This window comes from Magnolia sinica, chromosome 13 (assembly GCF_029962835.1).
Source record: "Magnolia sinica isolate HGM2019 chromosome 13, MsV1, whole genome shotgun sequence".
Classification (NCBI taxonomy): Eukaryota; Viridiplantae; Streptophyta; class Magnoliopsida; order Magnoliales; family Magnoliaceae; genus Magnolia; species Magnolia sinica.
This window is the reverse complement of record NC_080585.1, coordinates 4,958,193-5,102,371: the sequence shown is the minus strand read 5'-3', so window position 1 is coordinate 5,102,371 and position 144,179 is coordinate 4,958,193. Positions and strand designations below refer to the sequence as shown.

Below are 144,179 nucleotides of genomic sequence, written 5' to 3'. Positions count from 1 at the left end.
ATAGGGAAAAATTCAAAAAAATATAAAAAAATATAAGAAACTAATGAGAACTTTTCTAAGTTAATAGATAACTAATTTTACACATTTAAAATATATTTGAGAGAGATAAAATCAATTAAACATCAAGTCATCCACATTTAACAATATAGTTAATAAGAAATAACAACAAAATCAACAAGCTATTTATTTATTATTGTAGAAAATCAACAAGCTATCTTCCTTGAAACTTGAAAGTGCTTGAATCTTGATCTTCCAACTTCCAAGAGAGAGGGAATGTAGGAGAGAGAGATTAAGATCACTTGGAAGTAGGAAATACAAGAGAGAGAGAGAGAGAGAGAGAGAGAGAGAGAGAGAGAGAGAGAGAGAGAGAGAGAGAGAGAGATTAACACCACTTGTAATTAAGAAATGTAAGACAAAAATAGAGTAAGAGAGTTTTGGAGTGAGAATATTGCAAATGGAGGAGATTTCGAAGCCTTTTTATATGTAAAATGTTGTTTTTTTGCAGAAAAATAAAAAAAATTCAATGTGTCATGGCCAATATGCGATCGCATATGTTGTATGCGATTACATATGTGCCATGATCTCATATGCCATGATCGCATATGTGATTTGCATATGGATATGCGCATATGCGATCGCACATGACAACAATGACCACACCACACATCTTTCCAAAATCCAACTCTAGAATTGTCACCTATAGAAAATGATAGTCCTTTCTTAAATTCCATCTTCATAGCCACAATTGCCTTCCATATATTAGATGCCTTGTAGACAAGGTGTTCGGTATTGGTATCGGTGGGCGTAAAGGTGCCCACCGTTACCTATATGTTACCTATGAGTGATTGTTGTTTAACTTGAAAAAAAAACTTTCTAAGTAAAGAACTACTTGTGTTGAAAATGAATAAAGTCTAACATATGAGCGTGAACTTGAATAACTAACTAATATATATATATATATATATATTTACTATAATGAATGTAATGCCAAAACATCTTTTATTTTCAAGTTTTCCTTTTATTTATTATGCTAGTGCATTGTATACTTCATGATTCACGTACATTTCATTTCAATGTATAGAGTTTAGGGACTTTTATATCCTATTATATAATTTAGATACCTAACAATTTGATATCATTTCTCCCCATAGATCTTTAAAAAAAATTAAAATTAAATTGAGGTAAATAGTGTTGTCGATTCGGGGCTCATTTGGGGACCATTTGATGCCCTGAACTAGCCTCGAATTAATGCAATCTATTGGCACTTATCCCACTAATGGATTGGTGGACATTTATTGGACAGTGAAAATGAAAATATCAAATGGTCCTATTTCAAAAAACAAGTGTCTGCAAACTAACGGTGAAAATTGTAGGAGTTATTTAATTTTGGGATTGTGACTTAGCAACAATGGTCCCAAAATTTAATTGGTTAATTTTGAGTTGATATATGCCTCATGTATAAATTTTTAGGGCCATGTACGTGGAGTTCACTCGATTATGTATTATATATACATGTCATCCATCCGTTTTGTCCACTCATTTATGGGTATTGGAAGGCGGGCCACCTCGATGTATTTGTATATCCATGCCGTCAATTCGTTTTGCCAACTCATTTTAAGGCATGGTCCAAAATTTCAGGTAGATCTAAATCTTCGGTGGACCACTGGTGAGTATGCCTTTAAAAGTGGGGCCCACCTCAATGCATTTGTTGTATATCCATGTGGTCCATCCTTTTTGCCTACTTATTTCAGGGCATGGACCAAAAAATGAGGCTGATCCAAATCTTAGGTGGATCACAAAATAATGATTTAATTCCCACCATTAAAAATTTCTTAACACATTTTATTTTGGGAATAAGCTGTTATTTGTGTTCTCCCTTCTTCAAAGTGAAGGTCCATGTGACCTCATCAACAGGTTGGATGGAAAATAAACATTATAATGGGCCCTATGAAGATTTTAACGGTGGGCATTCAATCCCAATTGCGTGATCCAATTGAGATTTTGATCCCTTCATTTCAAGGATCATGCCTTAAAATGAACCAGAAAAATTATGGATGGCATGGATTTACTATACATAAATCAAGGTGGGCCCCACCCCACATAATAAAATAGTGCGTGTGCACTATGCAGCGTACACTGTAGAGTATAAAAAGAAGAAGGAAAACTGCCAGTCCATTTGTTTTTTCTGGAAAAAGAAAAGAAGAGAGGGAGGGAAATGAAAAGAAAAGAGGGAAAGAAGAGAGAGGGGACTGAAATGAGAGAGAGAGAGAGAGAGAGGTTGCTGCCACAGCAGCGCCGCAGCCCAATAAGAAGAAGAAGAAGAAGAAGAAAAGGAAAAAAAAAGGTATATATATATATATATATATATTTCCATTTTTTCCATTTTTCTTTAAGGTTATGGCCCGTAATGACTGTTATGGGCCGTTACGAACCCAAAAAACATAGGTGCCCTGTTTTGGGGCCATATCGTGTAACGGTTGATACCGTTACCGTTACGTATCGGCCGTTACGTAACCGATTTTGAATACCTTGCCTTTAGAGAGAGGAATCTATCAATTCCCATCCCCCATCCTTTTTCCTATACTTGCTAACAACAACATCCATCCAAAGACTCGCATCCTCCGTTCCGAGATGCCAAAGCCATTTCCCTACCCTTTTTGACTTGCAAACATCAACCCATCTCAATAGGTGGAATTTATTACCTTCTACTGATCCCCTCCACAAGAAACCTGCCCTTAGCCTTTCCAATCTTTCCCGAACAATGGCCTGGCGTTTGAAAATGGACATATGGTCAAGGGTCATGTTGGCAGAAGCCGCTTTTAGAAGCCTTAGATGACCAACTAAGGATAAGTATCAGTTCTTCCATTTTGAGAGTTTTCTTTTGATTCTCTCAACAACCTTATCGCATAGATGCATGGTAGGCTTGCCAATGCACAACGGGAGGCCTACATAAAAAGAGGGAAGGGCCTCAGAAGGCTTTCTTTTAGCCTGGCATGACGAAATGCTAGTGGCATTTGGACCATTTGGAGGGAGCGGGATGACTGCTGTTTTAGAAACTCTAGCAGTCCTTCCTCAGTGTATCTAAGGTGTTTTCCCTTGTAAAGGACTGGGATCCCCTTTAGGAAGTTCAGTCGCCTGGTTTGTTCTGTGTTTTCTGTATTCTTTGCCTTCGGGCTTCTTTAATATACATTCTTTACCTTTCAAAAAAAAAAAAAAAAAAAAAACTATCTGTAGGTCACAAATTGAAGTGTTAAGATTGTCCTATCAAGGAGATTTTGAGGCATAATCTATTCATGGTGGTGGGATACAGCAGATCAACAGTCTGGAATTGCTAAATGGTGGCCCCACTTGTCAGAATTGAAATACGGCTCACAGATCATAAAATTCCTCCCTAGTTCTGATACCCTTTTTAGATTCTCTTGTTTCATGCTTTAAACTCCATGATCAGCCATTGTTGAGACCTTTCCCATTCAAGGTTTCATGCTTGGAGTAAAGACAAAAGTCTGGTCTCCCTTGAGTCTTGACTTTCATGATGCTCCATCAAATCTTTGATGAGTGGATGGTAGAACCACATTTTTTTTATACAGATTATTCCATTGTTTGATGATTTCTTTAGGTTTCATAGATATGACATCCTTGTTAGTCATTGATATTCTGGCTGCTAATGTGGTTTTGAACACTAGGAGGAAAGGATGCAGGAAACATATCCAGGAACATCTTGTTTTGCAATCTTTTGCTATAGTAGTCACATTATGAATGGGAAACAAGTCCAAGAAACAGATGTGGAATGTCTCATTTAGCAATGTTTGTTATAGTAGCAATGGATTTATGTGAAACAAATTCGGAAACAGGAAGCAAGAAATATTGATATTTAAAAGGGGAAACGGGTTTTCTGCTGACTATGTTTTGAACCCTTCGATTGCTTCTAGCAGTTTAATGTGCATTTCTATGGTACTGAATTCACATTGAGTGGAAGGAGTGAAGGGCCATTGTGCTTCTTCTTTTTTTTTCCCTACCATTAGAAGAAATGAGCTCACTTGCCAGTTCCAGCTGGTTTAGTTGATCAGCATTCAGCCCATTGTTGAATGGGATTTGCCTACCTCCCGAACAAAATGCCTTTAAATTTTTTTAGTAGGGTCCATTCAAATAGGTTTCAATTGCCATTTACATCTTTTTCTAAGCAGCCCCTTAATTGGTATTATATGTTGAGCCCATGGCCAAATCGAGGAATGCTTGTCATGGTTTAAAAACTTCGATAGGATTCAAACAGCTGCATGGCCTCACAGTCCAAATAACCAAAATGCCCATTTTTTTTTTTAATTAAAAAAAAAAACCCTTCTTATGTCCATCAATGATCCAAAGTTTTTGTAATTCTGAAAACTAGTTGGAAAATTCTACTTTCATGTAATACATAGTAGAGAAGGACGGAAATGTGCAGATCAGATCAAAATGTTTTTAGCAACTTTAGATACTCAAATTAGTGCTGTATATTGGAACTGATGCTGACAATCAACACTTCGGGTGTATTAAGATTGATGAATATTGGCTGGTGACTCTCCGATGTGGTGAAAGAGCCTTGCACCAGCACAAAATATCTTATTTTCTGCTATTATTTTGCCCTTATCTGTTTATTATCTGGTATAATATGATCAGTAACTAATTGATCGCCACGTCATTTCAGGAATTATTAAATTACAAAAAATGCTAGTAATCAGGAAAAGTACTTAATGAGTCTCACTACATTGTCTGAGGGCTTGATTTCTTTGATGATGACATCATGTTCATTCATTTCTTTTCCGTTCTCAAGACAATTGAATTTAATGATCTCCCATACATTGGCTGTCTGTATGGAAATGAAATCTTATACTCGTGGTGGTTCTCAGGCACATTAGATGCTAATGTGCATATTTTATGCCTTCTAATCTCAGCGCCTTCCCTCAATAATCTTGGTAACTAAGGTTGTGTGGTTGAGGTTTTCTCCTGTTGTTTATCCAACTGCCAACGTTGCTGAATGAATTTATGAACAGCCATTTTGGGTATTCTTGCATCAGCACAATAACTAGACTATCATTTGACTCATCTGTATTGGCTTATTTATCAAATCCTGTGTACCTTCTCCCAAAAGAGCTTTGCTAAGTCCACACGTGTGTGCACCAAAGCTCATGTACATGCCACACGTGGAAGCATGGCATGATAGGACCAAGATCCAATCCATCCATCAGAATGGCACCACTATATTGATGCCCAAGCCCAAGAATCAGGTTGATCCATTGGTCAGCTGGGCTACAGTTCGCAAAACAAATATATGGCTCTGAAAAAATTGGCTGGAGTTTTCTAACCCATCCACCTGTTTCCAATATTGGGGCACACATTCTGATTAGACCATATTTTATTTTTGGAAAATCATGTACAAGTGGGACCAACCTGATGCATGGATTATATCTCGCACTTATGTGCCATGCTGGCACATGCGTGGCATGTACACGAGCTTTATTGCACACGTGTGCGCTTAGCAAAGCTTTTTCAAAAACATCTTTGGTATAATGCATTCTAGAATCAGATTTGACAAATTGTTGCTATGAGTTGCTCTCTTTTGTGGCCGCAATTTTTTTGCATGAAGATTTTCTTTTGTTTTTTGTTTTTTCCTTTCTTTGATGCAAGGGTGGTGCAAATGCTGGACATACCATCTATAATTCTGAGGGCAAAAAATTCGCTCTTCATCTTGTTCCCTCTGGAATCCTCAACAAGGAAACTTTATGTGTAATTGGAAATGGAGTTGTGGTGCATCTACCAGGCTTATTTAAAGAAATTGATGGCCTTGAGTCTAATGGGGTCTCTTGTAAGGGACGGATATTAGTATCCGATCGTGCCCACTTGCTGTTTGATTTCCATCAAGCTGTAGATGGGCTTAGAGAAGCAGAGCTTGCTAATTCTTTTATTGGGACAACCAAGAGAGGGATTGGGCCTTGTTATTCAAGCAAGGTGATTCGGAATGGCATTAGGGTGAGCGACCTAAGACATATGGATACTTTTCCTCAGAAGCTTGACACTCTATTATCGGATGCCGCGGCACGGTTCAAAGGCTTTAGTTATAGCCTAGACATGCTTCGGGATGAAGTTGAGCAGTACAAAAGGTTTGCTGAGCGGTTGGAACCCTTCATTGCTGATACTGTCCATGTCATGAATGAATCCATCAGAGAAAATAAGAAGATATTGGTCGAAGGCGGTCAGGCGACCATGTTGGATATTGATTTTGGAACTTACCCATTTGTGACTTCTTCCAGTCCTTCAGCTGGTGGAATTTGCACCGGACTTGGCATTGCTCCTAGATGCCTTGGTGATCTTATTGGAGTAGTAAGTGGAAGTATCTTTACCTCTTCTTTACCTTGGCAGAGACACGAGCAGAACCATAATTTTGCTAAGCCCACAGGCAGAGACACGAGCAGAACCATAATTTTGCCAAGCCCACATGCACCTTTGCATGTGGCAACCAATGTGGCATGCTGGCATGCGTAGTCTGTCTGTCTGTGCATTAGGCTGGCAATATGTATGGATTAATTGGCTTGTTAACATGCTGGTCCACTCATCAGGCGGGTAGACTGGGTAATGTGGACCTTTGACAATTTAATTCAAACAGTCCTTTTTTGTATGTTTTGTCCATTGGATGAGTTGACCTGCCTGATTTTTGGTCCACATCATTTTCATGGTGGGGCCCTCCTGATACATAGCTGGGATACCACACATGCTCGGTTAGCAGTTGTCGTCAGACTCCCAGTACAGGTCCATGTGGGACTTAACAAAGCTTTACCAAATCATAATGTCTCTATATTAACCAAATCATTTCATGCAGGTCAAAGCATACACTACGAGGGTTGGCTCAGGTCCCTTCCCAACAGAGATGTTGGGTAAAGGTGGTGACATCCTTAGGGTTGCTGGGATGGAATTTGGCACGACAACAGGTCGTCCTCGACGCTGTGGTTGGCTGGACATAGTTGCATTGAAGTATAGCTGCCAGATCAATGGTTTCACATCTCTGAACCTCACCAAACTTGATGTTCTGTCGGATCTTCCGGAAATTAAGTTGGGGGTTTCCTACAAGCAAATCGATGGCAAGCTAATTGAATCATTTCCAGCAGATCTTCAAGTTCTGGAGCAATTGCAGGCAAGTATATCATATCTTTGGGGTTCACTGTGTTTGGACTTGCATGATCCTATGGAAACGTTGTTTAGTGAGTGCATCTTCTTGGTTTGATATTTATCTAAAAAAAAACTTTCTGATATCTGTGCACCTTCTTAGGTTAGTACATGTGTCATGGGCACAAAATCTGAATGGTCTATGTGATGCGGCACCCCCTGAAACCCTGCGGGCCCAACTTTCAGCCCGATCCAGAAGTCTGGTGGGCAATGGCAAAAGGAAACAGTTTCCTCCCTTGATTTGCATCTCTCTTTGCTATGGCCCACCAGAGTTTTGGATCGGGCTGATATTTGGACCCGTGGGGTTTCAAGGGGTGCCACGTGACGTGGACCGTTCAGATTTTGAGCCCATGATACGCGTGCAAAGGTGCACAAGGGTGCTCACCTAAGAAGGTACATAGGTGAGCAGGCCTCTCTCTCTCTCTCTATATATATATATATATATATATATACATGTTTTTTTTTTTTTTTTTTCAATTGAGATGATACAGAGATTTGTAAGGGGAGAGAACTAAAAAAATTGAAAATTATTTGTACCAGGAGAGATTGAAGAGATTAATCTCAGCACGCTTGCCAAATGGCACAAGTGTGCTAGATTTGCTTCAATAGTTAAGGGCCATAAATCAGGTGATCCCTTGTTAAGTGAGTCCCACCCATATGAGAAAAGTTGATGGCTAGAAAGAAAATCATGGCCTATTTTTCAGCACACATGCGAGGCCCACCTGATGACTGGATCACTGGCTTTTGGGACATGGCATGTTCACATGGAGCCTCATCTGGTCTGAGTTTCACACACGTGTGCCACGTTGCCACATTTGACCTTGTCATTCTTCAAGCTCTCCCATGAATCACTTTGTCATTTCTCTTTGCATTATCCGCAAGCTTTCCATTGATCATGACAATGGTGCAATCTTCAATAATCTCTTTTGAATATTTTTGTTTATGTTTTGTTTTGTTTTGTTTTTTGTTTTTGGAAGAGAATGTTTTAATTAATCTTCAGATGTTGCAAAGTGTTAAATGCTTTTAGGTTGATTTTCTAGATCCTACCCTTTGTTTTGGATACCAGACTTTTCTGTTTGTTTTTTCTTTGTTGGCATGCTGGTGAGGTTAAAAAAAAGAAGCAGAATGTGCAGTTTGTTTAAGCTATTTCCAACACCACTGTATTAGTCCCTGTCTGGACAGGAAATCTTCTGTAATCAGGACTTATAATATAATGCAGCCGCTTCATATTTTGGTGTTGTCGCTTGCGCAAGCAAATATCTTGATTACAAGGAATGTTGATTGCGAAAGATATCCTGTCCAAACAAGCCTTGTTGTTTCCCTGCATTTTATTTCAGATGATGAAGATAAAGCAAGCACCTGAAATGGGGCAGTTGTTGGATGGTTGGAACTTTGATGTTTTCTTGATGGTTATATTTTACATTGTTCAGGTTGTCTATGAAACTCTGCCAGGGTGGCGGACTGATATTTCTTCCATCAGGAGCTACAGTGACCTCCCTCATGCCGCTCGCAGATATGTCGAAAGGATAGAAGAGCTGGTTGGCTTGCCTGTACACTATATTGGTGTGGGACCTGGCCGTGATGCGCTCATATTCAAGTAGTTACTCTTCGATGTGGATTGTTAGAGTTTCTTGCTGGTGGATTGAAATGGAGATAACGTCAGAATGAGATCTTGTCTGGGTTTCATGCATTTGATGAGCAATTCAAGTTCCAAAGAGGATTTTCTGCAGGCTTGTTATTTTCACATGGAGATTTTTACATGCTATATTTGAATTTCAGAATAAATATAGAATTTTGGGTTACTACACTGCTTCTGTATTTTGAATAGGTTTTAGTTGTTCATTGATATGAGAACATCTGATCCTATTCATCTGCACTCGTTTTGAATTGCTGACTTCTCAAGCAAACTGTTGATTCGTAGTTCAAAAACCTGACCCAACTGGATGTCTAGTTGCGTCGGGTCAACTCGAAGACTTGAACGAGTCTTTAGTTGATTTGACTCTGTATTTATTAATTAGATTTCATACATTTATTGTGTCAATAAATATTAAAATAATTATTTAAGGTTAATAGTATAAAAAGTAGCCACAGGAATGAAAAACCTGGGTTGTTTCCTGTTGGTTAGGAAGGTGACACCTGTAGGACATGTGGCAGGTTTGGTTTGAATCCTAGGTGTGGCCCATCCTCTCCCAAGATGGTGCGACCCTTACTGTGGGGCCCACTTTGATGTCCATCTGTTTTCCAGATCATTTTATGGCATGAGCCCAAAAATGAAACAGATCCAGATCTCAGGTGAACCATATTATAGAAAACAGTGGTAATTGAACACCCCCACCATTAAAAACATCCTAAGGGTCCACTGTAATGTTTATTTGAAATCCATCTTGTTGAAAAGGTCACCCAAACCTGGATAAAGGGAAAAAAACAAATATCAGCTTCATGAAAAACTTTTATGGTGCAAAAAGTTTATATGGTCATTCACCACTGTTTCCTATGGTAGGATCCACGAGAGATCTGTATCCGCTTCATTTTTTGGCTCATACTCTAAAATGATTTAAAAAAAAAAATAGTATATCAAGGTGGGCCCCATGGTAATGGCGGCACTGTCTTGGGTGAGGCTGGGGCGGCACCTAATCCGCTCCCATTGAATCATGTTATTGTATTTTAACTTCCAACTTTTCACCAAACAAGTGACTCAGCTTGTATTGAGTTTCTGAGTCAGCGTCTACTGGACAAGTCCTTATCGAGTCAAGACTTAGTGAGCCAGGGAGCGAGTTTCCTAGTGAGTTGAGTCAAAATCTTGCTACTCTAGGCTGAGTTTTGAGTCCAGTCACAAATATCTTGACCCTAAACTTTTGTGGTCTTGTGGTACTTAAAAGTTTTCAATGGCGTGTTTAATTCCACTGTTTAGTGAAACAGATATATCATGGTGGGCCCACATAGCTTACACACTCGCTAGTTGGCCAGTACCGGGGTCACAGCCAGAACGCATCACTTTCCAACATACTTTGCTAGGATGCATCTCTAACAGTGATACATGGCCCAAGGGCCTGCATTAAATAACACCTGGTCATGCCCTCAACGAATCCACTTCCTCGTAAGGGAGATATAAAATTTCCAATTTTCCCATTGGAGGGATACTTATTACATGGTGACTTGGTGGGACCACCCCACGTGGTGAGCAACATAAGATCCAATCAAATACCACCATGTTAAGTTACCGTCAAAGTCTGTGGTGGCAGGGTCACACCACCCATTTGACCCTACCACTATTGACCTTGGTGGTGGCAGGACTCTTGGGGGCTCACTGCAATGCATGCATTTTATCCATACTATGCCTTTCAGCAATGACATGTGGCCTAATAAAATCCCACCACATCATATCACGACCAAATGTCTATAATGGTAGGGTCACCACCCATCCGACCCTGCCACCGTTGACCTCTGTATAGGTGGTATGTTGTGTTTACCCAATGCGATGTAGGTATTTTATCCATGGTGTTCGTCTATTTTGTCAGCTCATCATTTTAAGCCATGACCCTGAAATTGAAGCACATCCAAAGCTTAAGTGGACCACACCACAGGAAACAAATGGGAATTAAACATATACTGAAGTGACATCACCTAGTTTTGCGGGTCACACCATGATGTAATTTTTGTATGCATCCCGTCCATCCATTTGGAGAGATCATTTTAGGGCATGAGCCAAAGAATGAATCAGATCCAAATCTCGAGTGGACCCATCACAGTAAACAGTGGATAGAGTCATGCCCACCATTAAAAACTTCTAAGGGCCACAAAAGTTTTCGATCAAGCTGATATGTGTTTTTCCTTCTTTAATGTCTATGTTAACTTATGAATAGGTTAGATCTCAAATAAACATCACGGTGGACCTTAGGAAGGTTTCAATGGCAGCATCACTCTCTCCACTATTTTCTATGGTGGGGTCCATTACACCTTTGGATCTGCCTCATTCTTTTGATCATGCCTTAAAATGATCTCTCCAAATGGATGTACAGTGTGGAGACAACACATTGTGGTGGGCCTACAGAACTTGGTGATGTTACTTCAGTAGCGAGTTTTGCTACTCAACCTGTAAGTAACTAATCCGCGTCCTTCCCTCTCGCGCAGCATCCAGTCAAACCCGGTTAACCGGGTTAAGTCCCGTGCTCAACGGGTGCACAGTGGTGTACACACACAAGAACTGTCGGATCCACTCTGCTCACCTGACAAAGCTATGATGCGGTAGCCATGATCTTAAAAATGGAGTTGTTCTAATCATCATGTGGGCCACAAAACTCAAATTTCATATTTATTTAAGGGTCTGGTTTGATGAATGACTTGGATCATTTTCTAGGTAGGATTAAAGTCCAGGTCGACCATGCCAATAGATCTTGAGTTTTAGATAATGATAGCAGTGTACTTATTGTCTAAACAATCCAAATGTTGCATATGATTGTTAACACTACTTGTGGGCCTGATGGACGGTTGATCTAGTACTCCAGTCCTAATTATTGATGAAAAATGACTTAGCTGTTTGGTACAGGATTTTTTGAAGTTTTGTTGGAATATGATCCTAGAGTGTAATGGAGTGTGTTCTCATATGTTCTCAGCATTAGAATATTAGTAAATGAGCACTATGAGAAATTTGACTTTTACCAGCGGTCATAACCGCCGGTAAAAATCCCAATAAACGGCGTACTTTTACCGTGCTGGTAATTGGGTATGTTGGTAAAAATTATGCCGGCGCTAATTGAGTTTGGCGCTTTTATGAGCGCTGGCACTTTGTAACTCTTCTTCGATGCCCACTCTCCCTTCACCGATGCTTTAGCTGGTTGGGGGTAATTCTGAAAGAAGCGCTAGTAAAAGTGGAATAAGAGCGGGCAATAGTATGGTTTTGGACACTTTTTGTTATTGAAAAGCGCCAATTGAAGTCTACGCAAGCGCCGGTAAAAGTTTTGTATATATTTGAGAGGCTCTAGATTTTTTATTATTATATATAATTCAATTAAAACTTGTATTTTTTTAATATTTGAAACATAAAAAATGATGTAATACAATTAAAACTGAATATTAAACAAAATTTATATTACTGCACAATAAAAAAATATAATATTTATTACAATAAATTGAAAATGGTCTTGAATTAAAAAACAAAAACAAATCCTCTATATGGTCTAAATTTAGGTTGAAGTGATGTAAATCCTGCACACAATAGAAATTATGACTTCTTAACATAAAAGAAATTGAATGTAGCGCTACATGGAAGGCAACGCATATTCAAGTCTATGAATTAAGTAATAAAATCGATAAACAAACAAGAAAAAGAACAAACATCATCCGAGAGGAAGAGGATGGTTTGAGATCAAACCTGGATGACAGAGAAAAGCCGAAAAGCACGATCCTGTCCAGCAGACAAAATGTGCCTCCCATTACCATAGAACCTGGGAACCACATAATTTCCAGAAATTTGCTAATTGCAGAAAAATAACTGAAGAAACTTTAAGGTGGGAGTGACCAACATGCAGTACACTTTCCATGCATTAGGTCACTCCCAGTAAATTTTCTATGCATTATGTATCTGTCCACATGCATATTGTTGGAATTTGATATTGAAAGGGATTTTTCCAACTTTACAGAGTTGTTTCTCTAAGCTATCTACCTTCTGAGTATGAAAGGTTTCTTCTGAAAGATAGAATCTGGTTTTAGTAACTCGTGTCTAATCAGAATTAGGAATTATTTCATTGATTTAAAAATAAAAATAAAAATGGACATGCTCTTGTGTGTGAATGGTAGCAAACAAATTTTCCCTATTGAATAAAGTTGTATTTAGAGCATCTTGAACAAGTTTTGTTGAGGAGTAAACAGAGTAAAGTGGCGTTGATCAAAATGCAACCGAAAGAATTCATGTGCAAAGGCATCATAGTTTCCAAATATGTTTTAGATGATCACATCAAGTTTTAACAGTTAAATTCATGGCTCCACATGCTGAAATGAATAACGGGTGGTTATGATATTGTTGGACCATCTATGACACAAGTATGGAGAAACAATGGCTGCAGTTTAGTCCAATGGAATTGGTCGATACCGAAGCATGTCCAAACAATTCAGAGCCCAAGTGTAATATTCAAGCCCAAGGACATATCTGCAATACCTTTGAGGCACATGTATAACATAGCATTTCCCCAAACCTGTAACAGTAATTTACACAAACACAGAACCTAAGTTGCGTTCATAATTTCTTTACTAACTTTAGAACATTTTAGTCCTTCAAAATCCTTTTCTCAATATGGAAAGAAATAAAATAATAGGAAACACTTTTGAGAATCAAAACAATGTTATATTTAACCAGAAGGAATACAAGTATAACAACTAGAGAGGATTCTTATCATCCAAACCTTACACATAGAGGAGGAGCACTATGGCCACTTCAGAAGCGTTAAAACGAGGATCCCCATCAGTTGTGCCAAAAATCCACATCTGATTCAAAGAAAAGGCAAACATGTTGTTTTGGTTAAAAGCAGAATCATTGGCATCTCAAGTGCTGATTAACATAAAGAAAGTTAACAAAAAAAATAAAATCCAGAATAAGCATCGTTTTGTCCAAGTTAAAGCTGCATGTTTTGTTTTGACTTTTGAGAAAGACATTCGAAAGCTAAGAAGTTGCCAGAATTGATTTTTTAAACAACCTGCACATCTAGTAGGCAACTTGTTGATTGCAATCAACCAATGAAATAGGCTATTAGATAGCGCTTAATTGTAATCAACCTATTTAATAGTCAGGAGGAAAGATACGATTTGCTGATAGAAACATATATCTTTGTGCTTTAAAAAAGAATATAACTAACCAGAGACTGGAGATAATGGCTGGAAGGTCTTTGCACATATCCTGTTCTACAGATAGAAATAGCTCAACCTGCCAAAAGAGTAATTTCAGTATCAAAGGAAATAGAAGAGAGAAAATATATCATATGCATAAACATATCACCATCACCATTATAACCTTGTCCCAGATATTTAGTTGCTTTGTGCGGTATGTTACCTGCCACCATTTTTTTTTTTTTTTTTTTGAAAAAAATAAAACATTTAGAACTCTAACCTTGGCATCTCGACTGGAGTTAAGTCTAAGTTGCTTGGATATTAGACCTGCATCCACAAGAGAGAAGTCAAGACAGTTTACCTGCCTGATCTCATAATTCGTCTAAATCTGCTTTTTGATAGCATGCCACTCCAAGGAAGACCCATTAGAAAAAATTTGGTGAACCTGATCTGACTTGGCTACTTTTTTCATGCGTTTTCTGTTTAGTTCCTCAATCAGACTTTGAACAGTAGGTTTCAACGTCTCTAGTTTAGTCAGCACATTCAATAATTTCTGCATGAAAGTATTTCGAAATCAAATGAATGGATGCTACTCACGATTAAGATTTTCAGATAGAGGTATGGGAAAGGCATAGTAAAAAAAAATACCTTCTTAAAAGAAAGCCTCTCTCTTTTTAAAGACACCAGGTAGTCTCGATGGCATGGTATAGTTTCAGACCTTAAACTGTAGCAAGCAGATAATAACTCCATTACTCTAACAGTACTTAGATACCATCAGAAAGATAGAAAATACAACATCTTTGATCAAATAATAGTAGTCATGAGTCCAATTTCCAGATCTAATACCAGAAGTGTATGATCAGGTCCTGATGCATTAGAAAGTGAATAGTTTCATGAGGCACTAGTTCATGCATGTACAGGCTACAGCTCATGGATCACAACCAGTGATCTAACAGATGCATGAAAGATCTGTAATGCCTAAAAATCTCCTAGAACAGAAGATTCTAAACCTTTCAAATGGAGGCCAATTAATTGACAGTTAATAAGTTACTAGCTCTCAGATGAAATTCAGCTGGGCTTCCAAAATCACAAAACACTGATGAAAAACCAAAACCGAGTTAATAAAGAAACCAAAACCTAGCCTTTCCAATGTTTCCCACACCTCCTCCCTGCCATGCCCAAAGAAGACATTGAGGAGATTTCGAAGTCATGTAACTGCCAATTGAGGACTACTTCCTCATTGTGAATAGTAAGGAAGGTTGCAGTTGTAACTGCCAATCAAGCCCTTCTCCCTCCTCCTTTACCCGGGCTTGGGACCGGCAATGCAAGTAGTTGCATTGGCGGAGTTAAAAAAGGGCTTAAGATCCATTTGGTTTGATAAAAAATTATACTCATAAATATTGATGTGATGACCAAATGGAGCTTAAGACTTATAATACTACAAATATGTACCAAGAATAACAACAGCAATACTTACATAAATGTAGTTGTTCTCCTTCGCTTGGCTTCCATCATCTAACACTGCCTCAAAAAACACGCTAAAAAAGGTAAACGCCCTTCTATTAATGTTGTAAAGAAAGATAGAAAACATGAACCAAACACTTCAACTAAATCATTAATTGGCCATAAAAGCTACGCAGACACTCGATGTGTCCATGTATGCATAAAAAACCAAACACTTTAACCAAAAATATATGGGAAAGAATAAGCTCCATCGGGAATTTATAATTGAATGCATCTCTCTTTTAGACTCAATGGACACATTTCAGCCTCTTCTACAAAAATCAAATAACTGTAACAAGGCTAAACAACCTAGATTCCCCAATCAAAGGCATTTCTGGTTAGTTGCCAATCAATTATGGATGATGAAGATAACCATACACATATGCCACATGTATGGTACAAATAATAGGTGGATGATAACTCCAATGCACCTAGGAGCATAGGTCAAATACTCTAAATGACCAATAAAAAAAGTAGCAAGATACAGACCTTACAAGCTCCCGGAGAAATACTTGCTTGTGGCTATACAGACTGTGAAATATCAAGTCCAAAAGGCGGCTGACCTACATAATTAAGAAACCATGAGAACAATCAATCAGATATAATCAGACGTAATAGGCCATCCTGATGGATCAGTGGGGCTAGAAAGAAGAAAAAATATTTTACGTTTATATATTTTTTGACATTGAATGGTTTTATTCCATATGCACGAGGATGACAATGGCAACGGATCTGTACTATTATGGATGATCTGTAAATGTACCCAATTACCCGACATCATGCGATTCCACGCCTAGGCTCAAGGCTAAGTTATGCTAATTGTGTCTGACTGACACTAAGGTGTTGTCGTCTCATGCCCAGGGTCAAGGATATGTTGCACACATGTTGCTCTTACTCTGAGCGGGTTTGCCTGCCCCCTTCTTGTAAAGGAATTTGATAACATTTTGACATTCTTCTTCCCAATTGGCATGTTAGACCCATGGCAATGTCAATAGTATTCCCAACCACGACATTGTTGTAAGAAATTATCCTAGGTAGTATACGCCTCAACGATGATGGCATCTGAAGCCTGTGCGGCTGTGCCTCTCTGAATACATGATATGCTGCCTATGCTAGTATCCTGATGCTCAATTGGTTGTACAGATGCCTAAACATCAATGGCTATCATTCTCTTCAGGCATCAGAATGATCTAGCCTTATTAAGGTATATAAAAACTGTTAGGTAATGGTACTTGTGGGCATCGTTATAGGTTAAGGGATTGTAATGACCATTACAGAAAAATGGCCTGTTATGGGCTGATACAGGGCTTTTTTTCTTCTTATTTTTTTTAGAGAGAAAAAAGCCATAACGTGTGTTGCAACCGCCATTACTGTTATTGAATACCTTTAGCCTAATCGATTATCTGGCAACTTTGAAGATGAAGGACATAGGATTTCATGCATCATTTGCATATGATGTTCTAAGCCATGTAATAAACCAGTTTCCTTGGCTTTACCTTTTAATCAGAGTTTTTTCACTAGGGATTGTAATTGATGGCCTGTGTCAGATCACTGCCTGGAATTTATTGTTCCCAGAATTAATAAAAGCCTTTTGACAAGACATTTTTAGGGGCAAATGTTGTCTCACTGACATCTTAATCCAAATTACTCGAAATTGAAATGAACCATGGGCAATTTTTGTAAACAGTGTCATAAAAGGCCGAGTCATAGAGCCTATAAAGGATTCTTTTCAGATTGGACAGGAGAAACTGATGCATAGCAACATGAAAGAAAAATGAAGAAACAAGAAACAAGATGTCAATGTACCTGATCAGATGGAAATGGAAGCACCCGTACAAGATCTCAATGATGGGTCCCATGTGAATAGATTGAATTATTGCTGGAGCAATTCCATCAGTTACTTTGGGGCCATCTTTTGGGTGTGAAACGATGTCCGGCTGAGGAATTCAATAAAAAATAAAAAATAAAAAATCCCATTTGAAAGCATTTTGAGTTAGCATTAAAATGATTCCTTGATAATGTGATCCCTCCATGATTCTAGGAAGTTATTGCCAAAGTATTGCGGGTACAAGAATACAATGGGAATTTAGTTTTGAGGTTTTTAACTGGCCTTCTAATTTGTTTAGAATTTGGTTAGGTCTTATTTTTATTTTATGCAAAAGTAGAAAAATGTGAGGGACTGCTTAGGTGAATTTTTTTAATGACTACAATTAGATTGTATGGATAGTTGGGATTTTTCCATACTTATACATGCTTGTAGAGCCTTCTTTGATGATAGTCGAACATAGAATTAGGCCTTTTTTTTTTTCCTATTCTTAAGAGAGATTCTCTCCCTTTGGAAGAGTGAATCTCAATTCTTGATTGTGATGCTTAAGAAAATTAGTGTGGTGCTAATGCACATCATGGTATGGATCTGGCATAAAAAATAAAAAAATAAAAATTATATGATCCAATGGTTTCATCCAACTGTGGAAGTTTATTTGCCTGATGAATGTGATCATTGCTCTGTTTTCAAAATGGTTGTAGATGCACAACTAACAAATGGGTGGAGCTATCAAACCATGAAAATGCACATATGGGTGTGTAAAAAGATATTCAACTTGCTCCAATACAAAGTTCATGTAGAAAGTCGAGTTTGTCTGACAGTGTCCGTGATTGTGCATGTGCATGACCAAAGATCAATGTTGTTTGATGTTGGCCGCAGTTGTAATGAAAGAGGAATCGTAATGCACAAAATTATATTGCTTCATGATAGTCAAAGGTTGGCCTAGATTTTGAATTTGAAAATTTGATTTTGTTGGCCCAGGCCCAACCCATTGCCAATTTTTGTTAAAAGGAGAATATTACATAGGATAGATGCCATTCGCATATGAAAACTATCTTAATATGCTTTAACCCAAAAATCACAAGCTACTTATTGAGAAGTCATGAATTGTTACACTTTGGCATATGTTTCTTGGATAATTACTAGAATGCAGTAAACTCAATCATCCAAAGGGTATTTTATTCATCTCAAGTGGTCAGCATGTCTCTTCATTGACATTACAAGAATATAAAATGGAAAAAATAAGAGTGAAGATGAAACAGGTACTTTCAATCAATCTAATTGGCCTAATAATCAATTAACCATTGAGTAGCAACAAAACAAAAATCAGCTACCAATAATGTTTTGAAACTGACTGTGATTAACACTGAAAGATGACCAGTGTAGAGTCTAAACTGGGGAGGATTCTCAGAAACATGAAATCACAATTGATCATAAAAGAGAGTCCAAAAACAAACAACAACACAGAGATCTTTATCAAACAGTCCTATCAATGCAATTTCTGATAATATGAGTAAGAAATAGCTGAAATTACCGTATGAGTAGATGTGGTCGTAGATAATCTGCTAATTGCTCAAGAGAAAACCCCAGATCTGCATCGAAAATCTGTTGTAGCTTGAGAGAAAAATCCAAATCCTTTCTTAAGATCAAGAGAGAAAAACCTAGATCTGGTCTGTTAGAGAGAGAGAGAGAGAGAGAGAGAGAGAGAGAGAGAGAGAGAGCGTCTGGGGTGGTGAGAGGGAGAGAGTCGGGAGAGGGGAGAATAAGAGGGTTAGGGCTTTTGGTAGGGTATTTATACCCGATCATTAACCGGCGCCCGATTTTAATTAGCGCTGGTAAATTAGCCACACACAGCGTCGGCTAATCCTGCTTTTGTTGTAGTGAATGGTGTTACACTGGGACAAGATTGCACCTACTTGGACAATGGGAGCCAGGCTTTAGTAGAGATCGACAGTTGACACCCCTACAATGTAAGATGCTAGCAGTGTATAATGACTGATATGCAATCATGTACATTAGCCATATAGTAACTCAAATCAAATCAATTGAATTGCATAATCAAGCCACCAATTCACAATCCCAAAATCAGATTGGTTGAACAATCATAATCTCTTGCTCATGTACACTTGTTCTTAGTAGTAACATTGTATATTTCATTTTAATTGTCCACTATTCAAATTAACATCCGATGGGTATCAACGGTCGATGATAGAGATGCTCTTTTTGCAGTTGAGAATAAAAGAGAAGTCAACCCTATTATCTTTAGAAGAAAAGATGACTTTGAAATGAAGGTCAGACCACACCTAGGTAGATGTCATTGAGGCTAACAGACTCCATGTGAGCTCCTTTGCGCTCCTATCACTAATCACATCAAGTACAGAGAACATCTCCCACTCAGAGCTATTAATCACACCTGCTTAGCTTCTGTATGATAGAGAGAGAACGAGCCAATAGAAAAATTTATCAATTGATGGAAAACACTAGGGGCATCATGCAGGCAACTACCTGAAGAAAAGGAACAAATGAAAATGAGTCTGAACTTAATAGAAACAGGGATCGCGTTTAGCCTCACGAGCACTGATATAAGAACCCTCTGCGATCTTGCTACGAAGTCACATGCACTTGAATTGATGACCAAGAAAATGCTGGCGTTCTAAAATGAGACAGGTAGAAGAGGACTGAATAGATTAATTGCAAATGTTGTTGATCAGGAGATAAATAATGACGTCCCTTGCGACAGAAGAAGAATGGAAAGAAGAGAAGATACAGACCGCTACAAAGGATGCCAAGAATGCACCGATTGCTCTCCAAACCTCTCCCCATCCATCACTGCAATGAAGTTGTCACAACAACTAATAGAAGTATTTACACATATTTAGAGGATATGTATAGATTGTACATACCATACATGCACACACCATTTGCAACTAATTTACTGAAAACTACAAAATCTGCAAATACCTTATTATCAAAGATTTACAATACATTTAGAATACAAAAGTCATGAACTAGACAAAACAACATTACCTACTTCGTCAATTAAAATGTTATCAAGTTTTAAGTTTTATAATAGCATTGGAGGTTCTATTGTGTATAAAAACTTCAACTCCCAGGCTGCTCTAAGTGTAATTTTAACCTTACTTCCAAATGAAAAGCATCTCCATTAATTACAAAAATAAAACTTAAAAAGGATGAAAATTCATTTTATTAAAGAAGCAATAATAGCTTAGTGGAAATTGTAAGATTAACTAAACATTGAAAGTCACACATTTTATGTACCAAAACGGAAAACATATTACATAGATAGGAAAAAAGATGATTAAAGGTTGAGGTAACCCTATCTTTAGATTCAATGATTCAACTATTTGCACATGATAAACCACCTAAGAAACTTAGTTTTAAAGGAACATGTTCCTTCACATTACTATTATAAATTAATGCTAAATAGCTTCTACGTATCCCTCTAAAGAGAGATGAGCATTGTCAGTGGGTTTTCTCGTGGATTTGCATGGAGACCACAAGATTCGTCTAAATTACCTCCAAAAGCTACCACACGAGGAACTTCTAATGGAGATTCTTCTGTATATGTAGTTCAAATGCACGGAGAACTCGTTCCATAGAACTTGGGAGTTTCGTCATCTGGTTTTGACTAAGATCATGGAAGAAGGGTTTCATTGAAAGTTGCATTCACCAAAATTCTAAGAAAACCTCTCACATTCTAAGACCAAGAAATAGAATATTGGTGTCCATGCGTTTGTTGTAGGACCCCATCTACTATACTAATATAGTGTGCACTCTACATTTTCTTAGTTATCAACCAGATGGTTAGGATCAAAGTGACTTGAGAGGGATGCAAAACTGAAAGTTGGCCCCACATGTTGGATAGTCAATAAAAATGATCAAAACTTTTCAAGTATAATCAAAATGGATAGTTGGTCTCCCTAGCCATTGATTGGATGAGTAAAATCATCCCATCAAACTGATTTTTGAAAGAGGCAATATTGAAGGCAACAGTTAAAACCTAAAATCAGTTTTGGCATACCATAATTGGTCATCACCAACGGTGGGTTATGTGAAAGTTAATTGAGGGATTTTTTTTTTTCTAGGTCTAGAGAGGGTGTGGGTTTCGAAAATAAAGAACCATAGTTTGGAGATTGGCTTTGATAGCAGTTATTTGGGTAATTTGGGGTGAAGCTTTCAAAACAAAATCAGGACGGAAGAGCTTTATATAAGTAGCCCTCTTTTCCAAGTTGTAAATTGCTTTGTTCTTTGAGATTTGGTGTTGGTTTTGGTAAAAATTTCTTTACTTACATGAGTTCGACCTCATGGGAGCTTCCATGAGATCGAGCTATGTGGTCCCCACCATGCATTTGGTGGGTCCCCTCTAGGTTATGGGACGTACCAAAAATCAGTTGTATCTACAACTCAAGTGGGTCATACCATTTGAAACCATGTGAAATTGTGTCTAAAATATCTAAAAGCACTTGGTAGGGCTCACTTAAGTTTTTGATATGACTAAAATTTAGTGTGACCCCTCATCCAAGTGGGACACACACACAATGGATGGGTTGGATGTCTAAACCACATCTCAATGGGCCATATAAATGATCATGAAGGTTTCTATTGTTGGATATTTATTCTCAACTATTATTTATGGTGTGACCCACCTAAGTCATTAATTGGCTTGATTTTTAGGCCCATGGGCCACCATGGAAGGATGCATCTAATCGATGGGACGGATGTCTGACATGGACACTGGGGTGCCCACAAAGGTCGAACTCATGGGAATCTCCCATATATATATATTCATCCAGGTTTATATGACCTAATCAACAGGTTGGGTGTCAAATAAACATTAGAGGGGGCTTAGGAGGTTTCTAACAGTGGACATTCAATCACTACATTTTGTGGGAATCGAACAGATTTTATGACATTTTTCCTTCAGATTTTTCTCATTTCTTTCGAATGATACAGATTGTGTTTGCTGAAAGTGAATTAGATGTTGAAATCAATGATTCAAAAGCAATTAGCTTGGGCCCACGTGAAAATAACAGCTATGTTTTTTTTTTCTTAGGAAAACGGCATTATATTCCATAAGGTGGCACTGTTATACTTAATAAAAAAAAAAAAAACACATCTTCTGTTAAGAACATCCATTGTTTTGTTATATACTGGCTATTATTGAGAAAATATTACCAGCATTACATAAAATGATGTAGGATTACCATTCCCATTATAACAACTGTTATGGTGCTTTTTAAGACCTTGGTTATAGGAACAAAAGCATCTAATGGGAGTAGCACCTGTTCGTAGCTGAAGTACTCATTTGATTTTCTTCAATTGATCTACCAAGAACAGAAAAATCCAATCCAAAGGATGAATTTTTATTACTTAAGCTCGCTAGACATTGTGTTTGAAAAAATGGATGATTTTTTTCCTTCATAAATTGAAATGGCGTATTGTAGATTGAGAATGTGAAAAGAGAAAATCATAGAATACCCACATCGTTTCTTTAATCTACCGAAAATCGAGTCGTTTTAGGAAAGCTCCTCTTTCTCTTGAATTTGGATTTGAGGGATTTCAAAGATTGTATCTGTTAATGGTTGTTGTAGAGCGGGTCGGAAACACTTTCATGGCAAAGATGGAATAGGGGACGGACTAAGGAAGGCCAAATTAGAGGTGGAAATGATCTGGATCATCAGAACTTTAAATCAATTGTATCTCGCAGATTGGGATGAGTTTTTCGGCATATTACATATGAATTTGGGGTGGGAGAAGCTACTCAAGTCAACCAACCCTCTATGCTAGGTTGCCCACGCCAGATTTGCGAGATTTCATCATATGGATGGTCAAAAGTCCAATTTATTTTTGTTTTGAGTATAAACAGTAAGTTTTAATTCGAGTATTACTTTTGATTATTTGAGTTGTAGAAGTCGTTATAGTAAGTTTTAATTCAAGTATTACTTTTGATCATTTGAGTTGTAGAAGAAGTCGTGATAGTAAGTTTTAATTCAAGTATTACTTTTGATCATTTGAGTTGTAGAAGTCGTGCCCAACATGAAAATGGCTTAAAAAGGTTAGGAGAATAACATAGTTTGGCCAATTTGCACACCTACTATTTTTGGCTGAAAACCATGAAATCTTGTTTACAAATAGTAAATTTACTATTTATAGTAAGTCATGTTTTTATGGTGTTTGAGTTGGAGTCTGAGTCTAAAACTCCATCCTAGGTTTGAGCTCATTATTTTCTGAGTTGTAATTTCATCATCATTATTATTAATCAAATTATTTCAAATTTATTAGGAATTATTTCTACTTTATCTATCATGGATTTTAGAAAGTTTTGTGAGGAGTCCAGAGAGCTTCATGGATTCGGAGTAGTTATTCCCTGAGGAAGAAGGTCATCGACATCCTTACGCCAATGGTGATGTCAATAACCAATTCAAATGTTAATGGAAGAAAGCATTGAATCAATGTAGTTCTTCTTTATATCAAAAGCAATCTGGCAGATTCTTTTTCTATCTTAATCTTTTCCAAGCACAATCACATCCGTCTGAAATTGCATCCCTTCTTTGGGTTTTGATATAAACTCATGTTTTAACTGAATTAGCACTCTGCCATCTTTCAAACCATTCTCCTCGTTTTGAAAATGGATGAATTGAGAAAAAATGTGTTATTATAAATGGAAAAAGATTGGCATTGTCACAGTAATCTCAACCATCCCAACGCAATTCTCATTTTCTTATGATTGTTACACAATTAAATCTTTCTGGTTTGATATTTGAAGATTTGGGTTTGTGGATGATTGCAGGGGAGTTCCAAATTGGGGACCATATGAAGCCGTTGGATCCTAAAACCGTATCTAGTGTGGTCCGTTATGGGAGGCTGAGATATCCGTTGATGTATAAAGCGATCGGTTATTCACTCATTTACAATCAGCTCTATCCATTCAAAGGCCTCCAGAATTACACTTCTGGAATCATTCACCATGTTCATCTCACAGGTTTACTTCTACTGTGAGTTTTATGTTCTGTTCTCATTATAAGAATTGCAGAATCAATGCCTGATTTCACATCAATAACGGTTTGTGTGGAATGAGACTGATTTCTATGAAAATTGAATTTTTTTATTTGAATGTTCAGAAGTTTTGTATTTGCTGGATTCTGTACATGTGGGGCCCATGGTTTGGTGATCCAAACCACTGATCTGATGGTTATCAAAGTGGATGGGAAGTAAAAAAAAACTTGTTTGATAATTATGGCTGAAGTCTAAAAATTAAGTACTGAATCTTAAACAAACTGTTTGTTAACAAACATCTTAAATGTCTGAAATATGTTAATTTGACACATTTGTCCATATCTCTCATTTGGAAATGTTTTACATTATAAAGAAATTATTTTTTATGAAATGAAAATAAAATCATTATATTTAATTTAAATAAACTAAAATACTTAATAAAAAACTAAAAGTCATCATAAGGCCCTCAATTCCTCTTAGCGGGAAGATTTTATAGGATTGAACACTAGTAGCAACAAAACCTTCAAATAAGCCCGTCTTATATTTATATGCTATCCAAACCGAAAAAAAAATAATAATCATATTGATCTAAAACTTTTGTGACCCCAAAAAGGTTTCAATGGTAGACGTTCAATCCCCCATCGCTTTTTGCAACTTATTTTTCTTCTCAAGCTTTAATATGAGCTTGCCAAATGGATGGATGGTTTGGATATAACACATACCTCATGATGGGACCCATAGAACTTGCTGACATCAATACAGTAGCTATATAGCTGGTGTGAGGTACACTAACCAATCCGCATCCTACTCAGACGTGGATTAGCTACTTACAGGTTGAATTTGGCTACCGAAGTGACGTCATCAAGTTCTATTTGGAGATTTAATTTTATGTAGATCCAAATATGTAGTTGACCTAGTGGCGAGATTGATGTCTACCGGTGGAACCTTCCTAAGGCTCACCATTATTTTTATTTGAAATCCAAATCCAAATCCAACCTGTTCACAAGTTAACACGGACATGCAAGAAGGGAAAAACAAATATCAGCTTGATCAAAAACTTTTGTGGCCTATTTAAGTTTTTAATGGTGGGTGTCACTCTCCCCACTTTTTTCTGTGGTGAGGTCCACTGGAGGTATGGATTTGACTCATTCTTTGAATCTTTACCTAAAATTATATTTCCAAATGGACGGACGGCGTGGATACAAAACATACGTCATGATGGGCCCCACATAACTTGGTGACGTAACTTCGGTGGCAAGTCTCGCTACTCAACCTGTCAGTATCCAATCTGCGTCTGCGGAAATAGATTGGCTACTCCCCTGCCACCAACCGATGGCTGATGGTCGGTGCTATGTGGGCCCCACCATGATGTGTGTTTCATCCATGCCACCTATCTATGTTTATAGATCATTTTATGTTATGAGACCAAAAATGAGGTATATCCCAATCTCAAGTGGACCACATTACAGGAAAATAGTCTTGAATGAACGTCAACCATTAAAAACTTTTTGGGGGCTATAAAAATTTTGGATCAAGCTGATCTTTGTTTTTTTCCATTCATCTAGGTCTATATGACCTAATCAACAAATTGGATGTCAAATAAACAATACATTGGGCCTCAAGAGAATTTTAATGGTGGATATCCAATCACTATTGTTTTCCTGTGGTATGGTCCACCGGAGATTTATATTCCTCTCATTTTTAGTATAAAGCCTTAAAATGATCTTTAAAAATGGATGAATGGAATGGATGAAACACATGCATTATGGTGGGGCATGATGAAGTTTCATAGGTTAAAAGTTGATTTTGTATTGCACAAACAATTTAATGAGAAAAAATTGCCATAGTAACTTAAAAGGGGTAATTTTGGAAGCAAAAATTTTTGTTTAATGAAAAATTCACTTAGCGCATTCCGCTTTCACCATTAAGCCAGACTCCTGTCACGGAAAGAATTCAGTCAAAAACCTCTTAGCGCTTTCCTTCTTCCACGTTAACGATGCATTAACAAACACCACTAAACACGGAATATTTTCCCTAATCCGCGTTAAGTGCAAAAATTCAGCGTTAACAAACAGGGCCTTAGTATCTGGACTTCTTCTCCATTGAATGCTAATTGTTGTTGTATTCTTTCAATTATCTGATGAATCTAGTCCCTAAGAATGGGGCCATGATTTATTGATCCAGACCGTTGATGGGATAAAACCAACAAAATGGGGATGACCCAAAAGTCTTCCTGACTGGAAATATCCCAACCGTCCAATTTTGGCCTTTTTTCCCTAAACTCTTTTGATATGATTAGGGACATGTAATCTGGGTAGTTTTTTAGGGATCCCCACCCGAGATAGGGCCCATCAGATTAATGGGTCTAGAAGACTGGAACCATGGGTCCCATTTGTACAGATTGGTGCAAAAGGTTCATGTTAAGATTCATCAAGACCCTATAATTCCTTGTTAGTCGATATGCTGACAGAGTATGATAGAAGAATACGCATGCACCTGGCCATCTTACATGTGGCATGCATATATCTAAATCTGAAACTGCCCAAATAGAAAAATTTTGATGATACGATCCTGACCTCAGATTCATGGACATTTGTTTGTTGAATTCAGATCATTAACTACTTTCCATTTTAACCGTCCATCGACTTCCGAAATTTTGCCTGTGGGGATTTCCTGTTTGGTGTGGTTTTTTGGTTATGGTAGTCTTTATTGGGACCATCCACCATTTGGGTGGTGAGGAATATGTATGGCACGTTTATGGTAACTGTGTGCATGTATATGGATCATCACACTCAGCCAGAGTATCAAAATTTTTCTCCTCAGATTTTCTCAAAGTTATTTATAATTAGTTGTGAAGCCTTCTGGGGAATGATACTATAAGACTATTTTCATGGCTCATCTGTTAGAGCCCCTGAAATCAGGCCCACCAACCAGACTTTAACATGATTTGAACTTTTCATACAATATGCCTAGTGTGAATTGTTGGAAACAATGTGTTGAAAATAATATTAGAAAAAGAAAATTAAATAATAAAATAAGAAAACACTTTCTTGGATAATGTCCTAAGTGTAACCGGAATCTTGGACAGTTGACCTCAGGATACAGAAATTATGACCCAGTTCCAACGGTATACTCGTTGAACGCAAAACAACACAACTATTTAGGTTTAGCTTACGATTAGGTGCTTTCAAATGGGTTTGAGAACCCAACCGGTGCAATCACCCGAATATATGCGTCCACACATAGACCCAGACCTAGATGGACAACTCAGCTCTGTGTGTGTTGTAAAGAAATAGTCCAACACAAATGGTTATTCCTCATTAGCAGCTCAAACATTATACAAACCACATCATTTATATTCATGATATTTACGTGGTTCTTTCCTATCTAAGACAAGAAAGCTACACTAGAATCAAAATCACTTTTAAAATAAAAACACGAAAAAAAAAACTTTAAATTTAAAGTAAAATTAATTTGAAATCCTTTTAAAAATATAATATGGATTCGCCATAGCTTAAACATATTTTCAATCAGCCAATCCTAAGAATATAGCTAGAAGACCTTTTTCCCAGAATATGAACCATTCCTTCTTTGTAACCATCTATTTAAAGGAAGCCAATCATACACTCCCATGCATCCACTGGATCATGGCCACTTCATGGTGGGCTCCACCAGATGAATGGTCTGAACCATGCCGATGACACATGATCGGGTCTGATCGCCGATCTCAGTAAATAGCGACACCAAGGGGCTCTGATAGTACCGTTTCCAAAACAATTAAAAAAAAGAAGAAGATGAATTAGCTATAAATAAGAGCTTAATTTCTCATATTTTCAGTTCATTACTGATCTTCCCATTATCTAAGATTTTCTAATATTCAACACTTTCAATTTTTTTCTCTCTAGGTCTGAAACATCCTTCCATACCAGCCATGAGCAAGATCCATTCTTTCAAGACAATGCCAGCTTCGGGCCCACTAAACTACCCAAATCGAATTGCTGTGGTAGGAGATCTTGGCCTTACATACAATACTACTTCAACGATCGATCATTTGAGAAGTAACAATCCGGACCTGATTCTGTTAGTCGGCGACGTAACATACGCAAACTTATATCTCACTAACGGAACTGGGGCTGATTTCTATTCATGTTCGTTTCCGAATACTCCCATACTCCCATACACGAAACCCATCAGCCTCGTTGGGATTACTGGGGAAGGTGAAGTAGAAGATTTTCATTAATGTTTGATGGAATTTCTTTGTTTTTTATTTTGATGTTTGGGTGGGTAGAAACAAAATTCTAATGTATATGCATTTCTTGTTCATGCATGGACACATGCATTTGGGTGAGCTTGCACATGCAATTGGGCTATTGAGATGCTGCTAATGGATGGATGGGATAGTTCGCCAGCGATGTGGTTGTATCTGATATCTTGAATATCGGTTCACTTAAATGCATGTGTATGCTAGACCAGGCAATGCTGCAGGTGCACATGTCAGTGTTGTCTAATGTTTTAAATATGTCTGTAACAGAGTTTATCGATGTCGTTGATAGACCACTCAATTCCATCGAGCAGATGTCGATGCCAATGACATATGCTCAATCCCATTGAGAAAATTCAAAAAAAAAAAAATACTAGTTGATTGCTGAACAGTTTTGGAGGTTGTTACTCGATGGCATCGAAGGATCTTCATCAACTAGTCCTCGATGACTGTTGATGCCATCGAATGACCCATCAAAGGTGCATGCAAATTTACGTAAGTGCGAAATTTGTTTCATATTCTGAGTTATTTGTATATATACCGGGTGTAATTGGAATTAAGGAGGGGATTAAGGCTTTCTAAGTTATTCTAAAGGGTTTAAGGGCATCGCTAGGGATTCAAAGTAGATTCAAGGGTTGTTCAAATTGATAAGATCATCTTTCTTGTAATATTGCTTTTATAGTGCATTACTTGTTGTTTTGTACTATATATATATATATATATATATATATATTGTAAGAGTTTTTCCACATAAAAATTGAATTGCCTTTTTATTGGGTTTGTTTATGCGATTGTGATTACTTTGCTTGATTTTACTTTGTGTGCTTCCACAAGTCTCAACAGTCAATTGGGATTTGCTTATATAAGTATTAGTAGGCTAGCCATGGTTAAGGAAAGTAAGTGAAGTCCCGTATTTTGAATAAACTATCATGATTGCTGGTCATTGAGATTTTTTATTTTTAATCTTCACGGAGAAGAAATATGATCTCTAATACATAACTTGAATAAGCTAAAATGAGATGAACTCATTTTAGGTGGCACCCAAACAGGCCCTAAGGCTGTGTTTAGATGCAAAAGCAAAATTAAATTGCGGTTATTGTTCTTTCAAGTCTGACATGAAAATAATGCAATTGAGATTTGGAGGCTACACTTACATTACTAATGCAATTATTTCCACTCTATTAGACCAATAATTGCAATCCAATTCTATAATCCATCAAAACGCACCAGAACAGAATTAGTAAATGTGAGCCCATCATGTATAAAAATCATGTCTGCAGGAATTAGTCATAGAGAAGAACTTTAATATGCCAACACCATGTATACCAAATCGAATTTGAAGATGAGAAATGAAATTTACATCCATGCTTTCAATTGCATAACAAAGGTTCAGTGAAAATCCTGGATTTAAACAGCGTTTGGTTGTGATATGCTTGGGGATCAAAACCAGTACAACTCAGTTCAACTCGTCCCATATTGGTGTGATGACTCATTTTGCATAGTGGACAATTCTTTCAAACCATGGCGTAAATAGTGTTGTCTAATGTCTTAAATCTGACTATGACAAAGTCTGTCAGCTTGATCCCATCAAGAATATTAAAAAAATCTTTGTTGATTGTTGGACAATTTGAGGTTGCTACTTGATGACATCGAGAATTCTTTTATTGCAATAGTATATATACCAGCTGCAATTGGAATTAGGGTTTTTTAAACGTGCCTAAGGGTTTAGGGGGATTTTGAAGGGAAAAGGATTGTGCTTTTCTTCCTGTGGTTGTTTTCATAGTACATTATCACTTTGTGCCTTGTTTTTTACTGAATGAATTTTTTCATATAAATTCAGTTTACCTTCTTGTTGGATCTGTTTGTGCAATTGTGATTATCTTGTTTGATTCATCTCTCTGTGTACTTCCACAAGTCCCAACAAAGAGTGCCCGCCAAATACTAGATATTACTTTGTAATGGTGTTTGGATGTGTGTTTTCAGGTTTATGGAGCCTTTGGTTTCGGAAGTCCCAACCATGAGAGACAACAGGAGGCCGAGGACCAGAGCTTTGTTGCTTACAGTTCTAGATTTGCGTTTCCTGTCGAAGAAAGCATATCTTTTTCTACATTTTACTATTCTTTCAATGCAGGGGAATTCATTTTCTGATGCTTGGTGCTTACACTGATTATTACCAATCAGGTAATAGTCTCTATCTAAATGTATTTGTTATAGCTCAAAACTCAAAGAATCTGAGTCGACTCAGATGGTTATACTTCACCTGGGCTGAGTCGACTCATCTCGGAGAAAACAGTTTAGCCTCTATGTCGGCCTGAATCAAGGTTTTTAATAGATCGGTGAAATCTAGTCGGGTCAACTGAAACGAGTCTTTTTTTAATTTTATTTTATTTTATATTATGAGCTTAACATAGTAACTTGACTGTGATCCAACACAAGACTCGACTAGTCCTACAAGGGGTGCACATGGTTCGGTTTGGTCCGGTTCTGGGGTGAAATCGGAACCAAATTGTTCCCAACGATTCTAGGAAAACTAGAACCGTAACTGGAACCGGACCGTTTGCACCCTCGAACCGAACGGCACCAAACCGGAAAAAAACGGTTCAGTTCCATGGTTCAGGGCTTTTTATAATTCAATTCAATTGCATAATTTATTTTCATAATCTAGTCTGATTGCATGATTTTTTTTATAATTCAGTCCAATTGCATGGTTCTTGAAAGACCGAGAGAGGCCACAAAAGCAGGGGAGAATAAAGAAAAATGAGGCCTTTTTTGCTCTCTCTCTAATTTTTTTTTTTTTTTTTCATTTTATATTTTTAAAAAATAAAATTTAAATATTTATTAACTAAGGGATCCAGTACCAAGTTCGGATCCAAGGTTCAGTTCTACGGTCTAGTTTAGTTCTACGAAACCCTAAACCAAGAACCTTTCGGAACTGTAAACATAACCTGTGCGCTTCAAAACCGGACCAAACCGTGCGGTATGATCAGTTTACCTGTCCACAGGTTCCGTGTGCACCCTTAAGTCCTGCCATCTATTTTGTAGGCCCTTTATTTGGATGATTGTAATCATCTGATCAGGGTCATAGTGGGACCATGTGCAATCCATGGAAGGCCCATCCTATCCAATGGCCCACCATGATAAACCCATCTAATTTTTTATCAATGTAGGGGATCAATACAAGTGGTTGGAGAGGGACTTTTGGCCAATGTAGATAGAAGAGTAACTCCATGGCTGGTGGCTGTCTGGCATCCACCTTGCTATAGCTCTTACAAGGCCCACTACAAAGAAGCTGAGTGCATGTGGTTGGAAATGGAGGAAATACTCTACTCTTATGGCGTCGATATCGTCTTCAATGGACACGTACGTATGTGACCGATCAACGGTAACCGTCCTCTTTCTCGCCGTAGATCAGGTGGGGCCCAGCCCATCATCAGGTGGTTTGGTTCTGGACCATTGCTGCATTCATTGCATACTTTGTGGCCCACCCGCTATTGGATCTAATTAAGTTTTGTGCAGGGCCCACCTAATCAGGAGATGGATGTGGCATACCCGTGCTACATTAGCACGTGTGGGCTTGATCCATATATCAGGTGGGCCCTGATCCTTCATTAGGTGCGCCTGAATATGCGAGTTGAATGTGGACTATTGGGTTATGTGGTCCACCTAATAATATTGGACCCACCTGAACTTTTTTTGTAGGGCCGACCTGATCAAGGATGGATGTGGCATACTCGCTACATTGGCATGTGTAGATAGAGTTGTACACCAGTCAAGCTTGGCCCGGCCAGTAGCTAACTCCAGCTCGAACTCAGCTTGGCTTGGTTTGGTTCGGTCAGCGGCTTAGGCCAGTTTGAGCCTTTGCGACATTTTCTCAAACACAGAGTGCACCTTCAATTTCTCACAGTATGCAAAACAGCAGAAGCAGTTCACATGTATTTCATCAAACACTCGGCAGGCAACATCAAAATCAAGATACGAGGGTTGTTTTGTCATGTAAAGTTTATTTTTTTTTTTTTTTTTGTAGTGATTTGTTCCATATGCATACCTTCCTCACCACCAGCTGATCCCGTGGAAAATGTATGCACCCGAAACAATACTTTGTTGAGTCATTTCATCAAACACTTGGTGAGCAGCGTCAATATCAAAATAATCAAGTCACTGAACTTATTGAGTCGATTCGAGTTGAGGTTCAATTCAAGTCGATTCGAGATCGGACAAGCTTGAACTCAGCTCGAAATTTTTTCGACCTCTAAAAATCAGCTCGGCTCGAACTCAGCTTCGAACCGAGTCTAATCGAACTTTTTCAAGTTGAGTCGAGCGAGTAAACCGAGGTAACTAGATTCGTGTACAGCTCTATGTGTAGATACAAAAGTATGCAACTCAATAACTGTCTTTTTTTATTTTTTCTCGCGATGCATCAGATGGGCCCTGATCTATCATCGGGTGGCTTACATGTAGTTTCAATGTGGACCGTTAGCCCATTCTAGACATACCTGTGTGGCCCAATGATATTGGGCCCGCCTAATTCTTGGGCAGGTCCCACACTATCAGGGATGGATGTCACGTTCTTGTGCTACATCGGCACATCAGGTGGGTCCAGAACCATCATCAGGCGAGCTTACATATGTATTTTGAATGTGGACCTTTGTTCCATTTTTTCATATATCTGGTGGCCCACCTGATATCAAACGGATCTAATTTTTGGGCAGGGCCCACCTGATTAGAGGATGAATGTCGTAAACTCATGCTTCATTTGCACGTGACGAGGTGGGCCCTGACACACATTAGGTGGGCTCACGTAAGTACTTTTGATGTAGACCATCGGCCCATATATTTCAAGGATGTGGGACCCACCTGATTCTAGGCAACGTATCTAATGGAGGAGCCCATCTGATGTCCCATATGATGGATGGCTAACGTTTTTTCCTCATTTGTTGTTTAAATGATCAGGTCCATGTTTATGAAAGATCCAACCGTGTTTATAACTATACGTTGGATCCGTGCGGTCCAGTTCATATTGTGGGTGGAGATGGAGGCAATCGAGAAAAGATGGCAATCTCCAGACCCGTCTATCATACTGGATTCTTACATGGGCCATCGTCCAAATAATTTTACAGTGGCCCTGTGGCTGGTAAATTCAGTTGGGACCGACAACCCGATTTCAGTGCATTTAGATATAGTAGCTGTCTTTTTTTGGTGGGTAAGGTGATGCGGAACCCGTGATCACATCACGGCGATTGTTTCATCCTGTCCAGTGCTTGATTTGTCTCCAATTGCAGGTGAAAGAGAATAAATTGAAGGTAGGTTTGTTTTTCTGATTATCTTTTGTGAAGTCTTACTCAGGATTAAATACAGTTCAGATGCATCATGGTTGTATTGTGCATGTGGGCAGGTTCATTCATCTAATTAGATTCTACACCTTGGATTGCCATGGTCCGTAAATCTTTTCAATCAGACAACTTCCAACCGTAACGGCCAATTGGATTTTGGCTGTTGAATGTGGGCAGTTCCTAATATGTTTTTGTTATTGCCCTTCATTTGAAGGGACAGGTACAATCATCCCATCGAAGAGATTTTTATCCAATGATGTGCGCGGCCCATCAAGTGGCCAGGTATAACAAATCAATCTCTGGGATCACTTTCAGCGTTCTGTCATGGAAAATGTGATACATTTCTTGCATGATCTTGCAAAACAAAAATGGGAAATCCTACTAACATGAAAGCCCAGACATTTCCACTGCAGTTGATTTGCAATCTAACAAAAATAACTGACATTTCAGAGATCCCAAAGAGAAGCAGGCAAACTCAAATCTTCATTTGTATCATCAACCTGCAAGCCACTGGATTCAGCTCCCTCCCGATCCGGTGGGCCCCAGATATCCAATGCATCCCAATCAAAACTCTGCGGATCGAAACCTTCCATCTCTGTGGTCAGGCCATCATTCTCCCAGAAAGATTCTGGCAATGATGCATCGCTGCCTTGTGATACATTCACTTCTTTCAGTAAACCCAACTGCTGCAGGAACTCCTTTACATCAATATGAGGCCTCTCTTCCGGAGTCCCTGAAAGCTTTTCAGTGGAAAAATCCACCTCTTCTGCTTTCATTACTGGATTTTTGAAGTGGGTTTTCGAACCCATCCCGAGAAAATGAGATTCTGAATCATGGTAAGACGTGGAAGATCGATTGAGAACGGCATTTTTCTTCATTTCTTGGAGCTTTTGATGAATTACATGGACACTGGGTTGGGCATTCAAGTTAAGCAGGCCACATGAAGGGAACATGGAAATGAAGTTCTGGGAAGGAAACCACTTGAATTTCTGAGGCTTGTTCATAGACTGGAAGGTGGATCGGAGGTGGGGTAGATTGAGATAGGCATCTGGTCCATACAACCTTATCGCAGCATCATCATAGGCCATGGCGGCTTCCTTGGCCGTGGCGTAAGAACCCAACCAGAGCCTTTTTCTCTTCTTGGGCTCTCTAATCTCAGCCACCCACTTGCCCCATGTCCTCTGCCTGACGCCACGGTATTCGCAAGAGGCATTTTGTGGGCCACCTTTGCCTCTTGGTGGGCCCTTCTTCCATGGCTTGAATGGAGGTTTTGTGCTATTTTCCATATGGGTTTTAGATGAGAAGATTGGAAGAGGAGAAGAGAAAGGAGTTTTAAGGAGTTTTTAGGTGTGTGTTGAAAGATGGTGGGATTGAACAGGCGCGGGATATGTAGAGATAGCGAGTGAGAGTGCAGTTTTGGTTTTAATGTTTTCACGGTCTGGAGTTTTGAAGCTCATGTGACCGTTGGCTACTAGAGATGGTACCTTCGCAGGCTACTCCTGAGAGTATGATCTCCAATCTTACTCTCCCTCGGAGGAAGTTCCTGTAGGTGGTAGGTATCTGGGGCCCACCCAGATGTCCGTGTGGTATCCACTCAGTCCGTCAGTTCCGCATGCACATGTTAGGGCATATGAGCCCAAAAATGAGGCAGATCTAAAATTCAAGTGGGTGCGCCATAGGAAACTGTGGGGATTGAACTCTCACCGTTGAAACCTTCCTGGTGCTATAGAAGATTTTGTATCAGGCTAATATTTGTGTTTTCAGTTCATCACAGTCGAAACAACCTTATGCACCGTTTGGATGGCATATAAACACCAAGGTGGGTCCCACGAAGGTTTCAACGGTGGGATTTTCCATACCCTCTGTTTCTTGTTGTGTGGCCCACTTGAGTTATGGATCTACCTCGTTTTTGGGCTAATGCCATAACATGAGCTGGCAAAATTGATGGACGGAGTGGATGTCACACAACATTGCGGTGCACCGCATACAGCTTCCACCAACTGCCCATGCAGCATGTGTGAAATCCAGACTGTTCATCAGGTGAATACCACCACATGCCATGGCGCAAAATCAGACTGGGCCAGTCATTGTGTGTTTAATGAAATCGGATTGCTTAATGAGTTACCCAAGTAGGCTTTTATCGTACTGAGTAAACTCAGTTGGGCCCACTGTAAATGTATGTGATTTATCTAGGCCGTTCATCCATTTTTCATCTCATTTTAAACATTGAGCCAAAGAATGAAGCATATCCAAAGCTCAAGTAGACCATAACAGCGGGGATAATAATTTTGACCGTTGAAACATATCTAGGGCCTACAGTGATCTTATTTGTCATCCCACCTTTTCATAAGTTCACAAAGACATGGATGAAGGGAAAGCAAAAATATCAGCTTGATCCAAAACTTCTTTTATCCCCTAAGAAGTTTTTTGGATGTCCAATTCATACTTTTTCCTGTGTTGTGGTCTACTTGACCTTTGGATATACTTCAGTTTTGGTTCAAGCCTTAAAATTATATATTAAAATGGATGGACAGATTGGATAAAATATAAAAGTCACAGTGAACCCCACAGAGTTTACTCAGTACACTAAACTGCCTTGTGTTCAATGGATCCTTTATCGGGGTCTTTACTCTTGCTCCGCTGGTAGACTCTGAGGAGTTTCGACAGCTGGTCAAAGGTTCGAGTACCCATAGGTGGTGAAATCCCACTAAGGTGTGTATGTGCATGTGTTAAAAAAAAAAAAAAAAAAAAAAAAACCCTTCATCGATTCTTTTTAGCCATCCACTTCGCTTGTACACATGGGCCACTCGACAACCCGGCGGACCTGATCTTACGGCCACGGTAAATACACAAGAAAAACCACGCGAAAGAATGTTCTATCGCACGTGCTAGATTTACACGTGTGGGCATAGAGATCCAGATCCTTCTCTCGCGAGTAGCTATTGCATCTCCCATTGGAGATACTTTCAAATCTAGAGAAGATATCTAGGAGTTGGCCTTTTTCAAGCTTTTCAAAGTCAAAAGACTGCTTTTTGGAAAAGCCATTCCTACGTGTTATTGTATTTACGCAGTCCCTTGTAGGAAACGGATCGGCTACTCCCCTGCCACCAGCCAATGGCTGGAGTCGGTGCTCTGTGGACCCCACCATGATGTATGTATTTCATACATTCCGTCTATCTATTTTTCCAGATCATTTTATGGTATGAGACCAAAAATGAGGTATATCCCAATCTCAAGTGGACCATATTACAGGAAACAGCGTTGAATGAGCGTTGACCATTAAAAACCTTTTGGGGGCCATAAAAGTTTTGGATCAAGCTGATTTTTCTTTTTAGCTTTCATCTGAGCCTGTATGACCTAATCAACAGATTAGATGTCAAATAAACAGTACAGTGGGCCCTAGGATGATTTTAATGGTGGATATCCCATCACTATTGTTTTCCTGTGGTGTGGTCCACCTGAGATTTATATCCCTCTCATTTTTGGGATCAAGCCCTAAAATGGTATGTAAAAATGGATGAAACACATACATCATGGTGGGGCCCATAGAGCACAGACACCAGCCACCGGGCTGGTGGCAAGGGGGAGTAGCCAATCCGTTTCCTCCATTATATTATTCAACGATGACATAACACTAATGAAAAAGTGCCACGTGTCTACTCGTGTCAGAGTTGAAACCTAAGTGAAAAAGGACAAAAATGTCATTTTCTTTAAGCTAATTAGGATTCTCCACTCGGTGGGCCCACTCCCATCATGGATAGACCACACCAGTTGCGTACTTGTTAAATGACTAAAGTACCCCTACCTTGGTGACAGTCATCTGAGGGGGAAAAGTAAAATTTCTTCTCACAACAGAATGGAAATGACCCCTTTTATCCCCAATCAAACGAAGTGGGCCCCACAAACCATCTGTGTCCATGCTCGATCAAAGTCTGATATGACTGTTAAAGACCATCAGATCATTCCCCACAGTAAAAAGAAGGGAAATTGCAACCTGTGACTGGCACATTCAAAGTACATGGACATGCATTTAAGAAGCCCACCTCTTGGACATTTCTCATTTTCACGGGCCCCTATTCACATGTCATTCTGCCATACACGACCTGATTCTCGAGACATCCATCAGCTTTATCCCATAGCTAATTGGCTCCCTATGATCATCTTCTGGCCCACATGATCACATGGGCTCCTAACATGGATGATCATCCATGATCCATGCACGTTGGCAATGACCATGTAGCCATGGCATTGCACTGCCATCTATTAATTAAAATATCAGGAGCCATGTACGGCATCTCATGTCTATGACTACGTGGCAATGCATGGTTGGATATCTTGGACATGAGGATAAGATACGATGGGAAGTGATCACATGCGTTAATATGTTCTAGCTGTGTGGGGGCCACCACTGTGATGTGTATGTGGGATCTGAGCCATGCATCAGGAGAGACACCTTGTGTTCGTGGTACATCTCAAGAATTATTCTGATCCAAAACCCAGGTAGGTGGGTCACCACAGAAATCAATTTACAATAACCGCCTAGAACCTACACATCTTCATGTGTTGTGGCCCACCCTGAAATTTGGTGTGTCCCTTCACAATTGAAGGATTTTCAGAGAAAATAGGCTCGAAATGAGTTGGTAAGGTAGGATGGTACTGCCAATTTTAGCATATGTGACAATGTGTAGCATGGGGAAGTGATCTGAAACATCCATTACGTGGGTCACACCATGACTAAATCCTAACTCAAAAATCAGGCCCATCACACCCGTTGGTTGGGCTATGAACAGTTGGTCAACTTTCTAAACGAGGTCTAACACACCTATTGCCATTGTCCATTAGAAATGAATTCAAATGATTTTTGGGTGTCATCCAAACGGGTTGTAAGGTGTAGAGATACAACAAACTCAGCTAGGGCTGCTGTTGATGGGCCAGACCTGTTGGCCTAGCTGCATTTGAATTTGATTTTGCTATGCATGGGCCCAGCCCATTGACAGCCTTAATAATACATGGGTATTTTCACACCAGGTTCAAGTAGGGTGGCATGTGGGATGAGGGGCATACTTGGGGTGAGTGGCTCATGTGAGGCAGAACCCATGTAATGTGGGGTTCACGAGTGGGTTCAGCCAAGGACTTAACCCATGGGATGTGGGGCTGAGCTATGAGATAAATGGATTGATTTGCCACACTCTATCGGTTCGAACTTTTAGAGCAAGTGGTCAGTTGTCCTACGTTTAAGTGGTATCAGAGCAGGTTTCATGAAATCTAGACTGTTCATAAGGTAGGGTCGGTTATGTATGTTCCATGACCTGAAAATCAGCCAGCCCAATCAATGGCTGGATCAGCATTGGTAACTAATGTAGACCATTTTCAACTTTTTTAACCATCTGTCGATTTTTTCTCCAAACACGTTGCCCACCTACACTCCACCAAATGAACGGCCTGAATTCCATATGCTAGATTAGCATATATGATGGAATGGTAGGAAGTATTGTCTACACACTGAATAATGGTTCTTGTTCACTGTTTATTATAGGTGGGACTTGGCAATGGATCTCAAGGGATGATTGTGCATAAGTAATAATATCCAAAAGAAAAACCTACATCAATGTTGTTTAGGCCTCACTGATAATGACTGATGGATGATCTGCATCTATGATCAGATTGACAAAGTTCCAGTGTCTGGTTGGAATGCAAGCATGAAGGTCCCAGGTATATTTTCAAACAAAACAAGGACACATCTTAAGTTTTTTTGAGAATTGAGGACACATCTTAAGTTAAGACAGTTATCCATCGCTTTTTGAAAATGAAGATGTCTTGTTGCTGCCATAAGGTAGGCATCAATCTCATGCATGGCGTTTTTATTCTCTGCCCAAAGATGGGTGTTTTCTAGAAAATTCTAAATGTCTATTTGATTGACACAGGAAAATGAGTTGATCTTACTTTAGTTAATCATAATTATGTATTAGGTCTCAACGCATGGCTCAGCGGTAAACGGAATGTGTTTCGACACTAGTCATGGGTTCAAGTGCTCATGTGGGGTATGTGTAAAACTAAAATAAAAATCATAATTATTTATGAGAGATCATCATTAATACATAATTATGATTAACTAAAATGAGATGAACCCATCTTCACGGGTCTACCAAACAGGCCCTAATTGTTATTTCCAATCAAAGTCTACATTGCCAAAATATAAGGGAGTTCATAGTACCGTAGCTGACTGACCTTCATTTTTCTCCATTTTTCATCAGCCGTGCTATAGTAGGCAGATTGGTGTACTTGAAAGCCCTGCATCAGCTCTTACTAGCTGCTTTTCCATGCAACACCAGTATGTCTTGGGGAAAAGCTTCGAATGATTAACAAAGAAAACAACTGTGGGTGTGCGAATATCCACCTGCACAACACATAACAAAATGTGTATTGATGTATGTGCTGGGAAATTAAAAGAAAGAAAAAAAAAATACTGATATAAAAATTCATTAGTTAGTTCATATCACCTCCACACAGGTGTGTAGATAACATGGAGCTGATAGATAAATTTAAAATAATGGTATCATCTTCTTTTCTGTTTTCTTTTTGAGAAATAAAACTCACCATACCTTCTTCCGAGAAGAAAACTGAGTACGAAAAAATAAAAAATAAAAAATAAATCCAAATGGCCAACGTGAAAATTTAAAACCGTTGTATTTCAAAACTACTTTGAGTTCGATGGGAATCACAATCTTTCCTGTTGCCTCGGGTCCTTTGAGGTGATTTAAAAGCTAGGGCTTCCTGTACCACTTTATTCAAAATGGAATTCCAAAGTTTCCTTGAGTTTTCTTTCTGCATGAAACCAGCAGCATCAATAATCCTGCATACATCTTTATTTACAATAAGGTATGGATAAACCATCCAAAAGAGTGGTAGTATAATTACATCTTTATTTATTTATTATTATTATTTTCTTTTGAAGGACAAAATTTCATTAAAGAGAGCCGAAGGAAAAAAAACACTTAAAACCACACCCAGACAACATGTGAAGACAAAGGAAGGATACATGACAGGGGATCATCCATCTGGAACTAACAAAGAATCAGCCCTCCGAAGTTTCTGACCGTCCAATACCGATTGGAAAGATTCTTCTCCTTGAGCTGCTTTGTTACAAATATTATTTCACTCCTTCCAAATCAAGAGAACCAATTGAACAGTTGAAAAGAGCAACTAACTTCTCAATAAAATTTTCACTATCCTTAAAAAAAAAAGAAGATCGACTAACTTCGAATTCTAACTGCTGCCCTGTGGGAACAACTAGGGGGGAAGAGAAGTCACAAACAAATTTCACAAGAAAAAGCTTACAGAATATCTAGGGAGGCAAAAGTCAGCCATGGAAAATTTAAGACTGAAAACTAAGGCCAATGGGCAATGACTACCATCATTAGTAGCAAATGCCATAAAAGATACTGCAGGCCCTTTGAGAAGGGTGGGGCTGGAATTAACAATCTGGAGGAAGTTAATTCTGTGATTCTTGGTAAATGGATAAGGAGGTTCGGGGTGGAGAAAAATAACTTGTGGTGATTGGTCATAGCTGGCAAATATGGTCTCGCAAGCTCCGGAAGATGGATCAAAGAGTCTTCTGTCTATGGAGCTTCCTTTTGTTGGAGATCTCTCTCTTGGATGGCTGGTAAGGTTTTACTTGAGATTGGGATGTCTGTGGGCCGCAGGGGCAATGTTTGTTTTTGGGATGATGTTTGGATGGGGGAGGCCACCCTCAGATCCCAATTTCCAAGAATAGCATGCCTATGTCCGGCACCTAATATCTCAGTAGTCGACTGTTACTCTATCCAGGAAAATGGCAGTGTTTGGCTTCCCCCATGTTGCCGTCATCTGTCTGAGACCGAAATTGAGGAAATGTCCAGATTGCGTGCTTTTACTTGAAGGTTCTCGGTCTGATCTGGATGCAGCGGATAATCCCAGATGGGTAAGAGATTAGTCAGGGACATTTTCTGTGAAGTCTCTTCGCAATGTTCTTCAAGGGCAAGGAGGTGCTGCTAGCTACTACTTCAAGGGGTTTAATTGGCGGTACTAAGCTCCTCCAAAGGTAGCGGCTTTTGCGTGGCTCGCGGGTCGTAATAGAATTTTAACATTGGATTGTTGGGAATTTGGACTGCAGAATCACACAGATCTAGATCTAGGATAGCAATCCAATAACACCAAGCACACACAAGAGAACACAGATTTAACGTGGAAAACCCTTGTGGGAAAAAACCACAGCACAAAGTGACAGATCTCCACTATGAAAATAGAAATTACAAAGAGAGAGGACTTACTCGATTCGAACAACCTCGAATCTCACCCTTGCTACACCCTTTAGAAACCCTAAAATCCTTTTAGGAACCCTTGGAACTCCTTTAGAAAGCCTTAGAATACCCTGAAATTCCTCCCAATCCCGCATACACCTCTTTATATAAGTTTAGAAAGAAGTAGAATCGGAATAGGAAACAAAAATCACAAAATCTGCATTTCCGCAGAAAATCTGCGTAAAATCTTTGTTGTCATTGAAGGTCCATCGATGTCATCGAAAACGGACCAAAACTGTCTAGCGACCAAGGGTGAAAATTTTTGAAAATTCTCGAAGGCATCGAGTAACCTTCGATGTCATCAACGACTGACTTCGATGTCATCGAAGCCTGATCGATGTCATTGACAGACCAACAGACAGATTTAAGACATCTGTCCATAACAATCTCCACCATGTCTTCAATCTTCATCCGTGTAGCTTCTTGTCCCCTTCTCTTGTCTCTGCATCTCATCATAGATTCATCAACGCTTCTCGTGCACACTCCGTCCTTCTTTTACGCCATCGCCAAGCCCAGAGAAGCTACACAGAACTTGAACTTCTTTGCAGGAACATTCTTGTTGATCATGTCTGCCGGATCTAAATCCACATGCTCAACCACCTTTGCTCCTGTCTTCCCAAAAGAAAAGATGTAGTCTTCTTACCATCTCACAGCTACCTAATATTGCTTGCCGGGGTACTTGCTCACAACACTGATAGCCTATGAAATAACCGGTCTAATCCAGACCATGACATACATTGCCAACCGTATTTGAATAAGGCTCATGAGATATCCTGCTTTTCCTTATTTGTTTTAGAACATGTCCTGAGGAAAACTTGAGGAGAGACGCGTAGGGAATGCTCTCCGGCTTTTCCTGGCCCATAACATTCTTGATCAATACCTACATACAAGGTATTCCTCCTGTGATTACCAAAGCCTACTCCTCTTTCAGTCTCAATGCCGAGAACCATCTTTGCAGCCCCCTGATCCTTCATCTTGAATGTCCCACTTAACCAAGTCTACAGTACATTGATTTCAGATATGTCATAATTGGCGATCTACATGTTATCAATTCCTGACTCACTATGAAGGAATCAAACCACTGCCTAAGCGACAGGTCGAACCACGACCTCCTGCAAAGTCTTTTCTCAGCCCCTTTAACTTCGAACTGCTCTGGTTGCTTCATGTAGATCTACTCTCCACTTTCTCTTACAGAAGTGCAGACTCCACATCCATCCTTCCAGCTCAAGATCACATTGGCCAACCAGCACCAATCAGGGATCTAATAGACACCTGCTATACCGTCGGCGTGAATATCTTTGAGAAGCCGATCCCTTCTCTCTGAGCATAACCCTTCGCTACCAACCTCGCCCTGTATCTATGCTGTATCCTCCTGAAGATCCACCTGCATCCAATCGCTTTTCGGCCCACTGGAAGCTCCACCAGCTCCCATATGTCGGTCTGGTACAACGAATCCATCACATCGCCCATAGTCACCTTCCACTTCTCAGCACCAGGCTCACTTAGAGCCATTAGAATAGAAGATGAATCCTCTGTGATATTGGAGTCGTCCATGTACCACGCCGATATCCTGCGATCATACCGTGTGATTCTTCTCATAGGTGGCTGCTCCACTTGCTCTGTATCCCTGTCCGCGCGTCTCAGCCTTCCTGCCCTGCCCGCTCATGTGGCCATGCCTAACATGCCACACACGTGCAGAGGTGGAATCCGCTACATTCACTGCAACTCCACCTTTTGAAGTGCTCCCGAGCAACCTGTACAAGTTACCGAGTCGTTGCACTTTCATGATTATCCGTGCCCCCTTAGATACCTTAAGAGTACTATCAATACCTGTGTACTTACATCCTTTTGCCTCAAGTACACGAAGAGAAATCAGATTTTGCTTCAAATCAGGAATGCGCCTGACATCAGTCAAGGTACGCTCCACCCCATCAAACATCCTGATGCGCACCGTACCAACAGCCACAACATTACAGGCAAAGCCATTGCCCATAAACACCTGTCCACCATCGCACTTCCTGTAGCTGGCGAACAAACTCCGATGAGGAGTCACGTGAAAAGATGCCCCTGTGTCTAGCATTTACTCATCCTTACGATCATCGTATGGCCGCCTGATAGTATACACAGACAAAACATTACCATCACATCCACTTGATCCATCTGACGTGGCAGCATTGGCCTCCCTGTACGAAGCCTCAGAATCTTCTCTCTTCGATTTAGGATTTTCACAATCCTTCTTCACATGTCCTTCCTTCTCACAATTCCAGCACTTTACCTTTCCTTTGCCCTTGCCCTTGGATTTGGATTTAGAACCTGAAGAACACGTATCTTGTTAAGAATTCCTACCCCTTGTAAACAGTGCATCAGAAGATGTCCCCATGTCGCCGTTTAGCTTTCTCATAGCCTTCTCTTGAAGGGCTGAGATAACGGTGTCGACACTCAGGGTTTATTCGTGTTGCACATAGTGTCTTTGAATGACTCATATGACGCCGGAAGATAATTCAGCAACATACATGCTTGTTATTCATCTTTCATCACTTCCTCCAAATCCAGCAATTTGTAAACCAATTTATTAAAGTTGCTGATGTGAGCCTCTAGATTTCCACCCTCTGCCATCTTGAAGTTATACCACCGTCGTTTCAAGTGTAGGCGATTTTCTGAGAATTTTTCCGCATAGACATCCTCTAACTTCGCCCATAACTTAGCTGTAGTTTTCTCCCTCATGACGTTGTAGAGAACCTCATCCGTGAGACATAAATGGATCGATGATAAAGCCTTCTTATCAAGAGTATTCCATTCATCATCAGTCATAATAGACTTTCGCTCCTCAAGAGCACCATCTTCGCCTTGCTTGATTAAGGAACTCATCATCTTGATCTTCTATAACTCAAAATTATTTTTCCCTGAGTACTTCTCAATATCATACCTGGTGCTTGCCATTATTACTAATCTCTCAGATTTAGATCTGTGCCCCAACGATTGCTCTGATACCACTTGTTGGGGATTTGGACTGCGGAATCACACAGATCTAGGATAGCAATCCAATAACACCAAGCACACACAAGAGAACACAGATTTAACGTGGAAAACCCTTGCGGGAAAAAACCATGGCACAAAGCGACAGATCTCCACTATGAAAATAGAAATTACAAAGAGAGGACTTACCCGATTCGAAAAACCTCGAATCTCACCCTTGCTACACCCTTTAGAAACCCTAAAATCCTTTTAGGAACCCTTAGAACTCCTTTAGAAAGCCTTAGAATACCCTGGAATTCCTCCCAATCCTGCATACACCCCTTTATATAAGTTTAGAAAGAAGTAGAAACGGAATAGGAAACAAAAATCGCAAAATCTGCGTTTTCGCAGAAAATCTGCGTAAAATCTTCGATGTCATCGAAAACAGACCAAAACTGTCCAGCGACCAGGGGTGAAAAATTCTGAAAATTCTTGATGGCATCGAGCAACCTTCGATGTCATCGACGACTGGCTTCGATGTCATCGAAGCCTGGTCGATGTCATCGACAGACCAACAGACGGATTTAAGACATCTGTCCATAACATGGATAATCTCCAAAAGTGAGGGATGGTCCTCCCTAATATCTGTATTTTGTGTAAACAAGATGAAGAATCAGTGCATCATCTCTTTTTTGGATGTCCTTACTAGGATTTTGGGACTGTATCTTCTGAGTGTTCAAAAGGCCGCGGGTGCTTTTTGAATTCCGTGAAGGATCTGTTTTTGTCTTGGCATGTCGGGGGGCCTTCTTGCGATATGAGAAGTTGGTGTCTCACCTTGCTTGCTGCCCCTTGGTGTATCTGGCTTGAAAGGAATGGCAAATGCTTCACGTATAAGTCTGAAACTCTATGCACCACAGTTAGGAAAGTCTTTTCTTGTATCATGGAATGGGAATTGTAATTTCAGGTTGGGTTGCTTTTTTCTGTTTTGTTTCTTTTGTTCTGTTGTTTCTGTGAGCTTTTTCTTCCCTCAATGACGTTATCGTCTTTCAAAAGAAATCATGTATTAATATTAGAAAAAACTTTTGTGCCATAGAAGATCACGGCAATAAATGGCAGGATTGACAAAAAGATAGAATCAGAGAATCACATACTTTTTCAACACCACGGCCAGTTGTTGCAGTTGAATAAAGTATCTGTGCCCAATCAAGATCGTGGAGTTCCTCTTTGACATCTTGCCCGGAGTATGTCCCTGTATGGTGGTTTGTATTAGGAATAGTATCCTGTCGAAAAGAGCAACAACCATCTCAATAGAATTGTCATTATCCATTGAAAAAAAAAAAAAGAGCGACTAACTTCGAATTCTAACTGCTACCCTGTGGGACCCACAAGTGGGGGAGAGAGGTCACAACAATTTCACAAAAAAAAAAAAAAAAAAACGCTCACAGAAAATCTAGGGAAGCAAGAGTCAGCCATGTGTAAAGTAGAGAATTTGAGATTGTGTAAACTAAGGCCAATGGGTAAGAACGACAGCCATCATTAGTAGCAAATGCCATAAAAGATGCTGTAACAGATGTCTTCTCTAAAGAAATCATGTTTTAATATTCATAAAAAGCATAAGATCACAGCATTAAATGGTGGCATTGACAAAAGGATAGAATCAGAGCATCACATACTTTTCAACACCATGGCCAGTTGTCACGGTTTAATAAACTCTTTGCCTAATCACGATCATGGAGTTTCTCTCCGACATCTTGCTCAGAATATGTTCCTGTATGGTGGTTTGTATTAGGAATGGTATCCCATTTGTCTACAATAATACCACATCCGCACCCTTCTTAGTTCTTGCAGCTATCCTTCAATCCTCCATCACACCAGCAGAAACAATACTCCAGATTAGACTTTTAACTTGTAAAATCCTAGGAACAGCTTGTCAAAATGATACTTGACATTCACGACATCTGACCTACTCATGCACTAAGGTAGTACGGATACCATCGTAAGCTCCAGTGGTACTGGGAAAAAGTGGGGCCCATGTGAAGTATTCATGACATCTGACCCATCCATCAGATGTCTTGCCTCATGTTGCCTCCAGGGTCCAAAAATTAGTTTAAACAGAAGCTCAGGTGGGCCCCAGCGCAGGGGACAGCTTGAGAGGGAATCGGCCCAAAATGATGTGTACACTGAATCCAAGTCGTCCAGTCATTTCATCTACCCTGGATGAAGGGTCAGGACAAAAATCAGGCTGTTCTGCAACTCAGGTGGGCCACGGTGAGAATGAAGGATGAGCATTCCCTCCCACCTTGTTCCACGTGCTGTGGCCCACCAGAGTTATAGATCAAGCTGATTTCGAGGCTGTTGAGGCAACCTGATGGGATGCATCCAATTGACGGGTTAGATGTGATACATACACCATGGGAGGCCCACTTCTGCCTGGTACCACCGTAAGCCTACAGTGGTTCCCTGTACCACACAAGCACACTTCATTGATTCTATGAATGTGAAAACGCACTGCAAGCTGAGCGTGCAACATGAGGATTTCTATGAATGTTTTGACAAATAAATGGTAACACAGAGCAATAATCAGATAATAAACATAAATTTCAACAGAATCAGCAATAGAGACTGCATACACCTCTCAGAAAATCGCTTTTTTTATTTTTATTTTTTACACACACGCACCCTACACCCCGACACTCACATACACCCGGACACTCACATTGTAGTGGGATTTCACCACCTATAGATACTCGAACCCTTGACCGGGTGTTGAAACTCCTTAGAGTCTACCACCAGAGAAAGAGTGAGGATCCCTCTCAGAAAAATCGCTTGAAGCATGTAATCTTTCAGTAAAAGATCGTCTTCTGATGAAAAATTTCAGTCGTGATGTCTCAAGTCAATGATACAACAAGGCACGTAAAATGTATGGTATCATGCAAAGTTGGTAAAGTTGCATAGACCGAATTTGATCGAATGAACTTGAACTGGACGGACTAACTGTAGAAGGCAGGAAGATGCTCAAGTTCCAACAAGATAGAAATTTCCGCCCTACAAACCTCTGGAAGTTTGAACAATATGACCCGTAGGAAATTAACAGTGTCAGCAAAAAAGTAAAGAAATAAATTTTAGTCAGAGTACTCAGGCACATGAGATCATCAGTTGCATTTTCGCTTCCCATTGTGCCTAGAATTGCTTCAAGGTGAGTGACCTAGCCTCACCTTTTTGGTATTGTGGCCCACAAACAGATGTATGGAGTGGATGTCACAAAGTCATCACAGTGGGTCTCATAGAGCCTTTGTTGCAAGGGCTCCGTACTACGACGTTGTCTATGCAGTCTACATGCAAAGAGGAACGTGGGAGTGGGCTAAGCTGTATGAAATGATTAAAATGACAAAAAAGACCTTGGTTTAAGGGCCAGACACATCCCATTTTCCTTTTTAAATCCAAACTTTATGCCCCTCCCTCTAACTAATTGCAAGGGTAAAATTCATCAAATAGTAGTCCTGTTATATATAGTAGAGCTGTTGCCTACTGCTCACAACTGTTTTATCTGCCTACGTGATAAATTACCGCTAGATAATGATACAAGACAATTAACCACTTGCTATAAAAGCTCGAATTGATAGAGCATGGTGAATTAATCCCTTTATCTCATAGCCCAGGCCCTACATCCCATGGATTAGGACCTCATCCGAACCCCCCTCATGGGCCCCACTTTATATGGGTTTCGCTTCACATGAGCCGCCCGCTTCACATGGGTGGGGCCCGCCTCACACAAGCCACCCACCTCACACAGGCCGCCCACCCCGAGTGTGCCCCTACATCCCACAGGCCACCCCACTTGAGCCTGGTGTAAAAATGCCCCTGCATTAGATAACCTTTCGAAAATAAATAAATTACTGCTAGTCCTAGATAATATAAAATTTATGAAGGATATTAGATGGAAACTCTGCCAGGAATTTGGCAGTTCTGAAAATGCATTACTTAGGTGACAATGAAGTGAACAAGATATCATGTATGTCTATCTTTGAGAATCTCATTTTAATCTGCACATGCCCTCTAAAGCCCAGGTGTTAAATGTACCCAGAACATATCCATTGCCATCTGTTATTACTTGTGACTGAAGACATTGGGCTAGGATATATATCTGCACGTCAAATGATGTTTTGGCTGTTACAGTTGAAGTACCTGTTCCGTGATGCAAGCCATTGCTTCAACAACAAGAGCCACCACATCCGAATGGTGAATGGCATATGTAGTTTTATACAAGAAAGAAGGGAAGGAGAGGAGAGAGAATGGAGAGAATGAGATATGGTTGGACATCCCCACCTCTTTTCACATATAAGTCGAGTAATCAAACCAAAAATGACAAAACCACCCCTCTTTAAAATAAGATCTGCACGCATAAAGCATACCTAATAAGACCAAGAAAGGGTGCACATAATCAAAGAAACAAGCTAAGTGGGCCATACTTAAATCAACCCAGGGTGGGCCATACAATCATATGCCCCACATTGCTGTGCTGCTGAAGCTACTGCTTTGTCTAGTTCTGGTTGTAGTAACAAGTGCATACTTCTTCAAAACTATAGATTCTAAACCTTTTCTGTGACAGAACCTGCAATGAAAAATAGATGGAAAAAGAAAATCTACCATCCTCCATTTGCAACATTATAAAATCATTGTTCGATGCATTTTAATCACAAATAAATACATATTGATGATGAAAGAAGATTCGCAATGTGATAAGCCCCGGAGGCACTAGTGCCGTATTCTATCCCCGAAAGATTTGGAATGTTCGAAAACATTACCATAATAAAATCTTGGGTTTTTTAGCATGAGAGATAAAATGTAAAAGAGACACGAGGATCAACCAAAGCCAAAACGACACTTGAGTTGCATGAGTAAAACAGCCTTGCCACCACAGCCAAAAGTTCTGATCATATAAAGACTGAGAAGGTGATCTCTGGTTTTTATAGGAATCCTTTGTCGTACTTATAGTGTCCATATCCAACAAAGATAAATGTGGAGATGTCCAAGTTACATGTGTTTGTACCAACTACACTTTGCATGTGCCTATTCATAATCTGCATCTCAAATTCTGAACTTGGATATACAAGAAAGAATGTGCTAAGAACCTGACATTTTTTACTGCAACACTGTGGCATATGCATATACATGCTTGTTTACAAGAAGAATGGTTTAGGACCACATGATCACTTAAAGCTCCATAGTCCCACAGAACGTTCCGTGCGTGCGTGCATGTGGTGCAGTTAATGTTCTCAATAGGACAGATCAAATTTGTATGCATCAGCTATAGCAAGTAAATAAATAAAATTGACAATAATGTGCCATAAATTATAATTTGGAGCTTTTCTAAGTCGACACGTGTACAAATCAGCTAATGCACATGCCACCACATACAATAGTGTGGTGGACAGGTGCAATATCCAAGCCATCCATCACAAGGGTACCATTATGTAGATTGTCCTACACCAATAATCAGGTCGGTCCTCTAGTCAGGTTGGGCACAATTACCTGAACCTGAACAAATGTATGGTTGTGAAAAAATCATCCATAGTTTTTTAACCTGTCAACTTATTTCTAATATCATGGCACACCCACTGAATGGACCACCTTTATCTTTGGGCAGTAACATCTACACAGTGTGGTCCACCTGATGAATGGCTTGGATATTTCACCTGCCTGCTGTGCTGGCATATGTTGTGGCATGTGCATGAGATGACTTGTACATGCGTGTGAGCTTAGAAAAGATCTATAATTTGTAAGTACACAAACCTGCTCTTTTGGTCCAGTAAATTCAGTATCAATAATATCACAAGTGGTCCCACTGATTGGGCTAACAATCGTTGTCCTCTCTCGTTTCCGAACATTTGGCTGGCCAACAACAGCAATAGCTGGAATACAGTGTTCTTGTTTATCAGAAATTTCCAAATCCCGCACAATTAACGACATTAAAGACATTATGGAAATTGGTTGAATTCAATATTATCAGAAGGGAAAAAGAATTTTACATTTGTTCCATAACAGCAAAAAATCAAGTGTTGGTGCATACACCTCATTTTCAAGAAGATAGTGGAAGGAAACCTACCACATGCCAACTGTACTTATTCCTTTCTTTTATCAGTAACAATATTTTATTAAAAATGCCCACAGGCTAAAAGCTACAAGATCCATCAGGCATTGGATAAGAATCTCCAATAGAAAGAGAAGGATGAAGGAGTCCTTAGCTAGAGAATCACCACATTATGGGAACACATTCTAAGACCATTATAAATAAAAGCCCAGTTAGGAGAGGTGGCAAACCACTGGAGGAAACTAAGCTTTATCTACTATACTATCCACCATATTTATCTATTATCCTAACAACTCAGTTTTTTTTTTTCTTGGAAAAGAACAAAGTAGGAGAAAAGGAAGAGTCAGCTTGAATTGAACTTTTTCTTTTTCATAATTAATAAAAATAATTTGATTTGAATTACAATAACGTTTTGGACAATCGATTTCACCACAAGATTGAAGGATATAATCAACTTCCATGACCGAGAATGGAACTAAAGGTTTCATCATCATCTCCATGGCCTTGTCCCAACTATTTTGGCTCAGCGGAAAAAGGTTTTTTCTGTCACACATACACACAGACACAATATGTATTTATGTATGTACACACACATGTATAAATATGTATATCTTGTGAATGACACCTGTAAAATGAAATGATATTTAATTCACAAGATATTACATTAAATTTCTAAAAGAGTCCCACAGTTGAAAAACAGCTCAGTAGATATGCTTAAAGACTATACTTTCCATAGATATGCATTCATAATAGATTATAGAAAGTGGTATAGGTGTCATCCTGTTGAATACATGCCCATCACCGATGGCAAATCAATGTGGAATTTACTAAGGAACCCAATTTTTTTGGAGGATTATTTATTTTCAAGAAAGTTTAATGTAAAAATAAGAAGACACCACTTTGCCTAGTAGAGGATGAAAAAGGACCTACTTGCACATAAGTATAATATATCAAAACAGTGGAAATAGAGCTACAGATTGAGATATATGCTTTCTCAAGTAAATGTTATTGATTGACGAGAGGCTGGAATTTAACATAGTTCAGATATTCACAAAACCGCAAGAGAAAGCAATAATAGATCATGGGAATGAAAAACTGATACTACTGCCAACGAGCATTCAAGAATGCAGCATCAATATAGAAAGAATGAAAAGTAGTACTTCCTAGTTCCTACAATGGGTCAGAATTGAAAATGGAATGCATTATCGCATTAACTAGAATGAAAAAGCATCTATAAAATTAGCAAACATGATAATCTATATTTGTTGTCTCAAAGCGTCCCATCTATTTAATATCTTCATTTTATGCTATGATATAACAGAAAACAAGTAGACAGCAGCTTCTCATATTCAAATGCCTTGTTTGTTTGCATTAAGCCTCACGAGCTTATCCATGGTTTCTTTGGCAGCAACTGTTTCGGGATGATCTGCACCATACACCAATGACCTAATGCTCACCACCATCCTGCACAGCTCTTCGCCAACATCATATTCACCGGCTTTAAGCATCATATTTGCCCTTGTTTCTAACAATGTAGCTTTGACGAGTATTAGTTTATGGTAAAGTGTTGGATTCAGCTGCACTGTTGACTGAATTGAACATATACAGTGCAACGACTTGCCGAGCCCCTTCTCGACTTGAGAAATGAAAGACTTCTCAGCATCATCCAATGCGTCAGTGCATAGGCTTAGGAGTTCTTTAGCCGCCACGCACCTGGAGAAGGTAGTGAACGTTAGAGTCGCTAGAGGCAGGACTAACCGCTCAGCGAACGATAAAAGGCTAGGGACCTTCAGTTTGACAAGTGCCGGGCCATCTGAGAATTTAAATAGCAAGAAGCAGGCAGCCCAGATATGCTCAGCATGTTGGGTAACAGATCCACAAATGCTGATTGCTTGCACCATCGCACGAGCAGCTCTAACACTGCCTCTTTTACGGGCATATAGTTGAATAATATCATGGAAATAAACACAATCTTGCTTTGTGCTACTTCTCGCAATCCCAAAGCTCACCAACATGGCAGACGCTTCAGCTTCTGAATTTTTTACATGAGATTTCATGAACCCACATATTAAAACATTCAGACACCTCTTCCAAAGCTGAGTGTCTCGATCATCTTCCGTAACCTCGCATGCCGCAGAAGCCAACATCGAGACTGGAATTGGTGAAGGAGCAAACCACCCACTTACGAGAACCATTCGTGTTGCCAAATTTTGGGGGCCATCTGCAAGACCGAATATCGAGAAACAGACGTCTAAAAGTTGCACGATGAAAGGGTTGTGTCGCAATATTGAATCTTCTCTGCCACTCCATTTCAAATCTCTGTAAGGAATCCTATTAATGGCATTAAGGAGTTTCGTAGGAGATACTGGAAGCTCAGACAATATTGCACCTACAAGTGCAAGACCCAGCGTAATCCTGCCTAATTTCTCTTCGATGGCTTTAAGTGCTTCGACTTCTTCCATCGTGAGATCTTCCAAACTCCCCCTCATCAATGACATTGCCTCCCTACCAGATAAACATTGGAGCCTCAACGGTTCCATATTCAGTATCCGAGGCAAGCGTGTTGAAATAATGACATGAGTCTCTCCACCAAAACGGGGGAGAAGCTCCATCACATTCTTTGCATCCCACCAATCTTTCTCAGACTCTAAGTTATCGATCATGATTAAGAAAGGAATATCCCGCATGAGCTCCTTCCGCACTCTACGGATGGCCTCCTCCTCCAGCTCTTTAAAGCTCCTCGGTCCATCTATTTCAGGAAAGAGTTCATTTTCAACACTCAAATCAACACCCAAAAAGGGCAACAAGCTCATGTAGTTATGACGAATATACCTCGATTCCCCACCTACCCACAAAACCATCTGATATCTCTGCGAGAATCTGTATGCGAACTCAAGCAATAACTCTGTCTTACCAACACCCGATTCACCCGAAACACAAGCAATACCCTTCCCATACAACACATTCGTCGATTTCTTCCTCCCCGCATGCCTTTCCCCATCATTCTTCCCCCTCAGACGCCAATTCTCAGTGCCTCGCATTTCAATCTGCTCCTCAGATTCTCTCCATATAACAGGCTCTTTGCCTTTGCGTGTGATGTCTCCCAGCCGATCTTCTACTTTATTTTCTATCACCTCTGCGGCCTTTTGTCTGCGACCAGCTTTCAGTTCAAAACATTCATTTTCTCCATCCCCCTCGACATTGCCAAACAGAATAAGTTCGAGCTCAAGAAGCTCTTTCTTTCGCCCAACAAAATTACTGTTTCGAGGAAACGGGTACTCCTCCTTCTCCACCCTCTCCTTCCACTTCTTCGCCCTCTCGATCATGCCTCTCTTCCCCAGCCTCATTCCAAGTAGAACAACCGCCTCTGAAATGCAATCCCTCCAATTGCCTGCATGAGCCACCAGCTTCCGCTCATCGACACATGAAAGACCATTGACTGCCTCTTTCCATTCCTTTTCCGACCCGCTGTATGACAGCCAAAGCTCCCCGCCATGCTTCTCCCACAATTCTCCCCTCCTCTCAATTATGTCCCGTGCCATTCGGTCCGCAGGGCCCAGCCCAAAGAAGATCGGGACCAAATTCTTCCGACCCAAAAACAACCTCAACTCATCAATGGTATACTGATTCGAAAACGACTTCCTCCTGAGGATCACCACCCCGAAACTGGCGGAATTCATCGCGCTCTCGACCATGCAATGGCTCCGAGCATCCCTGCACTGGCTTCGGTCCGCCGCAAAGCAAGACACGCCTTGAAGTTCCAGCTCTGCACGGAGCCAGTTTGCAAACCGGAGCAGAGACGGCTTTTGACCGAACATACCAATATAAACATCGCAACTCCGGAGCTTCGTGGAAGATGAGAACGAAGCAGGGGAGCACAGGAATGCGACACCGGGACCCTTCAGAGCCTGACTTCCACTCTCCCGATCGGATTCTGGGCCGTAACCCGACGAACCATAGTCAGAGAATCCGCCGGAAAGCGAGAAAGGATCAGGAGCATCAAGGCTCAGCGTGTGTTCGCTGAATTGCCTTGATGAAGGGATGAGCGGTGGGAGGGCGCCAACAATGGCAATATCTGATGATTTGGGATTTTGTGTTAGTGGGTGTTGAACAAAAGTGGAGAAGGTTGATGGATTTTGGATGGCTGGAGTGGATGGATTGGAGCTGTTGGATTTGGGAGATTGGTATGCAGATAAGAAAGCAGAGGAGATGGAGGGGGTCGTGGAGAAGTCTTCCATGAAGGAGAGCTGAGAAAGAGGGGAGAGTAAGGGGCGTTGGATTTGCAGTGCATTTTTGTAAATATAGGGAGAGAAATCTTCGAGAGAGAGAGAGAGAGAGATATTGGAGTTTTGCTGTTTTTAGATGTCAGAGGCCGAGATGTTTTTGCAGGAAAATATCGGCAGGTTTTCTAAAGAGAGGAGCCTTTTCCGTTTTTGTCGTTGGAGGAGTAAATTCAAAGGAGTTTGTTTTCCCTCCGTCGCGTCTTGGTTTCCACCGTATGTCTCCCGCCAACTGGGGCCCACATGCTCAGATGGTCAGTTGATTTGTACCGTCCATATTCTCGATGCTACGATAGATGAGCTATGGCATTGTAAGCATGCTTCACTCATGACACTAGCCATTGAGTTTTGGACCTGACTGCTGGCCATTGAAAATTTGAAAATGCGGGAGTGACTTTCCTACTAAGGGCCGGGGGAGTTACTGTCGCTGACGTGGACTGGAACGATTTCACGTGGACAAGATCCATCCCGTCCATCAGGTGAGCTACCATGTGCTTGAGATGGGGATTAAAAATCAGGCTGATTTAACATTGGGGTGGGCTACACCATGAGAAACAGTTGAGATCGAAACTCCTCCAATTAAAATCACCATAAAATTGCGAGTGGGGTCCACTGTGGTGTGAATATGCTATCCAATCCACACATCTGACGCACCACCTATTGATGAGTGGATTAAATGAGCAATTTCCAATACTCGTGTGAATCATACGAGGTGAATTGCGAGGTTTTAGGCATGACTTTACACTGTTCCCTATGGTGTGGCCGACATAAATCTTGGATTTGAAATAATCGTAGGTTGCATGATGAAAATATTAAGGCACATCTGATGGACGGGGTGGATCAGACGCATGTTTGTCCCACTCAGCAATCAGTTAGCACAAGTCAGGCTAGCTCTGTCCCTGAAAATTATCTTTCCATTGCTCTAAGCTCAGATAGTCAAAATCAACCGTCTACCATAGGTTTCTTTGAGGCCTGTATGACATGGGCGGGTCAGATCATCGGACCACTCAGCATGTGGACCCCAGTGGGCAGCGAGACACGCTGGATCCTGAGTCGCGACGGAGGCAAAAACGAAATCAAATTCAAGTGGGAAATTGTGGCCACGTCGATAAGGGTTAATTTGGAGATTTAAACATACTGTGGGCATGCGTTACTGGGAAAGATTGAGGTTAGGACATTCCTGAGGGCAGTGGGACCCATCGCTGCAGGTTTCCAGCTCACCAACGGTCCGCGAGTCATACACGCATGCTAATCCCGGCTGGCACACCTTCTTTTAGGTGCTACCCTCTCGCACGCGCCAAACGAGCGTACTTGCGTGAGATCCAAGCCGGTAATCAGATGGGCTTCATGCTATAGATATGTTTCATAAAACTTAGGCTGATACCATTATCAGGTAGGCCACACATGTAGAAAAGAAATGAACGGCTGAGATAAATTTAAAGTGCACTTTCGGTCCACCTGGTAATAGGCAGGCGTGATGTTCGAGGCATCTGCATGGTGAGGACTGCCTAATGAACGGCTTGGATTTTGAAGATACGTCTAACAGGCGTGCAAAAAGGTGAGTAGGCATCTTTGCATGGGGAGCCCCACGTGGATGGGCCTCTCACACGTGGCAAAATAGCATGCTTGTGTAAGTTCAAAGTGCTCTTTTGCCCCACCCGGTAATCAATCAGGCCTTATGTTCTGCAGCCACGTGGCCAGGGCAGCCTAATGAACGGCTTGGATTTTGAAAATATGATCCAAGTGGCCATATGTAAGAGGCCAATGCCTTAAAAAAAGGCAATTGGTATCCTGCATTGGGAACCCACTACCCAGCGTGGATGGATTATAGCTGGAAAATCACAACGTTGAGGTGATCTTAACCGTCTGATTTCATCAGGAAGGGTTTTTGACCCCTGACAATTTTCTTTCATAGCCATGCATTTGCTGCCCATCCATTGAATGGTTAAGATCACTCCATCTATGTGAATTCAGGTTGGGCTAAATGGGTTCTGATTTCCCTAGAAAATCTCAGTTTGCTTTTAAAGAGATCTTATTACCTTTTCTAGAAAGATCACCTATAGGCACCTGCACCACTCCTTTTGGCACAGGTGTTTTGAGTCATTGGATGCATTAATTTTAGTTTTAAGAACTGATAGCTGCACCTAGAGCTGGGCGTCGGGTCAAGTCGGGCCGAGTTAGGTCTGACTCAACTCGATCCGGTTTTGAAATAGGCTTGACCCGAACTCAATCTAACTTGATACCGAGTCAAGCATGCCTAACTTGATCTGAGTCCAGTCTAGACTAGACTAATCCAGACCGAGCCTGATTCGGTTAGAAGTACCGAGTCGGGTTGAGTTGGCACCAAGTTGGATTGAGAGATGAGGGAGGGAGAGACCGAGAGAGAGGAGGAGGGTGAAGGTGGTGGGTGGTTGCCGGGCTTGGAGGATGAGGGAGGGAGGGAGGGAGGTCGAGCTTGGAAGATGAGGAGGATGAGGGAGGGAGAGAGATATTTTGGGATTGGGTCGGGTAGGGTGCAGCAGGTAGGGTTAGAGAGTCAGGTTTCAGATCGAGTCGGGTTTAACCGGATCTTGTTTTGGGTCGAGGTACTGGGTAACTCGAACTTGACTCGGTTTGAGTTCGGATTGGGCGAAGCCTACTCGGTTCGGACCGACTCACCTATTCGGTTCGGATAGAGTCAGATCGGAGTTAGCCGGATCAAGTTGTCTAGTGCCCACCTCTAGTTGCACCGCAAGAGTGATACAGTACATTTTCAGTTGAAAAAAATAATTAAAAAAATCATTTAGTAATTTCTAGTAGTAAAAATGTACTTTGTTGCACTTGAGTTTTATTTATTTATTTATTTTAAGGTGATAATAATATTTATTGAGAAAAAGGCTAAAGGCAAAAGAACAAAAAAGAATAAAAAAACCTAAGAAAATAACACTCTACAACTCTGACCAACTAACTAAAAAATGAGCAAACAGGTAATATATTAGCTTGCATGTGCTCATTTAATTACATTTGTTTGTTAAAATTTCAAGAAGACGACTCTGATTTTTAAAGTAGTAACCATCTCTCTCCAGTCAAATGTTTCTAATAAGCATAGATACTTTAATTTCCCCACTTTGCTTTTACCCTTTTCATGCTAAGCCAAAAGAAACTGATCAATCAATCTTCGAATAACCCATGTAACTCCAAATAAAGCGAGGAAATAATCCTATATCTCTGATGAAGAGGACATTGAATAAATAAATAATCAACCGACTCCTCATCGTTGTAGCATAATAGACAAATATTAGGAATAATCATACCACATTTTTGTGGATTGTTGACTGTAAGAACCTTTTTTCTTTCCTCCAGCAATGCGAACACCACCACCTTGGATGGAGCACCACAGTGCCAAACATATGTTATACTATCCTCACCTTCTTGAAAATTAGCCACATCTAATCTCATAAGGATTTCACAGAAAATTTTCCGAACTTCAGGATAAGCCACATTAAAGCATCTTCCTATGAGATTAATAGCAGACGATTTAAGAGGAAATCCAGCAGCCTTAGCAACTCTTCTACCTCAACATCGATCAAATTTCTTCTACAAGGTGGAGCCCAAATAACTTCTTCACCGTGAAAGGAATAACAGCTCTCAACCAAAATATATGGATTTAAGGCAATACATGCTAAAAGGGGAAATAGTGCGCTCAATCTTTTTCTCCGCCGCACATATCTTCATAAAATCATATCTTCTTCCCGTTGCCTAACAAGAATCCTATACACTCAAAAACCTTTTCTTTTAGTAGATTTACTGACTTCCATAATGATAAAGCCCTATACAAAGAGGATTCTTTTGTCCATCTAACTCCCCTCATAAACCATATTTTTTCCCCAACACCTTTCTCCACAAACTTCTTTCCTCAATCTCAAATCTCCAAATCTACTAACCCAATAATGCCCTATTTGTCAATTCCAGCTTAGGCAATTCCACTCCTCCCTAAGTCACTAGTTTGCAAACCAATATGTGATTAATTCTCTTCATTTTTTAAAGAACTGATTACTTACCTTGCCTATACCATTATCTCCCCCATTTAATGCATTGAATTGCAAGTGATCAATTCTCCTTTTGGAAAAGCCTTGATGGGAAGAATTCTAGTGGACCTCTCCATTAAAAGTTTGTAGATTAATCTTATATCAAAAGTGTTGGAATCAGTGAATCGTTTTCTTTTGTTTGGAGGGCTAGTTTCGTAAGTGTGGTGATTCTTTAAAATTGAGCGAATGAATACTCGTGCATAGGAGGGAGAATCAGGCCTCGATAGGCTTGAGCAGGTCAGCCTGGTCCGAGCCTTGTCTAACTAGAAGATGACTTCTATGATAACCAAGAGTACTGCTTTCACAATCATCTCAACAGGTATGACGATTTATTTTCTGCTTCTGGTGGCATTTTCAAAGGCACTCTATTCGAAAGATGGTTTTGAGCAGATGGCTTTTGCTACCAATGTCTAAGCTCAAATCAAATGTGGGGGCATTCTGAGGAAATTTTAGGATATGCAGGAGGGAGTGAAGTAATGGGCTGTGGAATGTGTTCTGATAACGAAGCTGCATATGGGGCATTACTGGATAATCTCAGAGAATTCATGAAAAGGATTTACCGAAACATCGTTATAGAAAGTAATTCAAAGGTGATGGTAGAATCTATTTCTAAAGATAAAATGTTCTGTGATCCATTTGCTCTATTTGGAAAGAGATTTTTGCTCTTATAGACTATGCAACTAAAGGTACCTCGCATACATTTGTTTGAAAACTTGGCGAGTCAACCAGAGACTAGCCTGAGTTGACTCATGCCAGCCAAAAACTAGGTCTGTTCATGCTAGTAATCGTTCCTGTACAAAACTCACCCAAGCTTTGCCAACTCAGTCAAGTTTGCATTGACTCGGCCAATGCACCGAGTCATGAAAACTTCACCCAAGTTGATCTTACTAAATTAACAACAATCCTTATTGTTAGTTGATTGATTTTCTTCACATTTTTAGTAATGTTTTTAAAATTTACATTTTAGCAACAATTTATTATGAATTAATGCCCACTTAATTAGATTCTAATCCTTTTTTACTTTTAGAATGATCTTTCTACTCTTCTCCTTCTTAAATCACATTCTTCTCCTCCTTTATAAGCTCAGGACAAAACTATTTTATTCACAACATTCAAAGCTACTCAGTAAAAGCATTGAAATTCTACTACAACTCTTGAAAGATACTTATGCACAATATTTCATTTTTTGTTTCCCTTTTACTTTGATTTTGTCATATGTGTTCATGCAAAGAACCCATGATCATCCTTCATGGGTTCTGAGTTTCTTCTGCCTTTTCTTTTATTTTTCCTTGATCAATTGGACATAATTCTAAGCTTATAATTTCACATTCATGGGTTTTGAGCAATTACATGGTTACACCAACACATAGTGAAAGCCATCAGACCCAACACCTTTGATCTTTCTGGTAATATAAACCTTCGTCTCTTCAAGTCACTCTCTATTCCGCTGTAGAAAGCCACTGTCCTAAATCTCCTTACCATTTTTTCTGTATTCCCTTAAGTGCCCTTCACAAGGTAATCAATGACAGTAACAGCGGCTCTAACACCACTGTTGTTATCGTTATGATACAGGCCTTAATGGCCACTATGTCCAAGTAATGGCCATTACAGCCAAATTTAGAAAAAAGAAAAAGAAAAACTATAACAATCCTGTAATGGCCATTATGGATTTCTGTAGTTTTACACACACACACACAAGCAACCACCCAAGACCTTTTCAAATGGCATATAGAGTGATCTATTGCCGATTTAAACTATTCATTCATTTATTCAACCAAGAGCAAGCCATGGTGGAAGATTTATGCTGATTGGATGATTCTAACCCTTTGAATGGGGTCAATTTGTTACAACTGTCCATAAATTGTCTCCATAATTTTAGGAAAACCCTATATACTATTAGGGCATTTTTTTCCCACCAATTTACATGATAACATAACGTAAATAAGCAATCGTTACTATTTTATAGTGTTTGTTTAAATAAATATTACGGGACACAATTCAATGGTCAAACATATACATGATAGAAAATAAGTAAATGAATTTGTGATCATTACAACAGTTGTCATCTTTATAATTTCACTTGGACAAATAATACCATTGTTGTAGTTAAATGTAGCTGATGTCATTAGACAAATAAAATAATTTGTAATTATTATCTATTTCTTTTACTATGGTGAAAAAAACATAGCCTTAATTAATATTTTGAATACATTAAAAGAGTGGTTAAAAAAAAAAAAACCTCCCAAAACCTCATTAAATATTGTTGGTCTTTCATCCACCTTTGAGAAAAGAGAATGGTAAAGTTAGTGATTCTTCTTCTAAGTTTGGAAGAGGGATCATCCAATACTCAGGACTACACCATATGCCTGTATTCCAGTTTTCAGTTCTAGCAAGTGCAACCATTGGTCAGTGATCCAAACCATTGGTCTGTATGGTCCCAAAGTGAATGGACCATGCTCCAAACTCTCCCAGGTTGGACGATCCTTGCCATCAACTTAAGTCATTTTTCAGTCGAATGTAGGCCTGTCTTTCTCTTCTTGATTTCTATTGGAAAGCTATAAGCTTAGAAGGTTACAGACTGTCTGATTAAGGAGTCTGTTGAATATGGTGATATTTAGAATTATCATTAATCAACCTAATTTGGGATCCACATTACAGAACAGAACCATCTTTCCTCTTTCGTGGAACGTAGTGATATGATTTAATGACCAGATACGTAGTTTATGCATATCTGGTAGCAGCATTTGTATAATGTGAAGTGGGATCATCTACAACTTTTATATATAAGAATTTCATTCAACTGGCTGCATCTGGGGCATCCAATCCATCTAGTAGGGTTGCGCCACTATGAAAGGGGCCGCTCCAAAAATCAGGCTGATCCAATCTTTAGGCGGATCACACCACAGAAAAAAAACAATGGACAACCACTTAAATAAGTTACATAGGCATGTGAAGTTTTAGACTTGTAACGAGTCTTAACATGCATATGAATAAGTTTTTGCAGGGTAAGCTCACTCTCCTAACCGTTGTAGAAGATATCCCATCCTTGTACGATGATTGCCAAATGCCAAAGACTATGAAATGGAGATTAGTGGCCCAAACAGCACATCACTTTCTCCTCCTTTCTCTTTGCACATTGTCCTGCCTGATGGATGTGTGGTTGATGCAAGCAGCAAAATTCTCATAGTACAGCAAGGGGTGGCCCGAAATCTAGGTTCAATGCTTGGATCAGGCTGCGGACAATGATGAACGGCCTAGCCTGTTGGCCCAATCCAATCATCAAGTGGCCACTAATATAATGGTTTAAAGATACTTGTTGATGGTTTTCACTTAAAAAAATAAAATAAAATGTAAGTCATATTTCAACCATCCAAACTGATAATATGTATGATTTGCTGTGGATGGAGAGTATCCCAACAGAAGAAAAAAAAAAAAAAAAAGGTTAAATTGGATATATTTCAAACCCTTGATCACTAAACACTTTTCTTTACTGCCTGGCCCAACCCTTCTATCCCAAGCTTTGAACGGGCAATACTTAAGGTTTTGTTCTGACGAGAGACCCATGATTTGGTCATTTGGATCATTGTTCTATCACGTCCGACCATGGCCCAAAATTTCAATAAGACAATCATAATCCAACATTACAGATAGACATGTAAGAAATCGAACTGTTAGCAATGGTCTACATTCAACTGATAGAAGTACCAAGATTGGTGGTTAGGAAATTGCAATCCTGAATATTTTTGGGACATGGTATATACATGATGCAATGCAACAGATGGACGGTCTAGATCACTGAAACATGGGCCCCACTTGTCATAGCAGAAACCAGAGTATATCAAGCATCAACCCAAGGATCCTATACTTCCTCCTACTGATGCTGAAAAGGTGCAGCTAAAATGTAAGGAAATCATGAGGTGTGAGAACCGAAATCGGATTGTGTACTGAGTTACTCAGTAAGCCGCTCTTATCATACTGAGTAAACTTTGTTGGGCCCACCGTGAATGTATCTGGTCTATCCACGCTGACCATCCGTTTTTCCATCTTATTTTAGGGGTTGAGACCAAAATTTAAGCATACCCAAAGCTCAAGTGGACCATACCATTGGAAACAGTTGTAATAATGACTTCCACCGTTGAAACCTTTCTAGGGCCCACAGTGATGTTTATTTCTCATCCAACCTGTTCATAAGATCACACAGACATGGATGAAGGGAAAAAACAAATACAATCTTGATCCAAAACTTCTGTGGCTGTGGCCCCCAAGAAATTTGCAACGGTAGATGTTCAATTCACACTGTTTCCTATGGTGTGGTCCACCTGAGGTTTTTATATATTTCATTTTTAGTTTCAATTTCCAAAATTATCTGTTAAAATGGATGGACAGAGTGGATAAAATACATAAATTACGGTGGACCCCACAGTTTACTCGGTAGGCTTGGCGTACTGAGTTACTCAGTACGCAATCCGCTTCCGTGAGAACCATCACCTTATTTTTAAACAGCGACCCAAACGCCTGCGGCATTACTTGCAAGCAGCCATCCAAATCCTACTCCTCACACGTGTCAATGTGTTCGGGATCTGGGCAGTTCATAAGGTAGGATCCATCATGTACTTTAATGAACTGAAGATCAGGCAGCCCAGTCATCAATGGGGTCAAATGCGTAACGTTGATCATTGAACTGTCCAATTTTCCACACGTGTTGCCACCTGATGGCAGATATCTGCCTGAGCTTTGGGCACCATACGCACACAGTGGACCCTACAAACTAACAGCCTGGATTCATGCATATGACATTAATGCATGCAGAGTAGGATTCAAATCTGCACCACATTTCTCATGATTGAAAATTTGATTTTCGAAGTGCTGTTTATCTGAAATCCCCAAATTTCTGAAGACAGATTTTATTGGAAAGATTCCATCAGTTTCTATCAAAACAGAATACTCTTATATACACAATCCTCAGTGCGAGAGCACAGAGAAACTACAACTACAAGAAATGGTAGTTTGCCTCATTAGCCCACAGTTGCAGCCATGGCTCCCTAGTAAGCACTACAGTATTGGAAGAGCTGCGGTTCTCTCACAGAAGAAAACTGTTGTATCAGCTCAAGTAGCAACTGTCAATTTTCCAGCACTCCGACCTGGGGATGCTTGTGCATTGATGGCTGGAGCCTTTCCTGAAAAATAATACATCAAAGGAGTTTTTCTATTAATTGAGATAAATCAGTTAATGATCACAGCCTTATAAAAAAAAAACCAGTTACTGCTCACAATCAACTGCTTTCATGTTTCTTTTGGGTTACACTGCATGCATGGTTCCCTATGTGCATGAACCAGGACAACAGTGCTGATCTGCTAATGCGCATAAAATATACGGTAGAATGGTGGGAAGTATCATCTTACACTGAAAAATGGTTCCCGTTCACTGCTCCTTCTGTGGAGTCTTAGAGAGACATATTATGGCATACACCTATGGCATACCATATGCATCTATTCATGCTGGACGGTTCATGTACTTTTCTTACCTCTTCATGTACCTTTTCCTTTTCCTCTTTTGCCCTCGTGTTACTTTCCTTCTATTTATAAGGGGGTGTGTGTGTGTGTGTGTGTGTGTGTGTGTGTGTGTGATGCACTTTCACAATGACAATATCGATGTTATAAACCGTGGAACCCAAAGAAAGAAATAAACATGATTTCCAGTGGATTCATCTCTCTTCACCTCTTATATTGCCTCTTCCTTATTAGACCTCCCTTGGTAGATCACAAGGGACAATAGTGCAGTAAGTAAAAGGACTATGCTAGAGTAACTCATGTAGGTATATGGCCTGGCCTGCCATGTGCACGTGTGTTGGGCATGCATGAGATCTAACCCATCCATCAATTGCACTCAGGTACCAAAAGATCAGGATCATCCAAGACTTGATTAAGCCATACAGTAGGAAAACTTTGTATCGGAATGCCCACCATTAATTGCTTTGGGTCCTGCTCAATGTTCGGAGTATCCTCGATATTATCTGTATCTCCAGCTCGGCAATACTGACATCACTAGTAGAGATACCGATAACATTGGTAGTATAAAAAATTCCAAGTATCAGTGATGTATTGCTAAGTATTGCCAATATTTTCAATTGTGTAAATTCCAAGTGTCACTTGTATCACCAATGTATTGCCAATATTTTCGACTGTGTAAATTCCAGGAGTCGTCTGTGTCACTAGTGTATCGGTGATATTTTGACAACATCGCCAATGTATAGATATCACCAAAATTTTATTTATTAAAAAAAAAAATCATTTTAATTTTTTTTATAGGCACATGGTTGTATGCAGTTTTCAAATTGTTGACAATAATATCAATAATGTCGCGATATTGTTGTTGTCACAACATGGACGATATCGAGACCATAGTCTTTCGTTTCCTTTCCAATTGTTGACGATTTCTTAGAAAAACATCTTGTTGTCAATATTCTGAAATCTTGATGAATGTTTGGATGGAAGGTTGGATGATTGGATGGATAGATGGGAATGATGGAATGGTTGGACTGATTTCTTATGACAAAACATGCTTTTAGGCCACCATTAAATGGAAACTTATTATTTATGCATTCTTTTTGCAATATTTTGATTCCTAAATTCCTAAATATGTGTATTTTAGCATCTCTTGAAGTTCTAAAAACTTCCACTGTTTCCCCCATGTTTTCCTCAACTTTCCTCGCATTTCCAGTTATCGGCAATATTATTGGTTATATAAATATTGTTTCCATATCACCGGCCAACGAAACTTGTAGCGATACTGATACTTCAAACACTGTGCCTGTTATGGTGTTTATATGCCATCCAATCCACTCATCTGACTCACCTCACTAGGAGGAACGGAAACCCCAAAAATCAAGCTATCCAAAAATCATGTGGGCCACACCACATTACTAGAGAGGTTTTAGGCATGATTTTACACTTCCTAATGGTGTGGCACACCCCCCGTATACCTACATGAGTCGCGCAAGTGTTTTCAGAAGTAAAATTATGCAACAAGCCTCATGAGTCAAGATCAATGCTGTTTGAGCCTAAATAAGAAGACAGTTGCAGACTTTGGTCGGAATGCATGAATGAAGATACCAGGTATATTTTCTAACAATGTAATGACACAAGTTAATTATCTATCCCTCCTTGAAAATGTAGATGTGCTTGCTGCAGTTAGAAAGACAAGTAGGCATTAGCTAACACAATATGCTTTTACCCTTTTCTCAAAGACAGGTGTTTTCTAGAACATTTTTATCGATATTTCCAAGAAAAAATTGATATTGCCTAGACGCAAGTGAGTTCATATCACCTTAGTTTACTGACCTTCATCTTTCTCCATTTTTCTTCTGCTGCGCCATAGTAGGCGGATTGGTGTACCCGAAAACCCTGCATCAGCTCTTAGCTGCTTTTCCATGTAACGCCGGTATGTCTCAGGGAAAAGCTTTGCATCATTAACAAAGAAAACAAATGTGGGTGGGCGAATAGCTGCCTGCACAACACAAAATAAACGGATTGATGCATGTGCTTGAAAATTAAAAGAGAAATGTAACTGAAAAAAAAATCATTGTTAAGTTTGCATCGATCCGTAAACAAGTAGGTTCATATGCAGCAGTCAATGGATAATAAATACCTTCACCCTTCTTCCTAATCTTTTTTTTTTTTTTTTGGAAAAAAATCTACTGATACCTTCTTCTGAGATATGAAAACTACCTGAGTGCAATAGTAAACACGCCCTCTCCTACCGCCTCGGGTCCTTGGAGGTGATTTAAAAGCTAGTGCTTCCCGTACCACTTGATTCAGAATGGAAGTACCTAGCCTTCTTGACCTTTCTTTCTCCACCAAACCAGCAGCAGCAATAATCCTGCACACGGGTAAGTGATTATCAAGTATTTTTAGAGAGAGAGAGGGAGAAAAGCGCGGGGGGGGGGGGGATAGAAAACCGGTTCCATTTAAACCACATAGTTTCTCCTCGAATGAAAAATGACCAGGGGAATGCATGAGATATTTATACCTAAACCAATAGGTCCTTGAGCAGATCCCGCATAAACACCCTACCCTACCTCCATTAAAAGAAAGAGCCCAAGTGAAAAAAGGGTCAAAACAATGACGGCCAGACAACACAGAGACAATAGATGATGAGGGGTCATCTATTCAAGAACAACAAAGAATCAGGCCCCTGATAGACTGCAAAAAATTATTCACAACACCCCTACAAAACCCAATGACCCCAAGCCCAGGATATGACCATCCCTTTCTGATTGGAGCACCTCTTCCCCTAGAGCTGCTTTGTTACAAAATGTTCTATTGTTTAGCTCATTCCAAATCAAGAGAGCCAATTGAACTGTCCAAGAGAAACTAAGTTCTAGCTACAACTACTCTGTCGGATCCATGGGGATGGGGGGAGTTACAACAAGTTTCACAAAAATGAGAAAATTTTGCAGAGGAAAGAGTCAATCATGTCTTAAGTGGAGCCCTTGCAATTAAGGCCAACAGGTGGAATGAATAACACCCTAAACAGCAAAAGGCTGTTAAAACTGTTCTTTTGAAAAGAAGAAGAAGAAGAAGATTTCTTTAGAGATCATGTTTCAAAATTTCAGCATTTTCGTGCCGCAGAACATCACAACAATAAATGGTGGGAATAAAAAAAAAAGATGGAACTGGAGCATCACATACTTCTCAACACTATGGCCAGTTGTTGCAGTTGAATAAGCAATTGGTGCCCAATCAAGATCACGGAGCTTCTCCCTGACATCTTGCTCATAATATGTTGCAGTCTGGTGGTTTTTATTTGGTATAGTATCCCATTTGTTTACAACAATGACACATCCTTTCCCTTCTCTCTCAATTCTTTCAGCTATCCTGCAATCCTGCATCACACCAGCAAAAAACACATACCAGATTAGACTTTTAACTTGCAAGATCCTAGATTCAGTTTGTCAAATGTGAAAAGGCACTGTAAGCTAAATGTCCAACATGAGGATTTCTAAAAATGTTTTGACAAATGAAGGCAACAAGGTGCAATAATCAGATAATGCAGAACTTTCAACTAAATCGACAATATTTATGACAGATATCTCTAAGTAAATCACTTGAAGCATGTAATCTTTAAATTTTTTTGAAACAATTTTTAATTTTTAATTTTATTTTTAAAATTACTTGAAGCATGTAATCTTTAAATAAGCACTATCTTTCGATGAAAATTTTCAGTCATGGCACCTCAAATCAATAATATAACATGTAAAATGTGTGGCATATAGCAAAGCTGGTAAAGTTGCATATACCTAATTAGATCAGGTGAACTTGAACTGGATGGACTACAAGCAGCAGAAGAAGTTTGGGTCCATAACAGCGACAATAAAGTCGATTTCTCGTTAATCTTTTTATTCTTTCATATGATGATTTGATCAAAGACACTTCATAGAAGGCCCACTTTGACTATTTAGAAAGCTTGTTGATCCAGGACGGATGGCCTAGCCTAGAATTTTGCAATGAGATCATCAACGGATTAACTAGAACAATTTAAAGCACAAAATAATGCTAATCAATCACAAGCTTAATGAATTCAAGTATTTAACAATGCTCAAATTCAAGACTAAATCGCAACCCCTGTTAACTAGATCTTATAAAACATGATTAGATAGGACCTATGGGAGGTAGGACTTCCATCTAGCATAGGAATTGATCTAATTCTAAAGGGAATCTCTTGGTTTGGTAAAGGGTTTAAGAACTAGGGTTTGAGGTTTTAGGGATTTAGGGTTAGGATTTTAGGAAACTAGGTCTGAGATTTAGGATTTTAGGGATTATGGTTTAGGACTAGGGAGGTTAGAATTTGGGAATTAGGGTTTTAAGATTTGGGACAATTTAGGGTTAGGGTTTAAGATTAGGGTTTTGGAAAAATCTAGGTTTTAGGCTTAGGGTTATGGATTTTAGAGAGTGATGAGCAGGGATCAAAGAGGGAAATAGCGAGGAGATGAATTAGCCATATGGTCTTGTTTATACGGTCAAGTGTGGTATGGTGTAATTAGGCCTAGGTTTATATGGGTTTTAGGAAAAACAAAGAAAATAAAGGAGTAAAGAAGGATTGAGAGAGATTGGGGAAAGTAGAGAGAGAAAAGAAAATAAAACAAAAGTGTAGATATTACCTTGAAAGAAGAAAATAAGAGGGATAGATAAGATGGAATCACTCCATGGCTTCACACCACTCCAATCATAGGAGATTTTGCTTCATCTCAAAGCAAAGAAAGATTATTTATTTATTTATTTATTTCATATTCTCAATCATGGCTAAGGTGTGGACGTCCAAGCCTTATATAGTCTCAAGAAAGATTTTTTTATTATAAAAAGACGCTCTCATATAAAAAATTTCACATAAAGACACTCAATAAAATAAAATTTCATTCCTAACTCCCTAAACTCAACAAAAATATAAGCTAAACCATAAAAAATAAAAATAAATAAATAAAAATAAAAATAAAAATAAAAACAAACAAACAAACATATAAACAATTAAATAAACTAAACTATTTCGTGGCCTACGATCAAGATGTCCAATGACGATGATACAATGATCAGAACGGTCCAACTAAGTAGCCCACATGCATCTTCCCAGTACGGGGCCTTCAAAGATGCATAATCATGGATGGAATATCATGTTTACCTACGAAAATCATTATATTTAATCGGCAACTGTCCTCTAAAGCAAGAGGGTTAAATATATCAAGAACATAACTGTGACTATTAGTTATTAATTGACTAAAGACATTTGCAAAGAATATCTATCTGCAGGTCAAATAGTGAGTTGACTGTTATTGATGAAGTACCTGCTCCGTGATGCAAGCCAAGGCTTCAATAACAAGAGCCACAATATCTGCCCGACGAACGGCACGAAATGCTCGATTCACTGATAAGGCTTCTGTTGTGCTACCAGCTGAAGCTACCGCAGCCCTTCGTCTAATTCCAGCTGTATCAATAAGTCTGTACTTCTGTGAAAACAAGTCATTATCAAATCCATTTCATGAGAGACCTTGGAATGAAAAATAGCAGGAAAAAATCAACTATCCATTAGTGACATTATAAAATCATTTTTTGATGCATTTTAATCACAAATGAATACATAGTGACAAGGAAATGAGAAGACTTGCAATGAGCACAGAAGGCACTAGTGCTGTATTTTATTTGATGAAAGGATCTGGAACTTTAAAATGTTATCGTGATCAATAGGGTGCAACTCGGGCAGGTTGGGTCGGGTTGAGGGTCAAACCAGGGGGACCCGACCTCAAGAGGACCCAACCCACAACCCGACCTGAATTCCAACCTGAGGTGCCCAACCCGAACACAAATTGAATTCATTTATACTCGACCCAACCCGACCCAAATACCATATAATTATTTCCAACACGACCTAACCCGACCAGGATTTTCTCAACCCGAACCTAACACAATTTCAAACCAGGTTGGAGTCTTCCAACCGGAACCTGACCCGAGGACCTTGACAACCCGACCTGAACTCGGGCGGGGTCAATCAGGTTCCAGTTGACCCTAACCTGAGTTGCAGGCTTGCAGCCCTCGTAATCAGTGACAGGTCATTTGTTTGAGAGAGAAAACATAAAAGAGACAAGAAGATCAATTACAGCCAAAACTATAATTATGTTACATGAGTACAACAGCCCGTCACCACAGCCAAAGTTCTGACTGTATGAAGATTGAGAAGGTGATCCCTGGGTTTTCTAGGGTTCCTCTGTTGAACACCTAGTGTCCATATCCAATGATGAGAAATATGCCAATATCCAAGCTACATGTCTTTGCACCAACTTTTCATGTGCCTATTCATGATCTGTATGTGGATCTGGAGATTCAGGAAAGGATGTGCTAGAATCCTGACATTTTACTTAGCCTATGATATATGCATACACATACTTGTTTACAAGGAGAATAATATAGGGCTGCGTGGTCACTTAAAGCTATGCATTTTGGCCCTAGGGAAAGTTCCACTTATATATGTGATGCAGTTAATAGTCTCAATAGGACACAGATCCATACAGTGAGGGGCCCTTCTGGATTGGTAGAACTGAAAACGTGGATATGGAAAACCAAACGTCACATTAAAGGAAATGGAAATGTCTCGGAAGATAATCCACATCAATCTATTTGTTTTTAGCACACATGATTTCTATTGAAATGTTAAAGGTTAATGGTAAAAAAGCAAGAGCTGTCTCTTGCAACCATGGAAATCGGGACAACAAATTTTTTTTAAAAAAATCACAGTTTTTTGAGGAAAACTGTGGAAATGGAAACCAATTTCCACAAAATTGTTTTTGTAAACAGGGGAAAACATCACATCTGCGGAAATCAATTTCATTCACAGTTTTCCAAAGGATTCCACCAATCGAAATGAATTCACATGTATCATCTACTGCAAGTAGCCCATTACAATCAACAATAGTACACAAACCTGCCCATCTGGTCCAGTAAATTCAGTATCAATAGCATCACGAGTGGTCCCACTCACTGGGCTAACAATTGTTCTGTCCTCTCCAACTAAAGCATTCAAAATGCTACTTTTCCCAACATTTGGTCGGCCAACAATAGCAATAGCTGGAATATAGTCTTCTTGTTCATCAGAATTTTCCAAATCCTGCACAATTAACATCAATGCACACATTATAAAAATAGATTGATTTCAATATACTGAAAGTGAAAAAGGAATTTGACATTTGTTCCAAACCAACAAAGAACCAAGTGTCATTGTGGAAGCCCTTCGTAAAATATTGGGTACTTCCAAGTGTCAATGTCAGTGACAAGTCGCCAAAAGGGTACTCCCCCTCGTCTGCTTGTGGTGGTAATGGAAGCCCTTGGTAAAATGGTGGAACGGGGTCAACCGGTTGGCCTTTTTAATGGGTTTTCTGTTCATATGACAAGTACTCCAGTTTACCATCTTCAGTTCACCAATGGCTCCATTCAATTCAACGCAGGTATGGTGGAGAAGTCAAGGATGATCACCCAATGTTTTGAAGTCGTTTCCAGACTAAAAGTCAATATAGCTAAGAGCAACATGTTAGGGGTTCATTTGCCTAAGGATACTCTCCAAGAGTTAGCTTCTATCTTTGGTCATGAGGAGGGAGAATTTCCATCCACGTATCTCGGTTTGCCACTTTGTATCGGTAAGCCCCTTAAACACTTGTGGGATGTGGTTGTGGAAAGGAAACTTGCGATATAGAAAAGTAGGTATTTGTCCCTTGGGGGCCGCATCACGCTAATCAAAGCCGCATGATCAAATCTGCCCGTGCACTCTATGTCATTATTCCGATGCTTGGCATACGTTTTAGTGAAGATTGATAAATTGAGGTGTGACTTTTTGTGGCAAGGGGCCACAAGCATTCATAAATTCCATATTCTAAATTGGAAAGAGGTGTGTGAAGGGTATGATGAAGGCAGGGCAAGTATTAGAGATTTGAGAGATATGTAGAGCATTATTAGTGATATAGGACAATTAACCACTTGCTCTAAAAGCTCAAACTGTTAGAGCATGGCGAATCAATCCCTTTATCTCATAGCCTAGGCCCCACATCTCATGGGTTAGGACCTCGGCCGAACGCCCCTCGTGGGCCCCAAATCACATGGGTACCGCCTCACACGAGCCACCCGCCTTAGACAGGCCGTCCACCCCGAGTGTGCCCCTGCATCCCATAGACAACCCCACTCAAGCCCGATGTGAAAATGCCCTTGCATTAATTAGCTTAATGGTTGAGGCGCTTTGGAATAGAGGAAGGTGCGTTTTAGAGGGATATTGTTTCTAGCAGGTATGGGTGTAGCAAAGGTGGATGGTGCATTAAGGATACCTCTTTGTATAGGGCTTTGACAGTTTGGAAAGGTTTTATATCCACCAAAGGCCTCTTTCTCAAGGGGTGGGGTTTGTGCCAGGAGACAGTGAGAATATTTGCTTCTAGGAAGATCCTTGGATTGGGGGAAAAAGATAGAATGTTATGGTGATAGGAGAAATCTAGTTGTTTTTTAGTGCGGTCTTTCTATAATTTGGTGTATGGTTGTGGATCGGATGGGGTCATCAATACCACCAAGTATGTTTGGTTTTGTGGAGCTCTGCCGAGCATAGATGCTTTTGCGTGGCTTGTAGGAATGGAGAGGGTTCTAGTTGTGGACAATCTTAAAAAATGGGGGATGGTGCTTCCAAATATTTGCATCATGTGGATAGCCAATATGGAGGCAGTCAATCATCTCTTTCTTCACTGCCATCTTGCTTCTAGATTATGGATTTTTTATTTTCCTTTTCAAGTTCAATGTCTCTTGGACCATCCCGAATTCTATTGGCTACCATCTGTTAGCTTGTCACGAGGCGGAGGTTGGTAAGAAGAAGAAAGGCACTTGGCGGGTCTTTGGGCCATTTGGTAGGAAAGACACTGAAGATGTTTGAGGAACTTGAGTCATGATTTGGGATATGCACACATGGGGCCAGGTGATTGAGTGGGCTTCGTGCTTGGATGGGGATATCGATCGTAATTTTTTGTAATTTTGGAGGCTTTTTTATTGGATTTTTTAAAACTCCAGGTGGTTAGCTTCTGCCTGCTGTTGTATAGCTGGAGCACTTTTTGGCACTTTGTTTATAAAAAATTTTGTTAACTCCCCAAAAAAAAAAGAAAAAAAAAAAGAAAAAGAAAAAAAGAGTGTCAATGCAAATACCTCATTTTCAAGAATATAGTGCAAGGAACCTACATGCCAACCATATTTATCTTTTTTTTTTTTATCAATAACATTTTGTATATTAAAATTGCCCACCAGCAAAAAGCTGCAAAGATTCATCTAAGCAAATGGATAAAATTTTCTAATACAAAGAGGATGAAGGATTCCTTGGCTAGAGCATCAGCTGCTTTATTAGCTGATTAAATGATAACTGATTGTCCCGTTATAGGAGCTAATTCAAACACCATTATAAATAAAATTAAAATTCTATCGTATTTCGAGATTTGGTTTTCCATCAAAAGTAATCCACCCACTTATCTATTATTCTATCCACCATGTCTAACTATTATCCTACTCACCAAACACAGTTTTCTTTTTCATCAAAAAGCAAAAGAAAAAGAGCTTGAATTTGAGTTCTTCCTTTCCATTGTTCACAAAAAATAGATTGATTCGAATTATAAGAATGTTGTAGATAATCAATATCACCACATGATTGAAGAATATACACAATTTCCACATCTAAGGATGGAAATAAAGGTTTCATCATCATCAATAGGCTTGCAACAACCATTTGGGATCGACAGAAAAAGGTTTTGATTTACAAAAATTTCTTAGAAATCATACCAGTAAAGTGAAAAGACTAGATGATCTATGGTCTAACTGAAGGTCTAGCTCATCATAGAGTGGAATGGTGGAACAAGATTCATGCAGATGATGATGATGAAGAATCATACTGGCAAGAAATGATAGTTTATTTATAAGACACTGGATCAAATTTATGGAATCCCACAATAGAAGACCAGCACGGGGAGAAGAATACACTGTTAAAAAGATACTTTACACGGATAGGAGTCTATAACAAATTGTCGACAAATTGGTTTAGGTGTTATACAATTGAATCCTTGTATGCGTATCATCCCATGGTAAATCAATGCAGAATTACCGAGGAAAGCTTTCTTGAGTTAAAAGAGGGGAAAAACTGGAAATTGGTAAAACTCACCTTTCTGTAGTTTTTGGAGTGGTTTGAGGCTTCAGGGAGCATAGTAAAACAATTTGCTTAAGGTAGGATATCATTTTTTGGCAACTCTTATTCTATGGAGCTACCATTTTTTTTTGGCAACTCTTATACAATGTTAGATTTCTCTTATATAATGAGATATCATTTTTTTTGGCAACTCTTATTCTATGGAGCTAGAGAGAACTGTTCTGAGAATCCCCTTTGATTTTTCTGTTAGGTGGAACAAAATGGATCAAGGTATGCCATGTGGGGGTCATGATCTTTAATTATTGATTGCTTTGTCAGTTTTCTTCAAAACTAGAATCTTTTCTTGCATAGTTTTTTGCCGTTCTTCTACACCTAGTTGAGCCCTTGCCTGGTTAAGGCCCAGCCTGAGTCCGATCAAGACCCAATGCTGACCAAGTCTTTTAGGGCCACACATGACCCAATTAAAAGTTTGTTAAGTCTAAGCCCAACCCATTAAGAAATTTTTTAATGTATATTAATAGTGCACGTGCAGACACGACTAAGATACATTATCATTATCATGGCCCAAGCTTGACATGGCCTCATCTGAAAGGGCCAGTGAGCTTGACCCGAGCACAGTCCTACTACTAATTGGTATAAAACTTCTAGACACCCAATCTGACAAGCTTGGGAGTCTAGGCCCTGGCCTGCCATGACAACATGCCCAAAGACCGACCAGCTGGAAGGACCAGGGAGCTTGGCCCGAGCCTGGTTCTGTTACGAATTGGGATCAAACTTTTAGACACGGCCCTGGCCTACCATGACAGGCCGCCCCTGAAGACCGACCAGTTGGCCCAACCCATTCACACCCTTCTTTTTCTATTTCTTTAGCAATCAAACCTTGTACACTTAGAGCAGATTCTTTTAAAAAAGAAGGCCGCGTAAATTCAAAGATAGAAATAAGTCTTTTTTTTTTTTTTTTAAATGGTCTAGAAGTGAATTGTTGTGGAAAAAATCAAATTAGGCTCTTGAACCAATCAGAGGCAAGGCAAATGGAAGTAATGGGTCTTGCATCAACTAAGCCCATCACCAGATAAATTTGTTAACAACAAAAGTAAACCAGTGGGTTAACATTCATTATCAATTCTTTCACATCACTGCACTTCATCATCAACAGTAATAGCCACCTCATCCATCAATATTGAATAAAATAGAATATCCATACGCATCCAAAACATTTCATGTGAAACTCATGCTTACCTCTATTGTTTTCAGTTCTGAACAAACCACATCAAGAAGCTCCCCAGTTCCCGTCCCAGTCACAGCAGATATTGGAAATGGAGAAAACCTAATTGATCAGTAAAAGCCAAGTAGACTTATGTGTATACTGTTTATAAAAGGCAAACAGATGAAAAACCATTCCAAAAATATATTCAGTTCAATCATTCAGGAAGTAAACCAATATCATCAATAAGTTACTTCTTGTCAAATGAATTGATTTATCTGGACAAACCAAGTACTTCACATTGGAGATGCTTATCAGTAATAATAGTTTTCTATGATTGATTAGATTAAAATCCTAATGCCATGCTCTTCTCCAAGCCTGGATTGTCAATTGGATGGGAAAATTGCCTCCATACACTACTCTTCTGGCATGACTTGATAATGACATGGAAGATATGCTTCAGCTTGATATTTCTAAATTACATAAGCTGTTGCACGAAGCACTTGAGTAGGCTATGACCAGATTAGGAAAAGCATTTCTTAGTGTTCAAAATATTACAAGTGTTGAGTGTTCTAACTTCTAAGGGAGACTGTTATTCCCACACTACTCAAACACCAATTAATTTTACACAAGTATTCTGGATCTGCCTTATTGCAGAGAGTTGAATGGAAAATTCAAGACTCAATTGTTTGATTTGACATCACTTTGTGAATTCAACAACTCTAAGAATATATCTATTTGGGAGGCAGTAAGGGAAAGGGTTCATTGACCTTGAGTGATTAATAAGGGTCCATTACTCCATTGACAAGCACTCTTTTGGCAGACTGCTGGCAGTATCATTTGCCTACCATAGAGTATGGATAAAGTTGGCCTCCAAGGATGCTACGGAATCCCTTATTTAACCATTAGCAGACACCGATCTTTACATCGCTTGCAACCTCTACCCCTATTGTAGTAGAAATATCTTGTTTATCTAATATAGTGTTTCATCAACCATATAAACCTATCATGTAACTCCAATCATACATAAGATATGGTGCAGAACCTCTGTAGCAAATCAGTTGCGACTTTATCCAACATTACAGATTGGAGCAAGTAGCTGAGCAAAGGTCAGCAGTGTTTGTGCTTCAAAGGAGGTTCATCCTTATAACTTGTTTTTGTGATCAGTAAGATGTTGTCTAAGTACACATACACAGGTTGTTATCATCATCTTAGTCATTCACCTAGCGGTTTGGGGTTTGCCTTGTAAATGGTTGATAGGACAAAGTTTTACCATCGGCTGCTCACCAAGCATCAACCTTCACCAGGCTCTTGGAACCAGCCATGGTAAAGCCTCACTTTGACACCATTCACAGAATCACATGCCAACACAATCTCATCCAGTATTGGGTCCTAAGCCTAGCCCAATTATTATGCGCATGCCCCAAAGGACGAAAGTGTTAGCAAGCAAAGTAGGGTCATGGAGGGGCAGTTGCCAGGCAAACTGCTAAGCACAAACCACTCATGAAAGGTCATGCTTGAGTAGTTGGCTGCATAAAATAGTAGGGAACATTACCAACATGCATGACAACACAGTCAGGCACCCTACGTGGCACCTTACAGCTGTTGCATGCTAACCACAATGGGGAATTAGTGAACAGTTGCTGTCCAGAGAATGCAATGGCAGACTAGCCAGCTGAGCAAGAACAAGTACACATCCACTAATATCGACCAATTAAAAGAATTATGAACTGAAGCAATTCATCAAGTCCTACATATATGTGACCATTCAAAGAACAAAAAAAAAAAACTACATATTCATGCAAGGCAGAGACCACATTTGCACAACTGGCACTATCAATGATCACCTTACAATTTTTGTCACCACACTTGGCATAAGTGTGGAAAATTGAATTCCTGTGTCAATCATCACTTTCTATAGTCTGGACTAAGGCACGTCTAACGATTGCAAGTAGCGCAATCTCAACTCATTCATCTTCTTCATCACTAGTACTAATTTCGAGCTGATATTCTTCTTTTTCACAATTGAATTGATCAGCCACATCTTTATGCAAACCGCCAATGACGAGGGCCTTATTTCACTCTTTTGTAGGACATTGGTGTGCGAAATGCCTGTATCCTCGGCAGTTGTAACACTGCGCTTGCTCACCTCCCTTTTGAACTGGTACTAGACCTTTATCATTGGCATCCCCAATGTTGGATTGAGTACTAGTAACGACTTTGGATTGACCCCCAATACTAGACTTGGCTCCTTGGGGAGTAGCCTTGACATTGGACTCACGGGAGTCGAATCCCCTCACAAATTGTGGTTTCAGATACCGCTCAAGGTCTTGCACTACTTGATACGCATGCTCTACGGTGCTGACATCGTAAGGGATGAGCCCACGTTGAAGCTCAACTTGGAGGCTCATCCTAAAACGGGAAAGTGTCACTAACGGGTCCTCGACGTTACATCCATTATGTATTCATCGAACTTAGCGATGTAATCTGTTAAAGGGCAATGATCCCTGGTGAAGGGATTGCCGTTGATTCAGGAGCCTTTGGCGGTACAAGAAGGGAAGATATTTTTCTCTCAAAATCTCTTTCATCTCGGTCCACAATGTGATCAGGCCATCTCTAGACCTCTCCATCTTCCGCTTGACATTTGTCCAAAACTATTTGGCTTGGCACACCAACTTTATCTTGGTGAACCTCACTCGATGTTTATCAGACATGTTATACCACTCAAAATAGTGATCCATGACGGCTAGCCAATCGAGAAATGCCTTAGGGTCCAAGCGACCATCATAGTTTGAGGCCTCAACCTTCACACTTTTCATCACACGCTCATCAGGATCATGGTGCTCCCGATACTCTTCATAAGGTGGCTGGGTATGCACTCTAGCACGACGAATACATCAGCTATGATTTCTCTCACGTCCTCCAACTTGGCTGCATTGATAGCCTCGACAAGCTGTTCCGAGTTCATTGTGGGGTGTAGACTAGAACCACGCCCAATATGAGTGGGCATGAACTTAGGGACCTAATAGGGAACCTAAAATCTAAAAAACTATATGCATTTTGATGAGAATGGAAAGGCTCCTAACTCTAGACTCTAAATGCGATAAGAAAATCCTATGCTAGAACTAGTCTCTGGTACCAAAATTTGATGCAGGACGGAATGATCTAACCTAATATGATGTCGTGAAATTAAAAGACATTAACTAGAGCAATAGAATGACAAAATAAAGCTAATTTACCATAAATTAAGAAATTCCATATTCATGACATGTCCAAATTCAAGCCTACGGCAATCCCGCAATGTGAATCTCATAAATTACTGATTAACTGAAACCTATGGGAGATATAACCCCTATCTTAGCATATGGTTAAATCTGAATTCAATGGAAATCATGTGTCTTGTAAGATTTTTTGATGTGTTAAGGCTATTTAAAGGCTAGGTAATGCAGGGGCATTTTCACACCGGGCTCGAACGGGGTAGCCTGTGGGATGCGGGGACAAACTCGGGATGGGTGGCCCGTGTGAGGTGGGCCCTACCCGTATGACTGGTACCCATGTGATTTGGGGCCCACGAGGGGGGTTCGGCCGATGTCCTAACCCATGAGATGTGGGGCCTGGGCTATGAGATAAAGGGATTGATTTGCCATACTCTAACAGTTCGAGCTTTTAGAGCAAGTGGTTAATTGTCCTGCATCAAATTGGTATCAGAGCAGGAGGTCTCAGGTTCGAGACTCTTCATCGGAGGTAATTAATGTAGGGCATTTTCACACCGGGCTCGAGTAAGGTAGCCTGTGGGATGTGGGGACACACACGGGGTGGGCGGCCCGTGTGAGGCGGTACCCATGTGATTTGCGACCCAATTTAGAATTTAGGGTTTTTAGAATTGGGAATATGGGTTTCGAGTTATGGAAATTAGGGATTTATAATTTGGGCAGGGGATTTTCAGATTTTAGGTTTGAAAAAATTGGGAATTTTGGAAGTTGGAAATTTTAGGGTTAGGATTTGGTGAAATTAGTTTAGGGGTTTTGAAGAGGTAAGAAAGGGAAGGGAAGAGTATTTGTAACGAGACAAGGGGGCCATTGTACAAGGTTGCCCGTGCGGACAACCGTATGTATGTGCGTCCGTACGGACAACAATGGATGACCGACTGTGGTCGGTTTAGGTCTTGGATGGTAACAAAGAAGAAGAAGAAGAAGAAGAAGAAGAACCAGAAGAAAAGATGAAAAAGGAAGAAAAGAGAAAGAAAATGATACCTTGTTTAGAAGAGAGAAAACCAGAAAAGATAATTAGGGAATCGCTCCCTGTGGTTTCGCACCACCAATCCAATCACGAGATGAAATTTTGCTCAATATCAAAGAAAAATGAGATAAATCTCTTTCATTCATAACATGCATAATGCCCTTAAGGAGTTGGATGTCCAAACTTATAAAGCCCCTCTTGGGGACTTTTACAACTAAACCCCTCGTAACATGCAAAGTGTCCAAAACACTCTTTTAGATGCCTAAATCATAAAAATTAAAAATAAAAAAATAAAAATAATAATTAAAAAAAAAACTAACAAACATACCTAATCAAATGACTAAACTCTATAAAAACACTAACTTTGAACTATCAAACTATCATATCCAATGATGGTCCACGGTCCAAATAGTCCAACGATCGAGGTCAAAATGCTCCAACGTGTGTGATCCAACGGTCTGATCATAGTGTCCACTTTATTCAACGGTCTAATGCGTCCGTCAAGGTCCTATATGCAGCCCACGTGCATCTTCCCAGTGTGGGGTCTTCAAAGATGCACGAACATGCACGTGGGGTCTTCAACGTGGCTAGGAATGTGAATTGGGCCAAGTGAGCCCCATGCAATGGTTGTCTAGCCATAAGGAGACTAGCACAACCCTCATCTCGTATGGTGCTCGGATGTCCTCATCATTAACTATCTCAACATCCTCATTTCAGATACACTCGTCCCATGAATATGTTGTTCTTGATTTCCCAACATTTTATCCCATAAAGCATGGTTGGTCATATAGCTAGCTAATAAAAATTTCCCTTTGATTTGATTGGTATGCGACAGTCACATAAAACTCCAGTACAACTCTATTTCACCTGCAACATCCTCATTCCAGATATACTCATCCTATGAACATGTTATTCCTTGATTGCCCAACATTCTATCCAATAAAGCATGGCTTGTCTTATATCTATCCTATAAAAGTTCCCCTTCAGTCTGATTGGTGTGCAGAAATCACATAAAACTCCCAAAGGTAGATCTCCATGCACCCAGCTCTAGTTGATGAGCAACATCCTTCTCAAATCTCTACGCTTTCATGAATTATCAACCCATGATATTGAAAATGGTCATTTTGGGTACTTCGTGACAATCTTAACCATTCCTTGTTTCTATTCCTGTTGCTACTAGAATTGCATTCCATAAACTCTGGTTTAGCTCAACTGAATTAAAACCTATAAAATTTTCTCATGAATCCTAGCTCTTGTACATGCATAACTATTATATAACACTACTCATGAAAATAATCACGATAATTATTGCAAGGACAAATATTCCAGTAACATTCCAATGGATCTATAACCCAACGAAGTGTAACTTCAAGACATGCATAGTATGTTATGGATGTGGTAAGCAGTGAAATGATACAAATCACCCTTCTCGTCACTGAAAACTAAACTAATAAAAAAGAAACCAGTGCAAAACCATTTCTACTAGTTGAATTGAATGTCTTGAAGGATGTCAAATAAAAATAAAGAACATTACTCACCCTAAGGACCAAAAATCTGATGCTTGCATGAATCCCTTGCGTGGAGACTCGCATTTGTTCACAGCAAGAATGATATTCTTGTTTGAATAGTTCTTACGTAGCCAGTCTGATATTTCCACATCAGCAGCCGTTAGACCCGCCTGTTCAGTAACTCTGAAATCATTTCCGTACTAAAGAAAAGACACTTGATAACCTAGGATCCATAAAAAAGATTAAGAGCTACAACATTTATTATTATTATTATTTTTTTTTTGAGAGAGAGATGCTACAACAAACAATGTTTGGATTGTTTATGAATTAAACCAAAAGATTGAGCAAGAGATCATAGAATCCATAAAACAAACTGGGCTCTAAGATTCTTTCTATTTCTTACAAATTCCAACATTCGTTCTTAAAAGAGATAGAACAGTCCATGGTTTTAGGTCTCGGCAACTCAGACCAACTCATTCAGTCCTGAGTCAACTTCAAGTTGCGACTCGGCCAATCAGGAGGTGACTCGGCCTAGTTGGGCCTATTTTCACTTCTAAGTCATGGTGCCAAACTGGGTCCAAGCCAACTCGAACAAGGACATCAATCCATGGAACAGTTTGGAAGCAGCTGCCAAGTTTTAAATGGCACTCAAGAGAACATCAACTCCAGTTTTAGATTCATTCTTCAAAGAGGTATAAAAGGTTTGACCTAAAAATCTTGGAAATATATGTTACGTTAACATGACCAAGCCCATAAGAATAAACCAATATGACAAAAATATTTGTAAACTAGTGAAAAATTAAGAATAAATGGAGAAACACACATGTCACGAATCACACAGTTTATATACTACTTCAACAGTACCTGTCCATCAACAAGAAATATGATAACAGATGCCTCTTCCACAGCAGCAGTAGCTTGTCTCTCTATCATTGAGGGCATCCTTGCAACAGCAGCCTCTCTGGAAGCTAGTGGAAGCTTATCCATACCAATGGTTGTTGTAATTGCCAATTCCTCCATAACATTGGCCTGTGATTTTGAAACAGTGAGAACACCCCCAGTATCTACTACCATGAATTCATGATGTCCCCAGAAGGATCTGCCATACAAGCGATCTCTAGTAACACCAGGTTCATCCACCACTATCGCCTTATTCCCCTACAAGAATTTCAAAAATATAACCAATTCAACTTTATGCTTGTTGTCTATCAAATTGGAAGAAAAAGGTTACTTGAAGCCTGAAGGGAAACCCCGAAAGGGAAAATGATGATTACCCCAACAAGACGATTAAATAATGCCGATTTACCAACATTTGGCCTTCCAACAATTGCAACCCTTGGAAGAAGATGGTCAGGGACCTGCAGACAGAAGCAGAAAGGAACAGTCACTGCCACTTAAAATTTACTGTATATATCAAGGCATCCTTTCAGAAAGGAAGGTAAGAAAAATGACAAAAAGATGATGACATCCTTTCAGAAAGGAAGGTATGAAAAATGACAAAAAGATGATGAACAGATTTACAGCAGGCAGGGAAGAAAAGACTCATCCGATGTGGGGGGGGGGACCAAGTTTAAGATTGTTTTCCTTTTGATGGCCAAGAAAAGAAATATTAAACAAAAGTAGCAGTATAGTAGATGCGTTTACCAAAACATATGTGAACATCCATAACTCTATTTTTGACACCCGTGGTATGTTCACGATAATATAAAATAACATAAAGAATCTGAGGATCACTCTAATACGACCTCCTTTGGACAAATGTTCAAGTTTACCAGTACATATCAAATGAGCAGTCATATAATGCAAATTTGCTTGGTATAGATCTTAGCAAGTGATGAATTAACAGAACGCTTTGACACAAACAGCAACGGAACTAATGACACATCTCCTTTGTGGCCCAGAACAGGCTAAAACAGCTTATCGGCTACTTTGATGCATTTCCAACAATGTGCATAGGCAGTTATATCCTGTATCTAACACAGTAAGACTGAAATGAAAAAGCTCTGTCTCTTATCGAGCTGTGCAAGCCATGGGAAGTTGTGTTCATCTTTTATCCATTGCTTTCTTCTCCACAATGTAGAAATTGTCAAGGATAAAAATTTCTTGTGAGCATTCCAAAATCTCTTTTTGTTTATCAGTAAAAAATTACTCCCTTTACTGATAGGGAAAAAAAAGAACGTGCCAGCAGTAAAATGGGCACTAAAAACACGAGCTCATGAGAATGAGCATTTCATGGTCTTCTGGATGGTGTCAAGCTCAACTCCAATCAGGGTGTGGGAGTGTGGACTGACTTCTAAAGCCCTCAATGCGCCTGATGTTTGGGGCCTACTGGTATCATCTAGAAGCTTAATTCTGATGGTGGAAGAAAAGTGAACCTGATCATCTATTATTGCAGTTGGCCTCATGCATGATTCCGAATGATCCATTGTTGTATATTACACCATCCCAGTGAGTGAAGCTGATGCCACAACCATGAGAAGACAAAGCACTGGAGTTTTTTTTTTTTTTTTTTTTTTAATGGTTTTCAATTCCTTCATGATGGACTGAGAAGATAAGCTAAATGCTATCAGATGGCCAAATCACACTCCACATTCGTGTATTCTTAACCAGGTCTTTGTTAATTTTTTCACTCATCATCTGACGTCTGTGTCTTTAGGATCTTCAATGTGCATTACAGAATGAACTAAGAACACATACCCAAGTTGTCCAGGTGTAAAGAGAGCTGATTGTTTGCACAGGAAACGAGTTTTAGCGTTTCATTTGGCATATGGCCCAAGGATTTAGTGTTGGCCCCGGCTTTATCAATGGGTTTCTTCATTGCTTCCAATGGAAAGAGCAGCAGAGAAGTCACCCTCTCTCAAATCTCAATGTCTAGTTAATAGATCCGAAGGCATACACATCAAAGGTTGAATATCAGTTTAGGAAGCAAATGATTGCTTACATGTCTAATTGAAATTTTCTGCCTCTTTTGCTTTCCATCAATTGCCTTTTGATCAGTAGTCTCCTCTTCTGAAGTATCACAAAACAGCAGACCAGAAAATCACATATTTAGTCAGATGGACCACAGCAGCAATGCAGCAATGCTACAAAACCAGAATATGGTCACATTATCTACTACAACAGTTTGTGAATCAGCTCAAAATCTAACTATTTAACAAATAGTACAATCATTTTTTAAAAAATACAGAGAACATCCATTAAGCTGAAAAGTATTAAACAGAAGAAGTATATAACAATTTTAAAACTATATAAACATTTATATAACCATTTAAATCCTGTTATAAATAAAGTTACGCAATCAAGAAATAAAAATGCGGGCACCTTCTCCTTCAGGACAGTTGGTGATGGAAGTTTGATAATACGAGCACCTTCTGGGTAATATCTTTCCATGATTCTATCATCATTTTCAGGGGGAGAATGATTCATGGGAGCCCGCGACATTTTCAAAAGGCATGTAGAGGTATCCTAGTCCACCGAGAGTCAATGTTTGCTAGTGGCCGAAGATAAAGTGCTGGCCATTATTTATTTATTTATTTTTATTTTTTAAAAGATGAGAATTTTTTTTAAGCCAAAGAAAGACTACAAGAGCAAAAAAAAAAAAAAAAAACACCAAAAGAAAGGGAAAAAAGAAGAGAAAAGAAAAAGGAAAGGAAAAGAAAACAAACTATAAAGGGGAAAAACCTAGAAAAATATACAGCAACCAGACCCACGTCTGGCAAGAACCCAAGGGAAAAGAAGCTAAGGAGCCTAGTCTTGAAAAAGCACAAGAATTCTTAAGAACACTCCCACGGAGGACACACTCCTGTTCCTAAAGCATCAATTGATTCTCTCAGCCCAAATAGCCCAAAAAGCTAACAGAAGAGTTCTCCATTTCCTTTTTCCAATAGCGCCACCCATCTCCATATGCCACATACAGGGAAGTTGATCAACGGAATTAGGCATTGCCCACGATATTCCTGCCAGACGAAGGACACCCCACCACAAATCTAAAGTGAAATGGCAGTGAATGAACATGTGATCCACTGATTCCTCCCTCAAACAAAGGAGATAGACATTAGGAAGGAACATCCCTCTTTTCTTCTATTTATCAATAGTTAGGATTCAATTCCAACCAACAAGCTAGCCAAAAGCCGCCACTTTTGGAGAGACACCATAAGACCAAAGCGCTCCCACGTGGCAACAACGAATTGGATTAGCAGAGGCTGCAAGGTGATGATAAAAGGATTTGATCGAGAAGAGCCCAAAACTTGACAGCATCCAGCGAATGGAATCCTCCTCATAGGACAAAGGAGAAAAGTTTGCAAGCGAGAAATAAGGAAAGTAAACTCATGGATCTCAGGTCAGACAGATTTCTTCTGAACAGAGGTTGCCAAATTCCACCACTGTCATCTTCTACAAAACAATCTCCCACTGAAATGTTCGGGAAAAGAGACCATGAAAGCATTAAGCTAGCATGGGGGAGCCACACCAAATATCCAATCAAAACCTAATTTTGTGGCCATTCCCCAAGGAGTAGGTAATCTTGTGAAAAACAAGGGGGGTATCTTAGCTATACTTTTCCATATAAAGGATGCTCTATACAAAGAAGAGTCTTTTGTCCTCCATCTGAGGGGAGATGCCATACTTAGCAACCACTATTTGACGCCATAAATTATTTGACTCTATTCCAAATCTCCAAAGTCACTAAAAGCAGTGTTAAAACCCAGGCCAGACTGGATGGTCAGACTGGTTTGGACCGATAACTGCTACCTAAAAATCCAGGTAAGTTGAGTGGAGAACTGTTTTGTGAATGAATTGCAACTACATTAGTCAAAGTTTGAACCCCCACAATTTCGATTTGATAATAAACACTCTTAACCACTTGGATAACAACAGATTGATTTCATTCTATCTGTTTTATATAATTTTATATTAAGCAGATTTCAGGGCCAAAATGGGCCAGAGCAGATCTGACTGCCTGGACCGATTGTTCAACAGAAGCACTCAAAAACAGGTCGAGGTCCGGTCCAGGTTTTATAACATTGATTTAAAGAGAAGTGCAAACATGTCAATCACTAAATGTACTACCTGCATTCATCATCATCATAATCACAGTGTACGAATAAACCAGGCGATGCTATTGCCATTGATAAAGGCAAGCCAATACAGTGAATTCGGTAAGAAAACAATTGATTTTCTAGACACCAATTGGAAGAAAAAGAAAAGAATGAAGGATGCAGACTACATACATTAGGACCGCATCCACAGAATGTGTTCTACATGCATGCCAATCCAACCATCAAGATAATGGATTCCTCCGTAGACACATTCTAAACCAAAATCACATCGATCCAACAATCTTAACCATCCATTTTTTCCTGCTGAATTGGGAATGAGGACCATTTTATTCTCAACCGTCTGTTTCATGCCTACCAACCAGTCAATGACGATCATTCTATCGGAGTGAATTCTGGGCCACGCCATATCCAGAATGGTGGGTCCACGACATGGACAGGTCTAACTACCATGTATATCAAGCATAACGAGACCGTATGCTAATGCTCCCTTGTGGTGTAGTGAACTCATACTGTAATATAGCCGTGAAGGTAGTCCACATACCTATCCTCAATTCACGGGATAAAGAGGCAGAATACTCTCTAACGACATCCAGCGCTTCGTCATCAAGCGCTTCGTAATCGAACGACTGAATCTCGTTGACCTCATCATCGTCAGTCCCACCAGCCTCATCTTCTACTACTTCATCATCATCGCCGTCAGAAAACACACGATCTGACGGCTGAGAAAAGCGTCTAGTGCGACTCCTACGACCTTCCGATTGCGGTTTTTCGGAGGAGATGGCGAGATTTGAGAAAGATTTGAAAGAGACGAGGTTAGATGACGGATTTCTGGAGAGGATTTGGGAGAATCGGGTTGGAGGATTTGAAACCCTAGAAATGGCGGAAACCCGAGAAAATCTTTCAAGGAAAGAAGTAGATGTGAAGAGCTCGGCAGTAGCTGCCATGAGAGCTCGTTTTCTTCGTTTCTCTTATTTCTAGCGGGTGAGGAACGAAAGGTTCGCGCTTGAGCGTTTTATCCTGGGAGAGTTGTTTGATACTCTGGCAGAGTGTGTTGGTTGATACGCGGGCACTTCAGGACTTGTACACGTGGAATGGTTGACAAAACTTAAACTGACCCAAATGCGGTGAGCACTGTGGATGGGTTGTACATCTAAAATTCTATTGATTCGAGAGTCTATAATTCCTGATTCGCGTGAAATTGTTTGCTGAATTAGGAGCGTTAGATGGTATTCGTTACAGCCGTCTGTTAAATCAATTGCAAATGAGTGGGCCTAGCATCAAATGATCCCTCGACCACGTATTCTAAAATGCTCTTTCTTTTTTCTTTTTTTGGTTTTGGGTTAGCTTGTTTGTACACCCACCGTCAGTCCACACTTCGCTGTTAGCCACCCCCACTAGAAATCGATGCTAAGACCTCAGTGTTGAAACGGAGTATCTTTCAGTCGGTCTACCGCTTGAGCTATGCATCAAGGATTATTCTAAATAGCTCTTGCCATGAGATTGTGCACTGCGTTCGTGGATCAATCTGGACGAGTGGCACCCGGTTTTCATTGATCCAGACCGTTGGTCTCAATCGTCAATCTCCTGCAAATAATGCTAGTTGAATAGTCCAAATGCTTTACTGCAAAATCAATGGTGATTTTGTTTAAACATGATTTTGAAAAATAAAATAATGTGTTGAAAAATGAGCGTAAAATGAGAATTTTAATAACTAGAATTTGTATAAAATGTAAGACAATAAATAACTGAATATTAAACACGTACCTGAATGATATTAGATTGATTATGTGGGGCCCACTTAATAAAAGTCTTATGTAAAAGTCCCCAAAACATATATAAACCTAAGTTTAGACTCTGTATATAGAAAAGACTTTAATGTAATTTACCCAAGTTTTGCTTGTTTTGAACGGTCACATGAATATTTAGGACACCCTCCTAGAGCAATCAACTGCTTAAACTATCAGTCAAACAACCACGGCCCCTTAATATGTAATCTATCTCAACCATCAATATAACTGTCGTTCAAGAGCCAACACTTCCCACTGTCTACGTACTCAGTGCCTGCCTGGGCATGCTATACCCCCTGACAGTCAACTCAATCAAGCATCCATTAGACATTATGTCACTGGGTCAATCAACTCATTTAAAATAAGGCTAATCCAAATCTCATGTAGGATCGCCATGAGAAAAAGATAAGGTTAGTAAAGCTATCGACGGACCTTTGCTCGAGCTTCAACATTTTGATTTTGCTTAGCTTGAGCCCAGCGCATTGACAGCCCTCAAGTTCAGCCGGCTAGGACCAATAGGGCCTGTTTGGCCGGGCAGATTAAGAGGGATTAGGAGGGATGGGATGGGATATGCCAAACGAGTCAAATGGATCTGATGAACTTGTCCCGAAATATAGCAAACCCATGGATCTTAAACCAATCCACTGACATCACCATCATTACCGAGCTTTTGGCACATGGTATTAAATGGGATTAGGTGTGATGAAATTGCATTTGGTTCTGTACCAATTTCGGGAAAAATTGGAATGCTTGGAATTAGATTAGATGGAATTGCATTGGATCCGTGCAAATTTCACTCAATGTTAGCAACTCGTGTGAGTCCCACTATGATGTGTGGGCTATATCCACACCGTCCACCCATTTTTCGAGATCATTTTTAGAGCATGGCCCAAAAAATCAGGTAAATCTAAAGCTCAAGTGGACCCCACCATAGAAAGCAGCGGGGATTGAATACCTACCATTGAAAACTTCTTTAGAGTCACATAAGTTTTAAATCTGCCTCATTTTTAAGCCCATGCTATAAAATGAGGTTACAAAACAAATGAACAGTTTGGATATAACACGTGTTATTCTATTACAAACATAGCATGGAATTAAGCTTATCCATGATAACAGGGGATAATCGCTTTCATGTGTAATAATTACATTTTTTAAATCTCATCCCACCTAATCAACACCCCCCTAAAATTGATCTCATCCCTTCTAATCTCATTCAATCGTGCCTAGGGCATGTTTGGTTGGACGAATTGGAAGGAATTGTTGGTAAAATCCCGGGACATGCCAGGTGTGCCAAACAAACTTGGTGAACTTGTCCGGAGATATAACAATCCCATGGATCTTAAACCAATCCATTGACACCACCATCATTACCTTAAAATCCATCCCATCCCTCCTAATCCCATGGGATCCGTCCGGCCAAACAGGCCCTTAGTTTGTGACGTGGCATTTTATTTTTTTATATGTAACGACTTCATTTGTTAAAATTAAATGTCCCATAACAAAAAAAATCTATAAAGTTACTACAATAACTTAATAAGCCTGTCATGCCTTGAAAATGGAGCCTGCTCCGATGGCCACACACATATCATAACTGTATGAGTTCAATGGGCCACACATGATCACATCCTTAGGTGGCCACATATATACACATGCGCCACGTATTTTCACTGTAGTGGGCCGTGCATATGGCCATATGGCCTACCTTAGCGGGGTCCACTGCCCTGAATGAAGCTTGAGGATGTTTTTCACGTAGAAGTGGGGCCCGCTGCCCAAACTGGACAGTAGGCCCACTGGCACCTTACTAGAATTTATAAAAAAAACATAATTAGCAATTCTGAAACTCATGTCGACGAACCATGAAACATACCTGATGCACTGTTCCCTGCGGTAAGGCCCACTTGAATTTTGAATGGGTGTGATGTTTGAGATCAATGGCAGATAGAGGGTAGCATACCTGACGGGGTGGATTTCTTGGTCAAAAACTCATTTCTCCATAGCAGTAGTTGACACGCCCTCGTATGCCTATGCAAGACAAGCTGGTGTTTTCTCAGCCCATTTACGCCTTCAGGGCTGTGAATAGACCCGGCTGGCCCGTTGGGCTTGGGCCTGAACTTCGGATGGAATACCAAGCCCCAGGGCCGGGCCTGGGACTAAAATTTAAGCATGTTTATAACTGGGCAGTTGATGGGCTTCATTTAGGAGCCTATCAGCCCAGCCCAATCCATTTAGAATATCAAGGGTATTTTTATGATAGCATTGGTCATTGGGTAGGGCTGAAAGTTGGGTGGGTTGGTGCTCAACTCTAGTCCAACCTAAGGTTCCTATACCTCGGGTCCTTACTCTTGCTCTGGTGGTAGAATCTTAGGAGTTTCAACACCTGGTCAAGGGTTCGAGTACTTGTAGGTGGTGAAATCCCACTGGCCTGAGTGAGTGGGGTGTGCTTGCGTGTGTTTAAAAAAAAAAAAAGTTCCTATATCTCAACCCTAAACCATCTTAACCTAACCTTGAGTTAGGAATTCTTAACCTAAGCCTAACTCAAGCGGGCTTAGTCTATTATATTTTTAATACACGTCTTTTTTTTTTTGTAGTTATGATTTTATTAATTATATGTAGTTATTTATAGTAAAGAACTTGATTTATTCTAAACAAACAAGCTAAAATATAGGATAACTATTCATTTAAAAGTCATGTTGTGTAACACGCAATCTATTTGGAAGAGAGAAATCCAGCATATCTTGTTAGCTGGAGTCTTCATAGATGATATGGGCCAATGAAAATGGATGACATTAGAATTTCCTATGCATTTGACACAGACAATCTACATTCAATAATAATTTATAAGTAACTTATATATCAAACGGGTTTGGATTGGGTCAAGCAACCCAAGCCTGACCCAAGTTTTATCAGTTTGGTGTTTATATAATCCAAGCCTGAGACTGAACCCAATACATCATGCTTGAGCCCAATCCAATGTGGGGCCAGTCACGGGTCAGTTAGGTTGAACCCGCCCGACTTTCAGCCCTACCATTGGGTGGATCTGGCCTATGTTTTCCTTTGTGGGTTGGGCTGGAAAACATCTCGGCCCAGACAAAGTGGACCCGTTGACAGCCCGATTTGCACCCCTGCCTGTAGGCTGGGCTCCCAGTTATCTACTGAATCCCATCCCAGTTTGGGCTGTGCCTGAAAATCCAACCCATCAAATGATCTTCACCATCCAATTGGGAACTCACTGATGGGACGGTTGAGATCATCATCACACGGGAAGCCTTTTTAAGAATGGGATGGCCCATCAACTGCAGCTAAAGCCCTCAAAAAAGGGCTCACGAAAAAGAACTGTGCGCAGGTTAAGAAACCAAACTGTTAGATGGCGTACAACCACCCAAAACTATATAATCTCTTGCAAACCTGCGCATCCCTCGACGCTCTCAAACAGCTCCATGGTCTAGCCATTACAACCTCCCTCTCTTCGAATCTTCTCATCATCTCCAAAATCCTCGCTCTTTCTGCAACTTCTACCTTTTCCGATCTCGACTATGCTAGAGAAATCTTCCATTCAATCGAAAACCCCACAACCCACGCATGGAATTCAATGATAAGAGGATTATCGGCTTCAAGCTTCCCGGAAAGAGCCCTCTCCACCTACGCCCGTATGCTTGTTTCAGGTAGATTTCCTGATAATTTCACCTTCCCTTTTCTCTTAAAATCTTGCTCGTTTCTGCAAGCGCTGGCTCAAGGAGAATCGGTCCATGTTCATGTGATTAAGCACGGCTTCGACAAGGATGCTTTCGTGCAGAGCGCTCTGATTCATATGTATGGGAAATGCGGTAGAATTCAATGTGCCCATAAGGTGTTTGATGAAATTCTTGTGAAGAATGTTGTTGTTTGGACAACGATGATTAATGGGTATGTTCGGATTGGTGGGTTTAAGGAAGCGATTGAGTTGTTTAGGGAAATGGGATCAGAGAATGTGAGGCCGGATGAGGTTACGTTGGCAAGTGTGTTGACTGCATGTGCGAGTTTAGGGGATTTGGAATTGGGTAGGTGGATCCATGGTCTTCTAGGCGAGAAAGATGTTGTTTTGGCGACTGCTCTCACTGATATGTATGCCAAATGTGGGAGTATTGAGAATGCACATGAAGTGTTCAGTAGAGCACCTCAAAGGGATTTAGTTTTGTGGACAGTGATGATTAGTGGTTATGTTAGGTGCAATTGTTTTAGAGAAGCTTTTGAGCTTTTCAGAGAGATGATTTTGGAGAATTTTAAACCAGATGAGGCTATTCTTGCCAATGTGGTATCTGGTTGTGCAAGATCAGGGGACCTGGATATGGGCAAATGGATTCATCATTATATAGAGCTTCATGGTGTTGATTACAGTATTATGATTGGAACTGCTTTGATAGATATGTATTCTAAATGTGGAGAAATTGACGTCGCATATCAACTTTTCAAGAGAATGCAGGAAACAAATGTTTGCTCTTGGAATGCCATGATGGGTGGACTTGCTATGCATGGTGAAGCAAATAGAGCCCTTGATCTCTTTGCTCAAATGCAAGGATTTGGTGTGGAACCGGATGAAGTTACCTTCATCTGCATCTTGACTGCCTGTAACCATGTCGGGTTGGTGGACAAGGGCCAGCACTTCTTCAATTGCATGAGTGGAGTCCATGGCATTGAGCCAAAGCTTGAACACTATGCATGCATGGTTGACCTTCTAGGTCGCTCGGGGCATCTAAGAGAGGCAGAAGAACTCATTAAAAGTATGCCGATGAAGCCTGATGCTGTTGTATGGGGAGCCCTTCTCAGTGCCTCAAGAGTCCACCACAATGTTGACCTGGCTGAAAGAGCAGCAGAACTGCTTCTCGTGTTGGAACCTTATAATCATGGCATCTACGTGTTGTTGTCAAACACATACAGTGCATCGAAAAGATGGCAAGATGCAGACAAGGTGAGGGAGCTGATGAAGTTGCGTGGCATCAAGAAGACAAGAGGGTGCAGTTCAATCAAGGTGAATGGCACGGTCCATGAATTTGTTGTAGGGGATAGATCACATCCTAGAGCCAAAGAAATCTATGAGAATTTGGACACAACAGTAAAAAGGTTGGGATTGATGGGGTATGTAGCAAAAACATCCCATGTGTTGTTTGACATAGAAGAGGAGGAGAAAGATCATCAACTTTCTCATCACAGTGAAAAGCTTGCTCTTTCTTTTGGTCTTATCAGCACAAGCCCAAGAACAACATTAAACATATTGAAAAACCTTAGAATATGTGAAGATTGCCATTCTTTTGCAAAGCTAATCTCTAAAAGTTATAATAGAAGAATTGTTATTAGGGATCTTTATAGATTTCACCATTTTGCAGAAGGGTCATGCACATGTCGAGATTATTGGTGAATGTCATGAATTTGCAGTTCCATTAGCATCTAATAAATGTAAATACTGTGGAATGTGTCATGGATTTCAATGAATCTCTTGATCTACAACACCTACAGTGATTATGAAATTTTGAAATGTTTCCTTGGTCAGTATGAGCATGTTCAGAAACCCACTGGAAAAAAAAAAAACATTAATTATTACTAAATTATTATTTCCACCAGCTGGATGAGAAATCGTTTCCAGTATTAGGGGTCTCGTTAGGATGGTAAATGGAAATATGATATTTGTGAGACAACAGTCGCATAGTTTTTTGCACTACTACAAAGACGTGCAATGATCACTATGTGAAATCCTCTTTTTTCTTTTCCATCCAAAGATTATAAAGTTGTCACTTAAAAAGAAAAAAAGAAAAAAAGCAATTCTCCATTTCCTTTCTTTCCTTAGATTCCATGTGTCCAAACATGGCCTAAGGGTATGCTTGGAAGTACCTCAATATTGGGGTGGGTGGAGTGCTTTTCCACTAAACTAATGTCCCTTTTACTTTTAGCACTCAAAATTAATAGTGTTCTTTTGTGGATGGAAAAGTAAAATTTGATAGCCTGCCCATTTGGAGCTTCATTTCTCTCCCTGCCTGGGACATTGGAAGTTGGAACAGTAAGTACCCCCATTGACATATTCAATCAAATGCTGAATATCTGTGCTTCGTATTCCTCGCTGCCTGGGATGTTGGTACTTCCAAACACCACCTAATCATTATTCCAACACATCTCAAGCACCCATGTGGAAGTTTTACATCAAATTTACCCAATCACAAACCCTAATGGACGTTGCAGAACCATAATTTAAATATTGGCAGATCCAAACAAACTTTTGGGTTGTCATTGAGATGATTTGTGACGACAACACTGCTGTGAATAATCTTGGTTTAAAATACCATCAGATCAGATGCATAAAAAACTTCTGTGATTGCCATCAGGTTGATTTGTGAGAACAACGATATGTGCACAATTTCGATATTTATCAATATTATCGATATGTATTAGTTCTTTCCTCATTATAATTGGTTGTTCTTACCTTCTTTCAAGAAGGGTAGTTTATTCTTTTCCCCTTCCATGTACAAAGCCTTGGGAGTTTTAGCCCTTAGTCAGTCACTGGTTATGAAGACAATGCGCCTTTCTTTCATCTTTCCTTAGTTTCCAGATCTCGCATATTAGAGGCTGTCAGATGTAAGCAAAGTTGTGTTGTCACAGGTTGTCTACATTATGCTTTCTTGGATAGGCTGTCCAGGTGATGTTGTCTTGAACTAGCTATTTCGTATCTTGTTTGTTAAACAACTTCGAATAGGGAGAAAGTTGTATTCTGGCACATGTGGGAAGCTTAATGTTGATGGTGGCATATGTAGCATATATATGCATGTGCATATTGACACGTGGCACATGTTGAGTGCTTAAAGATTGAGGTGGCGCCCGTGCAAATGTGAGGCACACTTGAACTTCAATGGTCCAACTGACATCACATGTGGAACATTAAATTCATAGTTGGTACTGAACTAAGGATAAGTTATTCTCATTATTATTCTACTTTTTTTTTTCCTTTGCTGACAATGGAAGGGACAAATTGTCCTTGTTTTCCTAGATTCCAATGCATAGATGGCTTATGAACCACAAACATGCTCTTTGCTCCAGACAGCTTGTGCGGACATGTCTTTGCATGAATTCAAGTGACCACGAGCACTGGATGTTTGCAATTTTTCTTGCTTACGGGGAGTACCTGCTTTCTCCTAGTCCTGTTAGTTTCATGTATTATGTCAACACTTTGATCATTACAAGTTGAAGCCTTCCATTCCTGTTACTTTCTTGTATTAAGTTATTGAGCTTCGCTAAGCTCAGACATTGTCTGCAACAAAGCTCATGTACATGCCACACGTGCCCGCATCGCACAATAGGTCCAAGATCTAATCCATCCATGAATAGGATCATCATCATCATCATCGTTATTACTATTATTGTTGTTGTTGATGTTGTTCTTATTATTATTATTACGTTGATGATGATGTCATCATCATTCTTTTTTTCTTTTTTCTTTTTTCCTTCTTTTGGGCTGTCTATGATTCACATTGGTGTTGGTCCTCTAGGCTACATGCCCAACAGTGAGGGCCACCATGCTTTACATGCTTTATTATAATATTATGATACCAACATCCCTCATCTGAAATCTTAGATAAGATAACTACATCAAATGAAGAATTTCATAACCCAATAACAAGATCCCTTTAACTTTATGCTCTCTTTCACTAGTAAGTTTCTTGTGGAGGTGGTTAAATGCAGCTGGACATTTTAGCCACCCACACAAACCCTTAACCCTCGCACAATAAAAATTAATAATAATAATGTGCTTAGTTACATTGTGGAACTTAAATAGTAGAATAGATGTGATTCTTCTATTGTGTCGGCCGTCCTCATCGTTGTCATTATCATCATAATCATTATAATAGTAATAATAGCCCTGTCCCAGCTGTGCACGGGCCCTATAATCCTTATTTGCCAACCATTGAGAAATGCTCCCGTGCTCTTAGAGCACTATAAATTACAGTGCTCATAGTTGCATTGGGACATTTAGACAGTCCAATTCATTGATTTAGATTGTTCATCAGGTTCAACAGTCATTTCATGGGTTACCATGCAAACATCATACCAATCTAGCAATTTTAACCATTTGATCGATAGTATTTAACATTTACAGTCAAGGTTGTTTGAAACAAAGAAAGGCCTAATCTACAATTTAATTCGTGTATTTGTTAGGCCCAAACATCGATTGCTTATGATTGTGAGGGGTCACTTTTCTAGGCAATCCTAACCATTGCATCCATGGCTTGGAAAAAGATGACGACGGAAAATAAGTCAAATCATAGATGGGTTAGATCATATTTTCATTCTTATCTTCACATGGTAGCCCATGAAATATGTTCTATACTCAGTGGAGGTTGGATGAATCACTTGAACTGTCCAAATGACCTTGTGCAACAAGTAACATTATTAAATAATGGTGCTTTGAGAGCAATGGAGCATTTACTCGGTAAAGGGTTAACAACAGGCTGTCGTATCATTATTAGGTAGAAACCATGCTTGCACTTTCCAGTTGAGTCATGCAAACGTCACAAAAATGCCGATGTCCACAAATTTCTATTTTTGCTAGTTGGGTGAGGAGATTGTGATTGATTCCTCCCTTGTGCATGCCAGAAGTCAAGACCCTTCAAGTGAAGCTCTCATTAATGAGAAAAATGGACAACTAACTGTTTGTGCTAGAAGTCAAGACCCAAAACTAGCATTAGTGAGATAAATGGGCAACAGATTGTTTGATTGGTAGTACTGACAATGAACCTTATTAGAGAAAGGGTACTATACTCAAGCATGTGGGGCCCATTAGTTATATGAACCAATGAAGGGTGGGTCGAACCCCTTTTCTTACTCATGCAGGTGAGAGGTTGGTATTTTCGTTGAATTTAGTGTAAAAACTCCACCAGTTAGATATTCAAAGTCTGGTTGGCTGAGTCGGTGAGTTGATCGATGTGAAAGATGATGCAGAATCGGAGGAGGTTAAAATATTAAAGTGGTTGTTGTCATGGCTCATGCCTTTAGGAGGCCTTATGTTTGCCCTACAACAATGGTTTTAAGACCCAAGCAAGTGGGACTGACTTGTTCATTCTTGAATTGAGTCGTGATTCTGTGGAATTGAGCTGAATAACCCTCTATATTTGAAATTTTGCTCTGTCACAGAACTAGATCATGTCCAAACTAGTCCGAATCAGCTCGGACAAGTTATACAAAACCTGGCTAGGGCTCGTTTAGATACTATCAAATAAGTAGTTTAAAATAATAATAATAATAAATAAATAAATAAATAAATTCCCCAAGCGCCTATTTGGGAGCGTGGATTCGGAACCCCCTGGATTTGAAACCCCTTGGATTTGAAATCTTCCTAGTTTAATCCAAAAGTAGCTATGCATGGTATATTTATAGGGGCTTGAATTTAATTACTAAATCAACTTTAATATCTCTAATTAGTGAAATATGTAATTTTTGACACAATGGTTATAATAAGCCCGCTGAAATATATGCTTTGCCCGAAAATGATGAAATTTCAAGTCTTGGATGAGCCACAAGCACAAGTTCATATCCTAGTGACTAACCAATGATTTTTAATCGTTGATTAACATGGACAATGTTTGGACGGTGCTGATTATCATATTAAAGTAATTACAATGATGCAATTGATAATTAAATTGTTTTTGGATATCATAAGTGGGCCATGTGCTCAATAGAATGATAGTATAGTAACACACATGTTACACCTGCAACTATTGAAAGGATTTTAGGTGTAATCCAAGCTCTCATAATCCCCCAAATCTATGGTGCCAAACGGCCCCTAAGTTAATAAATTACTTTTAAGTTAGTTTGGTTATTAAACTTAAATAAGTAGCATTTTAGAAAAAAAGTAATTTTTTTATTAGTTATTTTTTATTACTTTTCAACTTATAAAAGTCACTTATTTCTTTTATTTTCATTGGTGACACAACAGCTTAAGAAATTATTCAAGGAAATATATCCTCCGTGGCCATGATTCTATTCTAAATTAATGAGATTGGAAAATCATCCAATGAATGGGTAAATGATCTAGCGGGCCTCATATGATGAATGCTCATATCGAAGTGACCCCGTGTGATGGTCAATCCACATCAAGGGTCCGCCTCTAATGATGAATGACCTACATCCAAGGCGAGCCCCGTATGATGGGCAACCCACATTGAAGGTGGGACCCACGTGATGGGCAACTCACATCAAAGGTGGGCTCCACATGATGGGCAATTAATAATGGTGGGCCCTACATGATGGATGATCGACATCAAGGTGGGTCCCATGTGATGGACAATCCACATCAAAGGTCAGCCTAATGATGAGTGGCCCTATCCAAGGCGGGTCCCGCATGATGGATGGCCCACATCGGAGGTGGGCCCACACGATGGATGGTCTACGTCAACGGTGAGCTCCACATGATGGACAATAACGTTGATGGTGGGCCCTGTCTAATTAACTGTGCACATTAAAAGTCGGCCTCTAATGATGAATGATCCACATCAAAGTTGGAGCCCACACAATGAACGATCTACATCAAAAGTTGGCCTAACAAACTTCCTGATAATTACTTATAATGTTGAAAATCAAATATGCTTTTTCGAAACATACCTATCTATTGATTAAGTAAAAACTATGATAAGCTGCTTATAGCATAAGTAACGTATCTAAAGGAACCTACTATCCAAAGGCCCCCCTAAGTTTTAAAACCCTGCTTACAATTGCTCCCGGAACATAATGGTTCTAGGCACAAGCTCTAATGTGATTGATCAGTTGCAAGTTCTTACTACTAATAAATTTAAGGCATATTTGGTATATGAATGAGTCCATCTCATTTTAATTAATTATAATTATTTATTAGAGATTATGATTATTAGTTATTAATCATATTTTTAATCCTTACCAAAAAGAAATATAATATGAAATGTATACTTGGGCTGAATTAAAATGACATAAACTCATTTTTAAGAGTCTACCAAAGGCCTTTTTTATTTCTAACACATATCACTTAGAGTAGCTTTGGAGAATCTTATCCATGCAATCTGTCATAGGAATGTCGTGAACTTTAAGTTTAAAAAGGGGCATTGTAAGGGATTTGAAAAATAGGCAAGCGCATTTAGGTCATTTCATGTTTCTGCATGCTTAAAAAGACCTACATGTAGGCCGCACACCCACCCTAGCTCGTAGCTCGCAACCCCCCTCCGTCAGCATCCAGATCACTCTCCATGTGCATTGCACGTGCCATATCCACTAGCTTGATTAATAAAAAGAGGGAAGAACTACATGGTCTCAAGAGGCCAATCCATGCAAGTAGGGCCAGTGGTTCAGTGATCTAGATCGTCGATTTAGTGAGATCTCAGTGGATGCCCCAAAAATCTGCACACAGCCTCCAAATTAGCAATTAGGGACATAGGAAAACTAGTGAGGAAAGAAAGATGAAGATTGGATGGCCAGGATCTTTCGATCTAGAAGAATTTCCAGGTACCCCACCCAAGTAAAGATACATTTCCGATTTTATCCATTCAAAATATCAATTAAAGAGATGATCAAGCTCCAACCCAAACTTTAAGATCCATACGTCCATTTAAGAAAAAAACCAACTGCATCAACTGACAGAAAATGCATAATATCTTATCTCACAACATGCATGATTGTTCTGTATAGATAGATTTACATGATCTTGGGTTCATTGAAAATATAATAATCTTTCCACATAATAAATATTGTGACCTTTTTGTGTTGTTTAATCCCAAGCGTTGAAAATAAGGCAATCCCATTTTGATCGCATTAGATGCTTGGGCTTAGTGATTTGTTCATCAAATGTGCTTTAACAAGCTGGTATCCCACTCGAATGGATGGTTGATGGGAATGTGGCCCTTCTCCTGCAAGCTCTTGACGGTGTCGTGGAGGGATTGTCGAACTGGGGTGAAGATCAGGCCCAGATCCTTGAGCCGCTGGTTCGATAGCTTGTAGGGCTTTGCCCTTGGCTTTATTTGGTCCGAGCACCTGCATGTACGTATGCTGATTATGTGGAGATGAAATGGGCCATTACAGTTGGGCCTTTCTTTCTTAGCATTTGATAGGGGTATGCTTCTTGCAAGGGTGGACCCCACCAGTGCTATGATTACCTGGGCTATTATCCCAACAGCCAATGTGGCATCTGTGTACAAAATCTCGGCCTTTGATAATCAGGTGGGCCCCAGTAGGGATGTGCCTCAGTCTGTCTAGTCATCAGGTTGGCCACGTGCGTACACTGTACGTTGAATATGGACTTATGATCTTTTAATCAACCATCCATTTCTTTGATGGATGGGCGGTCCATCTGATGACTAGACCAGCTTATTTTGGGGCCGTTGCACACAATCAGTGAGGCCCACTAGATGAAGAGCCGGATCTGACCCATCAGAACACTTGTGGAGTGTAGCATTTCTGCTGAGAGCGAGATTGATCATGTGGGAACTTACTTGGTGGGGATAGGATATTGAGGGAAGAGATCAGAGAGGAGTTGGACGACATCAGCTCGGTGTAGGCAGCTCTCCCCACAGAGGTAGCGGCCCGCAGCAGATGGGCTCTCGAGGACGAGCAAGTGGGCCGCGGCGACATCCCTCACATCTACGTAGGATTGGATGGCATTGGCATAGGTCTTGGCTGACCCGGTCAGATACTTGAGTATGTGGGCCGTGCTTGCATTTATGTTGGGTTGGAGGAGTGGGCCCAACACCAGCACTGGGTTCACCACCACCAAATCTACCCCTCTCTGCCTCGATAACTCCCATGCAGCTTGCTCGGCCACCGTCTTCCCGTAGCAGTACCAGTTCTATCCATCAACAAAAATCATGATTGATGCCTTGTTTACCGTTGTCTTACTGTAGAAATTTGTACGACTAAATCATATCCATTGATCTGGATTCTGGACCGTCCGATGGATCAGATGCCCAGGGAATTGGTTACATCTTAAAAATTACACCAATCAAATGGTCTAACCGTTGCATCAATATTTTGTGGGTTATGGGTCGTGAAAAGGTCAATCCATCAAATGGTCAAGATCATTCTCTCAGAAAATATTTTGGGTTGACCAATACCCTTATTTGGACCACAACAGCCCCCATGATCGCAAAGCGATTGGCATGGATGCCACATGAGATCCAAGCCGCCCATCAGGTGGGTCATATTAGCTTTATTAGCTGGATGAAAAATCAGCTTGGCGAACTCTTCTGCTAGTCCACACGCATATGTTGAATGTGCACTATCTTTTTGAACTATTCATTTCTCTTCTACACGTGTGGCCCATGTGATGAGCAGATCGGTCTGATTATTGGGCCGGAGCATCTGTATTATTCGCCATGCCTGATGAACAGCTTTGATTATTGCCACACTTACATTACATTGTCACGTGTGAGCCGCGAGTGCACCTGCCAATTTTGTTGGCAGCGCTGGCTCTAGAATGGCTGGGAAGGGCGGGGTTGTTTTGGTCGTTAAGGCGACGGCGTTGTATGTGAACTTTCACACATAACATGTCACTCAAGCAGAACATCTGAGCCGTTAAATAGGTGGGTCGTACCATGAAGATCATTTAGGACGAAAATGGGACCAATCCAAAAATTCGGTTGTCATTCCCGTACATTTAGTACGACCTTCAGATGTCTATTGATTTCGATGCTATTGTCCACCAGAGAGATTAACCATTGGGATTCCTCAGTGGGAGATCTTATGATGCGACCCACCTTTTGCACGGCTTGGATGTTCCACACAAGTGTTAGCGGGTTACAAAACCGTTGTATGTGAACATTTCTCTTGAAACAAATATACCTTGGTGTTCTTGCAGAATTCTAGATCGCTCCAGCAGCTTTCGTCCACCACTGCATCTTTGCTCCTGTTAGGGTCCATATACACGGCCCCGATCGACGATGTGAAGACAACACGGCCCACTCTGGCTTCAGCTGAAGCGTTGATCACATTCTTCGTTCCGGTAACATTCGGCTCCAGCGTCAGTTCTTGCAATGTCTGCCAGACCACTCCCACCATTGAATAAAACAAATGATAACTGGAAAAAAGAAGAAGAAAAAAGTAGAAAAATCTGAACCATTTGAAAATAAAAAGGCCCACCAGATCTTCCATCACAGGACATGCTGTGTGGAACACTCCATCGCAACCTTTGATCGCCTCAACAAGGCTCTTGTAATCAAGTAGATCGGCTTTGCAAAGGATCAAACGTTCTTTTGCTCCTTCAAGCTCCTTCAAATGAGAATTCTTCGCATCATCTGAAAAAATCAACGAAAGAACTAGTAAGTCGTGTTAGGAATGACTTGGGTACATTGCACTGCACTAGGACTCATATTCCTCACCATCTCAACGGTACTTATCTTTTTTGGTGTTCTGGCCGTTAATATGGTTACCCACCTTGCAGATGGGCCACAATGTACAAATCCTGCTGATGGGTTAGGTTAGTCTCATCCATCCAATCTATGTCTATAAATGGACGGTTAAAAATGACATGGCAATGGCTTATGAGGTCCATTCCTATGGATGGAGCCTGGCAGTCCCGACGGCCACATAGTTGGACTTGGATGATCTAGATGTCCATCCAACGGGCCTTACGGTGGATGAACTACCGTCCAAAAATCACACTGACCATCCAATCGATGGACAGAAATAAAAAATGGTCCAGAGACCATAGTCGACCGGAGTACTTCTGCACTCTGGACCATCCACTCTGTAATTCAAGCAGATGGATAGGCCAAATCATCTCACCATGCAGCCACATGGGCTTCACGGATGGTAGGCAGAAGTAATTCTCCATCCAAACCGTACAAATGACAGATGTACACTGATAAAGAGATGGGACATGACCCAAAAATCACATTGATGACACGATCCTAACCATTCAATCAGATCCGTACAAAAAGGGACACTAAAGTTACCTGGATTTCGGACCGTTCCCTTAACCCTGTAACCTCTCTCTAAGAGCAACTTCACGAGCCAGGATGCGATGAATCCTCCGGCTCCAGTCACGCATACCGTTCGTTCACCTGAAGGCATTTTGTCGGCGCACAGCTATGATAAATGAAGATTAGCTACAGCACATGAACACAACGTTCAGATAGTTGGGAGTTCAAATCGACCATAGCTGATACTTATAGAAGGCTAGTATCACCTACCTAACTGTATTTTAAAGTATATAGCTTAACACGCGTTTTTGTATAGTAAACTTGCCTTTTCGCCTTTCGGTTTTCAAAAGTGGGGCCCACGGTTTGATTAATGATTATTGGTCATCCAATCTGTTGTTGATAAGGTCAAGGAAAACACAAATATGCGATTTGTTCAAAACTTTTGTGGTCCCTAGCTGGAAGTGTTTGATGGTGGGCCTTTAATCACCCTTGTTTCCTGTGGTGTCATCATCTGAGATTTGGATTTACTTATTTTTTGTGTTATGCCTTAAAATGAGCCAACAAAACAGATGAACAGGGTGATATAAAACATATATTTCATGGTGGACCACACAGTCATGGATCCACAGACCTTGGTGGTCCACCGGAGCCACCAAATCCTCCTGCGCCACCGACACCCAATTTCTTTGGAGCGACATGTGTTGTACTTGGAAAATGGCTCCATCACAATAATAAGTACCAATAATTTAAACTGTACATACAAATGTTGAGTCCATTAAAAAATAAAATAAGCTACACCAATGAAAACAACGTCAGATTAGTCTTGGACTGCTAAAATCACATGGTGTCTCCCGACTCAATTTTGTATGAGGATATTATATATATATATATATATATATATATATATATATATATATATATATATATAAAATTCTCTCCTCGTCGTTATTGGTTTTGTGTGGGGCGTGAGTTGCAACTTATCCTCTTTCTTCTTCTTCTTCTTCTTCTTCTTTTTTTTTTTTTTTTTTTTAAGAAAAGAAAAAAGTTTTCTTTCTTTATTTGCATCTTTTCTTGCTATATCTCACTAGAGTTTTAAATGAGGGTGAAACTTGGTCGGTGAACGTTTCGTGAGATACCATGACATAGGGACCATTCGGATTAGAGGCCCATGACACAAATGCGAAGGTGCGCAGGTAAGCTTGCTTCTCTATGTGAGCACTCATGTGCACCTTTGCACACGTGTTATAGGTACAAAATGTGAACAATCTATATGATGCGGCACTCCTTGGAACCACACAAGCCCAATTTTCAACTTGGTTGAAAATTCTAGTGGATCGTAGCAAAGAGAAATGCAAATTAAGGGAGAAAACTGTTTCCTTTCACCATAGCCCACTAGAGTTTTGGATCAGGCTGAAAATTAGGATTGTGGGGTTTCAAGGGGTGCCACATCACATGGATCGTCCAGATTTTGTGCCCACAACAGGCGTGCAAAGGTGCACAAGGGTGAGCGCATGTGAGCATATCTCTCTCTCTCTCTCTCTCTCTCTCTCTCTCTCTCTCTCTCTCTCTATATATATATATATATATATATATATATATATATGGTACTACAAGGTCGACCTCATGGGACCTTCACATAAGGTTGAGTTGTGTGGGCCCCATCGTGATGTGTGTTGAACATCAGCATCGTGCATTTGATGAGTCCCCTTATGTTATGTGATATCTCAAAAATCAGCCAAATAGAAAACTAAGTTGGGCCATACTATCTAAAACCACTTGAAGACGTGTAAAACATATAAAACACTTGATGGGGGCCACTTGAGTTTTGAATACTGCTGAAACTTGGTCTGACCCCTCATCCAAGTGGGACACATACAATGGATGGGCTGGATTTGTGAACCATATCTAGGTGAGGCCAATAAATGATTATGAATGTTTTAATGTGAGAGTAACCCCTGTCAACTATTGTATGTGGTGTGACCCACCCAAGACATGGATTGACTTGATTTTTAAACCCGTGGCCCACCAGAAAGTTTCCATGAGTAGGACCTCATTGTACCATTTTAATTTTGTAAATTGGCTAGGTAGGTGATCAACTTAAAGAATCCCAATATTAGTGGCTACACTATAATAAAATAATTGTGACAAACATCACTGAAATCTTGAAAATCTTGACATATATTTGTGGGAAATAAATAAAATCATTCCCATTTTTTATATGGTCTGGATAGTTGTAAATGAGCGCCAAATGTGAAAAACGTGAGTTACTGACTTTTTCAAAATGGTGGTGAACCATCAATGGAGTGTTTCTCCTACAGTGAGTGAAGGTGGTACTTTCGTATATTATAATCAAGAAAGCTACAGTTCGATGAGTCGCTGCAGAGTACCATCACTCCAATAGCAAAAAACTGACAACCTGCGGACAGCTTACCACTAGGGCAGTCAACGGGCCGGGCTTGATGTTGGTGTTGGCCCGGATTTTGAACCGTGTGGGGCCGAGCCCTCGCCCCGGCCTTATTCAAAATTCTAATTTTCAAGCTCAAGCCTGGCCCATTGACACCCTTACTTACCGGAACTTGCGGAAGCCGACTGGGTCGTGATTACAACACCAACCAGCACTGTGGGGCCCACTGTTTATGTGTGTTGTACATCCACACTGGGCATTGGGTGGGTGCCCTCTATGTTATTGGATGTCCTGAAAATCAGACGAATACGAGATTTATTTGAGCTACACAAACTGAAAGTATGTAAAATCATGCCTAAAACACCTAAAAGCACTTGATGTGGCCATATAAGCTTTAAAATGTTATGAAATTTGGTGTGACCCTTCTTCCAAATTTGACACACATTATGAATGAGTTGGATTTTTAAACCATATCTCAGTGGGCTTTGTAAATAGTTAGGAAGGTTACAATGGATGGACGTACACTCTCAGCAATTGTTTATATATAATGGCCTTGTAAATTCCACCCGAATTTTGACAAAATGTCCACAACACACGTTTTTCTCATTATACAAGTGTCCTATTTTCCACCTGTTAAGGCTTTGATGCAGGATCGGAATTCATCAGCTTGTATTCACCTGGCCCACCAAATGGGATTAATGGTGTGTTGGAAAATTTGTTGAATTAAATAGACTATTAAAATCGAGAACCAAAAAAGGAAAATAAAATTTTGAGAAAGAATAACTTATTGAATTGAGTCGAGGCGTGACTGAGTCACTCGGCTTGAAATCGAATTTGCTCCCTTTGGACAGCGTCCCAAGTGCAACAGGTTTCCAGAGCAATCGACCTCCAGGATACAACGACTATGACCCGGTCCCACGGTGCACTCATTGTACACGGGCTCGAACCACTTGCAGTTTAAATCGTATCAGAGAGAGTTTTATAAGAGAGATAATAATTTCGTATATCGAAACTGGAATCGGAAGTCTTTATATAGACTCCGAAGTGGTGCATAAGCACCCTTTACAAAAGGTTAGGTCCGTTGGGTTTAAACCCAACAGGGGTGACCAACCGGAAGGGATACATCTCTCTGGTTTAAAACGAAAAGGCGCAAGTGCAAGTACACTCTCGTAAATAAAGTCCCGCGAGTACCTATACACACACACCCACACCGCACCCGCACCCAGCCCAGCCCGTCCCGTCCCGTCGTGCATGCGCACACGCACACGCACACGGACACGGACTCGGCTTGGCTCGGCACGGCACGGCTCGGCTCGGCGCGCGCGCCCGCGTGTGTGGTCAATGGCATAGATTAGAGCTATTGGCATAGCCTCCCATAGGACCAAATTCACATGCCCCCTGAAAGGGGTTCAAGCCCTAGGCAAAAAGACTATCTTATATACAAGATAGTTTACTTTGTCAAATCCGATGTGGGACAAAACCCACAACAAAAAAGTACCATAACTTTTCAAATATGGAGAAAAATCACCGAAAATTTGAAAATTCAAAATTTTAATATTATTTTAAAACAAATTATAACATGGTGATCTTCACCATCATGTATCATTGATCTAGCTATCCTCTAATCATCATATGCATCACATAATTTTATGATTCAGGTGAGCCACGTGGAGGGAAATAATTGGGAAGAAACTCCCACTCTTAATTTCACCGAGTCCTGAATACTTGCATGCACCTTCATCCATGAACGATTAAAAGCTAAATGATTTCACAGCATGATGGGTTCATGCATTCTTCCTCCGAACTAGTTAGATGATACGTTACCATCCACCTGCTAGATAACTTACAACCGGATCCTTACTCTTGCTCCGGTGGTAGACTCTTAGGAGTTTCAACACCCGGTCAAGGGTTGGAGTATCCATAGGTAGTGAAATCCCACCACGGCTTGAGTGTGTGGGGGTGTATGTGTATGTTAAAATAAAATAAAAAAAGAAAAAAAGAAAGATAACTTACAACCAATCTTATGCATTTAACTTCAATGTGGTGTCCTACGTTGCCCCATTATGAGGATATCTTAGGGTGTGTTTGGATTCACGTTTTGGTTGTATTATACTGTATCCAGTACTGGTCACGTATACGTTGGGCGATATTCAGAATACATCCAACGAATACGTGCCACTAACCAATGTTTAGATAGGACGTATTACTCTAGCATGTATACAATTTTATGTCAGATCAATGTTTGGAAACGATTGGATAAGGGCCACACGATGTATATATGTAAGACCCGTGTCCTAGTTCGTACCATTCCGTTAGCTTCCGCGGTCATTCCGGTTAAATTTTGGTAACCTTCGCACCATATCCGACATTTGCGCGCGATCCTAAGCCGAGTCCCGCATACCGAAGTCGGCTCGAACCGAAACTTGTATCATAGCGACCGCGCCGTCGTCGCGGTTCTAGCGCCACGACTCACGCACCGACCCGATACCCAGGCTAGAAGATGTCGGTCTACGTTTATTCTGAAGAAACGCCGCGAGTCGTGAATCTCGAGGGAATCTCTACAATAAGTCCCATCAATCAACCATAAATGTATCCCTTATCCAAGTACAACCACCCCACTCCTCCTTTTCTCATAAGTCAAACCTCTCTCTCCCTCACCATCCCTCTTTTACCCAATTTTCAAACCAACCCATACTTCATTAATTACACCCACCACTCCAACCATCACTTTTAATATTCTCTTTCTCTCATTTACTCAAACACTCTCCCAAGCAACAATTCCATATGTCCAAGCTTCTCTCTCCCAAGCCAAGTGTGGCCCACTTTTCCCACCCCTCTCATTTCTCATCTCCACCATTCAAACCCCATCATCCACCGTCCAAGGCTAAGGCAAGGAGCTTAGGAGGCTAAGGGAGCAAGGAGGAGGCCTAGAGGTGGGTGATCCACCGTTAATTTTAAATTTTAGGGTCCACTTGTTGTGGGACCTACTTGATGTACGTGTTGTATCAATGGAGGGCCCATAGTGGCGGGGTCCCTCCTCTCCATCACCATCTCTCTTGTCTCTTCCTCTCTCCTTCTCTCTCTCTTTCCATTGTGATGGTGTGGATCCCACCAAAATGTGTTATATCTACTCTATCCATCAACATCAGACGGTGTGGCCCACCCTATTATAGGTGAAGATCCACACCATCCACTGTTGAAATGGATCCAATGCCCCTCTTGTTATATGTTATATTTTATATAATATATATATGATATATAATATAAGATATATAAATATTATATATGTATATAGGTGTAGGCGGGCCACATGCATGTGGAGCCCCACCATGACACTTGTGTTTGCACCGTCCAGCGTCCATGGGTTGGCTAACATGGAGTGTATGTACTGACATGGGTGGGTACCAATAAAGCTTTAAAAAAAAAAAGAGAGTTGCTTTTGGGATAGGCTACCTATGTAGGCTCCACCTTGATGTATGGGGCTGATCCACGCCGTCCATTCCATTCTTCAGCCCATTTTAGGCGTTGAGCTGAAAAATGAAGCTGATCTCATTTTCTGGCGGGCCATACCATGGGAAATAGCGATATTACCATCGAAACGCACCTTGATCCTTCTATTCGCCAAAAACAGGCTGCATATTGGACTCATTTGGTCGGTCTTAGACCGTGGAATCCAATGGTTGGAGTGAATTCATTTGATGTGGGCCCTGCAGGGGAAAAACCACAGAATTTCATTTTTTTTTAAAAAAAAAACAAAAACAGCAGCAGCAACTACTGCAGCTGACAGAAGGCGCAGGTAGCGCCTGCGCTGGCTGCCTGACGGATGGACCGGTTGGGCCTCACGGCTCCAGTTGTGGGCCCCACGTGATGCGTTTCGAACATCAACACCTTGCATTTGATGGGTCCCCTTTGTCCACGGGACGTCCCCAAAAATCAGCCGTAAACGGAACTCAGGTGGGCCATACCATCTAAAATCATGTAAAGACATGTCTAAACATATAAAATCATTTGGTGGAGCTTACCTGAGTTTTGGATGTTGCTGAAACTTGGTCTGGACCGTCAGCCAGGTGGGACACCCATAATGGATGGGCTGGATTTGTGAACCACATTTCGGTGGGCCCCACGCCCACCCTCAGGTCCAAGTGACCTTATAAACAGGTTGGACGGCAGATAAATATCATGGTGGGCTCCCTGCCCATGTGACCCAGTCAACAGATTGGGTGGAAAATAAATGTTACGGTGGGCCCCTCCCTGACTGTGTGACCTTATGAGCCGTTTGGATGGCAATAAACATTCCAGTGGGCCCCGGTCCATGTGACCTTATCAACTGGTTGAATGGAAATAAACATTACAGTGGCCCCAGGGTCTGTATGACCTTATCCACATATTGGATGGAAAATAAACGTTTATGGTGGGCCCACACGGGACCCACTAATGTATGTTTTGTCTCCACACTGTTCATTTATTTTGTGGGGTCCACTCTATTTATGTGCCCCAAATATGGGCCACCCTAGGCAAGCCCACCGTGATGAGTGTGTCGGACCCTCTATCCTTCTAATTTTGCCAATCATGGGCTGTCATATGAGGCCTATGTGACTAGGCCTATTTTGATGTATTTGTGGCCCGATGTTGAGGCCCACTCTGATATATATGAGGCCCATGTGACTAGGCCTATTTTGGTGAATTTGTGGGCCGTCCATTAAGGCCCACTTTGATTTGTATAAGGCCATTTGTTGAGGCCCATCTTAATGTATTTATGGCCGCCCACTAAGGCCCACTTGAGATATATGAGTCCATGGTTTGAGGCCCATTTGATGTATTGAAGGCCCATGGGTCGAGGCCCAATGGGATGTTCATGAGGCCCATCACAACGTGATTCTACCATGGTTCATGTATTGACTATTGTAGTGGGCTATGCCTTGGGAGCAATGATGGTTTGACGTCCACATTGAATGGATAATGTTGGTTAAATGTCCGCATTATAACTCTCCCTAAGGCCCACTGATAGGCCCATACTTGTAGTAAGTAGGCCGTCTAGGCCCATCTTCGTTCTACACAGAGCCCATCTCTTTATACATGTTTAGTATAGATCCATGATTCATGATCATTCGCATCATATGTATGCCTAATGTGAGGAGTGACCGATCATAGCATATGCCTTCGAGCGGACTGTTTATGGGCTCCCTGATAGGCGGAGTTGCCCCATATAAGTGCATGGTACACGCAGGACTGTTGCATGACTGGTAGTGTGACTCATGCATTTGCATTTGTATGATTGTAGTTACTATATGCCCTAGCGACATCAGGGTCATAGCCTCCACAGACACATCGTGGATGGCAGGATTGGATACCAAAAATATTTGGTTCTAGCATACGGGCGCCATAGATGTCCCTGGGTGAAAATTCCTAAACCCGATGGTACCAGAGGATGACTCTAACGTCGAGACCGAGTGGATACACGAGCGCGCGAGGGCCGTATACCAGTAGGCCGCGTCTTCCACTGTGTCGTGGTCAGTTGGAAAGGGGTGTGACCTTACCCGCCTGAGTGAGGGGACAATTTTTAGGTTGAGTTTGACCAGCTTGAGGAATCGGTTCGCTATCGACGAGCCGGACCCGATATTGGCAGACGGATAGTGAGGTCTCTTCCACCATCCCAGTTATGCGTCCGGATAGGGGCGACAAGCTGGCGTAGAGTGTACTTGACCCCGGTGATTATCCAGACTAAGAACCGCACTGATTTGATGCTCTAGTGAGGAGTTGCATTGATATGTGGATGAGGATTAACATGCTTGACTTGCATTCTGCATCGCATGGCCTTGATGTGGCCGATCGTATTCATGTTTTGCACCGCATGGCCTTAGTACGGCTGATTGCATTCATGTACTCATCACCATGATTCCGCATTACTCTGACCTTGCATTCTGAGCATGCTTATATTGCGCACACACTTGCACCACCCTCTAAGCTTTCTATAAGCTTATGCACGATTGATGCATGCAGGTGATCCCAGGACGCAGCCGTAGCCTCGTCAGAGTTGGAGCGTGCAGTCAAGCTTTTGGAGTTCCTGTTATTATCATTACTTTGTAATTTCCTTTTAACGCATTGTACTTAAAAGCTTTTTATCATAGTGAATTTTGTCATGGTGTTCTTGTGGTTATTGTTCGTGGGTTATGCTTAGTTATGCTCATTACAAATCAAATTGATGATTAGAAATCCTCCTTGTAGCATCCCAGGATCGGAACTTGGCGTTTGGGTGCCGGGAACCGAGAATGGGGTACTACGGAGGCTGTCGACGCTGAATTCGGCAATCAAAAATTTTGTGAGCCCGATTTCCGAGTTCGGGGCGTGACAATATACGTGCATGTAGCGGGGCTCACTCACTGTTCCATTAAATGATCTGAGCCGTTCATTCACTTCAGAGGGTGGGCATTACCCTTTCCTAGGTGTCCTTTTATTTCTATGCAAACTATTGCAGAATTTCAACCGTTAAACATGAAATGGACGGCGGAGTAAACACCCTCATGGGCCACACTGATTTCACTCTAAAAGCACTCCCTTCCGGATGGTTTTTCATCCTAAATCCAATAGACGGAGTGGATTTTCCAAGAAGCTTCAATAAGTGGGCCACCAAACTTCGACTCTGTTGCGAAACAGAGGTTCCATCTTTTCGTTGTGGGCCACCATCATGCAGTGAAAGGTGGATCTGAACCGTTCATCAGGTAGAGGGAGAAAAATCCATTAAAAATATGTTGACCTTTCATGGCCATGTACTTCCTCATGATCGCTACAATGATCAAAAGAAGACCGTTCGATTGTTGTTTCAACTTAATTGTCTCAGTGGGCCACATCATCGGATAATCAAAGCTCACCATTCATGGTTTAAATCTCGAGAGGAAAATGATGGACGGTGTGGATTTGTCAAAAGACGGCCATACTGGGCATTACCAGCAACACAGTGAAAGAAGAAAATGCTTTCTTCCTATTTACGTCTGACTGAACGTCTAGCCGGTTGCGCGGTACAATCCCATCGATGATGCAAAGTGGTTCTCGAGCGTATTTGCGCGTGTTGAATGCGTCGCCCGCCGTTCATTTCCAAACGAGGGACATGTCCCATCAACTCCACTAATACGATACTATACACTCGAAACCGTGAATCCAAACACACCCTTAGGTAAAAATCAGCCTCATTTGCTCATTATGTAATCACACTATAAAAAATAATGTACATCAGTTAATACATAGCTAACAAAAGTATGGTCATCACATCAATGTTATAGAAAAACGCCTGCACACGGTCGATGCAAGTAATGTAAAACTATGAAAAAAAGAGTTAAATAAAAAACTTTTAAGAGAAACAAGATATAAGAGGCACGAAAATTTACGAGATTCACCAATACGCCGACATCCATAGGGCATCTAATACAAAGCATACCTCTCTCTCTCTCTCTCTCTCTCTCTCTCTCTCTCTCTCTCCCCCACTATATGTGGAATACCACACTAAGGAATTCCCGAGAGATGATGCACCCAAACTTTACATATGTTCCTTTTTATATAAACAACACACTTGTCAAGAGCTTTCTTGAGGCCTAATGAACTAGGATTAATATGTGTGTGTGTGTGTGTGTGTGTGTGTGTGTGTGTGTGTGTGTGTGTGTGTGCGCATGTGCATGAGAGAGTGAGAGAGTCGTTGTTATATAGGAAATGCTGCCACTATGACCTCAATATTTTCTTACTTGAATATTAATTTCTTTATTAATGTAAAAAATACATCCAATAATAGTTGCTCAAACATTACCAATTACTAGGTAAAAACAAGTTAAAGAGAAATCCTATACCAAACAAACTTCTCTTTGTAATAGGCTTCCTCAGCATGTTCGCTACATTGCGTTTGTGTAAATATTTAAAAATGAGATCTGTCAATCTTCTACCATGTCATGAACAAAAATATTGAATATAATATGCTTGGTCAGAGCATGAAATACTAGATTCTTAGCCAAACGTAATGTGCTGTGATTGTCATAGTGAGTTGGCACCATTGCCTACTTAATTTTGATTATTCTAACAACATTTTGAATCAAATACCTTTATTGCACGCCTGTAGTTTATATGTATGCTGCTTCTGTAGTAGGCAATGTCACCCTTGATTATAATCTCAATATCTAATCAACTATACCATCGACGAAAAAAATAGAAAATAAAAAATGCAATAGATATTATTTTATCATGTTCTTTTATATAATTTACATGTACAAATTTAACCAACTCTAAAAATTTGAGCATCTATAACGAATAATATATACTTATCTCAGAAGTAGCCTTCAAATAATGAAGGATTCACTTTGAAGTAGTCTAATAATCTTTACTCAAGTTCTCCTTGTATATTTTGAATGCTTCAACTGCTTATGTAATGTCTGAGTTGGTAAAAATTGTGACATACATAAGGCTCTTTACTGCTAATGAATGCAACTCTTAAAACATATCAACCTTCTCCACTTCGGTACTAGGATACTGATACGAAGACAACTGGAAATCAATAAAAAATGAAGTATTGAGTATGTTAGAATTCTGCATATTGAAGTGACATAAATTCTTTTAGCATAATTTTTATAAGTTATATAAACTCTCTCATTTTTCATGTCCCTAAATATTTTTATCCTGAAAATCCGACTAATTATACTCACATCCTTTACAACGAATTTCCTAGCTAAATGAGCTTTTAATATTGTAATAGTATCTTTACCACTACTTATAACCAATATATCATCTACACATAATAGTAAGATAATTAAGTTACCATTATCATAATTATGAACATAGACATAATAATTTGCTCAAATGGCTTGTATCAACACCTTGGTACATACATTAAATGGTAAAGTAATTTGTTTAACTGACAAATAAGATTATTTAATTTACTTCAATAAAGCTTTTGGGCAGAATCATATAAAAAATTTCATCAAGATTGCCATGAAAAAGGTTATTTTTTACATCCAACTAACTCAAGTTCTAAGTCAAGCATCGCTATTATACTCAACAGAAATGAATAATACTCAATTAAACAGCTAGAGAGAACCATTGATATCGAAACTCGCTTTTTGAGCATACCATTTTATCAGTAATTAGGCTTTCAATATTTTAACTTTCAATTTTTAGTATCTTTTCTCAGTTCGTAAACCCAACTATAACTAATAGCGTTTCACATTTTATTTTTATAAATCAACTAATTCTCAAGTTTTATTTTTATGTGACATTTTTATCTCATCCTCCATGGATACTCTCCACTAGTTAGTATCTATAAATTCACATACTTTTCAATATAAATACGGCTTGTACTCTTTTATCATGAGTTGTGAGTGTCCCTCCATCCTTGCCCAGTATGTTTTCGTACGGAGTTCCACCCCGCAAGTGCAGGGGAGTGTTAAAGTGCCTTGATATACATTGATATACCATCTTCTAACAACTTGAGCTTTTAGATAAAATGATTGTTTAACATGGTATTAGAGTGGAAGGTCTCATGTTCAAATCATGGGAGCAACAAATATGCCTTCTTAATATATTCTCTCACGGGGCCCATTTATGGTGTAAGTCGTACACCATCCTCTAATAGCTTGAGCTTTTAGATCAAGTAGTGATTTAACATTATGCAAGCATAAGTCATAACATAATTATTGAGTCAAATAGAAGATTTTGTAGCCCTCTTTGTTCACCTTAAATGACTAAGTTATAGTTTTTAGTATCTCATTTATATGCTTTTTATCAATTTTATTTTCAATAATATTATTAACTTGTTAATCTTCTGAGTTACTACATTGATTTTGAACATCATAGGTGATGAAATCCCACTACGGCGTGAGTGTGTAAAAAAAAAGAAGATTTTGAACATCATTAGAATATTTCAATTCAATTATTTTTAATGACTCTAAGCTTAGCAATTCCTTATCTTTTTTAAGTTGGATCTTCATTTAAAAGTCATCTTGGCTAATCACCAACTTATATATTGTAGAGTCCCATAATTTATATAATTTTGTTATATCGGCTTTCCTCATAACAAGGAGAATAGGAGGTCCTTGCATTGGAGCTAGTAGATTGTGTGCTCGAGTTTCCACCTTATTCACTATCTCGGGTTGGAACTTGAGCTGTGGTCTTATACTTATTGTTCTATTTTGAACTTCCGCATATATCTGACTCATTTTGTTGGTGTTTTATAACTCCTTTTAAATCTTAGCCCAAACTCTCGGTTCCTAGGGCTGAAAGTCGGGCAGGTTGGGCCGGGTTGGTGCTTAACCCTAACCTAACCCAAGGTTCCTATACCTCAACCCTAACCCAACCCAACCCAATATCGGGTTGGGAATTCTCAACCCATGGCCCAACCCAAGCGGGCTCAGTCGGGTTGATCGGGTTGGTCGGGTATATACATGCTAATATTTTCGTTATTACATTAGTTTATTAAATTTTAATATAGAACTTATTTTTTGTATCTATGATTTTATTAATTATATATGTGATTATTCATCATAAAAAACTTCATTTTTTTTCTTTTTAAAAATAAGATAAAATATAGGACAACCACTCCTTTAAAATTCATGTAGCATAGCACGCAATCTATTTGGGAGAGAGAAATCCGGCATATCTTGTTAGCTTGAGTCCTTGGAAATGACGTGGACAAATGAGACCCGACATCACTAGTGTGCTTTCGACACAAACAATCCACATTCAATTATAATTTATAAGTGACTTATATATTGATCGGGTTCCGGTTGGGTCACGCAACCCGAGACTTCAACCTGAGCCCAACCCAAATTTTATCGGGTTGGTGTTTGTATAGCCCAAGCTTAAAATCGGACTCGATATATCTTGCCCGAGCCCAAGCCAATGTCGGGTCAGTCACGGGTCAGTTGGGTTGAACCAGCCCAACTTTCAGCCCTATCGGTTCCTCTCCTCCGCCAGGTCAGGATTGCATGATAGCTACTTGCCACCCAGCAAATTGACCTGTAACAATTTGCAATCTTCCATGCTTCTGAAAGAAAAGAAGCCCTTGAGTAGGCAAAGAAGAAAAGACTTTGTGGGAATATGGTTGGCTGTGGACTAAATGTAGACATACAAAAAAAGAATTGCAGATGGTAGCTTTTGACATTTGGCATGGTTCTCTTACTGGGGACTCGAATCTTTCATTCGGGGTGGCCCCACCTCTGACGAGTCACAGGCTAAAATCAGAACGGATCTGATCAATCCTGACCATTCATTGGGTCCGAGTCAAAGGCTAAAAGCAGAACGGATCTGATCAATCCTGACCATTCATTGGGTCCTTACTCATGGCTAAGTGGTAAACTCACAAAAGTTTCAACATTAAAATGTCATGGTTCGAGTATCCATGCGTGTGTGGGTGCGAGGGTGTGCACGTTAAAAACAAAAATACTCAGGAAGTGCATCGGTTGGACGGTTCAGATCACTTGCTTGGTGTGATCTCTGGACATGGTCCAACGGCGCTGAAGGGTGGACCGGATGATGTGACCATGTAACAGAAATCTCCACTGCGACTGATCACAGTTGCATGTTAGCTGGCATTATACGTGCGAAAAGATACAGGATCTTATCTGGCACGCATTTAGTGGCATGTACATTGAGGGTCCCACTTGCCACTTTTAGCAAGTATGCCACGGCTCGAATTTGCCTTGTTCGCCCACGGCACGCCACCTTCCAGCTTCAACACGTGCCACCCCACAACTTCAAGCGCGCTATCCCACATGTGCCACTGCCACGCACGCTACAGTCATCCTCAAGCATCCCAAGAGTCCCACGTGTGCCAAGGTTCTGTACGGTCCAGCTTCAAGGGGAACGGATTGGCTACTCCCCCTGACACCACCCATTGGCTGGTGGTCGGTGCTCTGTGGGGCCCACCATGATGTATGTGTATCATCCATGCCGTCCATCTATTTTTATATATCATTTTATGATATGATTAGAAAAATGAATTATATCTCAATCTCAAGTGGACCACATTACAGGAAACAGTGTTGAATGAATTTTGACCATTAAAAACGTTTTGGGGGCCATAAAAGTTTTGGATCAAGCTGATATTTATTTTTTCCCTTCATCTAGTTCTTTATGACCAAATCAACAGATTGGATGTCAAATAAACAGTACAGTGGGCCCTAGGAGGATTTTAATTGTAAACATCCATTCATTATTATTTTTGTCCTGTGGTGTGGCGCACCTAAGATTTATATCCCTATCATTTTTTTTGTATCAAGACCTAAAATAATCTCTAAAAATGGATGAAACACGTACATTATAGTGGGGCCACAGAGCACCGAACCACCAACCACGGCGCTGGTGTCAGGGGGAGTAGCCAATCCGTTCCCAGCTTCATGTGCCACGCATGCCCGCATGGACGTAGACTCCAACGTTAGTTTCTCACTATTTAAAAGAAGGTAGGCACGTATGGACAACCATGTAGGCCATCTAACATGTGGGACCCATCGTGGAAGTAACATTTCTTAGCACAAGACAAAAGACTCAGACCACTAAAATTGAATTCTCTAGAAGATTCCAACATAGAGTTGAATCGATCAATTGAAGAGCTCAGATTTCAAACGACGAAAGATGGATCACCAAATCCCAAGAAAACAAAGATCTATCAGTGAAGTCAGCAGAATACCGTGATTGATGAGTGGTGGTTAAGGGCAGGTGGGGTTTAGGTGCACACCTACCTCAGTGAGTTGAATGATCCAACGCTTCCTCTTGACACGATGGCCTTTCTAGAATCAAACCATCAAGAATTCCTCACCATCCAATTAATAGCATTGATTGGACGGTTAAAGGTAAATAGTGGGTGGTCCAAATTCAAAGGAAAAAAGGTATCAAGGTTGACATCTATGGTATTAAATGTATGGAATTGTATTAGATGGGATCAACACCATTGTACATAATAGTTGCCAGTCTGGAAATACCATAGTATTTCAGCCATCCAATTTTCTCCTTGTTTAAGATAAAATCCTTGTTATGGAAAAATTAATGGATTAAGCAAAATCCCATTTGATGGATCATAGAACGGATAATGCAAGGTATTTGGAGAAGGGGGAAGAAAGAAGAAAAAGAAGGCCAGAGACTTGTTGTGCCGGATAGTGCAATAGGAGTATATGGCGTACCAACAATACATGCAGCAGGCATGCCATCGAATTTCTGTATTTTTTATAATATTTCTTAGCATCAAGTTATTCCTTTACAATAGAGAATGAAAGATGTTTAGATCCGCATAACACTTCTCTCATTAAGATTAATGCATAGCAAGCCGAAATGCAGTTGAAATTATTGTTTGGATTATTTCATATGATTTGTACTTAATGTTTTACATTTTATGTTCAAATTAAGGAAGATATGAGAACGTAAATGAACTTATAATGAATAAAATACTTTGTGATGATTGTTTTTTCATTTTTTCTTTGTTATTATTAAATAAGATAATCCCCTAAACCAAATACATTCATTTCTTATCAAAATAGTGATCACTTTCACACATATATAATTGGAATTTCACCTGTAAAGGGCATATATGGATGGACGGTATGAATAAAACATATGCATCAATGTGTGGCTCACATGTATGGTGGATTTTAAAATTCAAAAAAATCCTGCAAGAGTCCAAATGCAATTCCATCCTACCTAATTCCGATATACATAACCAAATACAATTCCATCCCACCTATTTCAATTAATACCATGCGCCAAACGCTCCTTTTAAGTACAATTTTTCCATCATGCTCCATTCACAGTTAGGTCATCAATTTAGAGAGTCCGGCTTGTTTTTTACATGCTTCATCAACTATTGATGAAGCATGAGGGTGTATCTTGGACCCGTGGGGTCAGCTTGATGGTCAAGTTGGGTTAAACCATTCGTGACTGAGCTTGAGGTACGATGTCTGGAACCATGACTCATCTGGGGTTGGTCCGGTTATGCCAAAGGTTCAGTATCTTATGGTGTGTTAGTAATTTTAGTATCACATCTATTATATACGTTAAGTGAGATGATCTTAGTCGCATTTGGATACTTATATAGTACAATCCATTGATGTATGCGATTCATTAGATTCAAGGACTGAGATTGGATGGTGTAGCACACCAACAATGTTGGTACTATGTGGTAAAACTCTGTGGGCCCATCATGATGGTGTGTTTTATCCACACTGTCCAACCATTTTTTAGTTCATTTTAGGGTGTGTGCCAAGAAATGAAGTAGATCCAAATCTCAGGTGGACCACACCACAGTATGCAAAGGTGGTTGAACACCCACAATTAAAAACTTCCTAGAGCCTACTGTAATGTTTACTTGTCATCCAACCTGTTGATTAGATCACATAGACCTGGATTAAGAGAAAACAAAAATACCAACCTGATCCAAAACTTTTGAAGCTCCGGGGAGTTTTTAATGGTTGGCATTCAATCACCTTCGTTTTCTATGGTGTGGTCTATATTTGGATTTGTCTCATTTTCTATTCATGCCTTCAAATGAATTGACAAAATGGATGGATAGCATAGATAAAACATATATATCATGGTGGGGCCCACAAAGTTTTTCCAGTGCAAACTATTGATCAATGGTCTTTAATTAATACATACGAAATAGATCCAATGATCCATTTATCCGTTAAGGCTTATTATTATAAAGAAACTTTTTTGTTAGGTAATTGTAACCATCCCATCCAAGACTTCAAAAATGGATGGTTGTAGAAACCAAATCAGAGATGGATTGGATCATCCGAGCAATACGGCTACAGAAGACCATCCATGCTAGCGCTAGCAAAGGGTTGGTGGCTTGAATGGACCCCATGCGACATGTTTTCAAAATCCACTCCAACTGCCAGGTGCATGACTTAATTTTAGGGCTAAGACTCAAAAACTAAGCAAACCCTGTTCCGGGGCTATACCAAAGGAAAATAGTTAGAAGGAGAATGTCAACTAGTACTGGATTCGGTGACTTGACTTGTCTAACTTATTCAAACTCCACTCCACCCGAACCAATTAAGTGAGTTGATCCGAACCGAGTAGACTTCTTTCAATCTGAACTCAAATTGAGTCGAGTTTGGGTTACCTAGTAACTCAACTCAACTTAACCCCAAAATCCAACTCGGTATTGACTTGACTCAATTTGAAACCCAACTTGTACATATATATAAGGAAAAAAAAAAAAAACCCTCAGATTTAATGTTTCAGATATGAGATGCCATATAGTTGATGGAGAAGCTGCAATTCCAGCAGGTGCACCTAGGTTTTGAGTTATGATTTCAACCCGTGGATACCTGCTACACCCGACTCGACCTGACTCGGTACCTGTGATCGGGTCGGACTCAGTCTGGATTAGTCCAGGCCAGACCCAGACTCAAATCAGGTCAGGCATGCTGGACTCAGTATCGACTTGGGTCAAATTCGATCATATCTATTTAAAAAATGGATCGAGTTGAATCAACCTTAACTCAGGTCGACCCGACTTGATGCTAATCTCCAATGCCACCCATAATTTTTGAAAGGGCCAATTATGATTTGCATGTGAAATCTTCTCCAACCATTACACGTGTCATCCCATATTAATCTAACATGTCATATATTAAAGTAAGAGAGATGCTCAGGTGCCCTCCAGGTGCTATAAGTTACAATCTTACTTACATTGGATACTTATGGATAGTCTAACCATTGATCAAAGATGTTCATTGGATTCAGCATACATTTAATGGGCTATCATGTGAACATCACATCGATCCAACAAATAACAATCATTTGATCACTGGTCTTTAATATGAGCAGTCTAGACAAGTTACACAGAGCAGGTCCAATTAACAATTTGATCCATCTATTTATCTAGGCTTGCCATGAATTGCTCATGAATTTACAATCATAACCATCACATCCATGACTTTGAAAATGTGTAGCTGTGAAATTAAGGCCTAATCAAAGATAGATTAGGTCTCTTGATCAGCGATATTTTTATAAAATATCTATGAAAGTGTTGTGGACTTAGTGGGGTAGTCCAGATACACCGAATAAACGGTCTAATTGAACCCTCGTTACTTAAATGAGACACGGCATGGGAGACAATGTCCAAACAATTTAAAAGATGCAATGTAAGCCACACACGTTACCAGAGGACAATGTCCACGCTCGAGCTAGGAAATTCATGAGAGACTACATTCGTGCATCTGAGCATGGGTATATTGAATAAAAACATGATGTGTATACTCCTGAGGTGTATATTACTTATATGTAGCACACTTTATATAAGCCCCCACCAAAGCCTTTGAACTAATACCATGTATGATCGACCATGAGAACAAATTCCAACAGTTCCCCGTAAGGTGTCCAAACGCATGCTAATGGGTTTCCTTAAATTTCAAGACGTTGTCTAGCATATAAAATAGTATTAATGTACTCAACCCTAATTAATTGAGATGAGGCTAAGAAGATGATGACAAAGATGATATTATACATGTGTAGTCTCGGATTCAAACTAGGTTGGGTTGGGCAATTGTAACCATCCCATCAGACTTTAAAAAAAATGGACGGTTGTAGAAACCAAATAAAAAACGGATTGGATCATCTGAGCAATACTGCTACGGAAGACCATCCATGCTAGCGCTGGCAAAGGGTTAGTGGCTCCAATCGACCCGACGTGACATGTTTTCAAAATCCACTCCAACCGTCGGGTGCATGACTTAATTTTAGAGCTAAGACTAAAAAACTAAGCAAACTGTGATTCAGGTGGGCTATACCAAGGAAAATAGTTAGAAGGAGAATGTCAACTAGAACTGGACATGGGACGAGTGGATTCCACGACTTGACTCGTCTAAATAGTTCAGACTCAACTCAACCCGAGCCAATTGAGTGAGTTGATTTGAATCGAGTAGATTTCGTCCAATCCAAACTCAAACCGAGTAGAGTTCGGGTCACCTAGTAACTCAACTCAGCTCAATCCAAAATCCAACTTGGTACTGATTCAACTCAATTTGAAAACATATATTATAAGAAAGAAAAGAAAAGAAAAAAAAAAAACTCGGATTTAATGTTTCATATATGAGATGCCATATAGTTGATGGAGAGGCTGCATTTCTAGCAGGTGCACCTAGGTTTTGAGTTGTGATTTCAACCCGTGGGTACCCGCAACACCCAACTTGACTCAGTGCCAACTTGACCTGACTCGGTTCCTGTGATTAAGTTGGACTCAGTTCGGATTAGTCTAGGCCAGACCCAGACTCAAATGGGGTTAGGCATGTTGGACTCAGTACCGAGTCGGGTTGAGTTCGGACCATGTCTATTTCAAGGCCGGTTCGAGTCGAGTCAGCCCTAAGACCTAACTTAATGCTAATCTCCAATGCCAACCCATAATTTTTGAAATGGCCAATCATTGTTTGGATGTGAAATCTTCTCCAACCATTACATGTGTCATCCCATATTAGGCTGACATGTCATATCTTAAAGTAAGAGAGATGCTCTAGTGCTCTTCAAGTGCTATAAGTTATAATCCTACTTGCATTGGATACTTAGACGGTCCAACCATTGATCAAAGATGTTCATTGGATTCAGCGTACATTTAATAGGCTATCATGCAAACATCACATCAATCCAACAAATAACAATCATTTGATCAATGGTCTTTAATATGAGCGGTCCAGCCAAGTTACACAAAAGCATGTCCAATTAACAATTTGATCCTTCTATTTATCCGGGTTTACCATGAATTGCTCATGAATTTACAATCATTTTTATTTTTGGACAATCATAACCATCACATCTATGACTTTGAAAATATATAGCAATGAAATCAAGGCCTAATCAAAGATAGATTAGTTCATCCAATCAGTGTGATTTTTATATGATATCTATTAAAGTGTTATGGACTTAGTCGGGTAGTTTAGATTAACCGAATAAATGGTCCAAATGAGCCCTTCTTACTTAAATGAGACACGGCATGGGAGACAATGTCCAAACAATTTAAAAGATGCAATGTAAGCCACACACGTTACCAGAGGACAATGTCCACACTTGAGCTAGAAAATTCATAAGAGACTACATTCATGCATCTGAATGAACATGGTTATATTAAATTAAAAAAAATGATGTGTATACTCCTGAGGTGTATATTACTTATATGTAGCACACTTTATATAGGCCCCACCAAAACCTTTGAACTAATACTATATATGTATGACCGACCATGAGAACAAATTCCAACAGTTCCTGTAAGGTGTCCAGACTCATCTTAAAGGGGTTTCTTTATATGCAAGATGTTGCATAGGATATAAAACAAGATTAATGTAGCTAACCCTAATTAATTAAATAAGGCTTAGAAGACGACGGCAATGATATTATACATGTATAGTCTCGGATTCGGACTAGGTTGGGTTGGCCCAGGCCTCAACCCAAGCCCAATTGACCTAGAGTTGGGTTGAGGATTTCTAGCCCAAGCTTAACTCGAACCAAACCAACATGGCTAAAATTTAGGTTTAGGCCAGTCAGGTTCACCTTGAGACCGATCTAAGTGGAACATTTGGTGTTGCTCATGTCGTTTCAACATTTGTAGAATAAGCTTATTTTACACGTTGGCATGTGAGGCTCACTTTCATATAGGGCTCATACCACAGGGGCATCTTCAAACCGAGCTCGAGTGGGGTGGCTTATGTGAAGCAGGGGCACACTTGGGGTTAGTGGCCCGGGTGAGGCAAGACTCATGTGAAGCGGGGCACACTTGGGGTTAGTGGACTGTGTGAGGCAAGACTCATGTGAAGCGGGGCTCACAAGAGGGGTTCAACCGAGGGCCTAACCTAAAGTATAAAATAAATGGATTGATTCACCATGCCTTATTAGTTTAAGCTTTTAGAAGAAGTGGTTAGTTGTCTTTGTCTTATATTAAAAGTGATATTGAAGTTAGGAGGTCTTGTGTTCTAAGGTGATTGATATAAAGGCATTCTATGAGAAATTTAAATATAATTATATAATGTATTAGTTAAAATTTAAATATTTTCACTTTGATGTCAAGATATTTTTATGAGAAAATTTTTTTTTGAGGAATTAGGCACTGGTAAGCTTGCTACCAGCCCATTTGAGCCCATTTTAGACTTTGGGCTGAGCCTACAGATCCATGGCCACCTGCGCTGAGTCTGCCTTAGTACAGTATTTACCTAAAAGGACTGCCGGGCTTGAGCCCAGTTCCTTAGCTCATGTTCTGGTCTTGGGTTCAACTTGGGCCTATAGGACCTGAATTGAATATGGACATCCTTCTGCCTAGCTCGGCCCGGTTGTAACCCTAACTTGCTGGGCAACCTAATCAATCATTTAAAATCCAGGCAGAGCAGGGCAATTGAGATTGGACCATAAACAGGCTGGGCTAGAGGCAGCTACATCCACCAGAGCTTGAACCCACCACTTCTTGAAATCCAAACACTAACCAAGCCACAATTCGCAAATCAAACAGGCTAACAGCAGATTAGCTGTTAATTCTCTGTTTTTTTTTAAAAAAAAATTATTTATAATGATTTCAAGTGAAACATTTTCAAGGACGAAACGGGCTACAGTGCGTCTGTATAAAATGTGTTTGAGGCCCATGTCTGGGTTTTGTAACAATGAACCCAACCCCATCAGCAGAAATCAAGATATCCCACCTCCAAAGCAATGGTACCCCTACAACCTGCATTGGCCTACAACTGCTTAGGATTGACTAATATTCATTGGTGAGCGAGAAGCATATCAAAAGCTCATGTATGCCTACAAAATTCCTAGCGAAATTCAGACCGGAACTGTAATGTACTGATCGACATCAATCTGACCTCAAAACTGATTCCATTAATTAATGTTTTGTGTGTGTGGGTGTGTGTGTGTGTGTGTGTGTGTGTGTGTGTGTGTGTGTCTATATATATATATATATATATATAGAGAGAGAGAGAGAGAGAGAGAGAGAGAGAGAGAGAGAGAGAGAGAGAGAGAGAGAATGCATTTTACATGACATAAGAATCGGAAACAAAACCCGATCATCATGCTTGCAAAATCTTATTTGAACATTTTAATTACTCATCGCTCATAAATGAGATGACTACAATAGAATGTATTCACTACAAGAAGGTAAGCTTACGATGTTCCACATTTGATTTTTTCTTGGATGACTTGATTTCATGCCACCATTTTGTCATTGACAACGTATCATGGGAACTAAAAGGTGATTTATCATTGTCATCATCATCTAAGCCTTATCATCACAACTAATTGGGGTCAACTATATGAATCCAATCCACCTTTTTGTTTGGATTATCATATTATTTGAAGTTATGGCATAAGTTAGACGCTGGCTACCAACCTGATGCAACATTCGTTCTCTTTGAGGCTGAGAACTGGCAACAAGAACATAAAACTCCCACAGGGGCAATGTGATGGTCAATAGACTATTACATATGTTGATTATAATCAAGTGCTATCCAATGGTCTATTAAATAGGTTCATTGTAATCAATGAGTTAATTAAACAATGATTATTTTAAAAATCATATGGATTTTCAAACATTAGTTAGAACATTCATGATATTTCAGGAAAGGAAACTATTATGTTATGTCCAGTTTCAATGAATATCTCTGCATCCATATGGAATGGCAAGTAACTATATTTATATAATGTTGTTTGAAACATGAGATGAGAGAAGAGGATCCATTTTGTCATTTATATGTTAAGTGATGTTCAAGCAAATGGATCAAACGGCTATACACATGTGATGTTGGATGGTGCTAAAGAAAATAAGAAGAGTAGAAGAATGAATTTGTGCATACGCCATACAATTCAAAGGGGTTGAATTTTTTATTGGGCTTCCCACTTCAAGATAATCTTCTCTACCTAAACTCATACTTTTTAATTCACATCTTCATTGCGTACGACATCCACACATACACGACACACCCACGAATATAAGCTGAATCATACTAAATAAATAAATAAATAACCCCAAAAATACCACATATATATTAGCCTAAATTTCTCCATCTCTTTTATTTTCTTTCTAATCTTATAAAGAACTCAAGTTGTGTCGTGCAAGGTTTAAAAATGCTGATGTCCACAAATTTTTATATTGGTTTATAAGGTGAGGAGATTGTGCTCCAATCCTCCCTCATGTATGCTAGAAGAAAAAAACCCTTTGGGCATAACTAGCATTAGTGAGAAAAATGGGCGGCTGAATGCTTGATTGGTAGCATGGATGAACGAACCTTATTAGAGAAAGGGTGCAATACTTGAGCATGTGGGCACCATTGGCTATATGAACCAATCGAAGGATGAGTTGAACCCCATTTTCTTACTCATGCAGGTGAGATTAATTAGCATTTTAATTGAATTTAATGTAAAAACTCTCTCAGTTAGATATTTGTCCATCATGTAGGGCCCACCTTGGTAGTGGGCATTCATCATTAAGGGCTGACCTTTAATGTGCACTGTTCGTTAGGTAGGGCCCACCTTTTATGTTAGTCATCCATCATGTGGGGCCCACCATCAATATTATTGTCCATCATGTGGGGCCCATCTTAATATCCATTGCCCTTCATACGGAGCCCACTTTTGATGTGGATTATCCATCATGTGTGCCTACCTCTGATGTGGGCTGTCCATCTTGCGGAACTCGCCTTGGATATGGGTCACTCATCATTAGGCCAACCTTTGATGTGGACTGTCCATCACGTGGTCCTACCTTGATGTGGATCATCCATCATATGGGGGCCCACTATTATTAACTACCCATCGTGTGGAGTCCATTATATGGGTCCCACATTTAATGTGGGTTGCCCAATATGTGGGGCTCACCTTGAACATGGACCATTCATAATTAGGGGCTTTCCTTTAACGTGGATTGTCCATCACGCCGGGGCCACCTTGATATGAGCCATCATCCCATGGGGCTCACTAGATCATTTATCCATTCATTGGATGATTGTTTAATCTGATGAACTTAGGAGTTCATAGCCACATAAAGTATATTCCTTTAAATAATTTTCTCAATTTTTGTGTTACTAATTAAAATAAAGAAAATAAGTTACTTTTGAAAGATGAAAAGCAATAAAAAAAAATAACAAAAGTTAAAAATGTTACTTCTTACTCTTAAAGAAACAATCAAGCTCCAAGCCAAACTTTAGGATTCGTAAGTCACTATATGAAAAGATCAATTACATCTACTAACAAGGAAATGCATAACATCTTATTTATAACACGCACGAACTGTTAGGTAGATCTAATGCCATCCTTCAAGCACATCTGGAGCGAACTTTGAAGCTGATCCTAAGTCGTTTTGATCGCATTAGACGGGCTTAGTGATTTTTTTTCACCACATGTGCTTAGCGAGCTGGTGGCCCACTTGAATGGATGGTGGATGGGGATGTGGCCCTTCTCCTGCAAGCTCTTGACGGTGTCGTAGAGGGATTGCCGAACTGAGGTGAAGACCAGACCCAGATCCTTGAGCCGCTGGTTCGATAGCTTGTAGGGCTTTACCCTTGGGTTTATTTGGTCCGAGCACCTGCACGAATGTTTCCTTGATCACATGGTCATGATGCAGATATGAAATGAGCATTTTTCTTTCCCTTTGCATTCTTGATAGGGGTATGCTTCTTCCGGCTGCTTGTTACAAGCCGTCGATATAGTGCATGTGCCTAATCGGAATGGTCTACTCATCAGGTTGGCCAGATGTGCGAAGAATGGATGGTTAAGATGATAAGATCCGGTCCACATTGGATGTATGATTGACCCTCAAGATGAGTAGGATAGTCAGACATTTGGGCAAGGGCACGTTCACTGTGGTGACCGCCTGATAAACGGTTGGGATGTTGCGTGTGGTCCATTTTGGCTCATGTAGGGCTTTTGCTTTTGGCCCTTGAAGATGGGCCACTGCAGAAAATTGGCGGCAGTGGACCCCACCTTTTGAGGAAAGAGCAGTGCTATGACTACCTGGTCTATTCTCCCAACAGCCAATGTGGCATCTGTGTACAAAATCTCAGCCTTTGATCATTAGGTGGGCCAAATAAGCATGTGCCATGGCCTGAAAATCAGGCCGTCTCGTCATCAGGTGGGCCACATGTGTACAATCTCCGTTGAATAGGGACTTCTGATCTTTTAATCAACCATCCATTTCTTTGACACATGGGCGGTCCATCTGATGACTAGACCAGCCTATGTTGGGACCGTAACACACACTCAGCAAGACCCACTGGATCATGAACAGCATGATCTGACCCATCAGCACGCTTGTGGAGTGTAACATTTCTGCTGAGAGTGAGATTGATCATTGTGGGCACTTACTTGGTGGGGATGGGATATTGAGGGAAGAGATCAGAGAGCAGTTGGACGACATCAGCTCTGTGTAGACAGCTCTCCCCACAGATGTAGCGGCCCGCAGCAGATGGATTCTCAAACACGAGCAAGTGAGCCGCAGCGACATCCCTCACATCTACGTAGGATTGGATGGCATTGGCATAGGTCTTGGCTGACCCGGTCAGATACTTCAGTATGTGGGCCGTGCTTGCATTTATGTTGGGTTGGAGGAGTGGGCCCAACACCAGCACTGGGTTCACCACCACCACGTCTAGTCCTCTCTCCCTCGACAGCTCCAATGCAGCTTGCTCGGCCACCGTCTTCCCGTAGCAGTACCAGTTCTATCCATCAACAAAAATTATGATTGATGCCTTGTTTACCGTTGGCTTACTGTAGAAATTTGTACGACTAAATCATATCCATTGATCTAGACCGTCCGATGGATCAGATGCCAATGGAATTGGTTACATCTTAAAAATTACACCAATATATATATACAGATGGTCTAATCGTTGCATCAATATGTTGTGGATTACGGTTCATGAAAAGGTCAATCTATCAAATGGTCAGGATCAGTCTCTCATAAAATATTTTGGGTTGACCAATAGACTTATTTAGACCACAACAGCCATCATGATCGCAAAGCGATTGGCATGGACGCAACATGAGATCCAAGCCGCCCATCAGGTGGGTCATGTTAGCTTTACTAGATGGATGAAAAATCAGCTCGGTGCTCTTATCTGCTGGGCCACATGCATATGTTGACTGTGTAGTATCTTTTTCAACTATCCATTTCACTTATGCACTTGTGTCCCACGTGATTATCAGGTTGATCTAATTATTGGAGTAATACATCTATATTACGGAGCATGTCTGATGAACAGCTCTGATCTTGTACACGTATGCCACAAGCCGCGAGTGTACTGTCCAGTTTTGTTGGCAGCGCTGGCTCTAAACAATCCCATGGACGTCCAAGGGTTTGTTAGTCGTCAAACGTCAGTTGACGAGAATGAGAAGGCATGCAAATCAATCAATGGACGACGTTGGATGTGAACTTTCACATATAACACTTCCTTTCCAGCCAACATGTCACTTCTATAGGAAATCCCAGCCGTTAAATAGGTAGATCGCACCATAAACACCACTAGTTAGTATATATGAAAATGGAACCAATCCACGGATTAGGTTGTCACGTCCGTACATTTTCCGACCATCGGATGCCCCCATTCTGGTTTCTCACTAGCAGATCTTACGGTGTGACCCAACTTTTGCATGGTTCAGATGTTCTACAAGACAAGTGTTAGAGGGAAACAAAACCATCGTATGTGAACATTTCTTTTGAAACATATGTACCTTGGTGTTCTTGCAGTATTGTAGATCGCTCCAGCAGCTCTCGTCCACCACCACATCTGCGCTCCTGTTAGGGTCCATGTACACGGCCCCGATCGTTGATGTATAGACAACGCGTCCCACTCCGGCTTCAGCTGAAGCGTTGATCACATTTTTGGTTCCGGTCACACTCGGCTCCAGCGTCAGTTGTTCCGATTTCTGCGAGACCATTCCCATTATTGAACAAAACAAATGGAAACTGCAAATAACTATAAGAATATATCAACCGTCGGAAAATAAAGAAGCCCACCAGATCTACTATCACAGGACACGCTGTGTGGAACACTCCATCACAACCGTTGATTGCCTCAAGAAGGCTCTTGTAATCAAGTAGATCGGCTTTGCAAAGTATCAAGCGATCTTTTGCTCCTTCAAGCTCCTTTAGATGAGAATTCTTCGCATCATCTGCAAAAATCAATGAAAGAACAAATAACTAGTGCAAGGAATGACTTGGGTACATCTCACTGCACTGGGATTCACATTCCTCACCATCTCAAAGGTATCTATGCTGTGTTCTGGGCGTTGATATGGTTACCCACCTTGCAGGTGGGCCACAACGGACAAATCGTAGTGATGGGCCAGTCTCAGCCATCCAATCAAATCTATGCTTATAAATGGATGGTTAAAAATAATGTTCTTACTATAAGGGTGAAAACTTCACGGCGATGGCTTATGATCAGGTCCATTTCTATTGATGGAGCCTGGCACTCGCTCCTGACGGCCGCATAGTTTGATCCAGTTGTCCATCTAATCTACTGTCCAAAAGTCACGCTGACCCTAAAGTTCTGACCATCCAGTCAATGGCCTTCCATCCGATGGACAGAAATAATAATAATTTTAAAAAAAAAAAAAAAAAGGTCCAAAGTCCATAGTCAACCGAAGTAAGTACTTCTGCACTACATACGGGGGCCATCTACTCTGTAATTGAAGCAGAAGGACAGGCCAGATCATCTCACCATGCAGCCACATTGGCCCTACGGATGGTAGACTGATGTCATTCTCCATCTAAACCGTACAAATGATAGATATGTATAGTGATAAAAAGATGGGACATGACCCAAAAATTACATTAATGGGATGATCCTAACCATTCAATCAGGTCCCTACAAAAAAGGACACTAAAGTATACCTGGATTTCGGACCGTTCCCTTAACCTTGTAACCTCTCTCCAAGAGCAACTTCACCAGCCAGGATGCGATGAATCCTCCAGCCCCAGTCACGCAGACTACTCGTCCACCAGACAGCATTTTGTTGGCCCACAGCTATGATAAATGAAGGTTAGCAATAGCACATGAACACAATGTACAGATAGTTGAGAATTCAATTTGACTGGAGCTGATATTTATAGTAGGTGTCTCACCTACTTAAGAGAATTATTTAAAGATGTTGTATTCTATTTGAATGCGGATTCTATTTCAGTGCGGATCCGCTGTTTTCACGGAACAGCGAGCAGCTGAATCCAATATCATTATTGGTCCACGTCACCGTAAGTTTCACATTACCGGCTTTTTTTTAATGAACGAGGATCCTCTGTTCCGTGGAAACAGCGAGCGGCTGAATTCAGCTTTATCATTGGTACACTGCGTCACCGGTTTTATTACGGACGCGGATTAGATAGTAAAATGTTGACTAGCGAGAAGGCTACGGAAGTGACGTGACCGAGTTCCGTGGTACTCACTATGATGTATGTGTTATATCCACACCGTCTATCCATTTTTAGATATAATTTTTGGGTATCAACTAAAGAGTAAGGCACATAAAAATCTGTAGTAGACCCCAGTGGAGAGAGTGATTCCCACCGTTGAAACTATCCCAATGCCCATCATAATGCTTATTTGAAATCCATCCTGTTCAAAAGTTAAAAAAGACATGAAATAAAGAAAAACACAGATATCAGGTGGATCTAAAACTTTTGTGGCCTTTAGAATTTTTTTAATGGTGGGCGTCACTGTCCCACTGTTTTCTATGCTAGGGTTTATTGGAGCTTTGGATTTAACTCGTTATTCGGATATTGCCCTAAAATGATCTCTACAAATGGACGGAAGGTATAGATACAAAACATACATCATTGTGGGGCCCATGGAACTTGCTGATGTCACTTCCGTAGCAAGTCTGGCTACTCAACCTGCCAGTAGCTAATCCGCCCCTTTTTATTACATATATTAAAAAAATTGCATTCCACGGCTAAGTCTAACGGAAACGTTAGACGGTTTTCGTTTGAAAATCGGACTGCGTACTGTGTATATTACGCTTTTATCCGTACTGAGTAAACTCAGTTGGGTCCACCTTGCATGTATGTGGTCTATCCACGCCGTCCATCCGTTTTTTCATCTAATTTAAGGGGTTGAGCCCAAAATTGAAGTATATCCAAATATCAAGTGGATCATGACACAGTAAACAGTGGGGATAATGATTTCCACCGTTGAAACCTTGCTAGGCCGCACAATGATGTTTATTTGTTATCCAACCTTTTCATAAGTTCATACAGACATGGATGGAGGGAAAACACAAATATAAGATTGATCAAAAACTTTTGTAGCCCCCAAGAAATTTTCAAAGGTAAATGTTAAATTCAACTGTCCTATGTGTAGTCCATTTTAACAATATATATGCTTCAATTTTGGCATCAAGCCCTAAAATTATCAGGTAAAATTGATGGATAGAGCGAATAAAATACATAAATCATGATGGACCCCACAGAGTGTACTCAGTAGGCTAAGTTACTCACCATGCAATCTACTTCCTTCCATTTGGGGACTCGACACAATGGGTTGAGCAGCGAGACTTGCTACTAAAGTGATGTCACCTAGTTATGTGGGTCCCATGATATATGTTTTGTATCCACCTCGTCTGTCCATTTGGATAAATCATTTTGGGGCATGAGTCAAAGAATGAATCAGATCCAAAACTCAAGTCGACCCCACCACAGAAAGCAGTGGGATATATGTTTTGTATCCAAACTGTTTATTTGAGAGTCATGCCTACCATCAAAAACTTCCAAGGGTTACAAACGTTTTTTTATCAAGCTTATATTGTCTGTGTTAACTTATGAACAGGTTGTATCTCAAATAAAAATCATGGTGGATCTTAGGAAGGCTTCAACGGTGAACATCACTCTCCTCACTATTTTCTATGGTGGGGTCCACTCTAGCTTTGGATATGCCTCATTCTTTTGATCATGACCTCAAATGATCTGTCCAAATGGATAAACAGTTTGGATACAACACATACATCATGGTGAGCCCCACATAACTTGGTGGCGTCACTTCAGCTATGAGTCTAGATACTCAAGCTCCTCTCATTAGCTAATTCGCCTCCAATTTCTTTATTCTAAAATTTAATTAGGTCATGTCATCTCACATCAATTTATAAGATAAAAAAAATATTTACAAAATCTACCTGATTAGCAAGGAATATTAGCTGCGACGCAGGATGAGTGATGTCTGTAGGATCCTCACCGTGGGCCCACCTTGATCTATACGTTGTATATCTACCCCATCCATCCGTTTTCTCATATTATTTTAGAGAATTATACAAAAAATGAAGTAGATACAACTCTTAGATGGACCACACCACAGGAAACAATGGTCATTGAATGTCGACCATTGAAAACTTCATTGTCCGCTTCAATGTTTATTTGCCATCCAATCTGTTGTTGATAAGATCATACAACCCGGACGAAGGAAAAATACAAATATCAACTTGATCCAAAACCATTTATGGCCCACAAAAAGGTTTTAATAATCAATTATTATGGTTTTTTGTAATGTGGTCAACTTGAGATTTGGATAGGCTTCACTTTTTGGCCTACTCTGTAAAATGAGCTCGCAAAATGGATAGATGGCATATATATTCAATATATACAATTAGATGGGTCTCACTCACATTGGGGGATTCGCAGTTGTCGGGTTCTTTCTTTTACACTCAGATCACATGGCATATATAGTACACAACACCAATGTTGCTATTGTGTGCTACTAAAAATAAAAAAAAACCTTTGTGGGCTTCACCATGATTAGGGCTGGGCAAACAACGACTCGGTAAACTTGTAACGCCCTGAAAATCGGCACCCGAGTACATAGACTCCGATCCCAAGTTCCCAGGTGTTAACTCAATAAAATGCATATGCATCTTCATTCTAATTCACATTAAGTCCACACACGAATAATCAGAGTTTCGCAATTCAACTTAGCAGAACCAAAACGAGGCAGAGATAACAAAATTTAATAAATATAGGGCAACCAGTCAAAGTACAATTGAAAAGTGGTATCTGCCCTAATGAAGATTGTACAAGCCACAATATACATACCCAAGATGGTTCAAGTGTAAAGTTTCTAATTTATTCCAAATCTTGCAGAACATAACGGTGGTGGCGCAAGCCAAGCTAAGCCTACCCGTTGAAGGACTCGATAGAACCTGCATCAATAATATACTTGGTTGGTGTTTTTGAACTCTGTCCCAAGTGGGAGTGAGTAGCTAACTCAGTGGTTCCATTAGTTCTAAGTTACACATGCTATCGACACAATCAGCGCAGTTAATGATAAACAAAAAATTAAACAATTCATAAATACTCTTGTTAAATGCGTATATGAAGATGATGTATGCTTTCACCATTCAACACTCCCTCAACACGCGACTCCGACCACCTGGTTCGCAAATGACAACACTTCCTCAACATGCGACTTCAACGTCTGTTTCGCCACATTCTAAACTAACACGATGCGATGAATGATCATGTTAGTTGAGTAATTATTAAATTTAATTCATCCAGTATATTGGCGAAGTTAGGATACCGACGTTATATCACGAGTCCTTATGCGGATCACGTGGCTCGTTGCCGCATATAGCGACTCCTTACCACTGTCTCTTGATCCAAATTTAGGTGTCACCCGTTTATCTCACAAATCAACAATTCTAAGGGTATAGTATGATACCTAAATATATGAAGATCAATCCGGTATGGGTCGTCACCCAAACCGAGTATAATCACTCAGTTCAAAGGTCGTAACAACCCATAACTCACTGCCCCGACTGACTGGATCGCTATTTTCGAAGTATATGCTAACATCGAGTGTTAATGGTCAGTAAGTGACAATATAAGTTAATTATAATGAAAATTTTCAAGGGTTTTTGGAAATCCAAAATAACGAAAATCCAGGACGTTACAAAACTTGACTCGTCCGACTCGATACGAATGGAGTTGGTGAGTCTAATCGAGCTGACTTCGTCCAATCCGAACTCAAAACGAGTTGAGTTCGAGTCACATAGTAAATCGACTCGATGTTCACAACCCCAAGTATAGGGTCGCGATGTAGTAATAACTTGGTGAGACCAAGGTCGAATCCACATGGACTAAACTTGTACGTATTCTAAAAATAGCTAAGAGTAGAACTACGATAAGATCTAAGTCTAAAATCTGAATAAAAAAGAGTATAATGTTTAACCCTTTAAAATAAAGGGTGGACATCTCTCTCCCAACAATTTCCTTTAGTGTGTATCTCGAGGCTCAATATGAGACTTAATAGCTAATGATTATAATGAATATTACATAAACATCATAGTGGGCCCCGAAAAAATCAAGAGTCACGCCCCATACAAATATATATATATATATATATTTATTATATATATATATATATATATATATATATATATATATATATATATATATATATATATATATGGAAAAGGTTCTATGCGGTTGAGCTCATGGGAACTTCCCAAGAGGTTGAGCTGTGTGGGCCCCATTGTGATGCGTGTCAAACATCAACACCGGGCATTTGATGGGTCCCCTTTAAATTATGGGATATCCCAAAAATCAACTATATACGAAATTCAAGTGAGCCATACCATCTCAAATCATTGAAGACATGTCTAAAACATATAAAAGCACTTGGCGGGGCCCACCTGAAATTTGGATGCGTCTGAAACTTGGTCTGACCCCTCATCCAAGTGAGACACACATAATGGATGGTCTGGATTTGTGAACCACATCTCAGTGGGCCTAACAAATTATTATGAATGTTTTAATGGAAGGGTAACCCCTCTCAACTTTTATATGTGGTGTGGCCCACACAAGTTACAGATTGACTTGAATTTTAATCCTGAGGCCCACCATGGAATGATGCATCTGACTGATGGGGTAGATGTTCATCATGCATCACGGTAGGGCCCACATAGCTCGACCTCATGGGAAGTTCCTGTGAGCTTGACTGCAAAGAACTCATACACACACACATATACATACATATATATATATGTATGTATGTATGTATGTATGTATGTATATATGCGTGTGTACACACACACACACACATATAAACTCTCTTTACAATTGGAGAAGTATGGGGGATTGAATTTTTGGCGGGGGCCCACCATGATGTTTATGCAAAATCCACTCTGACAATGAGATGCAAAATCATTTACGCCTAAATCTTAAAAAAAAAAAAATAATAAATAAAAATAAAAAATTCACACAAGATTCTTGTGAGCCACAACAAAGAAAATATTTGGAAGAGAGACATCCATACTTGAAACATATAAGACTCACCATGATGATTATATAAAATGGACACATTATTGTATCTATTAAAATCCCATCATTTTGTCTAATGGAACCCTATCACTTGGTCAAATGAACTTGTCATTTTGTCTATTGAAACCCCGTCATTTTATTTGATAAGCCGCCACTTTATCTAGTGAAATCTTGTCACATTGCGGAATAACATCGTCACCTTATCTAGTGAAACCAAGTCGCTTTATTCGAAAACACATTATTTTCTCAAGCAAAACCCTATCAATCTATCTGACATCACTTTATCTAGTGAAATATCGTCACTTTGTCTAATGGAACCCCATTACGTTGACAAATTAGATTACGTATAATATCAATAGTACATGCATATTTAAAGCGTTCATTTAAAACTAGAATAAAGGTATTAATTTCAGCGTATGTTCAAATATTTGAATTTAAATCCAATCCATCAATCGTTTATAAAGAATCAAAATCAATATGAGAAATCAACCATATTAAGCAATCAATGAGGTAATGAACGAAGATGAATAAACAAAGATAGCTATCAAGATGTATGAAAGCTTGAAGGGTGATCCTCACTTTAGAGTTGAATTATCTCTCAATGTTGTTAGAGTTGGATGTTCTCACTTTAAGATCGACATCTCTCCTTCTTCATTTTTCTTCCTTCCTCTTCCAGATTAAAACGCTTTAGCCAAAACAATCCAACAACAATGCTGAGAAATTCGGCGCCAAAATGGATGATTGAGTCGACTTGGTAGACTGGAAATTCCGTTCATCTTCTCTCTCTCTCTCTCTCTCTCTCTCTCTCTCTCTCTCTTTTCTTTCTTTTTCTTTCAAACTCCTTTGGCCACACTAGAAGGAGTAGTGGTGATAATGGCACCCATCTTAGGGTTTCAAATCATTATCACCACTACTTCTTCTAGTGTGGCTCATTTGAGCTTTAGATCTACCTATTTTTAGGTTAAAACCCAAAAATGATTTTAAAAAATTGGTAGGCGACATGGATAAAACCCATACATTACGGTGGGCCCAACATAGCCCCTGCCTAGAGGGAATATAGTATATGTGGGGGCAAGATGTAATCTACTTCTCTGCAGAGTTTAATCAGCACACTATACTAGTTAGCAATACAGTGTCCATGATTTGGAGCCCCAACCTGTATTTATGTGAGGGCAACCTTTGATGTGGACCCTACATTATATAAGGGACAATTCAATGTAGGCCTTAAATCATGTGAGGCCACCAATAATATAGACCATCTATTGCCAATAATTTTTTCTTAGTCATTAGACAAAGTGATGGGGTTCATTGGACAAAGTGACAGAGTTATTAGACGAAGTGACAGAATTGTACTAAACAAAGTGACGAGGTTGCCCAACAAAGTAATATGATTCTACTAAATAAAGTAATAAGGTTAAACAAGACAAAGAAAATAAGGTTGGATCCATTAGACAAAGTTACAGATTGTCAAAAAAAGTGATAGGTTGCCAGACAAAGTGATCCAATTCCACTAAACGAAACTGGAAGACAGTGATTGGGTTCCACTAGACAAAGTGATGAGGTTGTTGGACAAAGTAAAGGGGTTGTTGGACAATATGATAAGGTTCAGTAGACAAAGTGATTGAATTGCTAGACAAAGGGATGAAGTTTTACTAGACAAAGAGACTATGTAGTATGATAAAGTAACAAAGTTCTACCATATCAAGTAATGGGGTTTTACTAGACAGAGAGTGACGAGGTTGCTGGACAAAGTGACAGGATTTTACTAGATAAAGTGAAAGGTATGCTAGACAAAGTGACAAGGTTTTACTCGACAAAGTGACGTGATTATTAGACAAAGTAACGGGGTTCCATTAGACAAAGTGATGATGTTCCACTAGATAAAGTGATGGGGTTGTTAGACAAATTAATAGGGTTTTGCTTGATAAAATGATGAGTTTTCGAATAAAGTAACTTGGTTCCATTAAAAAAAGTGATGATGTTACTGTGCAAAGTGACAGGATTTCACTAGATAAAGTAGCGGCTTGTCAAATAAAAATGATAGGGTTTCAATAGACAAAGTGACGGGTTCATTTGACAAAGTGATAGGGTTCTATTAGACAAAATAACGGGGTTCTATTAGTAAACTAATGTGTCCATTTTATATAATCATCATGGTGGGTCCTATAAATTTCAAAGGTAGATGTCTCTCTTTCAAATATATTTTTTTTGGTGTGGCTCACATGAATCTCATGTTAACCTAATTTTTTTGGATTCAGGCCTAAATGATTACGTATTTAATTTTCAGAATGGATTTTGCATACATATCATGGTGGGTCCCCACCAAAATTCAATCCCCATACTTCTCCAATGGTAAAGAGACACACACGCACACACACACACACACACACACACATATATTTGTATGGGGCATGACTCTTGATTTTTCCGGGGCCCACTGTGATGTTTATGTAATATCCACTATAACCATTGACTATTATTTCTCATATTGAGCCTAGAGATACGCATTAAAAGAAATAGTTGGGAAAGAGATGTCCACCCTTTATTTTAATGGGTCAAACATTATACTCACATCAAAATCCACTTCAACAACTAGATTATTAAAAAAAAACATTTTACCAAAAATCATACCGATAGATGAATCACTTAGGCCAGACTAATAGAAACAATTTGGAAGGCGAGGATTGTTTATACATTATCTACAATCATGTGATCAACTTGAATTATAGATAGAACTGATTTTTTTCAGCCGGTGGCCTAAAATGGGGTGAGGCAACTTGTGGTCCAGGTTGATTTTCTAGAAAACGTCATAGTATGGCCTACCTGAGCCACTGACTATTTGCTCATACAAGTGACTTTGACAAAGGGGACACTGGTAGCATATACCACCAACTGCAGTACTATGTATTATTGGAAAAGCTCTATTTTTTTTTTTACACACGCGCACACACCCCACACTCATGCTGTAGTGGGATTTCACCACTTATGGATACTCGAACCCTTGAGTGGGTGTTGAAACTCCAGAGAGTCTACCACCGGAGAGTTAGGATCCTCGAAAAGCTCTATTGGCTCCACTAAGATGTAAGTATTTTATCCACGTCGTTCATCCATTTTTACAGATCATTGTAGTTCATGAGCACAAAATTGACGAAGATCCAAATCTTAGGTAGACCACACCACAAGAAACAATGGATGACTAGAAGATTAAAAACTTATTGGGGGCTATAAAATTTTTGGATCAAGCTGATATTTGTATTTTCTCTTCATGCATGTCTTTGTGATGTTATTAGTTGGTTGGATGGAAAATAAACATTACATTGGGCTCTACAAAGTTTATAATGGTATGCGTTCAATCACCACTTTTCCTATAGTGTGGTCCACTTGAGATATCGATCTATCTATTTTTAGACTTGTGTCCTGATGTAAGTGAGCAAAATGGATAAACAGTGTGAATAAAAAAACAACCATCATGGTTAGAGGTGGGCATTGAGTTGATTCAAACCGAGTTAGGGCTTACTCGACTCGATTCGGTTTTGAAGTAGGCTTGACCTGAACTCGGCCTGTGTAACAGCTCGAGATTTCACGGCCAGAGTTCATATTCGTGCCCGAAAAAACCGGGTGTTAATAATGTATAAACTTGGATGCATTTGAAAATCGCACCTTTTTTTTTTTTTTTTTTCCATTTGGATCACTTTCTTTGAATTGGTTACTACTCACAAATAATTCAAACACAACCTCATATAATCCTAAACATGTATAAAAGTGATCAATTTTCATACGCTTGATTCAAAATTGAAAATTTTCTATCGCTTGATATCATTTAAAATGATAGCACTTTTATGACTAGCATGACCAATTCCAACCTTCAGGTATTAAACTAAGGATTGCAATGTAATCTTTCCCTCAACAAATCATTAGTTTGAAGAGATCCAATCTAGCCTGTTTTAAAATAAAATAAAATAAAAAATACTGAGGAGTTGTATTAATGTGAACTTGAGATATACAACCATTCGGACGGGCCCCAAAAAAATAGGATTCAGGCCGCGCCTATCATTTAGCATATGGACAAGCTATACAAAGGAGACAAAAGACTAGAAGGAAGCACGGAGAAGGCTGGCGTGGAGCAGGGACATTGGACAGATAGACACCACTGCAGGCTGACGCAGCAGTCCAAAAGGGGACGCAGAGGCTGATAGAGACTCGGAAACAGGGGAGGTGAGGCTGGAATCGTGGGCCAAGAAGTTAGCCTAGCCCTGTCTTGTGTTTGCTGAGCCGAACCTGCCCCATGTCGGCTTTGTTTAGGACCAAAGTGCATCTGATATGCCTTGGAAGGTCGACATGATTGAGGAAAACTCTGTTAGGGGCACCACTGCTAGCAATTTTTAGCAAGGCCATCTGCCACAGAATTGTCTTCCTTGAAGGTGTGGCTAAAGGTGAGGTTGAGGGACTGATTGAGCTGGTGGATCAAATCGAGAATATACCAAAGCTTCCAACCACTAGAGGATGAGTGATTGGAGATCGCTTCAAAGAGCACACGGGAGTCAGTTTCAACAATAATTGATGCGAGCCCCAAGTCTTTGCATAATTTAAGGCCATTAATCATCGCACGGGCTTCAGCTTGCATGTTCGAGATCTGACCGTAAGAATAATGAATACCAAAGATAAGATTGTTGGTGTGATCTCAACAAACACCTTCACCACCAATGGGCTTAGGATTACGCCTCGCGGAGCCATCAACATTCAATTTCTTCCAGTTCGCGGTTGGTCTCACCCAGCGAATGACTGAAACCAACCAGCGAATGACTGAAACCCTTCTGGCTGTGGAGTGAGAGTGGGGTGTGGTCCTGGAGACTCTTTGCATAAGTAGCTTGGACCATTCCGCAATGTCAGCGTTTGGGAGCTGGAAACCAGCCTCGAGAAGCCATTGAGTAACTCAATTGATAATATCGATTGCTACAAGTGGGCGGTTTTCAAACTTGGCACCATTCCTCCCTAGCCAGATTTCCCAGACGATGAAAGGGGGGGCGAGGCCACAAATGATGCACCGGAAGGAGGAGGAAGAGGTAGCTATACTCCATTGAGTGACGCAGTATTGGATGGATTGAGAATGAATAAGAGGGATTCAGTATAAGTTGGCAAAGTGGATCCAGACGAGAATTACGACCATACTATGGCAGAATAGGTGGTTGAGGTCTTCAACGTGGTGGTTGGAGAGGGACGAAACTGAGCTAAGGTTGTTGAAGGTAAGAAGAGCTCGTTGGTCGAAGAGGAGGCCTGAAGGCAGCAAGTTGGGGTTGTGGGGGTGGCTGGGTAAGGGGTGAAGAGGGATGCTAGGCTGGGTTCTTTGGAATGAGGAAGTGGGGGAGATGAGAGGATGGGGACGGGGTTGTTGGTTGCTAGTAACCAAGGGGAGGGCCTGATGCATGGGAGAGATGGATCGGTCAGGTCGAGGAGGCTGAGAGAGAGAGTTGGACATCATGGGTATGTCTAGAGGAGGTAGGGAGTGGGAAGAAGCAGAGGACATGGCTGGAGGGGGTGGGGCATGGTCGCAAGATGAACCGCAACAGACATAATAGGATGCCAGGCTAATCTCAATGCGTTGAATGGCCACATCGACAGGGATTGCATTGTGCATGATTTTTCATAGAAAAACAAAGATCTTGGGAGGGATACATTTGTTCCAGGCCCAAATGGACCAGCGCTGCTTGGGCCTTGCACGTAGCGAATTCCAAGCAGATTTTGTAGAGAATTTTCCATTAGGGGAAAGGTTCTATGAAAGCTTGTCCCTTTTATTGGAGATAAAGATGCCACTGTCGTGGATGGATCGGATAGTTTTCTAGGAAAGAAAGTTTTCTACTTGGGATAGGTTCCAGGTGCCGAATGATACCTAGAAATCTGATAGAAGAGCTGTTCTGCCATGGGGCTGCGGTAGTGGAGATGTCGTGCTAATGAGGAGGCCCTGACTAGTCTAGTTGTGAAGCCAAAACTGGATGTTCCCTGTACCAACCAGCCATCTAGAGTTGAGGATGGTGAAGGGGAGAGATGCTCTGATGTCCTTCCAAGTGCTAGAGCCGAAATTATTTGCGGGGCTGGGAGAAATTAGATATTTCTTGAGGTATTTGCCGGCAAGAAAGTTGGCCCATTGAGATTTCCCTTTGATCAGCCGCCAGGCCATCTTACAGCAGAAAGCTTGCATGGTCTCATTGATCCGTCGTATCCCTAGACCACCTTCAGCTTTGGGGTAGCAGATGTCAAGCCAACTGACCCAGTGATGTCTCTTCGTTCCCTTTGCTGACCCCCCAAAAGAAGGATGCGAAGGTTTTCTCTATGTGTTTCGAAGCTTTCTTTGGGATATTGATCACTGAGAGGATGTGCACGGGCATGCTTGTGAGAACGTGATTGATGAGAACCAACTTGGCCGCCTAGTTCAATAGTTTGGCCTTCCAACCGAAAGCACTGAGATCGATC

At 40.1% G+C, this 144,179-nt stretch overlaps 6 protein-coding genes, 2 long non-coding RNA genes and 1 pseudogene across 15 annotated transcripts in view; 3 read left to right on the top strand and 6 right to left on the bottom strand.

Moving 5' to 3' along the window:
• Positions 1-9,070, top strand: part of LOC131222523 (adenylosuccinate synthetase, chloroplastic) — a 15,367-nt gene extending 6,297 nt beyond the window's left edge. Inside the window, exons 2-4 of the mRNA XM_058217632.1 lie at positions 5,662-6,354; positions 6,851-7,162; positions 8,625-9,070. Coding sequence (XP_058073615.1) covers positions 5,662-6,354; positions 6,851-7,162; positions 8,625-8,795 — 1,176 coding nt within the window. The 3' untranslated portion in view covers positions 8,796-9,070. The remainder of the gene's footprint in view (positions 1-5,661; positions 6,355-6,850; positions 7,163-8,624) is intronic.
• A 3,155-nt stretch (positions 9,071-12,225) lies between these two features.
• LOC131224020 (uncharacterized) lies at positions 12,226-13,803 on the bottom strand. The gene is made up of 2 exons (XR_009160801.1): positions 13,593-13,803; positions 12,226-12,638 (listed from the first exon to the last, which is right to left on the bottom strand). It is a non-coding gene; the product is annotated as an uncharacterized LOC131224020 (long non-coding RNA).
• A 543-nt stretch (positions 13,804-14,346) lies between these two features.
• On the bottom strand, positions 14,347-18,965 carry LOC131224019 (uncharacterized). Of its 3 annotated transcripts, none has more exons than XR_009160800.1 (5): positions 18,876-18,965; positions 16,006-16,079; positions 15,491-15,572; positions 14,662-14,737; positions 14,347-14,566 (listed from the first exon to the last, which is right to left on the bottom strand). It is a non-coding gene; the product is annotated as an uncharacterized LOC131224019 (long non-coding RNA). The 3 variants fall into 3 exon arrangements; XR_009160798.1 differs by having other exon boundaries at positions 14,349-14,566; positions 15,491-15,551; XR_009160799.1 differs by lacking the exons at positions 14,347-14,566; positions 14,662-14,737 and having other exon boundaries at positions 15,165-15,572.
• Positions 18,966-24,010: 5,045 nt separating this feature from the next.
• LOC131223977 (purple acid phosphatase 15-like) lies at positions 24,011-34,286 on the top strand (annotated as a pseudogene).
• On the bottom strand, positions 34,235-36,057 carry LOC131224018 (dehydration-responsive element-binding protein 2F). Its single transcript, XM_058219601.1, has one exon. It carries the CDS (start codon positions 35,233-35,235, stop codon positions 34,396-34,398), a length of 840 nt encoding a protein of 279 aa, XP_058075584.1. The 5' UTR covers positions 35,236-36,057; the 3' UTR covers positions 34,235-34,395.
• An 11,967-nt stretch (positions 36,058-48,024) lies between these two features.
• LOC131222522 (uncharacterized) lies at positions 48,025-55,739 on the bottom strand. Its single transcript, XM_058217631.1, has one exon. The coding sequence runs from the start codon at positions 55,570-55,572 to the stop codon at positions 52,684-52,686; it is 2,889 nt and encodes a 962-aa protein (XP_058073614.1). The 5' UTR covers positions 55,573-55,739; the 3' UTR covers positions 48,025-52,683.
• Positions 55,740-64,550: 8,811 nt separating this feature from the next.
• LOC131222521 (uncharacterized) lies at positions 64,551-88,386 on the bottom strand. Of its 2 annotated transcripts, XM_058217629.1 has the most exons (12): positions 87,928-88,385; positions 85,271-85,338; positions 83,604-83,687; positions 83,194-83,487; positions 82,360-82,499; positions 76,618-76,705; positions 72,151-72,333; positions 70,520-70,681; positions 68,373-68,566; positions 67,410-67,560; positions 67,023-67,188; positions 64,551-64,858 (listed from the first exon to the last, which is right to left on the bottom strand). In XM_058217629.1, exons 1-12 carry the CDS (start codon positions 88,328-88,330, stop codon positions 64,788-64,790), a joined length of 2,004 nt encoding a protein of 667 aa, XP_058073612.1. In that variant the 5' UTR covers positions 88,331-88,385; the 3' UTR covers positions 64,551-64,787. The 2 variants fall into 2 exon arrangements, with proteins under 2 accessions (XP_058073612.1, XP_058073613.1); XM_058217630.1 differs by lacking the exon at positions 72,151-72,333 and having other exon boundaries at positions 87,928-88,386.
• Positions 88,387-92,537: 4,151 nt separating this feature from the next.
• On the top strand, positions 92,538-94,565 carry LOC131223976 (pentatricopeptide repeat-containing protein At1g08070, chloroplastic-like). Its single transcript, XM_058219570.1, has one exon. The coding sequence runs from the start codon at positions 92,538-92,540 to the stop codon at positions 94,563-94,565; it is 2,028 nt and encodes a 675-aa protein (XP_058075553.1).
• Positions 94,566-100,731: 6,166 nt separating this feature from the next.
• LOC131222518 (cinnamoyl-CoA reductase 1-like) lies at positions 100,732-132,530 on the bottom strand. Of its 5 annotated transcripts, none has more exons than XM_058217626.1 (5): positions 132,306-132,529; positions 131,427-131,581; positions 131,141-131,335; positions 129,776-130,128; positions 100,732-101,185 (listed from the first exon to the last, which is right to left on the bottom strand). In XM_058217626.1, the coding sequence occupies exons 1-5, from the start codon at positions 132,421-132,423 to the stop codon at positions 100,996-100,998; spliced, it is 1,011 nt and encodes a 336-aa protein (XP_058073609.1). In that variant the 5' UTR covers positions 132,424-132,529; the 3' UTR covers positions 100,732-100,995. The 5 variants fall into 5 exon arrangements, with proteins under 5 accessions (XP_058073609.1, XP_058073608.1, XP_058073607.1 ...); XM_058217625.1 differs by lacking the exons at positions 129,776-130,128; positions 131,141-131,335 and adding exons at positions 101,644-101,996; positions 102,989-103,183 and having other exon boundaries at positions 132,306-132,527; XM_058217624.1 differs by lacking the exons at positions 129,776-130,128; positions 131,141-131,335; positions 131,427-131,581; positions 132,306-132,529 and adding exons at positions 101,644-101,996; positions 102,989-103,183; positions 103,286-103,440; positions 104,101-104,295.
• Between the last annotated feature and the right edge of the window lie 11,649 nt (positions 132,531-144,179).

Bases quoted from the DNA above. Each gene is read 5' to 3' on its own strand.
- LOC131224018 (XM_058219601.1), bottom strand. From the start codon at position 35,235: ATGGAAAATAGCACAAAACCTCCATTCAAGCCATGGAAGAAGGGCCCA.
- LOC131222522 (XM_058217631.1), bottom strand. From the start codon at position 55,572: ATGGAAGACTTCTCCACGACCCCCTCCATCTCCTCTGCTTTCTTATCT.
- LOC131222521 (XM_058217629.1), bottom strand. From the start codon at position 88,330: ATGGCAGCTACTGCCGAGCTCTTCACATCTACTTCTTTCCTTGAAAGA. The intron at 82,500-83,193 runs GTACTGTTGAAG...GTTACTGAACAG, and splicing joins TATTTCTTGTTGATGGACAG to GCGGGTCTAACGGCTGCTGA. The intron at 76,706-82,359 runs GTGAGTAATGTT...CTGATCAATTAG, and splicing joins TCAGATTTTTGGTCCTTAGG to GTTTTCTCCATTTCCAATAT.
- LOC131223976 (XM_058219570.1), top strand. From the start codon at position 92,538: ATGGCGTACAACCACCCAAAACTATATAATCTCTTGCAAACCTGCGCA.
- LOC131222518 (XM_058217622.1), bottom strand. From the start codon at position 132,423: ATGCTGTCTGGTGGACGAGTAGTCTGCGTGACTGGGGCTGGAGGATTC. The intron at 130,129-131,140 runs GTACATATGTTT...GTTGATGGATAG, and splicing joins AATACTGCAAGAACACCAAG to AACTGGTACTGCTACGGGAA. The intron at 129,012-129,775 runs GTAAGTGCCCAC...CATGTGATCAAG, and splicing joins CAATATCCCATCCCCACCAA to GAAACATTCGTGCAGGTGCT.